This window comes from Perissodus microlepis, chromosome 2 (assembly GCF_051167445.1).
Source record: "Perissodus microlepis isolate ML-2025 ecotype Zambia chromosome 2, ASM5116744v1, whole genome shotgun sequence".
Classification (NCBI taxonomy): Eukaryota; Metazoa; Chordata; class Actinopteri; order Cichliformes; family Cichlidae; genus Perissodus; species Perissodus microlepis.
Genome location: NC_140462.1, coordinates 22400989 through 22508485, shown reverse-complemented (window position 1 = coordinate 22508485; position 107497 = coordinate 22400989). Strand labels below are relative to the sequence as shown.

The 107497-nt window shown below is 43.7% G+C and overlaps 4 protein-coding genes across 5 annotated transcripts; 3 read left to right on the top strand and 1 right to left on the bottom strand.

The window, feature by feature from the left end:
* The first annotated feature begins 252 nt into the window (after window positions 1-252).
* mtnr1al (melatonin receptor type 1A like) lies at window positions 253-50086 on the top strand. The gene is made up of 2 exons (XM_084952767.1): window positions 253-799; window positions 45468-50086. The coding sequence occupies exons 1-2, from the start codon at window positions 538-540 to the stop codon at window positions 46235-46237; spliced, it is 1032 nt and encodes a 343-aa protein (XP_084808893.1). The 5' UTR covers window positions 253-537; the 3' UTR covers window positions 46238-50086.
* Window positions 50087-62479: 12393 nt separating this feature from the next.
* Window positions 62480-93103, bottom strand: slc36a1 (solute carrier family 36 member 1). The gene is made up of 12 exons (XM_084952745.1): window positions 92911-93103; window positions 91145-91281; window positions 88885-88996; window positions 88711-88801; window positions 88537-88625; window positions 85657-85746; window positions 85314-85398; window positions 83781-84008; window positions 82796-82894; window positions 81744-81910; window positions 80208-80377; window positions 62480-64052 (listed from the first exon to the last, which is right to left on the bottom strand). The coding sequence occupies exons 2-12, from the start codon at window positions 91179-91181 to the stop codon at window positions 63778-63780; spliced, it is 1443 nt and encodes a 480-aa protein (XP_084808871.1). The 5' UTR covers window positions 91182-91281; window positions 92911-93103; the 3' UTR covers window positions 62480-63777.
* LOC146392749 (uncharacterized) lies at window positions 74056-75514 on the top strand. Its single transcript, XM_084952755.1, has one exon. It carries the CDS (start codon window positions 74180-74182, stop codon window positions 74786-74788), a length of 609 nt encoding a protein of 202 aa, XP_084808881.1. The 5' UTR covers window positions 74056-74179; the 3' UTR covers window positions 74789-75514.
* A 1420-nt stretch (window positions 93104-94523) lies between the features above and the next one.
* Window positions 94524-98885, top strand: atox1 (antioxidant 1 copper chaperone). Of its 2 annotated transcripts, XM_084952724.1 has the most exons (4): window positions 94525-94682; window positions 94924-94999; window positions 97723-97861; window positions 98189-98885. In XM_084952724.1, exons 1-3 carry the CDS (start codon window positions 94677-94679, stop codon window positions 97845-97847), a joined length of 207 nt encoding a protein of 68 aa, XP_084808850.1. In that variant the 5' UTR covers window positions 94525-94676; the 3' UTR covers window positions 97848-97861; window positions 98189-98885. The 2 variants fall into 2 exon arrangements, with proteins under 2 accessions (XP_084808858.1, XP_084808850.1); XM_084952732.1 differs by lacking the exon at window positions 98189-98885 and having other exon boundaries at window positions 94524-94682; window positions 97723-97862.
* Window positions 98886-107497: the final 8612 nt, after the last annotated feature.

The window sequence follows — 107497 nt, the reverse complement described above, 5'->3', positions numbered from 1 at the left end:
TCCTCTTTCTCACAATACAGTACAATAGAAAATAATAGAATGGGCATTTATTATCATTTAGAACATTAACCATTAGAACGGTTCAAACAGCACAACAGAGGAGAAGATGGAGATACAGCAGGAGAGGAAGGAGAGGAGGCAGGGGAAGAGGGAGGAAAGGAGGAAAGAGGGGAAGAAGAGATGAGAAATAGTAAAAGAAGAAGAGAGAGGGGAGGGAGGAGGAGCAGAGGAGGAAAGGGAGGAGGGAGGAGAGGAGGGAGGAGCAGAGGAGACAGTGCTGGAGGTGTCTTCCTCTCCTCAGACGGAGACGTAGAGCGGCTGCGCGCAGGCTGGGCGCTATAAGCGCGCGGAGTTGCTGCGCGCGGACAGAGGCGTCTGTGCGCACGTGAGTGTGACAACAGCGGCGCGGAGCTGTGACTGTGACTGAACCGTGAGGCGGGAAAAGTCCTGCGCAGACGCGTCGGCATGCTTCACCCGGACAACCGCGCGCCCCAAGGCGGCGTCGCGCGCAGCTCTGACCCCCTCGCGTGACGCTGAATGGACCCGATGCGACTCGTCGACCCCCGGCACCTCCCGCAACTGATGCCCCTGGAGGACCGGGAGCCCACCGCGGCGACGGGCACCCTGGGGCCCCGCAACTCCACGCCGGCCGCGGGAGGAGAGGCCCCGCAGCACCACGCCGTGCCCTGGGTGGCCACCCTGCTGGCCGGCGTCCTCATCGCGACCATCGTGGTGGATGTTATCGGGAACCTGCTGGTCATCGTCTCCGTGTTCAGGAACAGGAAGCTCAGGAAAGCAGGTACACGTGACCTCCCGGTAGATGCTCGTCAGCAGGATTTCTTTGAGTTTTTGGAACTTTGTGATTCCAGAACAGATGTGACCAGATGTTCGGTCACATCAGTGAATGTCTCTCTAAGAGTTCCCAGCATGAATCGTTTTATTTCTGTTCAATTTTATTGATTTCATTTATTGAACTCTTTTCTGCTTGAATAATACTACTTTTCTTTGCAGGTTGGTTGTTTTATATTTTTTTGCTGCAGACATTTTCCAAGTTTTCCAAGATAAATAAACTCTAGCTTTGCATTTTGCATGTATTTCTTTTGATTTAAAATCATCTTTTGTGTCATTTGTTCTGTTTTATTAGATATTTCAGTCACCTGTGAAGCGCCTATAACCTGCATGAAAAGCTAATAAAGTTTAATTGGCTGATGGATCTAATGATGAGATGAAAGCACTTCTCTTTGCTCCTGTGTTTGTCTGTGAGCACATAGGAATTTAATCATTTGGGAGTTAAAAATGAGTGGATTGATCCATTGGTCCATTTTTCTGAGGGCGATGGCTCCGACATGCTTTCATGTTTGTGTAGTTCAGTATGTTTGCATGATATTTTGATGATATCCTAACTGATAAATCTTATAAAAAACATAAAACAGTCATAATCGTGCAGTTACTTGGTTATTGTAATATGCCTGCAAGAATATTTAGAGAAATAAAAAGAACATGTGGTACCCCGGAGTCCTCACAGAAGCCACTCTAACATCAGCCTGAGAGGTTGATGAGTTCCTTTAATGGCTCTTTTGTTGTGAAAGTCGTCTTGAAGAGTCTGAAGTTTGGCTCTCAGGCACTGATGAGCTGTTGGCTCGTGCAGAGGATCAAACTCTCCGAGACTCCCCGACACGTTTGAGGTGTGAGAAAAACGAAGCGCTGGCAGCCTGACAGCTGACTCACTGTGATCGATGAGTAAAACTCTGACAGCGACACACACTTCAGAAGCACCTGAGCACCTCCTGCTCATCAAACACATCATCATCACAGGTTCTGATAAAGCACTCACACTCCTTCACTGCACTTTTCAATACTCACATATTTCCCCATGAGTTATTTGGCAGTTTTCACATTCTGGTGATGCATGACGTCCAGCAAGACCTCAGGAGAGTTAGTCCAGGCAGGAAAATCAATTCATCGGGGTTTCAGACTTGCTGCACCTGCTCGTAGTCTCTCCTCACAGCGATACGCAGCACAGGTCAGGGTGCTGGAGATCAACACATTTTACACAAACTGCACCGCCCCGCTGTTTAACCTCCAGAAAAATAAATTATGAAGAAAGTAATGCATACTTTACTTAGTCATTGCAGAAAGTAATTAGATTACTTTTGCAGTAACAGTCTAACACTGAACTTTTTGCTTGTGGCCACACGTCCTGCTGCGTTTGTACGGCTCTGATGTCGTGTTGATGGACTGTTCTTTCAGGCCTGAGCTCAGTTAAATCTCCAGTGTCACATTTTTCTCCCTTGGTGCAAAAAACCAGAAGCAGTCATCACTCCAGTTAAAAAATGTGCATTGTTTTTGTCTGAAATCTGGCATGAAACAGCTCGCTTCATCATTTCCACCATCATTTCTTAATGTCTGGTACTAAAAGGCATTTATCACAGCAGCATTTCTATGGATGAGGCTCCACGTGGACGTCCTCAATCTTTAAAATGTAATCTAAACTAATCAAAACCTGTCTTTGAACCTTCGATCTGCATCGTCTCTCAAGTCGGCCGATTTCATGATTTCGTTTAGCAGTTTTCATGGTGCTGTTCAAACTGTCAGCTGATCTGAGAGAGCATTACTACCTTTTTGTTAGTATTATCATGGACACCGTATCATTACTACTCGATCACACAGGAAGACTGGAACAGATGAAGAGTTTAGTTTGAGATGGTTGAAGTAACCTGCTGCATCTGAGGTTTTTTTCTCTTTGTTGAACCACTTTAAGCACTCAAAGAGTGCTTAAAGTGTGAGCACTGACACTGTGGTGGGTTTACATCCTGCTGAGAAACTCCAGATAACGGAAAGACTTTCTTTTTCCAGTCTTTTTAAAATTCACACGAAGGTTGGTATAATTGCACATTTGAGAAATTATACCTTATAGAAGCTGGTAGATCTATAATATCCACTTTACACTGTATAGCTAATTGATTACAAGATCATTCTGTACCTTCATCTTGTTTTTCTGTACTTCAAATAAGACCTCTGCACTGATCATCTTCTTTTAGACGGTTATGATAAAATAATGCGACAAAATGCAGAAAAAGAGAGCGTTGTCTACAGATGTGAGCACACCTGTTAATGAACATCATTAACCCTCCAAACAGAACAAGTGTATCTGCTATGCAGCAAATATGAAAACAAAGAGCTACAGTTCCTCTAGTGTCCAGCAGAGGCAGCAGCAGAGAGTCAGTCCCATCTGGTGTTTAAGTCTGACGTCATTAGCTGTTTCTGGGTCCAAACTTTGCTTCAGGTCCCTAAATCAAACGAACACTGCAGCATCACTGAGAGTGAGATCACTGTATAAATTCTTGACTGTTTAAATGATCGGTGTGGCTGCTCTACCAGGTGTAACAGTAAAGTTTAACATCCAAGCATCCATGAAAACAGAATTTCTGAAATTTAACGGAGTTAGAATTTAGCAGGAAGTTAGCTCACTAGTTTCCATCTAAAGATGATATACCATGTTCTGACTGAGGGATTTCTGTAAGATTAAAACGTACAGCTCTGTTATCACTTCAGACATAAATGAAGACAGAAAACTAAACAGCAGTGACGTTAGTAGGGTTACTGAAGCTGCACTAGCTGGTATATAATGATGTGCTATGCGGTGGCTAGCTACACTGCTATGTTAGCATAATATAAACAGACTGAAGCTGGAGGATGAACACTAACTTTTTTCCACTCGATAAAGGTTAACGTGAGTGTTCCCAATGGTTAGGGACAAATGCATTCACATGGCAGGATGCTGTAAAGAGACCAAACTTCAGTCAGGAGAAACAACTGAGATAACCCATCCACAATACGAGGTTAGCCATTAATATACTCCTGCATGGGCTGGGATGTAGTTACATCGTAAGGGTTTAAAAACTGAGCTTTAAAATGAATAGTGGTAATAACACCCGAGAAAGGTTTTATTACCACTGATTACTGACTTCAAGATACAAATCATTAAAACATGTTAAAAACACAACAGCCTTAATAAACGTAGAGTAGTCTGGACTCGGAAGCAGGATTCATACGTCATCACTTAAAAAACGGATAGACTCCCATGTAAAAATAAACGTATTTACAGCCTGATACACAAACTGTTTTAGTTTCTATAGATAATTTCCCCTTTCATAACACCTGTATGAGGAAGGATGTTTTTAAAATTCCCCTTTTGCATTATTAGGGGTGTGGCCTCTTTTTTACTTACAGGTAAAAGGCAATACAGAAAGCAGTAGCTGCTAGGTGTCTGCTAGGTTCCAACTGGATTTGGAACTGGACCTTTGGACTATGTTTGTGCTGTTGGAGCATTTTTGGAGCATTTTAGTGCAACTATCTGACCAATAATATGGCTGCAGGAAGGTTACTGTGGTAACAGACTGTCCAAGACATCTGAGCTACAGTTTTGGTCAAATTAGCTCAAAACTGTGATCTCCACCCTCTCATCCAAATACCGTACCCACAATTCCATAGGATCAGTAACCTGGAGCCTTTCTTGAGTTGTTGTTGCCTTTTTAGGTTGAAACAATGAAATTAACCACCTGTGTTTGTAAGTAAGGCCTCAGTCAAACATGCCTAGAAACCAGACAGCCCCTGGCAACTTATGGGTTCTAGGGAAAAATGTATCTTCCCCAACTGTGTTGGTGAGTGGTTGTGAGTCACAAGGAGAGTGATGCACTGAAAACCTCGCTGTGATCGTGCCACACTCACCTGTAGTTTGTATCAAAGACACCGTCTTGTCTGCCAGCTTACTAAATAGCCACAGAGCAATAGTGAATCTTGGACAAAAAAATGTGCAAACTGGGAACACTGCAAAACATTGCAGAAAAGTTGTTTCCTTTACAAAAATTATGAGCGGCTGCAGAAACCTGCTAGGGACCAAAGCAGCTGAGAGGAGGTTTACAGCAAAACATTGTATATGTCTTTGTGACTGCTGCCAGAAAATGGCAGCGACCCCTGACTAACCACCAAACGTGGGAAATAAACATTTTTTCCTAGTGACTGGAGGTTGCCAGACTGTTGCCAGCTGGTCTTCAGGCCTGTGTAAGGTTTAAACAGGCACGTCTACATTTATTTGAAGGTGTTCTGAAGATTAAAGATCTATTTGCATGTTATGAAGGGGTTCCACAGGGCTCCATTCATGGGCCAATTTATGCTTTTTTAACAACCAGCATGATAAAAAAATGCTTTATTCTCTCTCTCAAAAGTCAATGTTAGTAATTTTCATTTAAAGACCCTCCCATTTCACATACGCCGACATCCAAAAAGTGCCAACCCAAAAGTTGGCTTCATTAACCTCAAGAGTTATTCCTTCTGTCTATCCCTAAAGCTTGCACTCAAACTGAAACTGGGTGTTTCCTCCACCTGGAATTATCTCTGTGAGCTGCTTGTGCCAAATGTTCATTTTAAGTGACCTGTAGTCTGTAAATATTCTGTCTGATCTTTTGATGCATGCTCAATCATCAAGGTAAGGAAGTCCCAAAAGGTTGATTCTGTTCATCTGGACGTTTTTAGTGGGAGAAACGTTTAGTCACTCATCCAAGTGAGTTCTGCAGGTTTCCCCAACCTTATAAACAGTACATTTGCACATTAATAGATTCAAAATTCAAAATGTTTATTGTCATGTGTACAAAGAAAAGCATTTCTCTATGCAATGAAATTCTTTCTCTGCTGTCCACACACAGATGCCTGTTGATATGTACAAATAGAACTAGAACAAATAAAATATAAACAGTATGAATAAATAAATGGAGACAAAAATTGAAACATATAAATAGATTTATATGCAAAAGAGCTATGAGCTTAATATGCTGGTTTGATATGTAAGATGATGTGATGTGCAAAGGTTATTTTTACTGTTAAAATAGGTCAGCTGTTCAAGAGTCTGATAGCAGTGGCGAAGAAGGAGTTGTTCAGTCGGGATGTTCTGGACACTTCTGCCCTCAGGACAAAGGTTTAGAAGTGTGAACAGTCCGTGTTCGGGGTGTGTGGGGTCTTTGAGGATGGAGTTCAATTCAATTCAATTCAATTCAATTTTATTTATATAGCGCCAAATCACAACAAAAGTTGCCTCAAGGCGCTTCATAGATACAGAGAAAAACCCAACAATCATATGACCCCCTATGAGCAAGCACTTTGGCGACAGTGGGAAGGAAAAACTCCCTTTTAACAGGAAGAAACCTCCGGCAGAACCAGGCTCAGGGAGGGGCGGCTATCTGCTGCGACCGGTTGGGGTGAGAGTCAGCTCTCCTCTGGACTCTGCGATGGTATATGCTCTGCAGAGAGGGCAGCGGGGTGATCTTCTCCGCGGTTGTTATCACTCTCTGCAGGCGTTTGCAGTCCATAGCAGTAGTGCTGCTGTACCATGCACTGATGCAGCTGGTCAGTGTGCTCTCCACAATGAAGCTGTAGAACCTGCTGAGGATCTTGGCCAACATACCAAATTTCCTCAGCTTCCTCAAGAAATACAGCCGCTGCTGAGCCTTCTTGACCAGCTGTGTGGTGTTCAGTGTCCAGGTGAGGTCCTCAGTGATGTAGACGCCCAGGTATCTAAAGCTGCTCACCCTCTCCACCTCAAAGCCCCGGATAAACAGCGGCTGGTGAGGTCTTGTGTCCACTATCATCTCTTTTGTCTTATCAGTGTTGAGGGTGAGGTTGTTGTCCTCACACCATGACACCAGACCGGCCACCTCTCTCCTATAAGCCACTTCGTCCCCTCCAGTGATGCAACCAATCCCTGCTGTGTTGTCCGCGAACTTCAGTATGGTGTTATCCCTATTGGAGGCGACACAGTCGTGGGTGTACAGGATGTAGAACATGGGACTGAGGACCAACCCTGTGGAACGCCAGTGTTTGTAATAATGCTGGCTGAAGTCTTGTTGCCGATCTTGACGGACTGGGGCCTGCCAGTCAAAAAGTCCTGTAGCCAGTCACAAAGGGTGGGGTGTAGGTTGAGTGTTGCCAGCTTGTGAGTGAGTTTGTGTGGGATGACTGTATTGAAGGCGGAGCTGTATTCAACAAAAAGTACCCTGATATTAATATGCAAATTGTGATGACCACTGATCAAAGACCATTGATGTATGTCATCTACATACCTGGGTAAGATAACAGAGGCCTCTTTTCCACTTCTTCCAAATTGGCCACAGTGGGTGAAACTGGGAAACCCATGTTTCCGTCTGTAGTACTGACCCTTTTATGAGAAATATGTGGAATGAGGACCCAGTTCCAAAAGCAAACACACTTGGTCTGTGCTGAGGGTGGTCTTGTTGCTAAGGTTGGGGTCATCCTGTCATCTCTTACGAGCTACCTCCAACGCTTCAGTGACTGGAACACAAGTGAAGAGAGATGTAACATCGTATGAGACCATTGTTTCATCTGCCTCCACAATGACATCTCTCACCTTCTTAACAAAATCCAAGGTGTTCTGGATGTGGTGTTCAGAGCTGCCTACCAATGGGTTAAGCATCGAAGCCAGAAACGAGTTGATCATACAGACAATTGGTCTTAAGGTGCACCCTGTTTATGTAACTTTGGTAAACCATATAGACTTGGTGTAGATTCCCCTGGGTATAGCCTGTGGTATGAGGTCCAGTCAGTGGCATTGTCTTGTTCTAACTATTTCAGACAATTTATCATCCTCTTCCTGTAACCACTTCCTGGGTCTCCTTTCAGGGCCTCACAAGTATTTTTGTCACTGAGCAGCAAAATTTTCTCATGAACCTACCCTTGTCTGCCAGAGGGATGGTAATGTTGTTGTCATTACTAAGTGATGTGAGCGCCTTCCTCTCCTCCATGCTTGATGCTGGATACTGGAGGCTTTGCATTGCTGAGACAGGCCAAAACCTTTGTCCGTAGCAGCTCTGCTTCCACGTCTGCAATGTTGTTTCGAATTAATGTTTCTGTGGCTGTGATCAGTCCACTAGTGGGATTTGTCTCTGCTTGGGTGAGTTGTCTGTCAGACATATTTTTCACCCACTTGTCCACACTTCTCTGTGTGGCATCCATCTTTCTTCTGGCCGCTGAGAACACTCTCTGTATTTTGCTTGTGTTTCTGATGCTCAGCAAGTCAAACTTTCTTTGTTGCCTGGTCTTAGACTATGTCCACACTATAGATAGATTTGAAAACAGCGTTTTCGTCTGAAAATGCTTCACGTCCACACTAGCGTTTTCAGTCGTTTTCACAGAGTTGTCCGTCCACATTGAAACGGCTGAAAATACTTACGTTCCAGTACTGCGCATGCAAGAAGAACAAGAAGATTCGGCCTGCCTCATTTCTGTCTGCCATTTATTTACTTTCCGGCTCATTGAAACGTCGCAGCAAAAGGTTGGGGAAAAGCACAGAGTTTTTTAAATGGAAAAACAATGAGGTGGAGTTGTTGCTGCAAGTAACACAAAAGTACAAAGTTGCCAAAGCGAATGAGAATTAAATAATTTGAAGAAAAGGAACATGTACAAACTGATATTAATCTTTAATAGGGCTGTCAAAATTGAAAGCAAACAAAACAACCCTCTCAGGCTCAAATTAAACTTTTTGTTGCTAATGCACAACCAAGTCCTGCAGTGGTACTTCTCAGTAAAAAAAACCTCATAAAATATGTATGTGGGGTAATCAGGTTGTTAATTTTTAACTGTTGCAAATCGGCAACGCCTGCCTTGAGAGGGTTAATTGGTCACATGACCGCATCACATGACTGAAATGCATCATCGTTTTCGAAAGTCTGCGTTTTCGAGTGTCCACACTGCGACGGGACAGCTCCGTTTTGAAATGTATGCGTTTTCGAGTGTCCACACAGCGATGGGACAGCTTTGTTTTGAAATGTATGCGTTTTCAAGAGCATTTTCAAAACCATGCGTTTTTCCTTGGGGAAAGCGTCGTCTCAGTGTGGACAGGAGGCCAAAATGGAGAGAAAACGATGCGTTTTCAAACGAAAACGCATTAATGTGGATGTAGCCTTAGACTTTTCACGCTGTGCTAGACGAGCCTTCTCAGTGAATTCGAACACCTTTTGAAAAGTATTCTTATTTAGAAGCATTGTAAGACTTTGTGAAGCTGCCCCTAACTGACCTCACCGCCCATTCCCACATAGCAAGGAGGTCTGGCCCAGATCTGGTATCAAGCCAGCACTGCTGGCTGACTTCTGGCATGATAAGACGTATGTCATCCTGATATGGCCCAGGTAGGCCTGGCATAGATGACACTGTCTATGTGATGGCATGCCATATCTGGCTCGATTGTGGTTTGGGTCATGTGGCCGAGGCTCATAGAAAACAGGTCTTCCCTGGATCTGGCATCAAGCTGGCACTTCTGACTGACCAGTGTCATGGCAGGGTGTATGTCAACCAGATGTGGGCCAGGTCTGGCAATGATGGCAATATTTATGTTCCTATTTTCCTATTTTAGTTAGGAGACCCAAATGCCATGTTGCAATACTATACTGCTGTGGTAGCCAGCGTTTCAAATGCAGGTTTGGCAGGTTTGTGAATGTATACTTTATCCAAAACCTAGCGATGGTTTACTGTTTACCCCTGGGTGGCTGTAGCTCAGGAGGTAGAGCAGGTCACGTGCTAATCGGAAGGTTAGCGGTTCGATCCCTGGTTCCTCCAGTCTGCATGTCAAGAGTGTGAATGTGTGGGAAGCACACAGTTTAGAGAAAATGTCTGAATGTTGTATAGAGTACTTTGAGTGATCTAGGTGTTATATAAGAGTCAGTCCATTCACTGTCTGAACAGAGTTTTGTCATGTTACTTTTGCACTGTTTTGCATGTTCTGACAACTGGCAAACATTCCCACCTATGGACAATTTAGAGTTTGCAGTTAACCTACCCCCACTAACTGCATGTCTTTGCACTGTGGGAGGAAGCCCGAGAACCCACGCACAGGAAGAACATGCAAACTCCACACAGAAAGACCCCGGCCTAATGGTGGAATCAAACTCAGTACCTTCTTGCTGTGAGGCAACAGTGCTAACCACCGTGCCGCCCTTGTTTGAATTAGTGGGTAAATAAACACTGGGATGATTATCCAAGATCATTCTTTGTCACCTTCCAGTTATTCCATAACACTTGATCTCCAGAACATCACCTTGCTGTGGTGAAAAGTTATTAAACCAACACATTCTGTTGATCCCTGAGCCGGGGTTGTAATGATAAAAGTTGGAAATCTGGACGAATTATTCACCTCTGTCATTTATTCTTCTCGCTGCCTCCTCAGATATCTGATCACTCATCCTGTCCTCTCTTATCCCTCCTCTTCCTCCCCTTCCTCCCTTCTCTTCAGTAGCCTCATCTCCTTAATTTTCTTCATGGTTCTTCTCCTGCATGTCCATTTTTCTCCTCTCTCCTGCCTTTCTTGTCCTTTCCACTTGATTCATCCTCTCCAACTTTTCGTCTTTCTCCCTCTCTCCACAGTGTCCTTTTTTCCTTCCTTTTCAATGATTCTCCTCTTCATTGCCCTTTTCTTTCCTCCTCCTGTCCCATCAGGTCTCTTATCTCTCAGATTTTCTCCTCTCGACTGCATCCTTCTCTTCTCTCCTGAGGGTAAATGATTCACCTCTTTTCTCCATTTTTCTGCTCTCCCTCTCCATCTACCCTGATCACTGGTGTTACACTTCATCACCACATCTACACAAGCCCGACAGATTACCTTCATTCCTAACCTGCAAACTCTTCTTTCAGCTGCTCGTGCTGAAAAAGAAGCAGAGATTTTATATGTAAAGTAATTTCAGAGTTGGGCTGCTCTGCTCAGGTCTCAGAGGGACTGTTCAAACATGGGTGGAAGCGCAGTGTATCAGCGTCAAGGGTTACTGGCTGACTGCCCAAACGCTACCTGTTCAGCTCATTTTCTGGCTCTGAAACTGTGCGCTGTGTCCAGCAATCAGTTTGATTGAGTCAGACTGTCCTGTTTGATCTCAGGTTCAGAACATCAGCAGAGCTCAAACTTTTCTGAGAACAGTCCCATTGGGCCGGAGCAAACCACACAAAGCTGCTTCATTCATGAATCTCATACATCTGCCCTTCATTAGCACTGCAGACGCAAATGCTCATCTCAAATATTCACGAGTAACAGCTCCAGTACAAAATGCTCTTACTGCAGGAAAAACATGTGGACATATCTGCAAGTTCACTCACAGGTTTCAGAAGAAACTCTCTGACGTGCTTTTTTATAGGCTAGCCTGGAGGTTAGCCTCACCTTGGATTCATTAGCAAAAACAACTCAATTGGATTTTGCATTATTGCTAAAAAATGCACTGTGGATAAAAATCTTCAGGATATGTTTGTTCAGGGAGATTAGGCTAACTTTAGGCTGTGGTCACATGACTTCCATGATGCTAAGTTTCATCTCATTAAGCCTCCTACTCTCTGGGATCTGCAAAACCTTTATGAGTCCGGTATTTAATAGACATGCGCACAAATACCATGACCATGCACAGTGTGGGGGTTCAAATTGCCCAGCTTCACCCAGGGTGGAGTGTGCATGAATGAATTGAATTGCGCCCTGTGGAGTTTTACTTTTCTCCACTAAAACACAGTTCAAGGATCTTTACTGCACAGCAAATAAAATATTATTTTTTTATGCTCAAGCTAGCAACGCTTAAGTAGAGTAAATTTGGAGTGGAGTCAGGGCTATGCCAGGTTTTCTGCTTCCTTCAGACCTCTAATGTGACCATGAGCTGTGGTCATACAGCTGTGAGGATACAAGGGCCAGAAACGAATCCTCTAAAAGGTGTCCTAGCTCATCCTCAAAGGCCAGGTGAGGAGCTCTGTCAGAGCCGGCTGACTTGCTGGACACCTCCTTCCCAGATAGCAAAATTGGTATGGCCCGGATCTGGCCCACACAACGTGCTTACAAATGGCTCACAAAGAATGACTTCCCTTTGGTGGCCCAGATCTGGTTTGCAAGAGGTGGCCCACACATGGGCCACCACAAAGCCAGTTGCAGACATACTGGTGGTCCTGTGCTGGCCCATCTGCGGATCACCTCTGGCAAACCTGGTCTGGGCCACCAAAGGGCCGTCATTCTTTGCGGTATGTGGGCCATGTGTAAGTTGTGTGCAGCCACGGGGCAGTTGCAGACAAACTGCTGGCCCTGTGCTGGCCCAGAACAGTTTCAGCTCTGGCCCCACATGTCAGCCTAATGTGTACTTTAATCAAGCCATGTAATAACAACATGTGCCCAAACGTAACAGTGCAAAAGTAACATGACAAAACTCCGTTCAGACAGTCAATGGTTTCAACTGATTCTTTTGTAGCGCTTTTTCACTCTGTCAGATTACTCAAAGAGCTCTATACAACATGCCGCAGTCACACACTTTCTCTAAACTACATGCTTCCTAACCGCATTCATACACATTCACACTCTTGACATACAAACTGGAGGAGGCAGGGATCGAACCACTAACCTTCTGATCAGTATGTGACCTGCTCTACCTCCTGAGCTACAGCCACTCTGCGGCAAACCTGTCAAACCTGCATTTGAAACATTAGCTACTATAGCAGTATAGTATTACAACATGGCATTTGGGTCTCCTAACTAAAATAGGAAAATAGGAACATAAATATTGCCATCATTGCCAGACCTGGCCCACATCTGGTTGACATACACCCTGCCATGACACTGGTCAGTCAGAAGTGCCAGCTTGATGCCGGATCCAGGGAAGACCTGTTTTCTATGTGGGTTAGTGAGGTGTTTCATGTCCTGCTGGGAGGAGCTGGATGTGTCTCCAGTTATTGTGCTTCCAGTCGTTGCCTGCATCTCGATTTCTGATCACCCGAGTGGAGGTGGGCTTTTTCTTGTTGCTAGTTTTTGTCAAGATATGACCCTGTGACTCCCCAAAGCTGGTGCTAGGTGCCCAGCGGTCCACCTAAACAAAGGGCTCTTATACTTAAGCAGATACAGAGTAGGTGTCTTCCCATAGTATAAATCAGAAAGAGAAGGTACGACCTCTCTCATCACCCTAGGATGTGTGTGCATGCTAGAACACTCTGGAAGGCACACAGAGTCTTTGCAGACTGCTAAGGATCAGACCTCTATCATTATGCAATCGATTTTATACCTCTAACCATATATGAGTATATATTGGAGTACATATATGAGTATATATAAGCATAAATGACAATCCAACAATATAAATCTAACAAACAACATTTCTTTTGCGTCCTCTTAATATTTTGACAATTTTGGCATTTTATGAGTCACTTAAATGATTTCATAAATGAGTAATCAATATGCCATCTTCTCATGAACTGTCTGCACAGGACCACAGTTACTTTAAAAAAATCTGCTCTGAAACAACAGCACAACACTTCATCCTGAAGTCTGTAATACTCAGATATTTAAACATATGTTAATGGTCAGCGTGTGCTCACAGATGGAGTTTGGCCAGTTTTAAGAGTTTTCAGAGTTGGGATGGTGGGAGGATCCTCTGAATCATGACAAGCAAAACTGAGCAGATGGCTTTTTATATAAATGTATATATATAGATATATATATGCTGATGATATACATGCACACTAGAGGCTAAAGTATTTCAAGTACTTCACTATGTTGTCTTTTTCGTGTTTGTCACAGTGAGGAAGAGGTAGTGCAGATCAGCGGAAAGCATTTTAATAAAGTTCAGATTAATAATGTGATTTATGCTCTGCTGAGTTTATCAGACACACAAGTCTTCAGTTCTACAGAAAATGATCATTAAACACAACATGAGGAATTATCGTATTTTTTGGACCATAAGGCTGCCTGACTCCGTGGTATAATTCTTAAACACGTACCCTAAAGCAGATGACTCGTAAGCTGGAGAGGAAATGGCGTGTCATAAATTTAGAGAATCATCATTTAGCCTGGAGAAATAGTTTGTTGCTTTATAAGAAAGTCCTCTGCAAAGCCAGAATACCTTACTATTCGTCACTGATTGAAGAAAATAAGAACAACCCCAGGTTTCTCTTCAGCACTGTAGCCAGGCTGACAAAAAGTCAGAGCTCTTTTGAGCCAACCATCCCTTTAACGTTAACTAGTAATGACTTCATGAACTTCTTCACAAATAAAATTTTTATCATTAGACTAATCATCCCACAGATGTAATATTATCTACAGCTACTCTTAGTACCATTGATGTTAAGTTAGACTCTTTTTCTCCAATTGATCTTTCTGAGTTAACTTCAATAATTACTTCCTCCAAACCATCAACGCGTCTTTTAGACCCCATTCCTACAAAACTGCTCAAAGAAGTCCTGCCATTAATTAATTCTTCGATCTTAAATATGATCAACCTATCTCTAATAATCGGCTATGTACCACAGGCCTTCAAGTTGGCTGTAGTTAAACCTTTACTCAAAAAGCCATCTCTAGACTCAGCAGTCTTAGCTAATTATAGGCCAATCTTCAACTTTCCTTTCATATCAAAAATCCTTGAAAGAGTAGTTGTCAAACAGCTAACCGATCATCTGCAGAGGAATGGCTTATTTGAAGAGTTTCAGTCAGGTTTCAGAGCTCATCACAGCACAGAAACAGCTTTAGTGAAGGTTACAAATGATTATTTGGGGTCGGGAGACCCAAGATGGCGCCGGTGTACTTGGATTGCCATCCGTCTCGCCGCTTTTTACCCTCCCTTTTTCCCTTACCTTCCCTTATGGACCTCGGCACTGTGTTTTTTTATCTTTATTTTTCTAGTCTTATGTTTATCTAGTGGTTGTGGACTGATTACATATGACAGGCAAACACTTTTAAATCTTCGTTCTTTTCATTCGTTTCGGGCCGACCCCTGCTGGAGTGTGGGCAGCGCTAACTTACCACAACTGGATTCGTCCTGCGGCTTCTCCTACCTACCGCTTCCTAGTCTCCACAAGAAACGCTACAGGAAGCGGGGAAGACGGAGTGGCCGTCGCGTCCATCTCAGGGCCTTTCTCAGAGCCAGAATTACGGACCATGTACATGTTAATCTGGACACGCCATCATTTTTTCCCTCCTCCCTGGATTGCCCGGACGCTAAACTGCTTACTTGTCGCTGGATTTACCCGGCTGATCACCAAGCATCTGCCCGCTCTGCGACACGCTTTCCTACTCGAATTTGGATAACATCGCGCCGACGGGGAGTTTGTTGAAGCAATCTATGCACTCTGCCTCGTGCTTCTAGAGGTGACTTAGTACCCTGGCCACGGATGGCACTGCTTAATGTCAGGTCGCTGGTAAATAAGACCTTTGTTTTAAATGACTTATTCTCTACTAGTGGCCTTGATGTTTTATTCCTTACAGAAACCTGGATTCGCCCTGGTGAGCTCATTCCTTTCTCTGAACTTCTTCCTTTGGACTGTGCCTTTTTTAGTTCACCGAGGCTTTCTGGTAGGGGAGGTGGTTTAGCCTCGGTTTTTAAAAACGTATATATAATGTTCGGCAACTTTCCTCACCTAACTTTGCTAGTTTTGAAGTCCAGTTATTGGAGATGACTGCTTCCACGACCACTTTATGTGTGTTGGTCTATCGACCGCCCAAATATAACAAGTGTTTTATCTCGGACTTTGCCAACTTCTTGGGTTCCGTTCTTTTTAAATATGATTCTGTTCTTATTCTTGGTGATTTTAACATACACATCTGTTGTAAGGATGACCTGCTTGCTAAAGACTTTCTTGCTTTAATGGACTCTTTTAACCTCCTTCAATGGGTAAATGAACCAACCCACGTTAAAGGCCATATTTTGGACTTGGTCTTTACGTATGGCCTGGATATTTGTATTAAGGATATAAATGACGCTGGGATTTCAGATCATTTTCTAATTTCCTTTGATATTGGCTTATCTGCCGCTGGACTGCAGCCTGGAGCTCTTTCTCGTCCGCTACGCATACTCAGCTCTGAAGCTGTGTCAAAGTTTGCTGTGTCTTTTTTAGATTTGGCGCCTATAATTCCTGACTGCTGCTCAGTTCGCTCATCTGATGGTTATGCTGATACTTTGCTATCATTATTTTCATCTACCTCTGATTTGGCTGTACCTGATGACTGTTCTCTCTGTTCGGTTGATGGTTGTGCTAATATCCTGTTATCTGTTTGTTCTTTTATTCTTGATTCTGTTGCTCCCATCAAAATGAAGCGCCCTAGAACCTACTCTCATTGCTGGCTAAATGATACTACACATGCCTTACGACGTGTCTGTCGCCGTGATGAGAGGAGGTGGAAAAAAGATAAACTTAAGGTTTCTTATGATATGTTACGGACCAGCCGCTCACAGTTTCAAACTGCTGCTAGAATGGCTAAGGCATCTTTTCTTTCCAAAGTCATTGTGGCTAATGGTCATAACCCCTGTATGCTATTTAAAATTTTTAATTCTGTTGTTAATCCCTGTCCTGATATGCCTTTACTGTATTCACAAGCTCTTTGTGAGCGTTTTCAAATTCTTTTTTTAGATAAGGTTTCATCCCTTAAGCTTTCCTCTTCGTCTGCCTCTTATCCTGTCTTTTCCTCTGAGTGTAATTCAACTTTTCATCAATTTGAGCCCGTGTCGCTTTCGACTCTGAAGCAGCTGGTTGATCAACTGAAAAACACCAATGCTGTGTTTGATATTCTTCCATCACGCATTGTTAAGGGCTGCTTTGATGTAATTGGACCGAGCATTTTATTCTTAATGAATTTTTCTCTACTCTCTGGATCTGTCCCACTGGCCTTTAAGCATGCTGTAGTCCAGCCTATTCTGAAAAAGAAGAATCTTGATTGTTATGATCTTTTGAACTATCGACCAATCTCTAAGCTTCCGTTTCTGTCCAAGATCCTGGAGCGACTAGTTCTCTCTCAGCTTCAGGCGTACTTAGACGCGAACAACATTGCAGAGAAATTTCAGTCTGCCTTTAAGCCACGGCATAGCACTGAAACGGCCTTGCTTAGAGTTCTCAATGACCTATTTGTAAGCACTGACTCTGGACGCTCTGTGGTCCTGGTTTTATTGGACCTTTCCTCTGCTTTTGATATGGTTGATCATAACATTCTTCTACTAAGACTTGAGCATACTGTGGGTATAAGAGGCACTGCCCTCAACTGGTTTAAATCTTATCTTGCTGACAGGTCTTTTTCGGTTAATTTGGGCAACTTCTCATCTTCCTCGGTACCTGTACGCTGTGCTGTGCCTCAAGGATCTGTATTAGGCCCTATTCTCTTTTCGCTATATCTGCTCCCTCTTGGAGCAATTTTTGAGAAGTATAATATTGCCTTTCATTGCTATGCTGATGATATACAGATTTATTTTGAGATTACTGACGATCTTGCTATGTCTTTTCACTATTTTCGTGAATGCATGCGTGAGGTTAAAGGTTGGTTCAAGAGTAATTCTCTTGTCCTGAACGAAAAGAAAACGGAGATCGTGGTGTTTGATAGTAAAATCCCCCGCGACCAACTGTGTGCTGCTCTGATGCCTTTTGCTAGCTCTCCTTCTGATTATGCCAGTAATTTGGGCATACTACTGGATAGCTCGCTTAAATTTGACAAGCAAGTGTCTGCTGTTGTGAGGTCTAGTTTTAATCAGCTGCGCCTCATTTCTAAGGCTAAGCGCTATATTCCGCACATTGACCTGGAAAAACTCATTCACGCATTCGTGACTTCCAGGTTGGACTACTGCAACTCTCTTTATATTGGCCTTTCCTCCACCCTTCTCGTTAGATTGCAGACTGTCCAGAATGCGGCGGCACGCCTTTTGACAGGTAGCAGGAAGTTTTCTTCCATCACTCCTGTTCTTGCTGGCTTGCACTGGCTTCCAATTAAATACCGTTTTCAATTTAAAATATTACTTTTCACCTACAAAACCATTAATAACTTGGCGCCGAGCTACCTCAATGAGCTTCTCAGGTTACACACTCCTGTCAGAGCACTTAGATCTGCTACCCAAATTCTTCTGGAGCAACCTCGTTCTCGGCTGAAGTCTCGTGGTGACCGCGCGTTTGCTGTAGCTGCCCCGGTCTTATGGAACAACCTTCCTGTTGCTATCCGGACATCTGACTCTATGCCACTGTTTAAATCACGGCTGAAGACTTATTTGTTTAATCTTGCCTTTCCACCTAGTTAACACTTGGTGTGCGTTGGTACATTTTTATCCGTTATGCTTGTGAACTACTTTTATATCTTATGATTGTCAAGGTTTTTATAATTGATACGTGCCAGGTCCTTTCTCTTTTCCCTCCCATCTCCCTTTTCCTATTTTATTTTTGTCAAGCACCTTGGTACGCCCTTGGTTTTTTAGTGTGCTTTATAAATAAAGTTTATTATTATTATTATCTTCTTATGAGTAGTAATATACCTATAGCTTTTTTGCCCCCCCCCCCCCCCCCCCCCACACACACACCCCCCTCTCCACCCCCGCGGGCATTTTCCCCCCTCCCCTATCCCCCTCAGCATCCATGTGCGTGTGCACGTGCGCGAGAACGGACTTTTTGCACGTGCATGTGGGTCCAGGGGTCATATGAGTTTACATGTGTTTAATAGCGTATTATTTAATGAAACCATTATGTGTTTTAATTAAACTCTTTTTTAAAGGATTGTATAGGTCTCAGAGTTCTGTTATTTAGACATAGATGATTTAATTTAACTACTTTAGGGGTATTTTAACTAGTTAGGAGCCTTTTGTGACAGAGGGGGTTTGGGCACCCAACAGTCTGTAAAAAAGGTATGAAGCAACAAAAGAGGCTCCCTTATCAAGAGCATACCAGCCCAAAGGTGTTTCTTCACAAACAGTTAATTCCCACACTCTGTAACAGTTAGACAGAGGGGGTTGCAGTTAGCCCCCATCAGTCAGTGAGTTCTGTTATTTAGACATAGATGATTTAATTTAACTACTTTAGGAGTATTTTAACTAGTTAGGAGCCTTTTGCATTTTCTTCAGTGCTATTTAGGAGCAAATAGTTTTCAAACAGAGGGCCGCAAATAACAGTTATCCCTTTAGAAATAAACAGTGATACTTCTAAAAGCAGTGTATTCCCACACAGCATTTAATTTAGCTAGTTTAGGAAGATTTCACTTTTCTAATAGTTTCACAGGCTAATAGTTTTAAAATAGACCACCACAAACAACATGTATCCCTTTAGAAATAAACTGTGATACTTCTAAAAGTACATATTCACACTAGCGATGTATCAACCCCAATGAGGCTTTAATGCAACTAGTCTTATAATTATCTACTAGTCTGCAACAGTTAGACTCGATGATTACACGTAGATGATTTAACTACTTTAGGGGCATTTCACTTTTCTAAAAGTTTCACAGACCAATAGTTTTAAATAGAGCACCACAAACAACATGTATTCTTTTAGAAATAAACTGTGATACTTCTAAAAAACACATATTCACACCTAGTCACACTCTGTAACAGTTAGACAGAGGGGGTTTAGGCGCCCAACAGTCTGTAAAAAAGGTATGAAGCAACAAAAGAGGCTCCCTTATCAAGAGCATCCCAGCCCAAAGGTGTTTCTTCACAAACAGTTAATTCCCACACTCTGTAACAGTTAGACAGAGGTGGTTGCAGTTAGCCCCATCAGTCAGTGAGTTCTGTTATTTAGACATAGATGATTTAATTTAACTACTTTAGGAGTATTTTAACTAGTTAGGAGCCTTTTGCATTTTCTTCAGTGCTATTTAGGAGCAAATAGTTTTCAAACAGAGTGCCACAAATAACAGTTATCCCTTTAGAAATAAACAGTGATACTTCTAAAAGCAGTGTATTCCCACACAGCATTTAATTTAGCTAGTTTAGGAAGATTTCACTTTTCTAATAGTTTCACAGGCTAATAGTTTTTAAATAGAGCACCACAAACAACATGTATCCCTTTAGAAATAAACGGTGATACTTCTAAAAGTACATATTCACACTAGCGCTGTATCAACCCCAATGTGGCTTTAATGCAACTAGTCTTATAATTATCTACTAGTCTGCAACAGTTAGACTCGATGATTACACGTAGATGATTTAACTACTTTAGGGGCATTTCACTTTTCTAAAAGTTTCACAGGCCAATAGTTTTAAATAGAGCACCACAAACAACATGTATTCTTTTAGAAATAAACTGTGATACTTCTAAAAAACACATATTCACACATAGCCACACTCTGTAACAGTTAGACAGAGGGGGTGCAGTTAGGCTCCCAACAGTCTGCAAAAGAAGTCATGAAGCAACAAAAGAGGCTCCCTTATCAAGAGTATCCCAGCACCCATCCCAACTGTAGTTCCATACATTCCACATTTTTAATTACAAACAAACAGTTAATTCCATTATCTTATCTTATCATGTCAGAGGCCAACAGAAACCATGTCCAACAGAGTCTCCAAAGGCTTTCCACCTTTCTTCCTTACATCGTGCTCTTTTATCTCTACATCTCAGAGGTCAACTGAAAGTAGCCCCACCTATATAAAAACACCCCATCAGACACACAGTATTTTCCTCAGCACTTCACAACTACCGCAAGGTATATTGTTTTAACTTTTTATTTTTTCACCTGAATGTGCGTTGGAGCCGACTTTGCTACCCGCACAGAGCGTTTCTGACAGTCGGGCGCTGCTTATACAATACAGAAAAGCAACAATACAGAGTGTTTCTCTGCTCCAAGAAATCCGAGGGCCTTTCACAAGGTAAGCATGTCTGTTATACCCAGGGCATAAATGTCTGTATGTCGGTGCTGATTATTCAAACCCTGTTTAAAATGTGACACATATGTTGTCCGAAAACAATTCCTCTAAATTTGCAAAGTTACTGATTTAAAAAATATATATTTTCGAATTTTTAGTTGCATGTCAAACATATGATAGACTCTTGAGCATATTTATATAGCTAAATTCACAATGGTATAACCGTGCTAAATAAAAGAGGCCCAAGCACCAAAGCCCTCTAATGCAAGCCTCTAAACCGTATGTTGATAAGTACATGAAGCGTACCTCTACCTCTACAGCTGAAAATAGTTTGTATCAGCACTCTGAGGGGCTGCTGAATTGTTTTTAATACGGCACTTTTTGACGAACAGCAGATGATGAAATCCTCTTTATTGTAGAAACTGTCCCTAAGCTATTGTTGCTCATACTTACTGAGGTCCCTAGCTACTTCCTTACTATGTCAGTAAACTTTTTGAAAAGGAAGCTGTTGTAGATTTAAAGAAACATCTTAATTGAAGCAAAGGCAAAAAAAAACTGGAATGAATTTTATGTGACCGTTCATATTAAAGCCAACAACAAGTGAAAATCCAAAAACGGCTCCAATCCTTTGTATTAATGATCTCCCCCCTCTCTCTCTCTCTCTGTGTGTGTGAGTGTGTGTGTGTGTGTGTGTGTGTGTGTGTGTGTGTGTGTGTGTGTGTGTGTGTGTGTGTGAGTGTGTGTGCCCTCACAGAAGGAAGGTCACAGCAGGAGCTTTTCTCAAACGCATTACCAATCAGTTTTTTACAAGAAGTGTAGCTCATACAATGGTATAAATGTATTCTTTGCAATACTTTATAAATATGAAACTAAAGATTTTGAGTTCGTGCACATTGTGAAGCAAGAATCTAAATATTTGTGTCACAATGATTTCTATAAAAGCATGTTGTTTATGGGGATAATGCAACAAATCTTTTGTGCGTCCTATTAATGATCAACGATAATTGAAGAGGAACCCTGGCTCAGGACATTTTCATGACAAGTGACAGCGCAGACAACTACTAATGAGAGAACATGTTTTATCATCATAAACACGGTGATATGAAGCATCGTTAAAGTGTCACTTCAGTAATGTTGACTCATGTTTTTAATAATGACTTTAAAACACTAAACTCTAATTTCTGTGGTTTATTTTAAGTTTACAGAATATAACATGTGGTAAGACGACGACTTTTACTTCTCACTGTCCGTGTTATGTGTATCTATTTATCATGTATGCTACTTTGCTCTGTGGACTGTAAAATGTTTCATTGTGTTCATGAAATAAACCAGACTTTCACTGTGTGCATCTTTTACTGTTTTTCTGCTTTTGTTCACTCCAAGTTTGACAAAACCTACAGATATCCAGAGTTAACTCACTAACAATGTGGAGCAGTCACAGTGTATTTAGCTGCTTTTTCCCTGAACACAACCAACTGAGAGAAACGCCTGTAGTCCACACTTTGGTCATTTGAACGCTGAAGGAGATTTGTTCCATAGACACCTTATACTAGTGTTTCCTGCACTACTATGTTCTATTTAAATCCAGATTCCTTTTATAGTTTGCAGTGAAATTTGTTAAACCATTGCTTAATGGGACAGAAGTACAAGTCACTCTTTACTAACACATTTGTAGATGAGTTTATTGCTGAACAACACAGCTAGCAGTCTCACACACTCTTTAGGTTTTTCAAGTTATGTGTGTAAGGGTTTAGTCTATCAAACCTTACCCTTTTCTCCCCAGTATCACAACAGTATGACTCCCAAAGTGCGGCTCAGTAAACAACCAATGATTCTAAAGCCAGAACAGAAAGATACAGTTGGAAGATGAATGATTGCGTTTTTATGATACGTAGTAAAACGACCCCCTCTTCTTCTTCTCTGTGTTGTTGTTGTTGTTGTTCGTGTGTGTGTGTGTGTGTGTGTGCCTTAGAAGTCAAATAATACATTAGCCATACTTAAAAAAAAAAAACATCTGAATTTCATTTAGAACTGAGATTCTAAGTTGTAAGCAGAAATCTTATGCACAGCCAGAAACATGTTTCCCCACTTTCACAATGCTGAGGTGACAAATCCACAACCCCCCAACAAATGGTTTGTTACACGCGGGTGTGAAGGGCAAGCTTTACTTACACAGCCTCACACACAGTAGATTTTTAAAGTTTTTGGGTACAGTGGTTTAGCCACAGATGCAACATCCACTATTGATAAAGATCACTCCACCTGTTTATTTCTTAAGAAATTAAGCATCTTTATTAAGCTCTTATTTATAAATGTCTACACAATAATAGATACCGTGTGCTCTGTGACATTATAGTCTTCTACTTCTGCTTCCATTGGTTTGCATTTTAAACTCCCAGCCTTTCAGTTTGTTATGAACGACTTATATTTCTAACATTTTGTGATATAAAAGTGAACCATGCGACTTTTTTTATTTTCTGTTTGATGGAATGACTTAAGACACGAGTTATTTAAACAATTCTAAATGACAGTGTGATGGCCATAGTACTTTATGTGGGCCAAATGTGTTAAGGATAATGTTTATCAATGTAAAATTGCAAAGAACTTGTGGATAGAATATAACATTTTGTAAACAGTTACCTCAGAAACTGTACTGGCAGATCTATGTATGTAAGGTAATACTTTCCAAAGTACTTCCACTTAAGTAACTAAACACATAAAGTCACCCTTACCAATAATCCACTGCTCCTTGAAAAAGTAGCACAAACAGACAACTGACTGAGCAATGATAAGTAGAGCTACCCGAGGCCGATACTCAAGCAGAAGAAAATTAAAAGTTGTTGTTTTTGTGGCTCGAAAAATTAAAGAAAGCATGTTTAATAATTCAACAAGACCCGCACCTTCAACACATGTACATTCAAATTTTGGAACAGGCTCAACATTGCTGTTGTTCAATAGTTTTTATCCGTTCGAAAAAGTCATTTTACGGCTTTAATGTTTCCAGCTCATAAGGAGAATGAGTGCATTTCAAATGAGCGTCCAAAGGCTTTAAACATCTGCTTTGTCTGTAACGACAGTATCAAACTACAGAGCATTGTTTTTACTAAAATTCAACATTTTCAGATGAAAATTTGGCTGCTTTTTGTTTTTTTCACTGTAACACCCACCTCAATGCCATTTTTAGGATATTCTTGGTGATCCCACCTTTTTCATATTTATGCTTTTGGCACTGAGGGTATCTAATACGCATGTTGTCACTGTGTTTTTGTACTACCAGCTGTGAGCACTGCTTTTGCTTTGAGCAGTCTGTTTTTATTTTGTCTCGTGAGTGTGTGTTTTTTTTCAAACGAGATCCTCGTCAGTTTGATTTTGTTACCACAAACTTTGTGTGAAGTTCACAACAGAGGTAAAGAGATTTAAACACCCAGTTTAAGGAGGCAGGCAGGGGTTGGACCACCTGCACAGGACAGGTGAAGCAGAGAGTGTCCGGGGAGATGTGCAACAGAAGCAGAGGGAACATTTTACAAGATGATAAATGGCAGATTTACGTGATTAAGGATTTGTTGACAAGATTAAAACACACGTCCGTCAGAGTTCAACAACATTACAGTTTGATTAAATAAAAAGTTTTTAAACTACACAAGGTTCATTTTCTCCTCTGATAGTAATCATATTAAACATGTCAAGAAAGAAAGAGTATAAAGAAAAATAGTAAATGTGTGTCTAATTAAACTCTTCCTGTGAACCTTATATCATCCTTTAATATGTTTGGTGTTACAAACTTGAAGAAGCACAGAAAAGATCATCAGACATTAATCTAATCAGTTTTCAGCCTTCATTCATATTGAAAAGTTGAAATCTTCCCTGCTAGACCCAAGTGCAGCGTTTAACACCGTTGGCCATAACATTTTATTACAGCTATTATTAAATGGAGAGTCCTCTTCACACACTGAGGTTAATTATGAAGCTCCACAGGCTTCTGTGCAAAGACCAGTTTTGTTTACATTATACGTGCTTTAGAAGGCATAGCATAGCATGCATTTTCACTGCTATGCATATGATACCCACCTTTATTGGTTAAACTGCCGGGATGTCTTAGACACATAATGAGCTTTAATTTTCTGCTTCTAAGTTCAGATAGAACTGAGGTTATTGTAACGGGGCGTAAAAATCTTAGAAACACTGTGGCTAACAAGATCCTTACTCTGGATGGCATCGTCTTGAGCCGCCTGTTGTAGTGATTTGGTACATTATAAGTAAAATTGAAACATACAATCCCATAGCACAACATCAACATTTATTTATATACAAAAATAAAAATGAACAACAGCAATGTTGAGCCTGTTCCAAAATTTGAATGTACATGTGTTGAAGGTGCGGGTCTAGTTGAATTATTAAACATACTTTCTTTAATTTTTCGAGCCACAAAAACAACAACTTTTAATTTTCTTCTGCTTGAGTATCGGCCTCGGGTAGCTCTACTTATCATTGCTCAGTCAGTTGTCTGTTTGTGCTACTTTTTCAAGGAGCAGTGGATTATTGGTAAGGGTGACATTATGTGTTTAGTTACTTAAGTGGAAGTACTTTGGAAAGTATTACCTTACATACATAGATCTGCCAGTACAGTTTCTGAGGTAACTGTTTACAAAATGTTATATTCTATCCACAAGTTCTTTGCAATTTTACATTGATAAACATTATCCTTAACACATTTGGCCCACATAAAGTACTATGGCCATCACACTGTCATTTAGAATTGTTTAAATAACTCGTGTCTTAAGTCATTCCATCAAACAGAAAATAAAAAAAGTCGCATGGTTCACTTTTATATCACAAAATGTTAGAAATATAAGTCGTTCATAACAAACTGAAAGGCTGGGAGTTTAAAATGCAAACCAATGGAAGCAGAAGTAGAAGACTATAATGTCACAGAGCACACGGTATCTATTATTGTGTAGACATTTATAAATAAGAGCTTAATAAAGATGCTTAATTTCTTAAGAAATAAACAGGTGGAGTGATCTTTATCAATAGTGGATGTTGCATCTGTGGCTAAACCACTGTACCCAAAAACTTTAAAAATCTACTGTGTGTGAGGCTGTGTAAGTAAAGCTTGCCCTTCACACCCGCGTGTAACAAACCATTTGTTGGGGGGTTGTGGATTTGTCACCTCAGCATTGTGAAAGTGGGGAAACATGTTTCTGGCTGTGCATAAGATTTCTGCTTACAACTTAGAATCTCAGTTCTAAATGAAATTCAGATGTTTTTTTTTTTTAAGTATGGCTAATGTATTATTTGACTTCTAAGGCACACACACACACACACACACACGAACAACAACAACAACAACACAGAGAAGAAGAAGAGGGGGTCGTTTTACTACGTATCATAAAAACGCAATCATTCATCTTCCAACTGTATCTTTCTGTTCTGGCTTTAGAATCATTGGTTGTTTACTGAGCCGCACTTTGGGAGTCATACTGTTGTGATACTGGGGAGAAAAGGGTAAGGTTTGATAGACTAAACCCTTACACACATAACTTGAAAAACCTAAAGAGTGTGTGAGACTGCTAGCTGTGTTGTTCAGCAATAAACTCATCTACAAATGTGTTAGTAAAGAGTGACTTGTACTTCTGTCCCATTAAGCAATGGTTTAACAAATTTCACTGCAAACTATAAAAGGAATCTGGATTTAAATAGAACATAGTAGTGCAGGAAACACTAGTATAAGGTGTCTATGGAACAAATCTCCTTCAGCGTTCAAATGACCAAAGTGTGGACTACAGGCGTTTCTCTCAGTTGGTTGTGTTCAGGGAAAAAGCAGCTAAATACACTGTGACTGCTCCACATTGTTAGTGAGTTAACTCTGGATATCTGTAGGTTTTGTCAAACTTGGAGTGAACAAAAGCAGAAAAACAGTAAAAGATGCACACAGTGAAAGTCTGGTTTATTTCATGAACACAATGAAACATTTTACAGTCCACAGAGCAAAGTAGCATACATGATAAATAGATACACATAACACGGACAGTGAGAAGTAAAAGTCGTCGTCTTACCACATGTTATATTCTGTAAACTTAAAATAAACCACAGAAATTAGAGTTTAGTGTTTTAAAGTCATTATTAAAAACATGAGTCAACATTACTGAAGTGACACTTTAATGATGCTTCATATCACCGTGTTTATGATGATAAAACATGTTCTCGCATTAGTAGTTGTCTGCGCTGTCACTTGTCATGAAAATGTCCTGAGCCAGGGTTCCTCTTCAATTATCGTTGATCATTAATAGGACGCACAAAAGATTTGTTGCATTATCCCCATAAACAACATGCTTTTATAGAAATCATTGTGACACAAATATTTAGATTCTTGCTTCACAATGTGCACGAACTCAAAATCTTTAGTTTCATATTTATAAAGTATCGCAAAGAATACATTTATACCATTGTATGAGCTACACTTCTTGTAAAAAACTGATTGGTAATGCGTTTGAGAAAAGCTCCTGCTGTGACCTTCCTTCTGTGAGGGCACACACACTCACACACACACACACACACACACACACACACACACACACACACACACACACACAGAGAGAGAGAGAGAGAGGGGGGAGATCATTAATACAAAGGATTGGAGCCGTTTTTGGATTTTCACTTGTTGTTGGCTTTAATATGAACGGTCACATAAAATTCATTCCAGTTTTTTTTTTGCCTTTGCTTCAATTAAGATGTTTCTTTAAATCTACAACAGCTTCCTTTTCAAAAAGTTTACTGACATAGTAAGGAAGTAGCTAGGGACCTCAGTAAGTATGAGCAACAATAGCTTAGGGACAGTTTCTACAATAAAGAGGATTTCATCATCTGCTGTTCGTCAAAAAGTGCCGTATTAAAAACAATTCAGCAGCCCCTCAGAGTGCTGATACAAACTATTTTCAGCTGTAGAGGTAGAGGTACGCTTCATGTACTTATCAACATACGGTTTAGAGGCTTGCATTAGAGGGCTTTGGTGCTTGGGCCTCTTTTATTTAGCACGGTTATACCATTGTGAATTTAGCTATATAAATATGCTCAAGAGTCTATCATATGTTTGACATGCAACTAAAAATTCGAAAATATATATTTTTTAAATCAGTAACTTTGCAAATTTAGAGGAATTGTTTTCGGACAACATATGTGTCACATTTTAAACAGGGTTTGAATAATCAGCACCGACATACAGACATTTATGCCCTGGGTATAACAGACATGCTTACCTTGTGAAAGGCCCTCGGATTTCTTGGAGCAGAGAAACACTCTGTATTGTTGCTTTTCTGTATTGTATAAGCAGCGCCCGACTGTCAGAAACGCTCTGTGCGGGTAGCAAAGTCGGCTCCAACGCACATTCAGGTGAAAAAATAAAAAGTTAAAACGATATACCTTGCGGTAGTTGTGAAGTGCTGAGGAAAATACTGTGTGTCTGATGGGGTGTTTTTATATAGGTGGGGCTACTTTCAGTTGACCTCTGAGATGTAGAGATAAAAGAGCACGATGTAAGGAAGAAAGGTGGAAAGCCTTTGGAGACTCTGTTGGACATGGTTTCTGTTGGCCTCTGACATGATAAGATAAGATAATGGAATTAACTGTTTGTTTGTAATTAAAAATGTGGAATGTATGGAACTACAGTTGGGATGGGTGCTGGGATACTCTTGATAAGGGAGCCTCTTTTGTTGCTTCATGACTTCTTTTGCAGACTGTTGGGAGCCTAACTGCACCCCCTCTGTCTAACTGTTACAGAGTGTGGCTATATGTGAATATGTGTTTTTTAGAAGTATCACAGTTTATTTCTAAAAGAATACATGTTGTTTGTGGTGCTCTATTTAAAACTATTGGCCTGTGAAACTTTTAGAAAAGTGAAATGCCCCTAAAGTAGTTAAATCATCTACGTGTAATCATCGAGTCTAACTGTTGCAGACTAGTAGATAATTATAAGACTAGTTGCATTAAAGCCACATTGGGGTTGATACAGCGCTAGTGTGAATATGTACTTTTAGAAGTATCACCGTTTATTTCTAAAGGGATACATGTTGTTTGTGGTGCTCTATTTAAAAACTATTAGCCTGTGAAACTATTAGAAAAGTGAAATCTTCCTAAACTAGCTAAATTAAATGCTGTGTGGGAATACACTGCTTTTAGAAGTATCACTGTTTATTTCTAAAGGGATAACTGTTATTTGTGGCACTCTGTTTGAAAACTATTTGCTCCTAAATAGCACTGAAGAAAATGCAAAAGGCTCCTAACTAGTTAAAATACTCCTAAAGTAGTTAAATTAAATCATCTATGTCTAAATAACAGAACTCACTGACTGATGGGGCTAACTGCAACCACCTCTGTCTAACTGTTACAGAGTGTGGGAATTAACTGTTTGTGAAGAAACACCTTTGGGCTGGGATGCTCTTGATAAGGGAGCCTCTTTTGTTGCTTCATACCTTTTTTACAGACTGTTGGGCGCCTAAACCCCCTCTGTCTAACTGTTACAGAGTGTGACTAGGTGTGAATATGTGTTTTTTAGAAGTATCACAGTTTATTTCTAAAAGAATACATGTTGTTTGTGGTGCTCTATTTAAAACTATTGGCCTGTGAAACTTTTAGAAAAGTGAAATGCCCCTAAAGTAGTTAAATCATCTACGTGTAATCATCGAGTCTAACTGTTGCAGACTAGTAGATAATTATAAGACTAGTTGCATTAAAGCCTCATTGGGGTTGATACATCGCTAGTGTGAATATGTACTTTTAGAAGTATCACAGTTTATTTCTAAAGGGATACATGTTGTTTGTGGTGGTCTATTTTAAAACTATTAGCCTGTGAAACTATTAGAAAAGTGAAATCTTCCTAAACTAGCTAAATTAAATGCTGTGTGGGAATACACTGCTTTTAGAAGTATCACTGTTTATTTCTAAAGGGATACCTGTTATTTGCGGCCCTCTGTTTGAAAACTATTTGCTCCTAAATAGCACTGAAGAAAATGCAAAAGGCTCCTAACTAGTTAAAATACTCCTAAAGTAGTTAAATTAAATCATCTATGTCTAAATAACAGAACTCACTGACTGATGGGGGCTAACTGTAACCCCCTCTGTCTAACTGTTACAGAGTGTGGGAATTAACTGTTTGTGAAGAAACACCTTTGGGCTGGTATGCTCTTGATAAGGGAGCCTCTTTTGTTGCTTCATACCAGGACCAATTTTGTTTACACTATACATGCTTCCCCTAGGCAGCATCATTAGAAGACATAGCATAAATTTTCACTGCTATGCAGATGACATCCAGCTCTATCTATCTATGAAGCCAGATAACACACACCAATTAACTAATTGCAGGAATGTCTTAAAGACATAAAGACCTGGATGGCCGCTAACCTTCTGCTTCTTAATTCAAATGAAGCTGAGGTTATTGTACTTGGCCCTGAAAATCTTAGAAATATGGTATCTAACCAGATTCTTACTCTGGATGGCATTACCTTGGCCTCCAGTAACGCTGTGAGGAACCTTGGAGTCATTTTTGACCAGGATATGTCCTTCAACGCACATATTAAACAAATATGTAAGACTGCGTTCTTCCATTTGCGCAACATCTCTAAAGTTAGAAATATCCTGTCTCAGAGTGACGCTGAAAAACTAGTTTATGCATTTATTACTTCCAGGCTGGACTACTGTAATTCATTATTATCAGGATGTCCAAAAAACTCGCTGAAAAGCCTTCAGCTAATCCAAAATGCTGCAGCAAGAGTACTGACAGGGACTAGAAAGAGAGAGCATATTTCTCCTTTTTTGGCTTCCCTTCATTGGCTTCCTGTTAAATCCAGAATTGAATTCAAAATCCTGCTCCTCACATACAAGGTCTTAAATAATCAGGCCCCATCTTATCTTAATGACCTTATAGTACCATATCACCTCATTAGAGCACTTGGCTCTCGCTCTGCAGGCCTACTTGTTGTTCCTAGAGTATTTAAAAGTAGAATGGGAGGGAGAGCCTTCAGTTTTCAGGCCCCTCTTCTGTGGAACCAGCTTCCAGTTTGGATTCGGGAGACAGACACTATCTCTACTTTTAAGATTAGGCTTAAAACTTTCCTTTTTGCTAAAGCATATAGTTAGGGCTGGACCAGGTGACCCTGGATCCTCCCTTAGTTATGCTGCAATAGACGTAGGCTGCCGGGGATTCCCATGATGCATTGAGTCTTTCCTTTCCAGTCACCTTTCTCACTCACTATGTGTTAATAGACATCTCTGCATTGAATCATATCTGTTATTAACCTCTGTCTCTCTTCCACAGCATGTCTTTTATCCTGTCTTCCTTCTCTCACCCCAACCGGTTGCAGCAGATGGCCGCCCCTCCCTGAGCCTGGTTCTGCCAGAGGTTTCTTCCTGTTAAAAGGGAGTTTTTCCTTCCCACTGTCACCAAAGTGCTTGCTCATAGGGGGTCATGTGATTGTTGGGTTTTTCTCTGTATCTATGAAGCGCCTTGAGGTGACTTTTGTTGTGATTTGGCGCTATATAAATAAAATTGAATTGAATTGAATTGAATAAGGCGCACTGGATTAAAAGGCGCATTAAGCGAAACAAAATGGTCAATATTAATGACTAACCTCGTATTGTGGATGGATTATCTTGCATTAACTTTTATCGAGTGAAAAAAAGTTAGCATTCATCCTCCAGCTTCACTTTGTTTATGTTATGCTAACATAACTGTGTCGCTAGCGATCACGTAGCACATCATTATATACCAGCTAGTCCAACTTCAGTAACCCTATAAAAGTCAATGCTGTTTAATTTTCTGTCTTCATTTATGTTGGAAGTGATAGCAGAGCTGTACGTTTTAATTTGTTCAGAAATCTCTCAGTCAGAACATGGTATATCATGTTTAGGTGGAAACTAGCAAGCTAACTTCCTGCTAACTTCTAACTCCGTTAAATTTAATAAATTCTGTTTTCATGGATGGTTGGATATTGAACTTAATTGCTACACCTGGTAAAGCAGCAATACTGATCATTTACACAGACAAACTCTCAGTGATGTTGCAGCGTTCGTTTGACTTTGGGACCTGAAGCAGGCAGAGTTTTGAACCCAGATTACTCCGCGAAGCTCCCGACTACGGTAGCCGTAATGGTACGACAATCCATCAAGCGGTGCGGCTTCATAGCTTACCAAAGTCGTACTAAAACATTTTTTGAGATATATTTCTGAGCGCCATGTACCACAGAAAATCGTTTCTAGTTCAGTAAGCACAACCAGAATTCATACATAAGGCGCACAGGATTATAAAGCGCACTGTCTATAGTGTGGAAAATACAGTACTGTGTGTTAAAGGAGGTTAGATGTGATCAATCGATTATGGAGCATTCACAGGCCAGCTGTCAGCATGTAAAGGAGTGACTGTGTGCTGCTGTCGGCAGGACTGCTGTCCAATAATCAGTCTTAAACTGGCAGACACAAGCACATGTTTTCACAGGAAATCTTTATGAAATTAAGCATAATTAGCTTGTATCGACTGTTCCCGATAATGAGACTGTCTCATGGGGGTATTTAAACTGATGGACTTTAAAGCTTCAGCTTCTTAATCTCGTTACAAACATAATGGGAGGAGGCATAGTTAATTCCCATATTTTCCTCTCCTTGCCTGAGTTCTGATTCTGGTTACCTGCAGACTGTAACCGCACCCCACCGGTGAGCCTTCACAAAGTCCAGGGTCATACTGAGATCACAGCCTAACCAGTGGACAGGTGTCAGATCACTCACCGTGTCACCGGCTTTCATACAGAAAACAGAAATGGAACTTTTGATCTGTACCAGAACCCCTGGGTATATGATAAATAGGCATTTTCCTGTTTTTTTTCCTTTCACAGTAAAAGTTTTTGACATCTATAATGTGCAATTTTTGTATTTAAAAAAGTCTTCAATGACAATATGACCATTTCTTATATAACTGCTCTTGTTTTGATTTTTAGACACAGAAAGTCGATCTGTTTCTTTGTGCACATTCATCCGTCCATTAACCGTCCGACCATTCATCCAACTGTCCATCCATCCATCCATCCATCTTTCCATCCATTCATCCAACCGTCCATCCAACTATCCAACCCTCCATCCATCCAACATCTGTCCAACTCTCCATCCATCCATCCATCCATCAATCCAACCGTCCATCAATCCAACTGTCCATCCATTCATCCAACCATCCGTCCATCCATCCATCCAACTGTCCATCCAGCCGTCCATCCATCCAACCATTCATCCAACCGTCCATCCATCCACCCATCCATCCAACCGTCCGTCCATTCATCCAACCATCCATCCAACCATTCATCCAACTGTCCATTCATTCAACTGTCCATTCATCCAACTGTCCATCCTAGCTGTAAGATGAATGTACTTCACATTTCATGTGTGAAACTGTCTGCTGTGTGTTGTTGGGTGTTCTATAGAAAGGGTTAAAATGTGGTTCCAGGCTCGGAGGGTCAGTGACCGTCAGCATCAGGGTTCACCTGAAGTCTCACATCTGAACAGTTATAGTGTTCAGATGTGAGATGTTCCATAGTGATTTACACATTACAGTTTTTCTCCATTGGTTTGGCTCATTTCTTGAAACAGAAATTACATTCTCAAAACTCTAAGATCATTTGGCAAAACACTCTTACAGTTTAGCGCAACACTATAGCTCAACTGCAAAAGCTCATCTCTTCCAAAACTGGTCACTCAAGCTTCAATCTAAATCCCTTTCTCATTTAAACAGTCAGTGTCTCCAAAATGGCAAAGATCCTTCTCAATAGCTTTGGCTCATTTCTCGACACAGATCGGACATTCTCATCATTCTTGGTGCTTTTGTCAAAATAAACCTGGATGGTTGATCACAACAACACGGTCCACCTGCAAAAGCTCATATCTCTCCTAAAACAGTTCACTCATGTGTCAAAACTACATTTCTTTCTAATCTGAATAGTCAGTGCCCCCAAAATGCATCGTCCCTATGGCATTGTGTGAGTACTGCCATACAAAATGTTTAGATATTTTGTTACTATGGCAGAGGACCAACAATATACAACAGAAAAGAGTAGCCTCCAAGGTTTGACATCACAGATTGCACTCACACTGCCAAGGAAATTATAACCATTTTTTATTCACACACAAAGAAAGTTTCATACATGTGTAAAAAGAAAATGTACATTACAGTAGTAAATTGTATGAACACAAAATCAAAAAACAAGGACTTATTCAGTGGTCGCTGTACTCATTCTCCCGCTCTTGTCCACTGTCTTCACCCTCCTGATTATTTACACGCTGTTGTCCGTCTGGCCACAGATTCTCGTCCACATCACAGCGGATACTTTCTCTTGCGATGCAACGAGGGAAGAAATGCCGTGCATGCCGCAACCATCCCCTGCATTGATCTCCTGTAATGTCGTCACACGCTGCGTCCATAGCATGGAGCAGGGACGGCTGATCCTGAGCATGATGCTCATACACTCTCCACCTCCAAGCAGAAAAAAAACTCCTCTATCGGATTGAGGAAAGGAGAGTAAGGTGGTAGGAACCCCATGACCATCCTTGGATGCGTTGCAAACCAGCCCCTAATGAGTGGGCTATGGTGGAAATTGACATTGTCCCACACAATTACATAAATGGGTAGGTGAGGCCCTATGAGACCTCTCTCATTTTCAGGGATAAAATCGGTATAAAAGCGATCCAAGAAGATGAGGAGCTTGTATGTGTTGTATTGGCCAAGACTGGAGATGTGAGTGGCCACACCATTTTCAGAAATGGCAGCACACATAGTTATATTGCCCCCTCGCTGACCTGGGACATCCACTGTGGCCCGGTGGCCAATAATATTACGGTCTTCGGCCCTTGGCCAGGTTGAAGCCAGCTTCATCCACGAACACTAGAATGTGCGGGGTCTCATGTCTTTCCAATGCCATTATTCTCTAAAATAGAGTAAAGAACATAAAATCAGTCATACAGAAGAGTCATATACTACAGTTAGACAATTACATGTTCTCCCCCACAGGTTCAATATACTACAGGCCAGTGATAGGCCTATGAGGAAGTACTGCAGGGGTATTTGATAGAAAGGGGAGTGGGAAATACTGATGACTTACTGAGATGTTACAGTAAAACCTACAGTATTAGATAGATTTGATTGGGAGACAACAAAATAAGGATTATAATGAGAATTGTATCATACAGTAAACTGCAGTTTTCTGTTGAAATTGTTGAAGTCAGATGAAGCAAATACTGATTCTGAAATCAGGTAAAGGAGGTATTGAAACCAAATAAGTGAACTACTGCTTACTGTGATTACAGGTAAGGTTATAATGAGAGACAACCAGTAACTGACTTACATTTACATACTGGTAGCGCAGCTCCTTCACTCTGTCAGAGTTCCTCTCAAATGGTACCCTGTAGATTTGTTTCATTGTCATCTGATGCTTCTTCAAAACCTGTGATGTCAAACCCGGAGATGCTTATTGTGTTTATATTCTGGAATATATGATTGTCCTGAAGGATGGAATTACGGATCTGTCTCAATGTGATGGCATTATTTGCCATCACCATGTTACAAATCTCTCTTTCCTGTTGTTCATTGAGCAGTTTTCCTCTGCCACCCACGCGAGGTTGTCGTCCAATCCTACACAAAGAACAGAATACAGTAAGTTACCAGTGTAATTGTATTATTGTTTTACTCACAGTAACTTCACTGCGAAAGGTGTGGATGATGGAGGAGACTGTAGAGCGAGGCACATTAGGCTGCACTCGACGACCTGCCTCTGCCATTGTGAGGCCATGGTTTATGACATGGTCTATAATTGTGGCCCGAGTTTCATTCGGGACAGCACAGTGTCTTCGCGCACCTCGGCCTCTTCCCCCTATTCCTCCACCACACATTCTCAGTCTTCTCAGTCTTCTCCTCCTCCTCCTCCTCCTCCTTGAGGAAGAACTTCCCCTTGTCCATTTGCTTGGCCTTGTCTATCCATGTTCAGAGATCGGACTGGCTCTGGTCAAACTCTATATATCTGTGTTCGGCAGCACACAATCATGGAACACACCTGTGTGTGACACTCCCCCTTCGTTAGTCTAGTTTCACCTGACTGTCAATGACTGTCATCAATTTATCAAATATTCAAAGAAATTCATATATGGTATTCATGGTATTATGTTCTTGACCAATTTTGACAATTGAACAGACAGTTGTGCATGCGAGTACTTATACAATGAAATCATGCTGACATGTTTTGGAGAGAATGAGCATTAGACTGAGAATAAACTAATTAAAACTAAGATCTACAAGATCTATTCATTTGGAAAATGTGCTAAATGTGGGCTAACTGTATAACTGTAGGCTACTTGTACTTAATCATTTGCAAAGATGCACTGAGACAATTGAGACATGTACTAAGGCATTTGCCATTTGATAAAATGATTGAGAAATGCCATTCTGTTGTGAACATTTGCCAAGAGGTTTGGGGGTTTGTCCATGTTATTTTGAGAATGTAATTTCTGTTTCAAGAAATGAGCCAAACCAATGGAGAAAAACTGTAATAAATAATTCAGCACATGTTGTGAGTTGTTTGGGGTTAAAAGACAGTGATGAAGTTTTTGTGTTGAGACCAAATCTGCAGAAACTAAAAGAGAAAAAAAAATCAAACAGATGTTTTCAAGAAGTTTGGCCCAGAGTCATTCACATTACAGCAAAGCCATGAAATTAACTTGAAACTCCGTTACAGTTAATTCTTAATGTAGAGCAGTCCCTGTGCTGCGTTCAGTTTTCACTCCTCGTCAGGCTGCAGCTCAGATTACATTTTATTATTTAATTATTGTTCTGAATCGGTGAGATTAAGAGCGTCGATAGTTTAGCGTGACTGTTCTGAAATCATCTGCGAGCAAATCCTTGCTTAGAGCTGCTGTGTTGATCAGACAGAGCGTTTGCAGCTGTGCTTTCTGTGCTGAACAGAAACAAAACTGAACGCATCTACAACCGACCTCCATCACTCAGCATTCGCTTGAGGATGTCAGCTCGAGTACTTTTGTTCCAGCTGCATAAATCAGGCCACGTATGGATTGCTACAGATGTGCTAGCTTTCTCGTGGCCCCTCTTTCTGAGCCCGAGTCTGCCGCAGGTTTCTTCCTGTCAAAAGGAAGTATATCCTTCCCACTGTTGCCAAGTACAAAATAAAACTGAATCAAATTCCAACATCCAAACAGAGGACTGATGAGATTAATGTGGCTAATGAACACTTACGTGTGGTGGCAGCAGTCAGCCAACAGTGCTCACAGGATCATCAGGGCCACAGTATTAATCTGTAATGCCATCCATATAAGTTCAGCTTTAGAGCAAAGACATCACACTTTAAATGTATTATTAATAAATGTAATTGTCTTTATTGAGTCAGAGCAGATGTGGATGTCAGGACAGCAGCAGCAGGTGGCAGGAAGCTTAACTAGCCTCTCTTCCTCTCTTACATCGTGTCTCAAGGCTCACCTGATCCTGGCTACCTCCCCCATCTCAGCTCGCCGCTGCCACCTCTCACCTGCCCAAGGATTCAGACGCTCGCTGAGCCGCCAGCACTCATGATTTATTCGATGTAATTTCCTGTAAACTGCTCCGACACTTTCTCATCGGGCGTAATTCTGTGTGCTCGTGCTCTCGGTGAGGCAGAGGAGGCAGCTGCTGCTGGAAGCAGAGCCTGACTCTGGAAATAAATTGGTTTTATAAAAAATACCCGCTGTGTTTGTTTGTACCGTAGGAGGAGGTTTAAAGGGGACAGACCTCTGAGACTCTTTCTGTGGATCGGGGAGGTCACTGTTTGGATCCTGTGTGGTTCTCAAGGTGGCAGGAATGCTGGCTGGCTTCTTCCTCTACATCCAGATGTTGGCTCTGTTATTGCCACCCACTTGTAGAGATTTGCAATGTCATTTTGCAGAATAGGCACAAACAGATGCGGCTATCAGAACAGTTAGTTAGTTAAAGCCATTAGTTTAAACTGATCAATTTAAACTGTTCTCAGTTTTAACCTCAGTGTGGACATGAATGAGTTGTTCAGCACGTTTTGCTGAGCAACTGACTTCAGCTGTGCTGGTTTATCCTCCTGTGCTCTGCATCCTCGCTAATAGCCACTTCACTAATTGCTGAGTCCATTCAATGATCAAAGGCTGAGAAACTTTGGCGTCCACGCGCTCGCAGCACCAAGGATGCTCTGCTGATGCAAAGCTTCAAGGCATCGAGCATCAGCCTCGATGTAGCTTCAAACAGCACTCTAAACATTGCTCCTCTCCACTTTCCACCAAAGCAAGTTCTTATTAATTCATTTCAGAGAAAGGAGGAGTTCGTTAACACCTCACTCTGAGTCCTTCTTGAGGTAATTAAAATAATGTGTTTGTTCAGCTGCACTAGTGAAATATACAGTGCATGTCCAGTGGTGATGCATGTTGTGAATGTTAGAGAGCTAATTTCTTGACAGCATGTAGGACAGTGGCAAAATATATTGGAGTGCAGTTACTCGAGTACAGTACTGAAGTTACTGATGTTCTGATGCTTCCTGCCTTTATTCCACCATATGCCCTTTATTTTTTCCTTTTAGCCAAAGAAATGGCAAAATCATCATCTTATTTTGAACATTTTTTTCACTGCAAACCAGCTAGCGCTGGTCCTTCATGCCTCGTGCCCTTCAGGCCGGCTGCTCAGGTTCTCAGTCAGCTGCTGGATGATATTTGGCCTCATTACACCACAAATTCAGTGTAATTTTGTGGTAAAGATCATCAAATAACCAGACACTTTAAAATGTGTGTATTTTCTGACAGCAGCATTGGTATCTTGTGCTGGTTGATGAGTTTTTACTCTATCAGTCATAAGACATGCATTTTAGGGTGAATGGTGAGTTCAAGGTGGCTGGAATATTAGCCCAGTGACAGCTGGGATAGGCTTCGCCTGCCTGGTGATTCTGAGCAGTTCACAACATGGATGGATGGATGCTTAGTGAGGCAACAAAATAAAAATGTATCAAGACATTAAAGAATAGAAGAAACTCTAACTCTTTCCCCTTTACTGACAAGTTTTGACACCTCTTTAAATATCAATAAAGTCGTGTTTTGACGACCATCAGAATAGTTTGTGGGTTTTTCCACAGGCACAGACCACCGTTGCTAACTTCCAATGCACACTCAGTCGTTTTGTTCTATGAGCAGGCCTGAAATATGACAGACACCTCTCAGTCCCGAAAAGAGAAACAACGGTTAGTGTTAGCAGGCTTTCAAAGGGTAAAGAGTTAAACAACAGATGGACAGACAAACGGAAAACTTTTTCAAAGCTGTAGACGGCTGCACTGTTCTTATAATCTGCCCCTGAATATGATCCAGTTTCCAAACACCGCTCTTTAAATATTCCATTGACAGAAAAATATCTTTTACTTACAGTCTGAACCCTGGTTTCTGTCTGGAGCCCAAGGCAGTGTCTCCTGTTTCATTTCAGCAAGGTGAACCGAGATCAAAAAGAGACAGACGCCTCCCTGTGTTCAATATGATGGTTGCTGGATCAACAAACAGGTGTATGCACGATTGATCAGATACGAGTTTTATTTGCTGCGTGACTTTTACAGCACGTGCCGCATGTGCTACTTCAAGGAAACATCACGTGGTAAATGAGGTGCAGAGAGATGCTGTTTGTGAAGCAGCACAGTCACATCTGCGCTTCTTCCTACAGCGCATTAAAACCCTCAGGTGGAGTCCTGATGACTTCACAGAGGGCTCTTTGAGGGACGAAGCTCCCTCGTGGGGTCGCCTGCCGTTTGTCTCGGTCATTCAGTTACAAACACTGGGACATATGGACAAACACTGGGCAGCTCCCACTCTGCTCCCTCTGCAGAGCTGATGGTCTGATTAGATTTTGGTCCCACCAGCTGCATATGTTTGCATTTCAATGTGGAAAAACCAATATCTCTGAAAGTATCAGAACATCTCAGCAGGTCCAGGAGGCAAAGATCACTCCACACTGATAGAAATCTCTGAGCTGATTAGGACACGTTTGTATTAATGAGCAGGCTGATTAGCATTGTGGACTGTGCTTCATTTATCATCTGAGTTGGAGAGTCTCAGTGTTTGTCTTTATCTGATAAAAATCACCGACTACACTGTTAGAAGTCCAGTGTCTTAAAACCTTGGGGACTTTTAAAAAGCAAAATGATGGCCGAGGGGCTCTACTCGCTGATGCTGTAGTGACCTGTCAGTGAAGTAGGCGGGCCTTAAACTGTGTTAGGTAGTTAAGGTCATTGGTTGGTTCCCAATCCATTATTGGATATTGGTCACTGTTGATTAATTGAGTTCTTCTTGTCGTTGTTATAATGGAGGCCAACCAAAGCATTGCTGGTCTTCCTCGGGACCTTGTTCCTTCTGGTCTTCCAACCATGATGTCCTTTTCCAATAACTGTTGTTTTCCTGTGAAAATTAACTGAGCTTCATTATTTGCCCTCCACAGGCATTGTTGGCTTTATTTCTTCCAACATTGATTTGTCGGTCTTTGGGCATCCATGGTACTGATAAAATCTGTCTCAAGTTTCACATTTCAGAAACACTGATTCATTGACTGTCCTGTTTTCTTTTTTCAGCTTTCACAGCTCTAGGTGAGCGTAGAGAAAATAAAACTGTACTATAGATTTGAAGACTTTATCCAGTGACTTCATCGTTGCTCTAACATTGCGATATTTCTTTTGATTTCAAATGATTAATTATTGATCCTGGCAGATTAAAGTTCTTGACCTTTTCTTTTTCATCGTTATCTATGTGGAAGCTGCCATCTTTGTAGTTTTCAGTCATCAGGATTTTAGTTTAAGACATATGGAGTAGCATCCCCATGTTCTGGCTTTCTCATTAAACAGTGCTGAGTAGGTTCTTCGTGTCTTGGGAGCTTTTTGCTATCAAGGTGGTGTTCTCTGCATATCATAGGTTGTCAGTATTTTGTCCTCCAATCAAAAACCTTTCTTCATTATCCGTACTCAGTCCATACTCAGTCCTGACAGCAGCTTCTTGGTCTTTAACACAATGTTCTTATGAGGTTAATCAAATGGGTAGAAAAGCCCACGACCTTTAATGTCCTCCAGAATTTTTGATGGTAAGGTGTGTCACATGATCAATAAATTTTAAAGTAATCATAGTTTCAAACTGAACTGAACGTCCATTTAAAGAAAGCTTGACATGACATTTGAACCGGAACAGAAAATCTCTTTAGCTTAACTTTGATGCACGACGGTAACCTCGAACCCACTCGCTGTTCAACCTTTCTCTTTGCATGGGGCAGCCAATCAGAAGAAAAGTACGCTTAAAGGAGGGAGGAGCTTAAACAGCTCATTTCAGATACTCTGCCAAACTGAACAAACCACCGCTTCATCAGCGTCGATAAACAGAATAAATAACAGAACAGAAATAGCACTGGGCAGCATTTTCTAAATTGCTGCTTGTGTGAGTGAAGCTACAGGTAGCACTCCCGTGTGTTTGTTTTTGGTCATATGAGCCGGGACGGGATGTGGAAAAGTATTAAATTACTCCCAACCAGCAGCTGGTTTTGGGTGGATGGGTTTGGGAAAAACTTTGGAGAGTAGAAGTCGGCTGATGTGCAGACTAACCCTGCTTCATTACATTTGGGGGTAAACAGTCTGTATGTGAGATAGGAAACTTGGCAGTAATAATAATGCTGCTCAGAGGCAGGACAGTTTAATGCAGGGAGCTTGGTACAATGGCTTCAGCTGTGGGAAAATATAATTGAAATGCAGCACGATTCACTCGGGGCGGCAGGTAAATGTTAAACTCTTAAATCAGGCCCTCAAACTTCATTTCCTCGTGTGGGAGAAAGACCTTTACAGCACATCAGCGAGCCCCAGCTTTCTTATTGTCGGAGAAGTCGGCCGAGCAAGGAGCTGATAAATTGGAATAAAATTTATCAGTTGCAACTGTGGCTCAAAACTGATGTTTATGCCTCTGCTGGAAGCAACAGCCCATTATTAGGAGATTTCTTTTGACAAGTTCTATATGGAAGTGCGCAAGAGCAGCTCGGGACAGCTGTATTAATTTGCCTGAATGATGGTGGAGCCATTAAAGCAGCAGTGATGAGGTTTGGAGAGCCTTATGATGAAACTACTCAGCTTCTGGTTTGTCCCCTAAAACAACTTTGAAAATGAAAAATGACAAGTGTCGCACTAGTACTATAAGGTAGTGCACCACTGCCATTGGACATTTTGTACATAACTGATATTCCCCAGTGTCTTTTACACAGTGGAGTTATTTCACAGCCTAGAAAGTAGAGTGGTCTGAAACCCTACAACATGTCGAAAAGACACCACTGTATCATCACTGTCACAGGGGGAGGGGCAACAAAGGAAATGTTGGAGAAGTTTGTGGTAGACGGATGAACTTTGTTTTACTTTAATACAAAGAAAACTCCAACGACTACTTGCAGTCTGAGAGCGAAGTGCTCTAATGGGGTGATATGGTACTATAAGGTCATTAAGATAAGATGGGGCCTAATTATATAAGACCTTGTATGTGAGGAGCAGGATTTTAAATTCTGGATTTAACAGGGAGCCAATGAAGGGAAGCCAATATAGGATAAATATTCTTTCTAGTCCCTGCCGGTACTCTTGCTGCAGCATTTTGGATTAACTGAAGGCTTTTCAGGGAGTTTTTAGGACATCCTGATAATAATGAATTACAGTAGTCCAGCCTAGAATTAATAAATGCATTAACTAGTTTGTCAGCGTCACTCTTAGACAGGATATTTCTAATTTTAGAGATACTGCGAAAATGGAAGAAAGCAGTCCTACGATATGATTCAAACCACTGCAGTGCAGTACCCCGTGTTTCAATCTTTGTAGTAAATCTCTTAGTATAGCCCAAACTCAGTCTAAGTACTTCTTACTAATGTAATGCCCAGACCAGACTCAAATGCTTGTGTGATTCCACGTGTGTGTCTGCCACCGCGTCTGAAAAGTAACACTAAGGTGTGTCCACAAGTGTGATGAAGGGTAAAATATGATGACGAGTCCTACAGGTATCAGCATGTTATGAGTTGGCAGTGAGAATGCGTCGATCTGACTTATCTAGCTGACGACCTGCCTGAAACATTTACATTTACAATAATTGATTACACAGCGGTGGAGAGTAGATTTTATCAAAGTAGATGTCTTTCTGAAAGCGCTGTAACTAAGTTTAAGAATATAATCCACCCACTGTTATCATCTTCAATGCCCTGTACCAACACAGAGCAGAGCAGCTATCTGAAAGCTACCCCAACAGAGGTTGATTATCTTGTTAATAATTTCACCTCCTCACTACGTACGACTCTGGATACTGTAGCTCCAGTGAAAACTAAGGTCTCTAATCAGAAGTACCTGACTCCGTGGTATAATTCTCAAACACGTACCCTAAAGCAGATGACTCGTAATCTGGAGAGGAAATGGCGTGTCACAAATTTAGAGGATCATCATTTAGCCTGGAGAAATAGTTTGCTGCTTTATAAGAAAGCCCTCCGCAAAGCCAGAACATCTTACTATTCATCACTGATTGAAGAAAATAAGAACAACCCCAGGTTTCTCTTCAGCACTGTAGCCAGGCTGACAAAGAGTCAGAGCTCTGTTGAGCCAACCATCCCTTTAACGTTAACTAGTAATGACTTCATGAACTTCTTCACAAATAAAATTTTTATCATTAGAGAAAAAATTACCAGTAATCATCCCACAGATGTAATATTATCTACAGCTACTCTTAGTACCATTGATGTTAAGTTAGACTCTTTTTCTCCAATTGATCTTTCTGAGTTAACTTCAATAATTACTTCCTCCAAACCATCAACGTGTCTTTTAGACCCCATTCCTACAAAACTGCTCAAAGAAGTCCTGCCATTGATTAATTCTTCGATCTTAAATATGATCAACCTATCTCTAATGGTCGGCTATGTACCACAGGCCTTCAAGCTGGCTGTGGTTAAACCTTTACTCAAAAAGCCATCTCTAGACCCAGCAGTCTTAGCTAATTATAGGCCAATCTCCAACCTTCCTTTCATATCAAAAATCCTTGAAAGAGTAGTTGTCAAACAGCTAACAGATCATCTGCAGAGGAATGGTTTATTTGAAGAGTTTCAGTCAGGTTTCAGAGCTCATCACAGCACAGAAACAGCTTTAGTGAAGGTTACAAATGATCTTCTTATGGCCTCTGACAGTGGACTCATCTCTGTGCTTGTCCTGCTAGACCTCAGTGCAGCGTTCGATACTGTCGACCATAATATCCTATTAGAGCGATTAGAACATGCTGTAGGTATTACAGGTACTGCACTGCAGTGGTTTGTATCATATCTATCTAATAGATTCCAATTTGTGCATGTAAATGGAGAGTCCTCTTCACACACTGAGGTTAATTATGGAGTTCCACAGGGTTCAGTGCTAGGACCAATTCTGTTTACATTATACATGCTTCCCTTAGGCAGCATCATTAGAAGACATAGCATACATTTTCACTGCTATGCAGATGACACCCAGCTCTATTTGTCCATGAAGCCAGATAACACACACCAATTAGTTAAACTGCAGGAATGTCTTAAAGACATAAAGACCTGGATGGCCGCTAACTTTCTGCTTCTTAATTCAGATAAAACTGAGGTTATTGTACTCGGCCCTGAAAATCTTAGAAATATGGTATCTAACCAGATTCATACTCTGGATGGCATTACCTTGGCCTCCAGTAACGCTGTGAGGAACCTTGGAGTCATTTTTGACCAGGACATGTCCTTCAACGCACATATTAAACAAATATGTAAGACTGCTTTCTTCCATTTGCGCAACATCTCTAAAATTAGAAATATCCTGTCTCAGAGTGACGCTGAAAAACTAGTTCATGCATTTATTACTTCCAGGCTGGACTACTGTAATTCATTATTATTAGGATGTCCAAAAAACTCACTGAAAAGCCTTCAGCTAATCCAAAATGCTGCAGCAAGAGTACTGACAGGGACTAGAAGGAGAGAGCATATTTCTCCTGTTTTGGCTTCCCTTCATTGGCTTCCTGTTAAATCCAGAATTGAATTCAAAATCCTGCTCCTCACATACAAGGTCTTAAATAATCAGGCCCCATCTTATCTTAATGACCTTGTAGTACCATATCACCCTATTAGAGCACTTCGCTCTCGCTCTGCAGGCCTACTTGTTGTTCCTAGAGTATTTAAAAGTAGAATGGGAGGCAGAGCCTTCAGTTTTCAGGCCTCTCTTCTGTGGAACCAGCTTCCAGTTTGGATTCGGGAGACAGAAACTATCTCTACTTTTAAGATTAGGCTTAAAACTTTCCTTTTTGCTAAAGCATATAGTTAGGGCTGGACCAGGTGACCCTGAATCCTCCCTTAGTTATGCTGCAATAGACGTAGGCTGCCGGGGGATTCCCAAGATGCATTGAGTTTTTCCTTTCCAGTCACCTTTCTCACTCACTATGTATTAATAGACCTCTCTGCATTGAATCATATCTGTTATTAACCTCTGTCTCTCTTCCACAGCATGTCTTTTATCCTGTCTTCCTTCTCTCACCCCAACCGGTCGCAGCAGATGGCCGCCCCTCCCTGAGCCTGGTTCTGCCGGAGGTTTCTTCCTGTTAAAAGGGAGTTTTTCCTTCCCACTGTCGCCAAAGTGCTTGCTCATAGGGGGTCATATGATTGTTGGGTTTTTCTCTGTATCTATGAAGCGCCTTGAGGCGACTTTTGTTGTGATTTGGCGCTATATAAATAAAATTGAATTGAATTGAATTGAAAGATTTTTGGACTAACTCACATTTATACTGACAGCTTGTCATCCTCCTCTTGCTCTACAGGAAACGCCTTTGTTGTGAGCCTGGCCTTCGCTGACTTGGTGGTTGCTATCTATCCCTACCCGCTGGTGCTCACTGCCATTTTCAACGACGGTTGGATCGCCGGCTACATCCACTGTCAGATCAGTGGCTTCCTCATGGGCCTCAGCGTAATTGGCTCCATCTTTAACATCACGGGCATCGCCATCAACCGCTACTGCTACATCTGCCACAGCCTCAAGTATGACAAGCTCTTCTCCAACAGCAACACCATGTGCTACGTCGTGCTCGTCTGGGCGCTCACCATCCTCGCCATCGTCCCCAACTGGTTTGTGGAGTCGCTGCAGTACGACCCGCGGGTTTACTCCTGCACCTTCGCCCAGTCCGTCAGTTCACTGTACACCATCGCCGTGGTGGTGGTGCACTTCATCTTGCCCATTGGCATTGTCAGCTACTGCTACCTGCGTATCTGGATTCTGGTCATCCAGGTGAGGCGGCGGGTCAAACCAGACTCGAGACCTAAAATCAAGCCACACGACCTCCGCAACTTCCTCACTATGTTTGTGGTGTTCGTGCTCTTCGCTGTTTGCTGGGCGCCGCTGAACCTGATTGGCCTGGCAGTGGCAGTGGACTCCACGCTGGGCCGTGCCATCCCAGAGTGGCTGTTCACAGCCAGCTACTTCATGGCGTATTTTAACAGCTGCCTCAATGCCGTCGTCTACGGTGTCCTGAACCATAACTTCAGGAAGGAGTACAAAAGGATCGTCCTCATCATCTTCAAGTTCCACTGCTGAGATGGAATACTTGGAAATGCAGAGATTTTTATCTTTAATGACATGAAAGATAGAAAGAACTTTACCCTGACAGGAAAATAAAACAGGACTGATGAAATGGAAAGAAAGCAAATAAAGGTACAGTGGAAGGAGGACAACAAGAGCACTGAGTGGGAGAGAAAAATAGGAGCGCTTTAATAGCTGCAGGAGGAGAGATGAAGAGCAGACAAAGTGAAATAAATGTTGCCACACTGAGAGTTATCAGTGATGCCTTCAGGGAAACAAGGAGACTAAAAATGCAGAGAGCAAGGGAGAGGCCAGAACTTGGGAAGCACTCCTAACTGGGGAATGTGTTTCATCCTGACTTTCTTGGGTAATGAAGTCGTGACTTAATGTTCAGATGAGAGCATAATTCATTGTGTTTAATTAGCAACATAATTAAGTTAAATGTGGGGTCACTGAGTTGAATAGCATCCTCTGTGAATTAGATTCAAGGCAGAGCTCTGACACTGTGATTTTTTTTAAAGAGGTCGACGCTGTTCCTGTTCATACGAAGTACGAAGATAACGACGAAGATGACAAATCGGCTTTGAGGAGAATGAAGACGCATTATATACTTTTAAAATTGCAAAATCATTTAAGGTGGGACACATTTTTGAACATTAAGGCTGCGAGAGACTCTGTGTGTGCACAACAACAATTGGGATATTTTACTTGTAATATTACTAATCTATGTAAGAAGGTAGCAAACTCTCACTGAGGACAGAGGGGGACGATGGAGGACTTGTCCAGTGACTTCAGCTTTGGACTAAGAGTCCCAGTCTGAAGCATAAAAGTACTCCATGATATGGGTCTGGTTCCTGCAAGACTGGTCCTAACTAAAACTTGATATTTGTTAAGACCAGCCCAACTTAAACCTAGTCTTAACTAAGGTGTCCATGCGTCTATGACTGCAGAGTGATAGAAATGTTGCAGAGTTCACCTGTTTTTACCAACCAGCTGTTGTGTAATGTAATCCAATAAAAACAGCTGTTCAGTGACTTCATTGTCATTCAGCTCTAATAACGAGCCCCAAAATTTACATGAAGTCTGAAAAGTTGCTGTTCAGGTTAAAAGACAGGAACACTTTTTCAAGTAGCTCATCATAAAACATTAACAGCATCACTTACAAAATCCATCACTTCTAGCAGCCATGGTTTGGGTTTCTGCTTTATGGTTTTCTGTATCACAGAGTTCCCTGCACTCAGCTGGTGGCCGTCATGACATCAATGGAATCACGTGTATGCAAATTTTTACCACTTAGAAGGTGCTCAGGTCACCTGCAAATGGTTTAATCACCAAGTCCTTTTAGAAAGGAGCATTATAAGCAGCTACCTGTGCGTTTGTCTCAAGCCCCAAACCTTGGCTCCACTGCCTTCGACTGCAGCTGGCAGTCCTGGTTCTGCTCATCTTAGCAGCTCACTTCTCCACCTGCGGCATTTTCTGACTCTACATCTCACAGAGAAGAAGAAAGACTACCATGGACAGCTGCAGTTCAAGGCAGTGAACAACGATACTTTAAAAATGCAAATAAAAAATACTAAAATAAAGTACCCCGTGTATTCGTGGGGTTGTTAGTAACCCGTTAAAGTCTTTGTGGGGGAAACACTATGCTGTGCTTTTATACTGATACAGTAATAATTACTCTGACTTCCAGTTCTAGTTGTCGGGCCAAAAGCTGGGAGATGACGTATGGATGACCGACACACGCTTAAAGCTCTGAGATCCCAACAAAAAACTCAGTGCAAGGTGAAGTCTGAGAAGTGCCCCACCTCACCACATCCACCTGTGTGAGTCGTGCATCCACAGTCTTAGTGCCCAGATTCCTGCAAAAAACACGTGTCAGAAAATGGTGAAACAAACATGTGCAAGAGTGCAAAACATCCCCACACCTGCTGCCAGGGCACTTAGGAGGCTACAAGCTTTTTTGACTTTGTGAGGCCTGAAAGTTAAAAGTGTCATTAATCAAAATCCACTTTTAATTTAAAGCAGCAAAAGGTTCTTTCTCTGTCGTTCTGCTGTTAAGTGTAACTTTGCAATGATGCTTTCAGGACTCAAACATTTAGTTTGACCGGACAGTGTGATGTATATGGAGAGGGGCGGGGGGTACAATATGCTCCTGAGAGGCTGACTCTGAGACTGTCTCCCTTCATTGCATCATCACCTTCCTCTTCCTGAGAATGAGCGGCACAGGTGTGCCACAGCCTCTCTGCACTGCCTTCACGGTGTCTCCGTGTGCAACCCTCTGCAAACACAGACGGAGACAAAAGGATGAAAACACAGTGTCTGTGTACCGCTGTGTCCTCCCACATGACCACAGCCAGTCTGAGCTCAGCAACCTGAGACTATCAGTGTTCCCTCACAGTCGCATGAGTGAGTCTGCTGTACACACCAAGTCTGAACACAAGCCGAGCATCAGAGAAACAGGCACGAGTGATTAAATCATGGTAACGGTATTCTGAACATGTCACTGTGCTTCATACTGCTGGGGAGCTGAAGATGAATGTTGCATATGTATTAATAAGCTGTGATAATCTGCCTGTGCTTTGGTCCTATTTTAATGAGCTCACTGTGTGTGTGTGTGTGTGTGTGTGTGTGTGTGTGTGTGTGTGTGTGTGTGTGTGTGTGTGTGTGTGTGTGTGTGTGTGTGCGTGCGTGCGTGCATGTTTTGGGACCAGTTTATGGGTCCACTGAGGACCCTTCGATGGCACCAGGGCCAGCTGTTGTGTGTGTTTTGTTTGTTTTTTGTGCCAAGATGTTGCCGGTTCAAAGTCAGTCAAGGTCTGAAGTTTAAAGCCAAATGTTCCTGTGTTCACGTCTTGTAAGCGCAGGCAGGTAATTTACAGGTAAAACAAGGGCATCTGACAAATAATCTGAACTCACAGGAAATCTTCAGTGAGCTGCTGTGAGTCTTCACATCTGTCCAAGAAACAGAGAAAATAAATTGACCAAGAATTAAGTACATTAATTGAAGACCAACAGGAGTTTAGACTAGTTTAACATAACAACGTCTTGTTCTTTTTGACACCACGTAAAAAGAAGCCGTCCTCCCCGTCCTCGGTGCAGATCTGGGACCTGTGGGATTGATCATATCTCTGCTGCCGCTGCGTTGCTAGTTTTATTTACTTTATCAACCTCCAAAGATGAATCTAAGATAATAAATAGTAATATGATGGGAAGCAGTTACTCTCAGATGAAGCTGGACTAATCTAACCAGCTTCCACAGACACTTACAGCGAGTCTGAGAGGTGAAGCTAATGTAAAAACCTAAATTCCTTCTAATGACAACCAGCTGGCTGTTGGCAGGACACCCGTGGATCGATGCTGGATCGGATTGGGATCTGAGGAATCTGCAGTTACAGACTCCAACACGACTGTGAATAAAAGAAAGAAGCACAGATGACATAAATGAATAAAGTGGAATTCATCAATACTCATGTTTGGAAGATAGCACAGCTCGATGAGGACAGCGGCAGGTTTAATTGGCCCACTGAGGGTTTAAAGAAGCACAGTTATTGGCTTTCTTTTTTTTTACCTGAATTACCTGCAGCTGTGTACATCTAAAGACGTATTTCTCTTATTTTTTGTGCTAAAAATCAATGAAGCTTGCTGTTGTTTGTGTGTTTGGATCAGTTTTAAACAAACAGAATGGATGTGAAGGCCAAGCGGCAGCCGGTCGCTCTGAATGACAATGTTCTGGTTTTCCTTTCTTACGCTGTTTTGCACATTGCCGTGGAGAATGTTTCCTCTGAATGTTTGTAATGTCGATGAAACAAAAGAAACCAAGCAACACCTGAAATCCATGTCTTAATAAAAGAACTTTCAGTGTGAGCCGCTGGCCTCCTCGCTTTATTTCACACAGAAACAGCACGCTCACAGAGACACGGTCTTGATCCGGTCTATCGTTATGTTCATGAAGGTTTAACTCTGGTTTCCTCACACGCTGCTGCTCTGTCTGCAGCCACCGCACTCATTTTATTATTTCTTCTTCTCTTATACAGGGAGTGCAGAATTATTAGGCAAGTTGTATTTTTGAGGAATAATTTTATTATTGAACAACAACCATGTTCTCAATGAACCCAAAAAACTCATTAATATCAAAGCTGAATGTTTTTGGAAGTAGTTTTTAGTTTTAGCTATTTTAGGGGGATATCTGTGTGTGCAGGTGACTATTACTGTGCATAATTATTAGGCAACTTAACAAAAAACAAATATATACCCATTTCAATTATTTATTTTTACCAGTGAAACCAATATAACATCTCCACATTCACAAATATACATTTCTGACATTCAAAGACAAAACAAAAACAAATCAGCGACCAATATAGCCACCTTTCTTTGCAAGGACACTCAAAAGCCTGCCATCCATGGATTCTGTCAGTGTTTTGATCTGTTCACCATCAACATTGCGTGCAGCAGCAACCACAGCCTCCCAGACACTGTTCAGAGAGGTGTACTGTTTTCCCTCCTTGTAAATCTCACATTTGATGATGGACCACAGGTTCTCAATGGGGTTCAGATCAGGTGAACAAGGTGGCCATGTCATTAGTTTTTCTTCTTTTATACCCTTTCTTGCCAGCCACGCTGTGGAGTACTTGGACGCGTGTGATGGAGCATTGTCCTGCATGAAAATCATGTTTTTCTTGAAGGATGCAGACTTCTTCCTGTACCACTGCTTGAAGAAGGTGTCTTCCAGAAACTGGCAGTAGGACTGGGAGTTGAGCTTGACTCCATCCTCAACCAGAAAAGGCCCCACAAGCTCATCTTTGATGATACCAGCCCAAACCAGTACTCCACCTCCACCTTGCTGGCGTCTGAGTCGGACTGGAGCTCTCTGCCCTTTACCAATCCAGCCACGGGCCCATCCATCTGGCCCATCAAGACTCACTCTCATTTCATCAGTCCATAAAACCTTAGAAAAACCAGTCTTGAGATATTTCCTGGCCCAGTCTTGACGTTTCAGCTTGTGTGTCTTGTTCAGTGGTGGTCGTCTTTCAGCCTTTCTTACCTTGGCCATGTCTCTGAGTATTGCACACCTTGTGCTTTTGGGCACTCCAGTGATGTTGCAGCTCTGAAATATGGCCAAACTGGTGGCAAGTGGCATCTTGGCAGCTGCACGCTTGACTTTTCTCAGTTCATGGGCAGTTATTTTGCGCCTTGGTTTTTCCACACGCTTCTTGCGACCCTGTTGACTATTTTGAATGAAACGCTTGATTGTTCGATGATCACGCTTCAGAAGCTTTGCAATTTTGAGACTGCTGCATCCCTCTGCAAGATATCTCACTATTTTTGACTTTTCTGAGCCTGTCAAGTCCTTCTTTTGACCCATTTTGCCAAAGGAAAGGAAGTTGCCTGATAATTATGCACACCTGATACAGGGTGTTGATGTCATTAGACCACACCCCTTCTCATTACAGAGATGCACATCACCTAATATGCTTAATTGGTAGTAGGCTTTCGAGCCTATACAGCTTGGAGTAAGACAACATGCATGAAGAGGATGATGTGGACAAAATACTCATTTGCCTAATAATTCTGCACTCCCTGTAAAGTCAATCTCTCTCTCCTGCTGGTACACTTGTCCACATTTGTGACTGATTACAAGTTCTGCCTCTTTCAAATGAACACATCATAGCTCAACTGATAACTCATAGCTAAGTTATCGAGTTGATAACAACCTCTGTGATTGATCGATGAGTTGGTGCGAGTAACTGATCGCAGTCTGAACAACCTCAGATCCATCTGCTGGTTCCAAACTTTAATTGCTTTAAAATACCGGTCAATATTTAAAAGCTGATGCAGGTCAAATACATACAGGTTAATGAGCGCTCATCAGCAGTTAAAAAGTTGCTGTTGCTGTGGTGACAGACCAAAAGGAAGCACTTCCCTACACATTTCTTTGTGTGATTTCAGTCGAGCCACACTGACAGCTATCTGTCTCTCTGCACTTCAACACGCGGCCCATCACCACATCACCCTGTGTAATCTCAGGTCTGTTGCTGTGGCAACAGGAAGATCAGAAGGGTGACCTGTCAGTTTGGAGGAGCTGTCGCCGTGAGCAACGCCGGCAGTCAGCCATCACCTCCCCGCCAGGAGGACAGGTGAAGGAAAGAAATCAAAGAGAAGATGGAGAGATAAAAGGAAGTGAGATAAGCAGGAGGAAGTAACGGGGTGAGGTGTGAGTGGAAATAAATGCTGGCAGCACAGGTGAGTCGAAAACAGCAGCCACACCTGTAAGATTCAAATCTGAAGCACAGCAAACTGAGAACCTGAAAACACCTGGAGCACAGCTGGAGCTGATGCAATGTGAGCGAAACTCGAGTTTCCAACAACAGAGATGACGTGTTTCATCAGACCCCTCTCCCCATCCCTGCTTCAGCCGGCTGACGAAGCTCTCATGTTACCTCATAGAGCATTCAAGTTCTCACGATGCCGTCGGCTGTGATCTTGAATTTTAATGCACTGACCCCCCCGATGCAGAAAGTGCTCCTCAGCTTCACAAGGTTAGATCATTATTGGACTCAGGAGAGGCGCCCGCTGATGAACAGCGAGCAGCTGAAGGATCCTTGCATGTCAGCACCCACCCTGAATCAAAACTGACCTCGCTGACGGCCACATTGCCCAAGTTCAGTTTTACTGGGTTTGAATAAATCAGAAACAGAATGACGGCTGGGTAATGAGGACCTGATCCTCATCAAGGTCTCGTGTATGACCGGTGGCTTGAGCTCACAAAGAGAACACGTGACCCTGTAAACAACGCATCCTGTACTGAACTATTTCTTAGATCTATTTATTACAAACACAGCAGTGATTCCTCCATAATTTATCCATCCAGGCATCTCCTTACACTTACACACTTCAGGGTCAAGGTTAGGCTGGAGCCCATGTTAGCTGTCACAGGGCAAGAGGCAGTTATACCTGGACAGGTACCAACCTGTCACAGAGACAGACAGCTATCACACTCATGCCTACAGACAATGAGCATGTTTGTGGACTGTGGGAGGAAGAACTCAGCCAGCCGGACTATCCAACATTATTACACCAGAGGTGGATGTCAACATGGCATCATTGGGACAGTCACTCAATGTCATCAGACCAGAGTGCTTAATCTGGCTGTCAGTCAGCTGTTCACCTCAGCTGTGGAGCCACTGCCTGTATTTACTCTGTAAAACTCTGTGAAAGGAGTCAAGCACACCAGTGTATGAGTCAGAGCTCTGACCGATCACAGTCATACTCAGGTGAGCTGTTGAGGACATGCTGAACTGTCGCTGGTGTGGCTTTTTTGTCCCTGCTAGTTTCTATTAGCAGCTAACAAACAGTAGCTAACAGTGTTAGCTGCTGCTAGTAGCCGGGTTAGCTAACTTTGTTGGACTCTTCGTGGATAAACTGTAATGAAGCTCATTTCTGGGACACCTGAGCCAAACTTAGCTGGCCACCTTGTGTGTTTTTGCTCAGCTGGTGAAGTGGAGCTGTTGAGAATCAGTCAAGTCAATCAGCTTTATTCGCCACATGCAGGTTGCCCTGCAGTGGAATGGACCCGCCCCCCGACCTTACACCCAACACAGACATCACATGGGGATACAGGTCGGAGATCGGTAGCATTACAGAAAACCACTGAAATATACACTACAATGGGAAAGTAAAAGAGGAAAAAAAGAGACCTCTACTCATGCTGGGCTCCTGGGAGGACAGCATGAGAACAGGAAACAAAAAAACTCCTCTACACAGAAAGCACATAAATGTCCACAGCACAACATTATGGAGCACGTGACAAGCCACAGGGTTGGGTAGGGTTGAGGAGTAATCCTAAGCAAACACAGCAGCCATCCTTGGCGCTGTCACTTGGTGTTCGCTCGCTCTGCGGTAGAGTATCACTTCCTGTTCCTGCTCAAACACAGTGGTGTTTCTGAGTAGCTTATTTGCTTAGCAATTTAATTAACAACTTTTAAATACATTCTTCTTTCATAGTATAATCTTCACGTGCTTCATCCGAAGCACACTTTCTGTGTACTCACTACCTAATTTATAGCCAAAGTATTCACTCACTGTCTCTGTACTGTTTCGCTAGCTTAGCTTAGCTCGTAGCCGACTCGTTAGCACCATGGCTACTTCACCTGTCCCTCCTGCACTTTCTTGCTCATTGTGTCAGATGTTTAGTTACTCCTCGGCCTCCTTTAGCAGTAATGATATCTGTAACAAATGTAGCATATTTGCAGCTTTGGAGGCCAGGATTACTGAATTGGAGACTCGGCTTCGCACCCTTCATTCACCCGTAGCTAGCCAGGCCCCTGTAGCTGGTGCAGCCGAAGATAGCGTAGGCCCCGCTAGCTGTTCCCCGGCAGACCCCAAGCAGCTGGGGAAAGAGGGCGGCTGGGTCACGGTGAGGAGGAAGCATAGTCCTAAACAGAAGCCCCAGGTACACCACCAACCCGTTCATGTGTCTAACCGTTTTTCCCCACTCAGTGACACACCCGCCGGGGGTCAAACTCTGGTAATTGGTGATTCTGTTCTCAGACATGTGAAGCTAGAGACACCGGCAACCATAGTCAATTGTCTTCCAGGGGCCAGAGCAGGCAACATTGAAGGAAATTTAAAACTGCTGGCTAAGGGTAAACGTAAATTCAGTAAAATCATAATTCACGTCGGCAGTAATGACACCCGGTTACGCCAATCGGAGGTCACTAAAATCAATATTGAATCGATGTGCAACTTTGCTAAAACAATGTCGGATTCTGTAGTTTTCTCTGGTCCCCTCCCCAATCAGACCAGGAGTGACATGTTTAGCCGCATGTTCTCCTTAAATTGCTGGCTGTCTGAGTGGTGTCCCAGAAACGATGTGGGCTTCATAGATAATTGGCAAACCTTCTGGAGGAAACCTGGTCTTGTTAGGAGAGACGGCATCCATCCCACTTTGGATGGAGCAGCTCTCATTTCTAGAAATATGGACAAATTTATTAAACCCCCCAAAATATGACTATCCAGAGTTGGGACCAGGAAGCAGAGTTGCAGTCTTACACGCCTCTCTGCAGCTTCTCTCCTCCTGCTACCCCCCCAAAAACCCATCTCCATAGAGACTGTGTCAGCTTCCAAAAAGACAAAAAACAAACTAAAAACCAGCAACAAACAACTTAAACATAAACAATTACAAAGAAAGAACAGTACAGTATCCACATCTGAACCAAAGAGTAAAACAGTGAAATGTGGATTATTAAATATTAGGTCTCTCTCCTCCAAGTCTCTGTTAGTACATGACTTAATAATTGATCAACAAATTGATTTACTCTGCCTTACAGAAACCTGGTTGCAGCAGGATGATTATGTTAGTTTAAATGAATCAACACCCCCGAGTCATTCTAACTACCAGAAACCTCGAAGCACAGGCCGAGGGGGCGGTGTGGCAGCAATTTTTCACACCAGCCTATTAATTAATGAAAGACCAAGACAGACTTTTAATTCATTTGAAAGCCTGATGCTTAACATTGTCCACCCCAGCTGTGAAACTCAGAAACCAGTCTTACTTGTTATCATCTATCGTCCACCTGGGCCTTACACAGAGTTTCTGTCTGATTTCTCAGACTTTATATCTAATTTAGTTCTGAGCTCAAATAAAATAATTATTGTGGGTGATTTTAACATCCATGTAGATGCTAAAAATGACAGCCTCAACATGGCATTTAGTCTGTTATTAGACTCAATTGGCTTCTCTCAAAATGTAAAAGAACCCACCCACCACTTTAATCACACTCTAGATCTTGTTTTAACATATGGCATAGAAACTGAACATTTAACAGTGTTTCCTGAAAACCCTCTCCTGTCTGATCATTTCCTGATAACATTTACATTTACAATAATTGATTACACAGCGGTGGAGAGTAGATTTTATCAAAGTAGATGTCTTTCTGAAAGCGCTGTAACTAAGTTTAAGAATATAATCCACCCACTGTTATCATCTTCAATGCCCTGTACCAACACAGAGCAGAGCAGCTATCTGAACGCTACCCCAACAGAGGTTGATTATCTTGTTAATAATTTCACCTCCTCACTACGTACGACTCTGGATACTGTAGCTCCAGTGAAAACTAAGGTCTCTAATCAGAAGTACCTGACTCCGTGGTATAATTCTCAAACACGTACCCTAAAGCAGATGACTCGTAATCTGGAGAGGAAATGGCGTGTCACAAATTTAGAGGATCATCATTTAGCCTGGAGAAATAGTTTGCTGCTTTATAAGAAAGCCCTCCGCAAAGCCAGAACATCTTACTATTCATCACTGATTGAAGAAAATAAGAACAACCCCAGGTTTCTCTTCAGCACTGTAGCCAGGCTGACAAAAATCAGAGCTCTGTTGAGCCAACCATCCCTTTAACGTTAACTAGTAATGACTTCATGAACTTCTTCACAAATAAAATTTTTATCATTAGAGAAAAAATTACCAGTAATCATCCCACAGATGTAATATTATCTACAGCTACTCTTAGTACCATTGATGTTAAGTTAGACTCTTTTTCTCCAATTGATCTTTCTGAGTTAACTTCAATAATTACTTCCTCCAAACCATCAACGTGTCTTTTAGACCCCATTCCTACAAAACTGCTCAAAGAAGTCCTGCCATTGATTAATTCTTCGATCTTAAATATGATCAACCTATCTCTAATGGTCGGCTATGTACCACAGGCCTTCAAGCTGGCTGTGGTTAAACCTTTACTCAAAAAGCCATCTCTAGACCCAGCAGTCTTAGCTAATTATAGGCCAATCTCCAACCTTCCTTTCATATCAAAAATCCTTGAAAGAGTAGTTGTCAAACAGCTAACAGATCATCTGCAGAGGAATGGTTTATTTGAAGAGTTTCAGTCAGGTTTCAGAGCTCATCACAGCACAGAAACAGCTTTAGTGAAGGTTACAAATGATCTTCTTATGGCCTCTGACAGTGGACTCATCTCTGTGCTTGTCCTGCTAGACCTCAGTGCAGCGTTCGATACTGTTGACCATAATATCCTATTAGAGCGATTAGAACATGCTGTAGGTATTACAGGTACTGCACTGCAGTGGTTTGTATCATATCTATCTAATAGACTCCAATTTGTGCATGTAAATGGAGAGTCCTCTTCACACACTGAGGTTAATTATGGAGTTCCACAGGGTTCAGTGCTAGGACCAATTCTGTTTACATTATACATGCTTCCCTTAGGCAGCATCATTAGAAGACATAGCATACATTTTCACTGCTATGCAGATGACACCCAGCTCTATCTGTCCATGAAGCCAGATAACACACACCAATTAGTTAAACTGCAGGAATGTCTTAAAGACATAAAGACCTGGATGGCCGCTAACTTTCTGCTTCTTAATTCAGATAAAACTGAGGTTATTGTACTCGGCCCTGAAAATCTTAGAAATATGGTATCTAACCAGATTCTTACTCTGGATGGCATTACCTTGGCCTCCAGTAACGCTGTGAGGAACCTTGGAGTCATTTTTGACCAGGACATGTCCTTCAACGCACATATTAAACAAATATGTAAGACTGCTTTCTTCCATTTGCGCAACATCTCTAAAATTAGAAATATCCTGTCTCAGAGTGACGCTGAAAAACTAGTTCATGCATTTATTACTTCCAGGCTGGACTACTGTAATTCATTATTATTAGGATGTCCAAAAAACTCACTGAAAAGCCTTCAGCTAATCCAAAATGCTGCAGCAAGAGTACTGACAGGGACTAGAAGGAGAGAGCATATTTCTCCTGTTTTGGCTTCCCTTCATTGGCTTCCTGTTAAATCCAGAATTGAATTCAAAATCCTGCTCCTCACATACAAGGTCTTAAATAATCAGGCCCCATCTTATCTTAATGACCTTGTAGTACCATATCACCCTATTAGAGCACTTCGCTCTCGCTCTGCAGGCCTACTTGTTGTTCCTAGAGTATTTAAAAGTAGAGTGGGAGGCAGAGCCTTCAGTTTTCAGGCCCCTCTTCTGTGGAACCAGCTTCCAGTTTGGATTCGGGAGACAGAAACTATCTCTACTTTTAAGATTAGGCTTAAAACTTTCCTTTTTGCTAAAGCATATAGTTAGGGCTGGACCAGGTGACCCTGAATCCTCCCTTAGTTATGCTGCAATAGACGTAGGCTGCCGGGGGATTCCCAAGATGCATTGAGTTTTTCCTTTCCAGTCACCTTTCTCACTCACTATGTATTAATAGACCTCTCTGCATTGAATCATATCTGTTATTAACCTCTGTCTCTCTTCCACAGCATGTCTTTTATCCTGTCTTCCTTCTCTCACCCCAACCGGTCGCAGCAGATGGCCGCCCCTCCCTGAGCCTGGTTCTGCCGGAGGTTTCTTCCTGTTAAAAGGGAGTTTTTCCTTCCCACTGTCGCCAAAGTGCTTGCTCATAGGGGGTCATATGATTGTTGGGTTTTTCTCTGTATCTATGAAGCGCCTTGAGGCGACTTTTGTTGTGATTTGGCGCTATATAAATAAAATTGAATTGAATTGAATTGAATCCTGCACTGCGCCACCATTCCAGCGCGGGCCCAGACCTGTCGTGTTCTCCAGGAGGGAACAAGCATCGAAGGCGTTTGGAAAGGGAGGGGGGGATAAGTGAGTGCTTATCAGTGTATGTGTATGTGTGTGCGTGTCCAGAGTTCAGCTGAGACAGTGTCCTTCGCCCTTCCAGGCTAAGTAAACAGTCTTCCAGCCAACCCAGGTGGCCTTGCATGGAATGGGAAGAACAGTCTAAACACAGTCGTTATCAGGGTGTTTTTGTTCAGCTCCAGCCTTGAGCCCATAGCTGGCGCCGAAGGGATAGCCGCATTATGGTGGTGGTTTTCTTTAGTGCGAACAACTCATGAGAATTTCAAAGCTGTTCTTAACAGTCCAACACTGGACTCTCAATCTCCCGTTGGAGAGCCGCGAGCTTCTCCATGATGTTATCAAACTTATGCTCCGTGGTCTTGTCATTCTTGTGCTCAAAGAGCAGATTCGGAGAACTCACGACCGCAGTGAGCTGCTCCAAGATGTGATCCAACTTTTGCTCAGAGGTGTTATTCTGGGTGAACTTCTCCAAGATGTGATCCAATTTGCGCTCAGAGGTCTTATTCTGAGTATTCACGGCAGCCGTAAGCTTCTCCAAGATCTTATCCATGCTGCACTCAATGAGCCCATTCTGAGAAGTCACGCCTCGTCCCATTGTTTCAATCCCAGCGGGCAGCCTTGTGGGGGTTTGAACAGCCGATTCCGCTTTCTTAATTCTTCGATAAGCCAGGGCGAAGCCAGCTCCGATCAGCAAGAACCCTGTTATCATGGTTCCGAATAGGTAGAGATCTTCAGCGTCTTCGATCGACAGTCCCGCCAGGCACACGATTCTCCATTTCTGCCACCCATCCATCGTGTATCTGGCAGGGAAAATGCCACCCGGACACTCAGGCTCACCCGAGCCCAGACTTCTTGTTGAGAAAAGGGTGTCAATAGCATTCAGGGACCAGTTGATCAAATCCATAATTCTCTTTTAGGTTTTAGAGAACAGACTGTGAGAGAGTGTTCCAGGGAAAAGTAATACAAAAAACACGAGACTAGACAAGGACATAAGAGGCTAAGCAGGGAAGATAAGGGAGAGGAGGGGAGGAGAAAAGTGTGACTGCCTTCGCCAAGAGCCAAACGAGAAAAAAACAAAAAAACAACCCCCCCCAAGCATTCACACCAGGAGAGTCCAGTCAGGTTTAGGAAACCAGTTATGCCCCAGGATGAAGGAAAGATGTGATGTGATCTCTCATTTGAGAGATCACATAATATCTGAAAAGGGGGATGAGCCCTTGTCAGATATTAAAACACAAGGATGATCGTTCACATCTTGAGTCTGAAGCTGCAGACATGACTTTAAATGTCCCTCCAGGGCAAATGGCCTCTTGCAGTTGTTCTCCTCCACCTTTGGTGTTTCAAGTATGTGGCTGATCTGTGAAACACCATTAGTGCAAAGGCAGAAGTCCTCACTGACCATCATATTTAAATATGGTGGGGAAACATAGCAGCTTTATGAGTATGCATTAATAAAGATATAATTACACAGTAATAAATGTATATGTACAATATCTTGTTTTTATTTTGAATAATAAACTGTACTTTAAATTGTTTGTCCCCGGTTCTCTAGATGAATCTATGAAAAATACCAAAGCCAACATGATTTGACATGAATAGTATTTTTGCCCAACAAAGTGATTACCAAACGGCTGTTGGCTGAAACTTTGGCACATCTCAGCATGGTGCAATGTGTCCTTAAAAATCTTACAAAACTGGACCAAAGTGTGAGGTCTAAAAACTATCTACACAGAACAGTATCTGAAAGTGAGGGGAAAGAAGACAGACATTTCTACTTCGTGTTAATAACACATGCTAACACAGAGTGGTGGCTCAGACTGCCATCTTACCTGTGATCATTCAAAATGATCCTTTTCAGGATTAATACAAATCTGCTGACCAGTAAGAACCTTAGAGCCAGACATGTCCAGTTTCTGCTCCATAGAGTGAAGTCTGGTGACAGTGGTTAGCATAGAAATGTTAGTATTTCTATTACATAGTATTTTTATGGATGGTTGCAGTCATTCAGGCACTAATTACTAGAGAAAGTCCTGAAACTCTTATAAAGTGAGTATTACATTTCCTATATGGGGTTCATGCCTTTAACCAGAGCGCTGATGAAGTGAAACGTCGTCCACAGAAGCTGCGGCTCAGCCCTCGGACGGCCCCAAGAGGAAAACGTGTTTCCAATGATGACATGGTGTATATGAAAAAGGCATTTTCTTCAGGGATTTTAGTAATTAGAGACTTTTCTGTTTGGCCTTTTGTCCAGGTGTAAACCATGTTTTAGGTCACTGAAAATGAAGTTTTTATCTTTTTATCTTACAGCGTCAAATTGATGTCATGAATATCTGAGCTGAGGCATGTTGGTGTGACGAGCAGAGGGTAATTCAAACTGAGATTACACCAGTTCACATGTGATTAACAACTTATTGGCCAATGAAGATACTCCGATAATTCCTAAAATAAAAATAAACATCTTCATTTATTGAATAAGACTCAAAATTGGAGCCCAAAACCATAAAACAATCTGAAGAGTGTCCCTGTTCTCAGTCATCCTAAGGAGCTCAGAAAGGAAGTGACTAGCCGACTTTAAGTTCACCTTCATCCACGTCGTCACGAAACTTAAAGTGAAGAGTTAACAGAGAGCAGGCGAGCAGTGAGCTCTAGTCATCATATAAAAACATCCAGCTCTCCTGCACAGCCCCATATCTGAAGACACATTAATAAAAACTATCAACCATTGTTAAATTCCACAATACTGCAAAATGAAGCTTGTAGAAATTTGGAAAAAAAAAAATGTAGAAAAAAAGAAAATGCCATTTTAAATTTTTATACAACAAGTAGCACAAAAACAAGAACATCGGCAGATAGTCTGATTAGCCTTACTTAAAATAATGGATCAGGACCCCCTTGAAGCACAGTCATGTCCATCCATGGTAGCTTTGATGGCAGGAAACATGCCCAACAGAAATCAGTGCCGTGGACTCATTGGAGGAACGCGCTCACGTTCATGACCACGAACAGTCTACACGCTGAGCTAAACGCAGCGTGAAGCAGCTCATGCTAAATATCCCAGTCCAGTTAATTTAATTCCATCTCTGGCCAAGCTTCACAGGGAAAACGAGCCCCAGCGGACCCTCTCCCTCTCATTTATGTCAATTAGGCGGTGGAAGGATTACTCGGACTGCTTCTGTGGCGCATGTTGAAAAGCATTTGCACCTCGGGGAGCGGAGCACATGAACCAGGCAGAAACGCTCATACAGGCAGCTCCAAGGTGTCCGTCTGGCCTCAACTTCAATTCTGCAGAGTGGATAGGCAGCAGAGGCTGATAATAATCTGCCCTTTCTGGACAACTACAGTTACAGCTAACTCCAAACACACTCATGCATTGGTAATATTTAGGGGCTGATGTTCAGTCATACCGACTGCTCTGATGCTCTTACTCTGGGGTCATCAACAGAGTTTTAATCATGTGTGCTACGAACAACTTCGTTTTCTACCTCATTTGTCAGGATGTGATGCCAAACGTCCAGTAACAAATCCCTCTAAAAATTTCCGAACCCAGTTCCGGATCGGCTCCAAGAGTTGGCGAGTTTTCAGATCCTTATGAGTCATCCTGCTAACACGAAGAGACTGAAACGCACGAACTTGGACTTTCAACATCTTTATTCTGAGAAAGTAAAGAGTAAAGAAATGAGAGTGCTTTAGCAAATGAAGGTCTCACACATATGAAGGATGCAGGCCGTCAGCTGGATGAAGTTTGGAATATTTTACATTTCTTGATGTTTTCATGCTGAAATGCACTCATTTGATCAGCTGCAACCTGACACTTACGACAGAAAAGGAAAATTAAAGTTTAGATGAGTATTTACATGTGCAAACATTTACGATGGATGGATATATACACACACACAGAACAACTTCCAGCCCTGCATGAGGTGATTTCACAGGTGAAGGGAAACCAAAAGTCTGTTATCTAATGCCACACGGACAAAGACACACGACAGCACAGACGCTTCACTGTGAGGCGTCGACAACACCTACAAGCCCGCAGTTAAAACTTGCTATATTAGATACATGCAGCTAAAACCTGATGCCGTTTGTTTGTAGCGACTGATCATCGGGCACTAATGCAGCTGTAATATTCACAAGAACATCTGGCACATTTTTAGGGGGTTTTAATCCCTGCACACCTGCCACACTCCTCCCAGAGGATCCCGAGACCCTCACAGGCTCTGCCTCTTGCACCTGTGACCTTGTTCTGTTTGTCACCGCTCACATTTTGACCCAAAGCTGAGAGCAAGAGAGCAGCTGTACTGTTTAACAGCTGCTGTGTCATCCTGGTGAGTCTGCTGTGATGAGATACGAACGATCTCCTGGCACTTCGAGGCGTTCCCGTCAGAACCGCTATGACCCTCGACCCAAGCAACAGCGGATTTTTAATTTTTTAAAGCGATTTTAAAACTATAGTCAAAGTGAATAAGGCAGAAATCAAAGTCCTAAACAAACATGTTTACTTCTAAACTGGGGGCTGCGTAAAGCGAAGGTGTTTTACAAGGCTCCAAATTGGATGTTAAAAACTGAGGTAGTTTGATTTTTTGACTAAAACACCACAAACAATAATCAGTCAAAAGAATAAATTACCTCTAACCCCCGTACCATCTCCTACCTTCTCCATCATCATTAATCTGTTAGATTGCACTAAAAGGATGGACTTGATAAAACGTGACTGTCAGGTACAAACAGAACATGACACAGCAGTGAAACATCGAGCACCACAGGTTCTCCATGCTCCTTAATCGTAGACATGTCACAGATTTATCCTGAAACAGCTGTGATGTCCAACAGCAGCAGATAAAATGAGATAAAAGTTCAAATGTGCACTAAAATGGTTTCAAATGGCCCGAGCAGGCCTCCATCCACCCGCCGGGAGTCACGCCACTTCATCACTGAACCAAGAAGGTGGATGGCGTCTCGTCGTGCTTGTGTCCGTTGCGGGCAACGATCTCCACGATGGCAATGTAGGTCCCCGTGACAAAGCCAATCAGCCCCACCAGGCTGATGACGAGGTTCTTGACTTTCACCGGCAGCGACAGGCCCTCGCCGTAGAAAACGATGAGCTGCAGCAGGGGTGGGAAGATGAGCGCCAGGAAGCTGCTGCTGACCGAGCCCACCAACGAGATGACGAGGTCCAGCTCTGGGATCAGGATGGCGAGGGCACCTGGGATACGAGAGGAGGAAAGAAGGACACAGTGAACAACATCATCTTTAAAGTGGAACGTGGCCTCAAACATTTCTAATGAGCTCAGTGCTTCTACAGGAAACAATCCATGGTTCTCTAAAAGGTAATTTTCCTCTGGGCGCACACCAAACCCTCTGTGGGATTTCCAAAACACTTTTATTCATGAATGACTGTGAGGCCAAAGGTCAGACTGCGCAGTGATGATGTCACACAGGAGATGTTCCTAACACACCAGCAAACATGTCAGACAAAGGAGGATTATTCTGAACTGTGAATCGTGCAAAGCTTATCTAACAGACTGGTTATTACCACAGAGCTGGAAATGAGAAGAGAAGGTGTGTTTAATGAGCAGTTTCAAACCTGCTGGATCATGGTGTGGCCGCTCAGGTGAACATTTGTCATACTGAATCGTCACCTGGTGAGTGTTGGATCTCAGTGAACGCTTGACTGCCAGACCTTTTGTTTTCGATGATTAAAGACGAGTGTCCTCATCTTTCCTGATAGCGAGTCTGTTGCCCATTAATTTTTAAATCATGGGCAACGTAAAGTTGGCGCTGAAAAAGGAGAAGTGACGGCTGAGAGATGAAGTGAGGTCGGAGAGCAGCAATAGCCAGAGGGGAAGACGGCAAACCGAGGAGGCGGCGGGAGAGCCTCCCACCATGTGGAGTTTGTTCTCACGTGTTGGTGGAAGCGCCGACCGTGACACTGAAGTCACCGGGGACCTGAAGTGCCTTCACCTGTTGCCGTGGAGATGGGCATAAAGGGCGATGGCCGACCGTGCTCGTACAAAACAAGCGGCCCGCTGACAGGACGTCAAAGCGTTTGCCTGAAAATGTTTGCACATGAGCAGGTTCAAGTCACGCTCCTCTCTGTGGCGAGTGCACGGGACAAATCAGCTGATAAAAGATTTTCTCAACCAGAATCGATCGTGCTCAGATCTGTCAGATTAACTTCTGGGGCAACGGCAAAGTCGAGCTTTCACACAACAAGAGCGGAAACCTGTCACCTCTAGGGAACGGCTCCTGAAGCCTGCTCTTCAAACTCCATTTGAAGCTTTGCAGTTTACCAAGTCATCAAATGAGGCAGGAGCTGTGAGGCGAGTGAGGCTTATTAGAGAACATGCTGAGCCTCTCCGGGGAGGAGGCGTGGTCCCTGGAGAGGAGGCGTGGATCTTCAAAGTGCCGGAGAGAACACTCTGAGCACGCTAATTTGGTCGTAGCACTTTTAGGGCTTCAGAGACAAAACAGATTTTTTCTGCCTGGGTTTAAAAAGAGAGAGAGCATGCTACACACTGAAAGATGAAGACTAGGAAGGCTGGGCATCACATCATTGTATACGGATTATCCATTTTTTAAATGTCCCGGGCAGTCGAAAAGGAGGTACAGCTGTTGAGAAATGCTAGGAGCTAACTGGGCGCTAACCGTGTCATTCAAAAACATTAACTGTTGCAGTGTTGGCAAAGAGAGGAAGTGACGTAAGATTTGCGCATGCGTGGTACCGATCGGAGTCTACGAATTTGGACAGCCTTTGTTGCGTCGCTGTGACGAAATCGGCCTACAAATGCGGCCTCAGGAGGATGCAGCCCATGAATTTGGACACCCCCTATAGCTTACATTTATTCTGTAAATAAACAGGAAGGTGACATAAGGTTTACAGAGTCAAAGTTCAAAGACGAATCAAATACTACATGATGTTTATGAACACTGTGCAGGAAGGAAGCAATCACCTGACTGATTCTTACATAGTACATCAGGAGGAGCGACAATCATGGGCTCAGTTTACAGAGTTTAAAACAAGGAAATTATTAATCATCAATCCAAAACAAACATTCAACCAGAGTGGGCAGCCTACCCGTCTGCTGAGGCTTAAAAACATGTACAGCACAGTGTCATCGGCATAGACATTAAAATAAATTCCAGAAAAAGAAAAACAATACAACTGGACCCAGCACTGAACCCTGCAGGAACCCTCCACAGGTTAGAAAAGCAGTGTCAGAGAACATCCTTCCACATAAAACCAAAAACAGAGCAGAGTCACAGATACCAACTAAAAATTTCATTTTAAATGACTCAATAACAACAACAGCCGAGAGAGCATGACGAGGTCTCTCCCTTCTGTGCTGACCTCGTCATGCCTTTAACCACACCCCCTCAGGTGTAGAGGTAGGGCTGCAGAGCGTACAGCATCAGTGCATCTCAGTGCCATTACCCTCTATTCAGACGGTGTCAGTTTCGAATATGTGTATAACTTTCTATTTAAACCCACCAGCATCAACAGACACTGGGAAGGCCGGGCTGGTTTCACAGCCAGAAGAAAAATGGGGGTGCGGTGGCTTTTAGCCCGTCAGCGGGAGCCTGTGAACTGAGCCAAAAGCTTTTAAATGAGAGATGGACCTGCTGGACTTCAGCTGCGTCCAGCAGTGGTGATGCTCCGAGGTGGGATCACAGACTTTTTGGGAGGGCTTTGGTCTACTTTCTCCACAGGGAGTCAGAGGGTACCGGCGCCACCGGCAAACACTTCCCAGAGAGGAAAGCAAGCCCGTGGCGGCGGCAGGCAGGCGGGCTCTCTGATTGTCTGTCGCTCGGTGGACCGCACCTCATTAAAGATGTCGGGGGGGGGGCTCAGTAACTCCCGGGCCGTTTCACTGGGAATAACCGAAGTCTGCATAAGTTAAAGTTGGCTTTTTTGGCAGAAGACTAAACTCCACAGAGAAAACGGCTCAAACTGTGAAAGCAGTCATTAGCTTAAAGAAGTCTGTGCTGCGTTATCAACGAGCCAGAGCCAAAAAGCTCTTTGCCCATGAGCGCCACTCCAGAGACACACGCTCAGATTGATTTGGCCTCTGGGAGGAAAAACACAGGTTATACTGCATTGTATACATTGCTCTGGTCTGGCATTTATCCCAGCTGTCTACTGTTTATATTTGATTCCTGCACAGTTGGTGTGGACCACCCATAATTTCATTGTAAATGCACAATGACAATAAAGGGCTATTCTACTCTACTCTACTTTATTTTGCATCAGTGGGTACTTTAGCAACACTCTTACTGGATCTCATTCTGAGAGAGAGAGAGAGAAAAAAAAAAAAGAGTTATATATATTCTGCACGCTAACTTCCTGCAGCAGCTGCACAGTTTGCCTGCTTTGGGTTGAAAACCTTATTTTGGGCTTTTTCCAGAGCCGAGGCCGGCCTTAGTGTGACACCTGGCCCGTGACTGAGCCTCGCTCCTCCTCTTCCTGATTTTCCCCGATGATAACTCTGCCCTGTTTATCCATATTCCATCTTCTGCCGTTTGAATCCTGGAAAGTCAGGCTGTAAATGGACTGGTTCTTATATAGCGCTTTTCTACTCATCTGAGCACTCAAAGCGCTTTACACAACTTGTGCATTCACCCATTCACACCCATTCGCACAAGCACATTTTTCTAAGTGCTTTATAGCTGACATTCACACACATTCATACTCCGATGGATGCATCGGAGAGCAATTTGGGGTTAGTATCTTGCCCAAGGATATTTGGCATGCAGACTAGGGGAAGCCAGGAATCGAACAACCAACCTTCTGACCAGTAGATGACCTGCTCTACCACCTGAGCTACAGCTCAGCCATCCTGCTGCTGTTACTTCACCTTTGCCTGTCTCCTTGAAATGACCTTTAGTGTCACACGCTGGAAGATGCTCCACAGACAACGAGTTTTAGGACTTTAATGTGGGAAAGCTGGCTGCGTGCCTCGAATATGAAAAGGATTGCTTAAGTTCTGCTCGTGGACAACGTCAGAGGAGCTTCTGTACTCCAAAGGAGATGGGTGTCACCAGTGTCACTGCTGTCAGCAAGAACAGGAGGCTACGGCTCACACAGACTCTCAAACCTGGAAAACAGAAGCTGGAGAATCGTTTCCTGGTCTGACGAGTTTAAAACATGGATCCATCCTGTCTGTGTCCATGTTCAGGCTCCTGCTGGTGTGACTCTCAGTACCAGCTGAGCATCATTTAAACTCCACAGCCTGCCCGAGTGCTGCCACTTCTTCAGTGTCTTTAGCAGGATAACAAAGCTCCATGTCTCAAAGCTCAGACTGGTTTCTATAACATGACCATGAGTTCACTGCACCCAGATGGCCTCCACAGTCACAGATCTCAGCTGTGTGATGATGTCACAATGACGTCATAAAAACCCGGACCAAAATCCTCGAGGCTGAGCTCAGACACCCTTCAGAGGAAACTCACTTCAGCCCTGTTATATCTTTCTGATGAGCGTGTGTTGCAAAAGTAGATGATGATTAAAACTTGAAATATTTACACCTGTTACAGTCACAAAGACACATTTGCAAACTCTCTTTGATGCTTTTTCACAGGAAGAGGCAGCATACCTTAATTTTTTAGGACATGCCCGAAGCCCATCTGAGTAATTGCGACTCCAGCGAGGAATAAAAAGAGTTTTCACTTGATCAAGAAACATAAGCCTGAGGAGGGACTCCATCCAGGTCAGAGCTGAGCAAAAGTCTAAACATCTCCTTGCTATTCAATTACAAACTTTTGTCGGAGGGGGTGGATGTGTCCCCGGTAAACTGCTCTTTTAGATTGTACGGGAAATGGTTAGAATTTCCTCGGAAAATAAATGGATTATTTGAGCCTCTGGGAGTCACTGTGAGAGCAATCAAACTGGTCGGCCAGGTGGAGAAAGGATGCACAACCCCACAGTTACTGGTTCAATTTACCGTGGCTCATGGGCGTTTGAAATTACAAAGGTAGAAGGTAACAGAAGCCGTCACTGCAGCTCCTCCTCCCTGTGGGCGAGTGGGGACTCATTTAATCTCGGGGGGGAAGGGCCGTCTCAGAGCTGCAGGGGCTGTAATCAATTTGGACTGACATGATTATTTATTTCTTTTTATTCAACCAGGTAAGCTTCTTTGAGCCACGACTGAGTTACAGACGGAGAAAGCACGATGTGATAAATGAAGTAAAAGTCGTCCGTCTCTCTGCCGCCATGCTACATCACTGCCGCTTTGCTTCAGTTGCAGGGAAACAATTACTTCCTGTTAATGAGAAGCTTTACAGTGTCTGCATCACAGAGAACTGCAGGAGTCACAGAGAGAGCCCTCTCCGTTTAGAAATCACTGAGATTCAGACAAGCACCGGCAGCGAGACAACGTGCTCTCGAGGTAAACAACACCTTCCCCGTGCTCTCCGTCCTCAGGTAGACCATCGCCACGTGAATGTCCGTGACCCTGTCGGACGTTTTAGGAGCACTTTGTCTCCCTCGTGGCTCAGACTCCACATGAAGGCAGCACGACAGCTCTTCCTGCGTCTGACACTCAGGGCTCTCTGAAGTCATCACAAACACTTGTTTACTTCTTTAAATGCAATAATCTCACTGCAAACACCGACTGCCTAATTTATCCTGCCATGATGCTCTCAATTTTTTCCATTCTGCTCCTTTTTCTACTGACTTAATGGCGGCAATTGCACCCACACCCGTGGTTAAAGTATCGCTGTAACTACAGGAAACGCCAGAAGAAGAAAAGCCCAAACGAGCGTGACGCTGGAAGCTGCACACACATGCTCCTCTTTGTGTTTCTCTCTCGTCTTTCTCTCAAACAGCTGCTGACTTCAGTTATCGGCGTCTGTGACAGTGAACAGGTGAAGAAGAAACGTCCAGCGGTGTGTGCGGTGCTCTGTGCAGCTTTGATGAAGAGCTTGGCCCGATTAAAACAGACTTGTTGGAAACACACACCTGAGTGTTTGCTCTAAGCGCAGAGTTGGCCTCGAGCAGCCGCTGGATTTCCTGCCAGAGCAGTTTAATAAGCATCAACCTGGCTGGTTACAGCGAGTGCATGGAGGCGTTCGCCCGCAGCTGCAAACACGACAGTTGTGGGAAACCACTGCTCTGTGGCGTGCGGCCGTGAGGGAGGGGATGATGGATGCGGCTCCATGTATAAATGTGAGCTCTAAGAAGTTCAGTTCAGTTCATTTTTATTTCAAACATATACATTCACCAACATTTTATAATATCATTCCATGCAGTTGTTTGAAAAGGAAAAGTGACGAATCTCAGACAACAGCAGCAGGCAGCAGCGAGAGGAGAGGGAAATGCTCTGATGCGGTCTCACATGATTCCCTCCTGTTCCAAAAGCAGCAGCAGTTTTAACACAGAAACTCTGATTTCAAACTTAACAATCCAGATGTGACACAAGTGCAGACCTTCAGCAACAGTGCAGTTGATACACAGCGTCCTACAATCTGATCACAGACACTGAGGACCCTCCTGATTCACCCGTCTTTCAACAGTCGAGTTCTTCAGCTCCGTCCTTTTCTCCATTAACTCGTCACCTTCTCGAGGTGCTAGCCTCAGGGCGGGACTGAAACTTCAGCTTCAGACATGGAAAAGTCGTGAATTTTTTTTTTTGGCTCGTGTCTCATCCCGCAGCGTACAGCTGAAAACAAGCATGACAAACAGGAAAGAAATTCACACACACACACACACACACAATCACACACACACCTCTCTGTCCTGCCCGGCAAACACAACCTCCGTTAACTGTTATGAGTGAGAGGCCGCCTGACACAGGACGCAGAGAGCTGGGGAACCTGCCAAAGTTACCTATAATCACACTGAAGTGGACTTCCTGTTCGCTTGGCTAATCAAAGTGGCCTTTCATGTTCCTTTTTCGTGCAGCACCGGGGTTCTCTCCCAGGCCCACCATGAGTGGCTTTGACACACAGCAGGGGAAAAATCATGGTGTCTAACTCATTTAGATTCACCACAACAAACAGCAAAAATGCCACATTTTGCTCGTATTTCCTGACTGTAGCTCAGGTAGTAGAGCAGGTCAGCTATTAACCGGAAGGTTGGTGGCTCGATCCCAGGCTCCAAGGCCCAAATATCCTTGGTCAAGATACTAACCCCATGTTGCTCTCCGATGCACCCATTGGAGTGTGAATGTGCATAATGTTAGACAGTAAGCACTTCACAGTTTAGAAAAAGTGCTTGTGTGATTGGGTGAATGAATTAGTTGTATAAAAGCGCTTTGAGTGCTCAGATAGAGTAGAAAAGCGCTATGTAATTACCAGTCCCTTTACCATTTACTATTCAAACAAAGATCTTTAAAAAGGCTGAAAACATTAAACCAAGTGAAACAGATTCATCACCCCACTCTCTGTGAAACTGACAAACGTGAGAAGGAAGTTTTACAACATACCTCAGGTTCTCCCACAGTCAGTAATTTATGCTTTCATCCATCAACTACCGCAGAGATCCTGAGCTGTTCCCAGACCAGCAGAGAGTCTACCACAGGCCTGCTCCCAGAAACCAGATGCTGAACCATCAAACATGGCTGTGCACCGCCTGCACGTCAGAGTCCCTCCCCTGCCTCAGATGCTGTAGTGAGCCACCCTAATGAGGAAATTCATTTCAGCCAATTCTAATCCCAGTCTTACTCTTCAGGCTCTACCCAGACCCCTAACCCCATCCCCACAGGTGTAGACTCGGTTGGATCAGGCCTCTGTTCACCTCAGCAGACAGATAAAGTGTCTGCATCATTGCAGACGCCGGGGCAAACCCTCCCATCGCTCATGGATACAATAGGATCCCTCCACCTGCCTCACACACCCGGAACAGAAAAGATTTTTACTGACTAACCCAAGTACTTCATTTGTTTCACTGCAGCCTTCACACTCTGCAAAGCCATGCAATGGGCCCTTTAGCAGGCCTCCGGGCCACATGTATGACACCCCTGATACAGAGTACAACAGGAGATGGGGAGGGAAAACAACCAACGTGTGTGGGGTGCCCGAGACGCTGACTGGCTGACCGTCGACGTGCTTATCTGCAGGAAAAACACATCCACTGCATTTTAATCTAACTCCCTGGACAGAAGCATGAGAAGTGGAGGAGAGGAGGGTGGAAGTGTAGGAGGATGGAGTTGCAGGGCAAGCCTGACCTTCCCCACCCAGCAGGAGGTCTGTGCTAAAGACAGAAATCCTCAGGCTGACCTCTCTACTTGCAGCCCAGCTCTGCTTGCTGTGTCTCTTTTAGCTCAGAGAGCCGATGGTTCGGTTAAAATGTGCAACGTGCAGAATCATTTCTCATGTGTGACCTTTAGGGTCGATTATCAGGTGAAACCTGTATTCCCCGATCACACAGTGGGAGCTCAGTGATGCAGCTCTATATGGTCAAAAGCATGTGGACGCCTGACCACATGCAGCTTTCATGATTTGGAAAAACAAATGCAAGGAATAGTTTGGGTTAGTGGATAAGTGCTGTGAGCAGGTAGAGTTACACCCCACACTTCCAGAAACAAGCGGAAAGACTCAACGCTTGTGCCGCTCGCTAAAACAAAGTGTTTCCCTTTGGCAGCAACCGGACGCAGTTCACCGTGACATGAAAACAGTTTTACCGTTCATGTCAGCCAACAGGAAGAGGAGAGGGAGGGGTCACCTGATAGCTGGAGTAGAGCGTGACTCAGTCATGCAGTGTGAAGTGGATTTTTCACTGATGTTTAAATATTTATCGGTTTCTCATCTTTGCATAAACTGTATGTGTATTAATGCCACTTCCTGCATGCTGTGAATAAACCAGCGTGACCTCTCATTTATAGCCCGGCTTGTCTTTTTCCCTGTGGTGGTCTGAAATGCTTCGGCCCAGTAGCACCAATCTGGGTCTTGTCTCAGAGATCGGTGATGATGTGAGGGTGAACGCTCTCTGCAAAGAGACGCTGACTGGACTGCCCAAAGCGCTGACCTCAACCCCTTCCAGCACATTTGGAATAAGCTGGAACCCTCCTGGCCTTATCGTCCTGCATCAGGATCTGAGTAATGCTCTTGAGGCCGCGTGGGAACACATGCCTGCAGCCGGGTCCCCAAATCTGCTGCACAGCCTGGAGCCAGACGAGTTTAATGCCAGTGTGGCTCTCAGCCATGGACTGCACCTCATTTCCAATTTATCTGAATTTAATTGAGTTAGAAAATTCTCTTTTTCGCATGGAAGTAATGAAAAAGGACATTTCCATTTCATTTTAAATTCAGTTAATTAACCTCTGAAGACACTTTGACTGCTTTTCCTCTCCACGTGACTACGTTACTTCTAAAAATACACGCTGCTCCATGTCAGATCTTTGACTCAGTTTGTCAGAGTCACAGCGTGGCACAGGTGAGCCGAAACAGGCGCAGGAAGCAAAGGCCAGAGGAATCCGTAAAAGGTGAACGTGTGCACACATCATGTTTGTGAAAGGGTAAAAATACGACAGCCGGCAACACGCAGCACAAAGTCCCAGCGGCACGCCACCTCTGTGCCACAGCGCTGTAAGAAACAACAAAGAGAAGAAGAAGAGAAAGCTCACGCGACGTCCACACGTCCTCTCTCGTTCCCATCAACAGCTCAACAGCACATGCTAGCTGCTCAGCTGCAGCCTGTGGCAAAGTGACTCAGACAAAGGAAGCACGCTAAGCGCCACGGCGAGTCTCGGCACACGCGGCCACGCGGTGAGGGTTAACGAGGAAGCTGGGAACGTTAATGAAGAGGGAACGTCTGCTTCTGTCAGCAGGGACATGAAATCCTGGCCATCTTCGTCACAGCCACACACACACAGAGCTTTTAACACTGATGCTTCAAGTTTAACCATTCATCTGGTCCAGTCTGACATGATTGAGACCCAGGAACTGCTGACTGCTGTCAAACATAAGGCCCGGAGGCCAGAACTGGCAAGGCAAAAGAGTCCAATCTGGCTCACAGCATGGCTTTGGAATACATGACAAAGGGCGTAAACTTTGGACTTTTATTTGCCTCCGAAATAAAAACGACACCGGAGTAACTGAGTACGAAAAAGTTTCTGTTTTTAAAAAGAACGGAGATGAGATGTAAACAAACAAAAATCTTGTGTTTTACTTTTTAAATAAAGTTTTCTGCATACGTATTTCTTACAGTTGTGCAGTTCCTGCAGCCGCGGTTCTTCATCTTTCTACTTGGCTCTCAGCGAAGGCGGTCACACTTTTCTCCTCTCCTCCTCACCCTTATCTTTCCTGCTTAGCTTCTGTGTCCTTGTCTTGTCTCGTGTGCATTACTTTCCCTGGAATAGCCTCTCACTGTCGTTCTCTAAAACCTAAAAGAGAATTATGGATTTGATCAACTGGTCTCTGAATGCTATTGACACCCTTTTCTCAACGAGAAGTCTGGGCTCGGGAGAGCCTGAGTGCCCTGGAGGGACTTTCCCTGCCGGATACACGATGGACGGGTGGCAGAACTGGAGGGTCATGTGCCTGGCGGGACTGTCGATCGAGGACGCTGAAGATATCTATCTATTCGGAACCGTGATAACAGGGTTCTTGCTGATCGGAGTTGGCTTAGCCCTGGTTTATCGGAGAAATAAGAGAGCGGAACCGGCTGTTCAAACCCCCCCAAGGCTGCCCGCTGGATTCGAAGCGATGGGACGAGGCGCGACCTCTCACACCGAACGTAATATGGTCAACACCTTGGAGACGCTTGCATCGGCTGTGAAGGCTCAAAGCAACAACATTGAGCGTATGGGGGGATACATCAGAGAGAGGCCTGCTCAAAATGAGACCCTTGAGCGACAGTTGGAAGACATCGCGGAACGGATCACTGCAGTTGTGAGGTCTCAGAATCAAAAGAATGACAACACCATGGAACAGAAGTTTGATACCATCATGGGGAGGCTCGCGACTGTCCAACGGGAGATCGAGAGACCAGTGTCAGAGTGTTAGGGCAGCCTGAAAATTCTCCTGGGCTGCTCGCATGGAAATTTACAAAATCAACATCAACATTGCGGACCCCCATCACGGCGCCAGCTGCAGGCCCAAGGCTGGAGCCGAACAATCACTCCCTGATAACGACTGTGTTACGGCTATTCTTCCCGTCCCATGCAAGGTCACCTGGATTGGCTGGAGGACTGTTTTCTTAGCCTGATAGGCCGAAGGACACTGTCTCAGCTGAACTATGGACACGCACACACATACACTTACACTGATAAGCACTCACTCATCCCCCCTCCCTTTCCAACGCCTTCGATGCTTGTTGCCCCCTGGGAACACGAGGCGGGTCTGGGCCCGTGCTGTCGAAGAGATGACGGCGCCGTCGCAGGATGGCTGCTGTGTTGCCTGGGGTTACTCCTCATCCCCTACCCATCCCTGTGGCTTGTCATGTCTTCCATAATGTTGTGCTGTGGACATTTACGTGCTTTTTTGTGCAGAGGAGTTTTTTTGTTTCCTGTTCTCGTGCTGTCCTACCATGGAAGCACAGCATGAGTGGAGGTCTCTTTTTTTCCTCTTGTACCTTCCCGATGTTGTGTACATTTCAGTGTTTTTCTTGTAACGCTACCGATCTCCGACTTGTAATCCCATGTGATGTCTGTGTTATGTGTGTAAGGTCGGGGGGGTTACCATCTCGCTGCAGGGCAACCTGCTTGCGACAAATAAAGCTGTCATTCATTCATTCATTCATCATGTGGAAAGTCGTGCTTTTTCTGAGACTCTGACAGAAGGGGCGGTTATAGCGCTCGTTCCTCGAGGCTACAGTCCAAATGAAGTGAGCCGGTCTGGCTCATTGAGGATCAGAGTGGGCTCTAATGGCTCATTGTGGGAAACAAGTTCCTGCTCAAGGTTAATAAACTAAGCTTCGGTGCAGTCGTTTAAAGAGCCCGCGACCTCTGAAGTGTTTCTACACTTCTGCACTATTTAGAACCTCGTATTATTAAAGAAGATGTTTTGTTGCTTTGCAGACAACACTCACAGCTTCTTCCTCAGACTTCAGACATGTTAGAAACCTGTTTTAAGAATGAAAAGTGGAAGCTGAAGCTTACAGAGGTATGTGACACAGCAGAGTGCCGATGCACATCTTCATCTCCAGCCTCAAAGCAGAGGCTCTTCTTCTCATGTTTGTGGCTTTTTGGCATTTCTAATGTGATCAAACGGCAACAAACGAGATGTGGCCTTCAGGTAATCAATGTGAGACACAGCAACATAACAGCATCGACTGTAAGGAACACGGCCAAGTCGTGTAGCATTCCCACCACTGCCACTCAGAGGCTCTCTGATCCCCAGCAGCAGTCGCAGCTACGCTGAGTTCCTGCGCTTGCCCGCCATCTCTCTACTAAATTAGAATAGAGTGCTCACTTCAAAAGAAATCTGCCTGCGCTGAAATGAACTGACCTTTCGTGCAGGAGTGCAAGTCAGAGTGACGCTCAGCAGAGTGAGAGGGAGAGTTTGCTCAAGGCCGTCCACTTTTAACTCTAATCTGCCCGAGAGCTCGCGCGGAAGCACGCGAGACTCGGCTGGCCAGCAGCTCTTAGAGCGCCAAACACATTTGGGACATCAGTCAAAATCACTTCCTGTGACATTTTCCATCTTTGACCGATCACACTGCAGACAGATGGCTGCAAATGTAAAAACAGCAAAGAGCGAGCGTTTCGAAGACTGAGACGCAAGTCTGAAGGTGACTCATCTCTGCTCTCCTCGAGTATCAAAATTTAAAGCCGACTTTCTTTGTTTTCAAACCGTTTAAACCACTTTAGAAGAGCAATGCAGCACCTCTGTATAATCACACACTAAACACATCAGTCACTAAAATACAGAATACAGCAGGAGACAGTCTCAGAGGCATCCTCAGAGCATCTACAGACAACAGCGTGCTGTCCCAGTCTCATCTCGTATTTACATTCAAAAGCTAAAGTAATCTCCTGCTCACACATGTGCACGCAGGAGCGGCACCGTCCCTGCTGCAGCCCCTCCTCCTTTATCACAGCATCCAGCAGAGAACCCCACCGGACGCTCGGGTGTTTTGATTTCTCCTCCTGTTGCTGAGCGTGGCCACACTCATAGGACAAACGACCTGCAGACAGCTGGTGCGCGCGCACGCCTTTATTAGCTTATCGGGATGTGTGTGCAGAAAACGACAGAGCGAGGCAAATTCCATCTGCATAATTCAATCAGAGGCAATGAAGTAAATGTAGTAAATGAAGATCAACAGTGAGGCGTCATTCATGTGGAGAGCAGTGAGGATGACCTGAGAGCAGGAAACGGTATTCATCTTAAACAATCCGATAAAGCGCCCACGTTACAAAGACCCGAGGCTCCTCCCATGACCAGCGTTTCCATCAAATTAACATCTCCACATGTGACGCCTCTACAGACAGTGAAGCCTGCTGGATTTATGGGTTACCTGCTGCACTACAACAGTGATGTTCGTGGATTCTCCATGTGCCGTTCTTCCAGATGTTTAAGCTTCTCTAACAGCGAGCAGGAAGCTCATCTCAGCTGTCACGCATTTTCATTATTTTTTAAATAATGAAGCCTTTTAATGATTCGCTCCCATCATTACAGGAGATGATCACACAACAGGTCAGAGGTCCATTTTTACCTGATACCAGGATCACCTTCTACCCTGACTCCTCCTGGGTACAGTTCTGCAGTACTTTTAGAGTCACCTTTAGAGTCCGTGTGGAGAGCACACCTGAGCCTCACACTTTTTTTTAACATAACAGACCCAAGAGGGCTCAGTCTTATTGTTGGATGCAGAAACTGTATTTATTGATTACTTTTATGGCCTTTATGATAAAAAAAAACAAAGACTTTAAATATGAAAATGATCAGTCTGTACTTCAGTGAAGATTCATCATCATCCAGTGTCCTGATCCTAATCTTGAGGCCGGCAGATGTTGAGCAGCTGATGGAGGAGACCAACAATAAACAGCTGGTAGTTGACGTTAACTACCAGTTAAGTAGCAGGGAGAGAAAGTCTGTTTCTGTGCTTCCAGTCTGTAAGGTCTGTGAAAGGATAAATACACCCCCACTTTCAAGAACTGCTCTGCCTTTAATGTAAATATAATGATCCCTCAATAGGTGGAAGTGTGCCCCCTGCTGACTTCAGCGTGACTCAGCAGCGCTGCACACAATCAGGCATGAGCCTGCAACACAGAGAATGAGCGGTCATGGCCAGATGAGAATCGATTGCAATTGGAGGACTACTGTAGCTATAAATAGCCTGGCGGGGCTATTACGGGGAACTGTTGGCTACTGCTGGAAACCCGGAGGAGGGAGAGGATCAGGCGAGGGAACGCATGTGAGACACGTGGCTTTGTTGTCCCTTCACTCGCCACCTCAGAGGGAGGCCAGACAGGATGTGTTTATCAGCTAAAGCTACACCCACAGTTGGTCAGTGCTAAGAATCATCCAATCATAATCCTAAAACAGGCACTCAGATGTTGGTCTGATAATGTCATTAAAAGCACAAATGCGTGTCCCAGATGTCTAGTCCAGGGACTCCAGTTAGCTGAGGTGAAGCCTAGCAGACAGCTAGCAGCTACAGCCACCTGTGGTGCCATCCACCTGTCAGTCAAAGAGGCCCTGTACAGCTGTTATGAGGGTGAAATTATCTACAGAGACCAAAACAGTCTGTACCAGCCTGTAAGCATGTTTCTTTTAACACGGGAGTCTATGGGGAGTGGCTCATTGCTGCCTCTGCTGGACAACAGAGGAACTGCAGCCAAACTTTTCCTTGTGGACATTTTTAGATTTTTATTTAGTCCAGGAGTTAAAACAACAACAACAAAACAAAAGATCCAGAGCTCACAGTCTCAGTGAGCTCCTTGTGTGCAGGTTCATTCACACAACAAGTACAAATGAGTCTTTTTCATGTATGTCTGCTGTTTTTTAATCCTCTCTGATTCATTAGAAACACAAACAGGGATGTTCCAGGTACTGTGGACTCTCTGCATCTGTGGAAGTACCTGGAACTGATTAGCTACATAGGGGCTCGAGTCAATAGTTCCACAGGAACCAGAACCAAGTCCAGGTAATCAGCTGAAACGACTGTTACTGACGGGACTAAAGAGCAAAACTCAGCAGCAGCGACCTTCTAATGGGACGCTTCTGTTACTATGTCTAAGAGTAAATTACTCTGCTGCCCCTTTTAGCTCCGCTCTAGATAAAAGCACAAAGACAAGAGAGGAGCAGATTGTACACGTGCTGTTTGCCTCATTACGGCTTGTTAAAGAGCCTCATTTGTCAGCGGGGCCTTGGCTGTGGTGCAGACTCTGTTTTCTTTGCAGAAATAAGCCTAATAAAAAATACAATAAAGGAGGCGCCTCACAGAAGTACACTCAGGAGCAGCCACACCGCTCGCTCTGCTCTCCTGCGTCAGCACACACCACTAACACGGGCCGGAGCTGATGGCAACTCCAAAAGCAGACCTTTCATCTGCTGTTAAAGATACACGACAATTTCACATCAACCTAAACCCGTGCTGCTCTGTGAAGCTCTGCGGTCTGAAGACTACAGAGAACAGAATCAAAGAGGTTGAACACAGAAACAAGCAAGCATTCCCACACCAGACCCAGGATACTCCTCCTGCCTGGATTGGCTCGCCCGGAGTCATCCTGGTCTGATACCTCCTGGGGGAAGAGCTCAGAGGAAGACCTCGCAACCCCAGATGGGGTTTGGTGACAGTCACGACAGTTAAACGGTGAGAAAAGGAAAGTACCAAACTGCTTATAACAGATCAGGGTCTTTGGTCTGGGTTTGTTCTCTAAAGAACAAAGCAGAAATTAGATTTCTTTAAATTGATTCCCCGCACAAGCAGTAGCTGAGATGATGCTGACAGTGTTTAAAAACCACGACTCTGCTCAGAGAGCTCACATTAGAAATGCATGAAGGGAAATCTGAGCAGAGGAGTGGAAATCAGCCCATGCTGTGACTCAATGTGCAGAATAAACATACAGCGGATATAGTGGTGGGTCGTGTGATTAGGTAGAGGAAGGGTCCATAGGGGGTCCATGACCCTCTTGGGGACACCTCAAATCTGGGAGTTTCCACCAATTGTCCAGATGCTTTTCTTTCCAAGCTCCTTGGATGACGATGACCTGGATGAGTGAGAACCTTCACGAACATACAGCAGACACTTTAACCCACATGTCTGAGAATTGATTGCATAAATAACAGTAAGAGGACGAGTTCCTTTGTAAATCCCGTGACAGCATAAAGTCGATCGTGCGTGCTGACATGCGTGCCATTTATATTCATACATAAGAAAGCTCGGCTCTCGGTCTGAAACACGTTGCAGTTGAGCCTAACATCGTGTGCAGATTTAACAGCCCGCCGCCCGACACACCGCAGACCCGCTCGTACTTACACGTGAAGATGACCATGACAGCACGCAGCAGTAGGTCGATGGCGGTCTCCCACTGATCTGGCACGCAAGCCACCATGGATGGTATGAGGATTTCTGCTGGGACATAGAACTGCAGGGCGAAGGTGATGAAGATCCCGAAGCAGTACAGGAGCTTCACGACCTGGTACATCCTGGAAAACGGGGAGGAAGGAGTGGAAGGAGTCAAGGAATGTGTGGAAAAATGTGACCTATCCCGCTCATTTGCTTATTTTTACTCCTAGACTCATTTAGAGTAGCTTTGCATGACTCATAGTTCAAAATAATGCTTCTTTATCTGCCTTGGTACAGCACCTATGTTTTAAACAAGCCATTTCGCCTCCCCACTCGTTGAGTGAACCTTCTTCTGATTGGCTGCCACTCACCTACAGACAGTTTAAAGAGCAGGTAGGTGGAGCTGGAGAGGATTTCCACTCTCACCGAGGCAGAGAAAAACCCTTCGAGGTTGAGTGTTTATTGCGTCAGTGTCCCGCTGGAGAGAGGGGGTAGCTTGTGTGCCCCTGAGCCAGATGAGAGCCATAAAACTGATTTAAAACCTGATGCAGCTGTCACTCTGATCTCAGCATGCTCTGCACTTTTGGAGACTCAGTCAATCCACCACCGCTCACTTTCTACATCACTGAGCTGCTGCATGACGCTTGTAGGGGCTACTGGCACGTCTCCACCTTCAAGGTGAAATTCAGACGTCAAGAGGACAGAGTCCTCCTGATGACCCCGAATGAGGCAACAGCCAAAATGTGTCATTTCAACGCTGAGGGAAAATGAGTGGTGGCACATACTTTTGCACAGTGCTGCTGTCTGCATGTTCCCACCTTCGATGTTACTCGATTCTCACTGGCCCCCTGCTCTCAGATATAACCTGCTCCAGAGCTTGTGCAGCATGTGAGCACAGAGCCAGGAAACTGAAGGAGAAACCAGTAACAGCAGCTCTCACCTGGACTTACTAAAGTAATGTAAACACATTCAGATCCATGGCTTCCTGATTCATTCATCATGCAGTGTCCGCAGGTTTCCTGATGCAAATACAACAAGCTGTGGATGTGAAGCATCAGCTCTGAGTATCTATCTATGGGTCTAAAACACAGTAAAACAGGTTTTAATATTTTAATGAGACACTGGGTCCCAATCCTGCCACCTTTCTTCTAAACAATGAAGATTTAAGTCTCTTTGCTCTTCGGCACATCGCATCTGCTGAGTCTGGACCTTCCACACTGTGCTTCAGTTTAGTTTAGGAGGTTTGGATTTGCGTATAGAGACGCACCTGCACCACAAACACACACAATCACACACAGCAGGTTTGTGTTCCTGGAGGTTTGAGGCAGTGACACAACAGGAGGAGATGTGCTTGGGTGGAGTCATCTGAGTGCACAGCTGACTCCACCCATCCTGTGGTGTCTTATGTGATTCTCTGAGCGCTGCAGGACATTAACCAGCACAAATGTTTTTAAACATGCCGACTCGACTCGATTTCTAATCCTGGGCGTTGTGGCGGTATCTCACCAGCAGTTAGGTAGGTTCAGTGTGATGCTGCCGCCGATGTGCTCTCCAAAGCACATGTATCCTATGGTTCCCAGGCTGATGTAGAGGAAGGTGACGATGCCCATGCCCAAATAGAGAACCTGGGTGAACCTCTGAGGCCTCTGCATCTTGTTCTCCAGGGGCAGAACCTGCAGAGAGAAACGCTGTTAGCGGGACATTTCAGTGACACGTGAAGGCTCAGCGGTGTCTGCTCACGCTGTGACGCCCTGAAAGCTCGCCACGGCACTTTTTAATTCAAATATGACAGTATTAGAAAATGACTGTGAAGGAGTCACAGCTTGAAGGTGAGCCTGGCCTATGTAGATAACAGGAGACCTTTCATATGCTGACACGAGCCCTCAAAGTTTACCCAGAATACACTTTATTACTCTGACAGGTGACTCACACTGACACTCGCAGCTGCACAGATCCCAGATCTGTGACACGTGATATCTGCTGCACTGATGAAGACACGATTAAAAAAAATGATTAAAAAGCACTGTCTCTGTGTGCTATATGGGCCTGTAAATCTGAAAATATTTATAGTGATGTCAAAGTTTGTATACCTGCATTAATTGCACAGTCAACAGTATCATCACATCTGAGCGTGACGTAGGTGAACACGGGGATTTTGACAGAGTAAAATCATTCACAGACTTTACATTCCACACTCTGTTATTAAAAATGAGAAGCACCTCAGAAATCACACCTGACATTTATGACAACAGCGTGTTTACACCTGGTACAAGCACAGGCTGGTCAGTGGGATGTGCTGGTGTAATCCCCCTCTTTCTGGACCCCTGCTGCTCTCCTATCTCCAGCCCCCCCCCCCCCGCTGTGTGTGTGTCACACACACACACAGCAGCATGATGCATGATGCCTCATTTGCATAAAGAAATCCAACGGTAATGCAGGGGGAGATAACAGTGCCGTTTATAATCCACGTAATTGATGCACACAGGTGTTTCACATTGATACAGTCAAAGTTTTCGGCAGCACATGCGTGAATGTGTTACCATCAGCCGCTCACTCACCACTCCGATGCCTTCGAAGGCAAAGATGGCCGTTCCGAAGAAGAGAGGGTAGTCTTTAGCTCTGCCAACTTTTGGGAGGTCAGTGGGGTTTGAGATGTTCTGTAGAGAAACAAAACAAAATAGATCCACAGCCAGTTAGAGCTGTTCTTCAACTAATCGCATCCTCGCTACTCTTAACATGATTAGCTGAGAAAAAGCTGCACAATGAAAATGAACTGCTGCAGACTTAAAAATTACAGATGGAGTGAGGTGTTAAATGTTATCTGCACGACAGCCCTGTTCTTCACAACAATACAAATAAGAGCGCATCCGCTCACAGAGCTCCACGCAAGCAGCTCGGCCAGCTGTGTCAGACACATGCCATTATTTCTTTATCTTTTGGCTCTTATTTTGAAAATTCAAACTCAGGTCTGGGACATCAATGATTCTTTCTCTACTGTGAGATGGAGGGTCACCTAAGCACTAAATGTACTACCTGTGCATGATTTATTATAAAGCATGTGTCTGTGTGCAGGTATCTGCAGAGGAGCACCGAGTTAACCTTCTGTCTGCAAACTTCGACTGGATGATGCATTTCATTAAAAAAGGTCAGCAGGATGAGCCCGAACCCTGAAAACTATCTGAAGTGATTAAAAAAGTACATTATTATTATCATCATCATCCTGGTGTTCAAATCAGAGCTCATGTCAAGAGGAAAAAGTCCCACCGAGCAGAAGAAGATCCAGATTGTTTTCAAAGCTGCTAGTGGCCTTTATGCTCTGCTTATCCCCAAATGTGCTGCTCAGATGATCCATCAGCCACAGTCATCTCAGAGGCTGCACGCACAACCTTCTCCACCACGTGCTGCTGCAGGGAGCTCTTACTTATCCAGGTAACAAACAAGCTTCTGCTCAATGTCACGACTTAATGAGACCACAGAGAGTGAAAAACGAGGCTACAACCTTGACTGAAGGTCAATCGAATCAGAGAGAAACCTGCGGCTCACCGTGAGTGAGTAGTAGTAGATCAGGAACAAACTGGCCGTCATGGCCACATTGGCCCCCAGAGAGAACGGGGCCAGGCACTTCAGGTTGCGGATAAAGACCAATAGGATGATGGCAGGCAGGAAGCAGAGCATGTAGAGGCGGGAGTCAAAGCTCGGGACCAGGACCTGGGTCTGGTTGGTGTAGTTCGTCTGGCAGCTGATGGTGGTGGCGTTGGCAGCTTCTACCACCTGGTGAAGGCAGGTCAGATAAAGAGAGGATGATGCTCATTCTGCTGAAAAGGTCTTAAACACCAAAGGAGTGATTACAACCCAGGACTGGATAGAGATCGTCTGCAGGCTCAAACCAATCAGAGCTGGAGCTCGGGCAGTGTGTGCACGTTTTCTGAGACATAAAATCATACGAAATTCTCTCTGTGAAAATAAATAACAGAGCAAATATCACGTGTCTTTCAAAGTAAGAGCATGGAGCTTGTCCACCTGGAAATGGAATGTGTTGTCTTCTCCGAAGGTTGAAAACTGGATATTTCAGGTCTGTGTTTGTGTTTGTGTCATGTTTCTGCTCAGCTATTCAACACACGGCTCTGTATTTACTGAGCCGAGTCAGTCTGAATCTCTGAGTAAAATCACCGCCCACCAGATGTTTCACTGCTGCTTCAGCAAAAATGAGCAGACACAAAATACATGCAGGCAGGTGGCACCCACTAGTGGCTAAAAACTGAACTACACAAACTGAGCCTGTTGATCGCCATCATTTCCATCACCTCACACACTCCCTGCTGAAATAAGTGATAATCATCTGATTTTCCTCCATATCAGTGTGTTTCATGGTATTCTATTCTCTCAGTAAAGACAAAACCACAGGAGTATGAACCGAACATAATTAAATATTTACTCATGCAAACATCCATAAAATTATTAGATCATGTGTTTACTCTACAGTCAGTCTGCCTGCACTTTCTTTAAACTGAGGCAGGTGGATGAAGCTCAGCGTGCCTCCTCACGCTTGGCCCGATAGGACAGATTACTTCTGGAGAACATTTTCAGGTTTTCCATGAGTGCAAAACTTTGCAAAAATTTGTTGTAACATGGCACAGCCTTCTGGGTGGCTCACCTGCATGCAGGGGTTTGATCTGGAGTTATTACATCTTTCCTTTTTTTTTTTATTTGAATGTATCTTTAAATCTTTCATTTTCACTTCAGTTTAGCTTCTAGAATACTTTTAAAGTTTCACTTTTAGTTTTTATAACTTTCAGAGTCAGTCTTGGTTTTTTTTATGAAGAAATGATCCGTACTGATTTCTGAAGTTCAGATCAGTAAAACAAAACTAAAACATCTGTGAGGTCACTGAGGTCACACCGGCTCCAGCTCTGTGGTTATCAGCCCAATAAACACCATAGGTGAAAATCACATGGTACAAAAACACCTCACTCTGTAACGCTGACAGGGACAATTAAACTGTGTCTGTGAGTGCGTGTGTGAGTTTGTGAATGTCGGTGAGTCTGTGAGTGCATCTGATTATGTGAGTGTGTTGACCTGCTTGACGTTGTCACTGAGGAAGACGAAGTAGACACAGCAGAAGCCCAGCTGTGTGATGATGAGGAACAGGTTGACGGTCCGCCTGAGCGAGACGATGAAACAGTTAAAACACAGAACAGGACGACGTCTCTCTGATCACATCTTTAATTCTTTGAGGTTCACAGGTCTGAAAGAATTTCCTTTCCTTTAAAAAAATGTAAGTTTTTTTATTTATTTATTTTTTTCTTATGCCTGTGGGACTAAATCTGACATCTTTCCATGTTTTACATATTAAAATTAATTTGTTTTCTTGACGGTGTCTAAAGAAACACCGAGCAGAACAGGTGAGCATGTTTCTTACTTTCCCCACTGTGAATGTCGCCTCAGCCACGGCACGTTTTCCATCCCGTACTGCACAGCCTCGCCGTAGGTCAGAGATGGTCGGTTCATCCTGCGGGGGTGGGGGGTGGGGGTGGGGGTGGGGGGCATCCAGGTGTCAGTCAGTTTCAGCTGACATGAAGCTAAATAACCAAACTGAAAATAACCAGCACAGAAAAGTCGCCCCCCTGCTGGACATAAAGGTATCCAGGTTTAAAGTACTGGCTTCATTTTACAAGCCTGGAAAAGCCATGTCCATCTTTAATATACAGTTTATAAGTTCACTGCAGTAAACACCGCCTGAACACAAGCTTAAGCTCCAAAGCTTGTGTGAACAAAGCAGTTCATCTGGTGTCCAGCAGAGGCAGCAGTGAGCCAGCTCCCACATGTTTACAGGCCGACACAGACACTGGTTTAGTCTCTATAGATGATTTATAAGATGATTTATAACTCAGCTGCTTAAATTGCATTAAGGCTTAAAGCTTGCACGATCAGGAGCGTGGCCTCTCTGACTGACAGGTGGATGGTGACACAGGCAGCTGTAGCTGCTAGCTGTCTGCTAGCGTCACCGGAACTGGACTTCTGGACGTGTTTGTGCTGTTGGAGGCTTTTGGAGCATTTTAATGACATCATATGACCCATAACATGGCTGCTGCGAGGTTACTGTACTAACAGAGCAGCTCACAGATACCCTGACTTTGGGACATTTCAGGAGCCCAGGAGCACACGAAATGAGCTAAAATGATAAAGCCTACAGAAACCCTCTGAAGTAAAAACAGATAAACGTTATACATGAAGAGTTAAAAACAATAAAATCCTTAGTAAGGCTTGTACACAGGTGCACATGCCCAACGAGTTGACAAAGAAATAAGAAAATTAAGTTTAGTTTTAACCCTTATTGGGTAACTGCGGTTCTTCCATATCTATGACAGAATCAGAGAAGTGACGACTGACTCGGCAAAAATGAAACCTCAAAAAACAGGAAGGGCCGCGACCACTTCTGTGTCTCCTCAGCTGATACGTGACAGTGCAGAGGTGTCCGTTCACGCTCGCGATCTCCTTGATCTTTTTAATCCCAGCTAATGGATCGCTGTGTGAACTGGGCAAAGGGCGGGCGAGGGGTGGACGGGCAGGTTCACAGTCACAGGTAGTACACTAATTAAAGTCTAATAGTGACTGCACTAATCTGCTGAGCTGCCACGTGTCACCAGCTGTAAAACAGATAAGCCCCGGTACTCTGGGTTTTCGGCCACATGGCTTCACTTATGTAATCCCACTACAACTGAACCGATGTGGCGATCGCCACGGAGAGGTGGGGCTGATCACAGGTCACGGTGACAGTGTTTGGTAATGTCTGTGACAGCTGATGAGCCTCAAGCAGGAACAACAGCAAACACAACGAAGCCGCTGCAGAGCAAACATGCGAGGACGAGTGTGGTTTTAGTGCAAAGGAGATTAAAATGAGCTGCGCTTGATCTGCTGCAAAGGCATGAAGGACGCAGTTCAAACAGAAAGACTCAAAGCAACGAGGACTCGAGCACAGCTTACAGAAACCCAGCCTGACCTCTCTAGTTAGTTAAAAATAATAAAATAAAACATGCAGCTCAGAGACATCGTAAAACAGACAGGATTCATCATCAGCACTGGATTCATTGGATCTGTGCATCAACATACAGCTGATTTCTCAGCAGAGCCACAGACTCAGACTGTTTTGTTCTCATGATCTGATGATACCAGCGTCACATGACACCGGCCCACAAACCCAGTTTAATTTGCTCTTGTGCCTCATGCTACCTCATCTATAAATATAAGGCATAATGGTAGCAGCTTTCATCGCCTAAATATACAAAATCAAAATTAGTAAAGCTTTAAATTACATGTGGTGGGGGACACCCTGCACCCGCCTTTAGACTCACAATTTTATCACATGATTATCGCTTTAACTGGAATTTTAATGTGAAATACTCAAAGTAAAAAAAAACCCCAAAAACTAGTCATTAGAGATTTTGCTCAATGACCTGCCTGATGTACATTTTAACTAGAGGTGGGTTGATCAATATAAATTGTATCAGAACCCACACTGGTGTCAGATCAGATGGAAACTCTCCTCTGAGCTCTGAAAATTAAACAAACAAACCTGCTGTGAAACATGTCTGAACCTTTCTGTGTCGTCTGTTTGATTTGCAGCCTTCAGCACATTTAAATACAGAAGCTGACCCAGAGTGTTTCAGACACTAGCGCATTTACACTCTCCAAAAAAAACTTTCAAAATAAAAGCTGAAATGTGTGTTTTACTGCATTATTGTGGAAAGTAGAAATCAGTGATTTAGTGATCATTAAAATCTGTTCAGAATTGATGAGGATTCATCTCATAAGTCTTGACACACTGCCGGTCACACATTAGCTGCTGCAAACATCAGGTGAGTGCGTCAATCGGGCTGGTAGTTATTTTACAGTCTGCTGCTTCCAGGCGTGTGTGCAGTGAAAGAAAAACAGCCTTTTCCTGACATTTTACATCTCATTTGAGCAAAGAGCCGCTCTGCTCCAACGTAAAGTTATACCGAAGTGACGCACTTATCCTCTCAGCCACGTCCAAACACAGGGACCTTACAGTCTTCCTGCTGAGCCTCCAGCTACTTTGAGAAACATTTTTTAAAAAAAAGCTTTTATTCTGTGTATTATGTGTTCCCATCCGATCCCTGTATCGAGTGTTTGCGTTAGATGAAGAACAGGAGTGAGCTTTTATCTGAATGTGTGTGGGCTGAGGCTGTGCGGAATACAGAGGACGACGGGATGTTTGTGAGGAAATCAAACCAGATGTTTGTGTTTTTGAGGGCTGAAGAGCGAGAATCGAGATACTCACTTTGCACTGAGGTGGTGAGAACACGTCACCAGCAGCTTCATGCAGTGGACCGCGATGACGCCCATGACCAGAAGACTGATGGGTCCGAGCTGCACACAAACACAGACCGAGTTTGTGTGGCGTTTAAAGGCTCAGACTAATTCTGTGTCATGTGACCTTTGCAGGTATGCTTACCACCAGCCCTGCATTCTTGACAGCCAGAGGCAGACCCAGCAGGCCTGTACCAATATTCCCTTTGAGCAGGTGGATCAGAGTCTGGAAAAAACTGCAGCACGAAAAATAAAGTTAGAATCAGACCAGCCAGATCTGCACGTCCTGCATTGGACAGTCCGAAGGCATTTTACTCACGAGGTCCCCGCCTGTCCTCCTATCCTCTCGTAGTTGCGATGGGGTCTGGACGGTCCCGGAGGAGATGGACACAGAGCGTCCAGCTCAGACGGATTTTGGTCGGACAACAAAGCTGAGACGAGAGGCAAAGAGACAAAGACGAAAACCATGTGTTTGACATCACGTGACCCTCTGATGTGTTTACCGCCCTGTCTTATGTCAGTCAGCAGTGTGTAAGCAAGCTTTCCTGCACCGTCACCTTTCACAGTGATGTGACAGTCCGGTTATATACACACAGGTGTCATCCACCTCGTCATGTGACCTGACACCTACACTCTCAGTGACAAACTACAGGACCTGAAAGACTTGAAGTTGGAGAAGAAACCCTTCAGGTCTGGCCGTGCATGAGGCTCGCTGCACATGACTATAAACACGGTGATAAGTGAAGATCACCTGACTGCAATAAGCAGGAAGTCCTGAAGGCACACATTAGGCTCAGTGCTGTGTTTAATAATGTGGCGCTTTAGTACTTGTTCATGACTCTTATTATCCCTTCATGATAAAAACTGGAAGTACTTCCACGTGAGAGCAGAACAGCAGGAAGCTGTGAACTTAGCTGAGACACAGCGCTATAAAACTAACAGTTATAAAAGCGCCTTTAAAGATCTGAGAGCATCGTAACTACGTTCAGAGGAACCTGAGCCTTGCACTCATGAACCTGTCACCAAACACTTCTTATCTTTGCTCTTTATTTGATCTCAGACCAGCAGGTAAACTAAAAACAGCCTCAAAGGGAGGTTTTCAATTATAAATGAAAGTGGACATTATATCACCCCACCCCCACTGTATCTGCAGTCCACACATACATGCTTATTAATGCTAAGCACACACATAAAACTCTATTACTCACACAACACACACACACACACACACACACAAGCCCATTCAGCTATCTTAGTGAGGACCTTCATTAACATAATGCTTTCCCTAGCCCCTTACCCTAACCATCAAAAATGAATGCCTAACTCTGACCCTGACCCTAAACCTAACCATAACCTAATTGTAACCCTGACACTAAAACCACATTTTGAGCCTCAAACAGGCCTTCAAACTTGTGAGGACCGGTGAGTGTGTCCTCACAAGTGACTGTTGGTTCTCACAATTATAGTAGAATGAAGATTTCGGTCCTCACAAAGATAGCTAGACAGGAACACAAACACACACACGCTGCAGCAGCTGCATGTGTTTAAAGTCTTTAGAAAGTAAAACCCACTTTGTGCTCCTACACTGAGGAACCATCTCTGACTTATCTAAGAACTCAGAACGACTGACGGCAGCACATCAGCGACCCACAGACACCAAACAGACAGGCGGTCACTGCCATCACACTCAAGGATTAAAACAAGCTGTAGAGCAACCCACTTTCTTCAGCCTTAAACACGACCTTTAATCTGAAAATACTGATGGGAAGAAAAAAGCTTGATTCTTTGAATTAACTAATAACTGATGACCAATCAAAATTAACATTGAAGAACATGAAGAACTACTCAGCAATGCAGAGACTGAATCAGACTCTGACGCGTTCCTTTGCTGATGATGATAAAGTGACCCTCTCCGACCTCAGCTGACCTTTCAGCTTTTTAAAGGAGGCAAGTTTGATTTTTGGAGGTAAACATTGTACATGTCGCCGCAGCGCATCATCTGCCTCCATCTCCTATCCTTCCTTCCTCCTCTGTCACACCACCCCTCTGCATGTCTTCTTGTTCTCCTCCTGCTTGGCAACTCCATCTTCATCCTCCACCCTCACTCCTCTGCACATACTCAGACCATCTCAGCCTCTCTGACTCTGAGCTGCCCCTCTGATGGGCTCATTTCCGCCGTGTTGCTTTAATCTTTGTACCAGAGGCACAGTTACACTCGTGCCTTCCCGTGCTCCCTCCCTACATGCTAAATAACATGAACGAGTGTAACAATGAAACCACGACATAAGCAACATCAAACTTCAGCCAACAATCTTCTAATCCACATCTACAAACTGAACATGCTCGCTCACAGATCTATGTCGTGACCGCTCATAACGAGCACTTCGTGTCTGGCCGTGACCTCCCGCCAAACCAGACGGGAGCCAGCCAACAGACGGATTCTGTAGATGAAGTGAAAGCTGCTTTGATGATTCACCGTCTACCTGCCAGCTGGGATTACACATAATCCCTGTGTGACTGTGGCCCCGGCTCACGTTCATGTGCCGTATCATTTTTAACCATCGTCCTGACTTCACTACCTTCGCCTCGGCTGTCTACGTCGCTGGACGCCATCATGCTGGGTGGGAAGGTTTGGCAGACAGCCGGGCGTCGTCTCTCCCAGCCTCACGGATTCTAATGCAGCGAGATCAGGGAGTCCAGCGTGGACGCCTGTCCACTGCAAACAGATAGGAGATAAGAAGAGAATGAGATCTGGCAGCAGCAAAACAAAAACAGAGGAAGTCAGAAACTGAGCATGCTCACAGGCTGCTGCACGAGTCCCTGAACTGGACCTCTGCACCGTGTTTGCGCTGCTGGAGCCTTCTTAATGACATTATATGACCAATAACACAGCTGCTGTGAGGTTAATCATGCTAACGTTAAAGAGAAACAGACTTCATGACCTCCTTCGTACTCGCACAAGGTTTCAAACACACGCTTCGTTGTTCGTGTCTGATGGCTTTCGGGAGAAAAGCCGAAAGAGGTTTTTAGGGGACAATTCTGAGGCTTGACTTCTCCTGGCACTTCCTCTTCAGAGGAGCGTGTTTCCTAGCAGCAGTTCACCATGCGTGGTCAAAGTGTCGCCATCAGGAGCGACTCAGCATGTTTTTTGTGTTAGTTTTTTTTTTTTTTACAGCGAGTCATGACACGAGAGGCCTGAACAGCACAGCGCGCAGTTTCTGCATTTAAAACAGCATCAGCAGCTCAATGTGGGCTTTTATTTCACTATGTAACAGAAAGGTTCAGTCCTGCAGCATTGCTTCTCGCTTTTGTGCTCCCACACAGCTGCTTTATATTTCAGGCTTCACCCGCAGAATGAAGCAATCATTTATTAAATATCACATTTCAAAGGCACTCAACTTCAAGTACCTTCATAACCGAACGCTCTGTCCTAAAAGCAGTTAGCGTGACATTCAGCTGTTGTTGGGTGATATCTGTAACACTGATTCAAAGCCTCCTTGGCCGGCTGAGCTGACAAATGAGCGTGTTTTTATTTCACACCAATAATCAAATTGGAAAGTATATAAATAAAAATTTCGCCCAGGTGAGCAGGAAGTGATTTACCTGAGCAGGAAACACTGCTGAGAGTTCTAAAGATTCATTCAGCCAGTCTCAGAAACTACGATTAGACGTTACTGATCGAGCTCGTCCTGATGCTTAGGTGTGTCCCGATGCTCTCTCTCTCTTACACTCTGGTTTAATCTAATGGCCAATGATCATCATCATCAGCGTGTGTTTATCAGGTAAATGTGACACGGAGCCTGCTGCTGTGGAACACTGTGTACATTGATGGCTGAGCAACATGAAAATGAGCTCGTTATCTCACGTGTTTATCTCCTCTGCAGAGAAGAAGCCTTTATATATTTACCTACAAACAGGAGGAGGTTTAAAGTGTACCTGTGCAGATGTTGACCCCAGCTGCTCTTCAGAAACCGAGCCAGCCGAGTTAGCGTATTTGTCATGTTTATTTACTTTCTGGTATTTTCTTTTTCTTCTGTTTTCCTCCTCTGGGCCTCGCGTTAAAACAGATATGAGCTGCTATGTGTTTTACTGTGCAGGTAAACCGTGACAGCCCGAGCCCGAGCCCCCCGGTGCTTTAACGGCAGTCAGCGCGATAATCGCATCATTTTAAACTGTCAACGGACACAGACCCGGCGGGCATTCCCGCCATAAACACAATAAACGAGCCCACGGTCCCGCAAAACCGGCTGTGAACGGAGGGTTAGCTGATAGCCATAGTTAGCTGTGTGCTGCGGTGCCATTTTCGGAGTAAACACCGAGCCGCGGCAACAGCGGCCAGCCTTACCTCGCAGACACCGCGCGGACTCGGTCCTCCTGGCCTCGTTATCAGCTCTCAGTCCGCCGCAGGCCGCTTTATTTTCGTATCGTGCTCATGGTGGCGAAGCAGCACAGATTGAAGGCAAAGCGGGACTGTGCTCTGTCGGGCTCGACTCTCCAACAGACAGCCAGCGGTGTGGTCACATGACATTGTCGAGAGGGACGGTCGTGGCGTTCGACGTGATCCCGTTGCCATAGATACGGATTATAATGTCGTGGCGGTTGGTAAACCATTTTATTTTATTTTATTTTATTATTTATTGGTTTTATCTTTTTTTCTCAATTTTCTGTTACCATTTGCGCAGTCCTGTATGTTCACTTCTACACAATAAAATAAATAAATAAGCCACCCAGCACATCAGCTGTTCTCCTTGTTACCATCTGGCAGACGTTACAGGAGTCTGTCTGCTCGGACTACAAGACTTAAAACAGTTATTACCACCAAGCCATACGACACCTCAACCACAACACTTAAACACACACAACACAGTCCACAGGACGCACTCAGAAGCTACCCTGCAGCTTCACAAGTACTCTGTTTAATCTGCACTGGTCACTCCACTTTATTGTTATTGATATTCATATTTAAATAGTGCAACTGTAAATTTCTGCTGCTCATTCCTGCCCCCCCCCCGTCATATTTCTTTTCAAGATTTTCTTATTTAATCACTAGTGTACATATATTTAGTCATCTTTTCTCTTTTACCACGTCTCTCTAATATTTTGCTCTTTACTATTTTTCTATTTATTTTTTTTATTATTTTATTTTATTTTATTATATTTTCTTCTACTGTACCATGCTGCTGAGTGACTGCTGCTCGTCAAACACATTTCATTGCAATGTTGACCCTGTGCTAACTTGCATATGACAAATAAAACTGAAACTGAAACTGAACTGAAATAAATAAAATCACGAGTTTTACGTGAGCTTATCGAAAGGAATACGATTACTTAGACTAAAACGCTATATAATGCAGTTAGCTCTGTTCTCATATTCTCAAATCTGCTTTCGGATTCATTGGGCTTTTATTTTGGAAACTCGTTTAAGGATTTAGGTTCGCTTGCTGTGTGCACCGGGGTAGCTAGGACAAGGTAAAGACTGTCCCTCTGAATCGAGGAGGGGGCCTAAGAGTACAGCTTTCACAGTCTTACTACGTTATGATTGCAGACTTCTCCAACTCTCTGTGAATGGTACTCATGGCCTCTGATCAATCAGTGGTTGTTAGTCATTGGTCACGACAGTTTGCATATTAATCATCAAGAAACTGACCTCACAACCCATTGTTCGCCGTTGGTGCTACTTTCATTCATTATGCAAATGCACTGATTATAATGTTGAAAACTTGCAGTCAGCTGAGACGTTTCTCCCACTGGAAACGATATGCCGAGATGAACCATCAACTTTTTGGGATTACAATAATGCAGTTTTTTAATTATTATTAAACTTGTTCAGCTTGCTCAACCAACCTATTTAGCCAAGTGAAACTAAAAGTGTACCGTTCACGTTAAAATAAAATTATTTTGATTAAAGGGTTATTTTATTATGAAAACGGTCTTGAAAATCTTGAAAATCTGGTATTCTTAACCCGGATATCCGGTGTTTGTTGTGCTAACTGCAGCTAGCTTGCGGCTAAACAGCGGTCCAATCCTGGGAGTATTTGGAGCCGTGTAGTTACGTGGAGGCAAAAGTCTACAGCCGGTCTGTTCGCCGGGTTAGGACACGTCACTTCAGACATGACTGTAAGGTTTTAGGGGAGATTTATGCAGTTTTGTCGGCGTGGAGTTTAACGTTAGTCCGTAGCTGCTTTCTAAATGTCCGTGCACAGGGTACAGGAGTGTTCTTGTTCTGAAGTAACTTTAAATCATAACCGGGGACTCTTGCAGCTGCTCTGCTCGGCTTACTTTGTTGTAAATGTGGTACATGTTTTAGGAAATGAGGTGTGGGGTTCACTTTAACCGGACTTTGATGTGTGTCTGACAGAAGCACGAGTTTGAGGTGGCCATGACGTGTGAGGGATGCTCAGGAGCTGTTACCAGGATCCTGAACAAGATGGGAGGTGAGGCTGATCGTCATGTCTGACACGAAAGCGCAGGAAAACCCAGCAGTTCAGTTTTATTTATACAGTAGGGCTGCACGATTAATCGTTAGAAAATCGCGATCTCGATTCATACTTATGTGCGATCCCATTTCCAAATGACAACGATTTAAAAAAAAAAAAAAAAAAAAAGACGACGACGATTGTACCGCATTTTGATCCGGGACGTAATCTCACTCTTCCTGCTCAACAAATGACAAGGGCGGAGCCTTATACCACGTGATACAGAAGCTGTGCCGTGTGACGCTAAAATTAGTAGGGAAAAAACAACTAGTCATGGTAAATTTGATTCTTTTTACTGAATCGAGTGTTAATGAGTCACTCACCAAAGTGAATCGGATTTTGGGGTCATTTGATTCACTGAGTCAGTTGACCAGAAAGTGCAAAAATTTTACATTTTCACTCAAACTTAATTTGTTTCCCTTTTCATGTAAATCCCACTGCTAAGATGAATGATTAAAAAAAAAAACAAACAACTATTTTATAGAGAAAAAAAAGAGCAAAAACATTTCTAAAATTAAGCAATTTCCTATCAAAATTGCTTAATAAACATTTATTTTGTTTATTTGTATTTTATTAGTATTTTCCTTAAGTGTGTCAAATATATATTTTCTCATCTAAATGTCCACTGCGCTGTGAGCCAGGGGGCGGTAATGCGCCTTAACATTGGTTGCCAACCAAGAAGAAGAAGAAGCTGTGAGTCAGGAGGGAGGGGGTGAGTGAGTGATTCGTTCGCTCGCTCTATGATTCAGCACAGGAGGGAGGGGGTGAGTGAGTGAGTGATTCGTTCGCTCGCTCTATGATTCAGCACAGGAGGGAGGGGGTGAGCGAGTCCTGAGTGATTCGCTTACGCTTACGATTCAGCACAGGAGGGAGGGGGTTAGTGAGTCCTGAGTGATTCGTTCGCTCTTTGATTCAGCACAGGAGGGAGGGGGTTAGTGAGTGAGTGAGTGATTCCTTCGCTCTATGATTCAGCACAGGAGGGAGGGGGTGAGCGAGTCCTGAGTGATTCGCTTATGCTTACGATTCAGCACAGGAAGGGAGGGGGTGAGTAGCTCAAATGTGTTGTTAGCATGTTAGCAGCGCGATGCTACTCTGAACCGAGGAGCTATTTTCTTGATGTGAGCTTCTACTCAGGGTTTTTTCTTCCAGTTCAGAGCAGAAATGCTTTTGTTACGAAACTGGCTGTTGTTTTTTTCCCCCACAATTTTAATTATAAGCTAGATATATTTCTACTAATGGAATTAGTTTGCTAACAGCAACAGGGATGAGTCAGTGAGTCAGTTGGGCTTGTGAATCATGATTCACGAGTCGGTAAAGTGATTCTCGAGTATTGAACGATTCATTCACGAATCGAACATCACTAAAAACAACGGAGAGCACGTCAGGGATGACGAGAAAGTGACAGGAGAAAATCCGTCCCGGTCAACTACCCAAACATCAATAACGGGAACCTTATACAGCGCTTCCCTATACCCGTCGAACTCCCGCAGGCACAAAGAAATTGCAGAGGCTATCACTTATCACCTGACCAAAGATATGGCTCCCATCAACACTGTGCAAAACGAGGGATTTAGGAAAATGATCAACACCCTAGACAAACGCTATACAGTGCCGTCCCGCAACTATTTTTCTATTGTTGCACTACCTGCTCTATACACGCAGTGTCGAGCAACGGTGGAGACGGAATTTCAAGCAGTACAACATTTTGCAGCAACAACAAAACGTGAGACATTTGTTGTTTTTATGTTTATTTATTGTTTTTATGTTCAGTCTCAACTGTTACGAAGTTGATGTGCAGTTAATAAGTGCAATAAATATTTATACTGGAAAAGAAAATCGTGAGAGAATTTTGATCTCAATTCTAAGCCAAAAAATCGTGATTCTCATTTTATGCAAAATCGTGCAGCCCTATTATACAGAGTCCTCTCATAGCAGCAGTTAGTTTATACTGGAGTGGAGAGACTCCAGTATAAACAGAGCAATCATACACTTGGCATGTGAGGCTCATGCAGACGGTTATGGTTTTCACCTGAGTCTCTGCAATTATTATTGGATTGGGTAATTATCTACATTCTTCCTGGTGCTTTGTAGAAAGTTACAGCAGTTGGAGGATCACCGCCTCACAGTGTTAGCTCTGCTGTCACAGGAGCGATGAGGAGATTAAAGTATTGAGCAGAGTCAGGGATATGCTGGGGGGGGTAGATGTGAAGGGAACGTTCAGGGTCACCTGGTCCAGCCCTAACTATATGCTAGGAAAGTTTGAAGCCTAATCTTAAAAGTAGAGAGTTTGTGTGTCTCCTGAATCCAAACTGGGAGCAGCTCAGCTACGTGCAGTGATGACATTTAACTCTTTTCCCCAAAAGCAACCCTTTTTGTGCTGACCCGAGCAGTTTTTCATACTGCATGTGCCCATCAGAAGTTAGTGAAGGTGGTCTCAGCCTGTGCAGCAACCATTGCAAAAACCAGAAGCATGTTTTGTCCTGTCTGTTACAGAGGATCCAGTTCCTCACGTTCGGCCCACAGGTCCCCTGATGCTGCTGTTTTCCTTTTAGCCTCGTGTGACTCAATGATCCAAGTATCACTTCTGTTTTTACAGCACGTCCTCCCATCAGTGGAAATGCTGACTGTTTTAGGGAGCCAGAGACATTAATGTGATTTTGTTTTTATGTTCCTGTTCCCAGATGTGAAGTTTGAAATTGACCTGCCGAAGAAGCTGGTTTGGATCGAGTCTGACAAAGACGTGGATGTTCTGATGACGGCGCTGCAAAAGTCCGGAAAGGAGGTCAAATACAACGGCACAAAGTGAAGGACCTGCACCAGGTGACCCGGAGCGTTTATAGTCCTTGTGTTTTCTGTAGATTGATGTTTATGACGGCCATAAAGTTCCTGTAAATCTGCAGCTTCGTGCTGAGTTTACTCCATGCAGGAACATATCAGGGACACGATCTTCTTCCAGCTCACAGAAACGTTAACAGGAAAGCGCGCTCCATCGGCTGACTTTAACCTTTGTGCACATTTAGAGGATGTTTATCTTCTGCTTGTCTCAGATCCCCCAACACTTCATTCAGAGTCACATCACAATTAGTAGAGTTACTTTTATTTTTTCATATTTTTTTAATGCAAATGTCTTTTTTTGTCTTGCTTTAGGAAATAATTCTTGCTGCTGCAAACTGAAGATTTAAGATGAAATTCAAGTTAAAGTCTGAGAGACCTTCAGTGAGTCTGCACCCCCTCCCATCCAGCTGTCACGCACAAACACCCCCCCCCCCCCCCCCCCCCCCACACACACACACACACACACACACACACACACACACACACACACACACTTGATGCAGACAGGAAGTGTGCCTCCTTTGACCTCCTGAGTTACAACATCGTCCTCACACAAACCTGCCGAGCGTAATCATCTCCAAACCTTTACCTTCAGGCTGTAAATGAAAAAAGCAGCATCTTAGATTTAGTTTCAGCTATGTGATGATGATGATGATGATGATGACAATAATGATGACGATGATGATGATGATGACTCCATTTCCTGGGGTGTAAATGATGAAACCTGTTGGCTGTGTTTGCTGAACCGGTTTTATTAAATTTGTTGATTTTATTCATAAAAAGACCATTTGAAGCTCTGCTGTGTGAGGATATTTGGAGCTCTGCACCATGTGGGGGTGAGGGTGGGACCACCTGCTGCACCTCCCCTCTGCTCCTCAACACTACAGTCTATTCTCTGCTGTTTTTGTGATTTTTAGGAATGTAAGGAGCTCTCCTCCTCGCCCGCTGTCTCCATAATGCTCGAATGTCTCAATGCTGGAGAAAATAAATCATTTCTGTCTGTACGTCAGACTTTATTTCCACTTGAGTCTTTTTAGAAAAACACTGTCTACAAAATATTGTCTCTGTTCAGCATACAAATGCAAATATCCTAAAATTATCTCTTTTTTTTAAACTGTAGGTTGTGTAATAGTCTGTACTAACCTTTGACCTCAGATATGCTCTGTCCCACTGCGAGGAAATCTTAAAGGAACAGTGTAAAATTTCACCACCTGCTTGCAGTCAGCTGAATTCTGTTTTCTTCCCCCTCCCTCTCCATTGCATGATCCTAGCTAGAGTGGCCGCTGTAGGACAAACGTGTTAGTGACCAAATAGCTCAAAATGATTAAATTTAGTCTGTGCCCATAAAGCAGGGGTGGGGAACTCCAGGCCTCAAAGGGCCTGTGTCCTACAGGTTTTAGATGTGTCCGGCTGATTTAAATGGCTGAATAACCTCCTTAACATGTCTTGAAGTTCTCCAGAGGCCTGGTAATGAACTAATCACGTGATTCAGGTGTGTTTTCACCCAGGGTGAGATGCAGGACAGCGTCCCTTGAAGCCTGGAGTTCCCCTACCCCTGCTGTAAAGTAAAAGTATTTTTATACACGTTTTATTTTAACATAGCTGAACAATAAAGCACTAAAAAATGACAGATATGGTCAGTTAAACATACTGCAGTATTTTATGGCTTGGTATGGTCACTCTGGCCGCTGTTCGTCATTAGTGAGTGTACTCGGATACAGTGAGTCTGGAGTTTCTGTGGAAGGCTGTCAGTCTGCTGGAACCTTACTGACAGATGCCATCAAACACCTTTAGGATGAACTAGAACACAGATTGTGACTCGGTGCTCTCATCCAGCATCAGTGTCTGAGCTCACAAAGGCTCCTCTTGCTGGGCAAAAATAACAGACACCGAAACCTTATAGAAAGCCTTCACATAGTGGAAGCTGGTACAGGTTAAGGCTCCTGTCGGTGGCCTGGTCTGTAATCACACACATTTAACTGAAGCACCAAATAAATGATTTGTTCTTCCACAAATCCTGTAATGTTGACAAAAAGTGGACCGGCCAGTGAGCAGACCTCGTGTCTGCTGAGACTGATTAACCTCAGCTTGTTCTCTCATGTGGGTAAAACCATTGTATTGCAAACGGTTATTGGGGAGGGAGCAACAACAATAATTCTGTTGTTTCTGCAGTAATTGTCTCTGAGCAGGGAACTGAGGAGTGAGCAATCTCCTCTTCCATGACTTTGATGTTCTCTGCAGCATCACAGAAGGACTTTCATCTTGCTTTTAACGCCACTCAGAGACCTCCACCTTTATCAGAACTTTAATCTGGACCCTCTTATGATTCACGATTGTTTAAGAGGAAAGGAAACTGGTTCATAACGAGAGCCACGGCCTAAGGCATCACATAAAAACAACAGACAGACAGAATTTGACGTGTGAAAGCAGACGGTTTGTCGGTTTGCTGACACGTCACCACAGAAGACACGGTTATATTTGCACTTGCTGTAAACTGAAGGTGGGAAGCCATTCTTACAACTCAGCCCTTCAGCCAGCAGGGGGAGCGGTGTGGCCACGCTCTTCCGCCTGAGGAGCTCCCGGCCGTGTCAGGGACAGAAGACAAAAAGTGCCTCAGACCACAGAGCAGGTCAAAGAAAGTGCTGAATGAGAAAAGCTGATGGCTAACTCTGGATTCTGTGTGGCCTCGGTGTCTATCACAGACAGATTCTCTCCTCCTGTGCTCAGTCAGGTCAGTCGTATTTATTCAGCCCAACAAGACAAAGATCCAGAAAACAGAAGACAAGCATTAAAACATCTAAAACAGACACAGAGGCAGATACGACTGTACACTGATACCACGAACACTCCCTGAGCGTTTATTTTTTTGTTTATAAAAACCAAGCAGAAGATTTAATTTGAGTCTTTTCTCACTGAAGCATGACGTCTGTGGATCATAATGTCCACAAACATGGATGATGACATCATCATTAATGGGAGGAGCTCAGAGGAGCCCAGCGAGGCCCCTCAGTGTGAACACAGTCTCACTGTGTGCAACTCCACAGATAACAGAGTTGCCAGCACATAGAGACTCACTCATACAAACCAACCCCCCCCCCCCCCCCCCCCCCTCCACACACACACACACACACACACACATTATAACACGCACACACTCTTCACTGAAGCTGCTGGATATCTCTGTGTTAGAGAGATTAGTCCAGTAAGATGAAGAGTGTTCTTACCTGGGCAGAGATCCTCAGGCAGCACCCAGGTGAGCAGTGAGGCCTTTACCAGTTCTCTCCAGGACAGCTGGAGCAACTCAAAGGAGACAGCTAAGAATCTCTGACCAGGTAAGACTGGGAGCTGTTCAGAAGCCAGGAAAACAAAATGTCAGCAAACTTGGCCACAGACGACAGTCCGGCTGTGTGTTGCTGGTCCTAAAGTACAGGTGAGGGATGACCTGGATGAAGACAGGTGAGTCTGCTGAAGAGCGGGACCTGGGAGGCCCTACCAGCAGGCGGAGCCCAGAGCAAACCCAGCTCACCTTTACCTGTGGAGCAGTATGAGAACACAGGAAGGCCTCGTACCTCGTCCAGTTTTATTTAATGAATGGGGATGTTAAGAGGGATGTTAAACATGGATCCTTTTTTATTATCTTCTTCTTCTTAAACTCTGTTGACTGCTTGGTTTCAGGCCTCTTGACTGATCTTTGCCAGTTGTAAGGGAGTTCTTCCTTCCCACCATCACCAGGTGATGCTCACAGCGAATCAATCTGATGGAGCTTTGAGGTTGATGTTAATTAGTGCTATGCAAATAAAACTGAACTGAAATGTGAAATATACTTGAAAATGGTTGGATGTAGCCTCAGAATAATGTTGTCAGCTTTAGCTCAGCGTATGCCATAAACACACACACATACACACCTGTCCGCAGGTAAACAGTAACAGGTAATTTATGTGTGTGTGTGTCCTATGGTTTGGGCTGAGGTGGGGTTGGGTGTAGTTATTGCTGTCACGTCCTGTCCCGGGCGCCAAAGCAAACAGAAGCATCAGCAGGAGGTTACAGACAGTCGGGGAAATGTGCAGTTTGACAGACGAGAGCAAACAGGCAGTCTGGCCTGTGGCTTTGCGTCTCTCTGGGAGTCCCTGCCGTATATTTCCTCCACGTTTGGTGGAAATTCATGTGGACCGTTGCCCAGAATTCATACGCCGGGAAACGTAAAGTACATGGATGTGAGCTAACACCATCCTCCCACAGCACAGCGGAACAGAAACAGGTGGAGGTAGCGACAGCGAGTTATCTGCAGAGGTTTGTGTGTGATGAAGTGAGACCAGTATTTTAAAGTAGCCAGAAATTGATTGACACGAAAAGCTCTTTAATATTTTCACTTAGGAATATCACCTGCATCTTTAAGCTTTGAAAAAAAAAATGAAAAAAAGAAAGAGTCTGTTTTGCATCTAAGAGTCTTTTTTGCAGCTGTTGCTACAAAATTGTCATTTCATGTCAAACTGTGTTATTTTTGGATTTTTCATAGATTCAACAAAAGAAATGTGAACAAATGATGAAAACACCGGTTAAACAACAAAACTAACAAACCAGTGAGCGATGCCACTCAAACCAGGCTCACCCTGGCCAGCTAAGACCCATCGAACAAAACACAGCGTGGAGGAGCACGCAGGAGCATGGAGGAGCACGTGCTGCGTCATCCGTCTCCAAGAAAAGCTGCCAATACAACGTCGTGCGGTATTTGCGTCTGCCGTGTTTTGGATCGCAGATAAGACAAAGATGAGGGTCCTAGTCTCCTATCTGCATTCCAAAATTAACATAGTCCCCAAATCTGGATCAGGGACCTCGATCAGAATGTGGATTATCTAGAATTCCCGTCATCATCCCAATAAGCTCACGCAAACACAAACACAGTCAGAGAGTGGCAGATTACAGCTGGAAGACAGATAAAAGCAGGAGAAGCAGACGTGTGCATGCAGTGTGTGAGCTTTGATCTGATAGCAGAGAGCAGCCACCACAGACGACGTCTTCAGAGGAGGATTTGCCCTTGGCTGCTGATCGTAGCCACAAAATGACGAACACAAGCCTGAGCACGCTCAGTGGCGTAAATGTGATTAACTTGGACAGACATTCAGCAGCAGCTCTTTGTGGCCTCATGCTTCTGTGGAAACATTCTGCAGTTATTATATAAGCTCAGATAGCTTAAAGCACTCAAATGCATCCACCTTCAGGTGTTTTATTTTGAAAAAGAGGACTGTGATTTTACCTGTCAACCACTCAGTTTGGCTGCTTCAGCCCAACCAAACACATCTCATAAAAGCTGCTTTACTTTAGTAGAATTTCATCTGAAGCATCTCAGGATTCATCACATAAAGTCAGAACACTTTATAAAATATGCTACAACCATCATCCAGTGTCCATGGTAGCCTCCTGCCACAGTTACACTGTTAATGTGCATAAAAATGTCTCAAAGACGTTATAATGGTTTACAAATGGAACAAACAGAACCAGGTCTGTGCTTGCTAAAAGACTGATTCTAAATCCTCCTGTAGTCTGTAGTCAGTAATTTAACCTGTGATCGCAGAGGAGTTAGGAAAGGTGGCCTCTAAGCCCACTTGTTCTTTTTACTGACGCTCATGCCTGTGTCTGAGCGTCAGGTGTGCCGGTGTCTTCACTCTGAGGAGATACAGATGTGCACAAGTGAACACCCACGAAGGCGACAGGACACCAAACTGAGCCCAGGTGAGAATTCTGCTGCACTCACCTGAGCGTTCTGTCCCTCTGAGCTTCCAGGACATATTGAAGCTAAAGTAAAGTAATGAACACAGTCTTAGTTATTTAATTACCTTAATTATGCAATAAAATCCCTCTATCTGAACCATGAATTAAAGCAGCAAAAGCATATAGCAGGAAGAGTATGAGGTAGCAGACTGCTGTGTGCTCACACTTGAAAGCCTTTAAAGTTTTACTGCACACCTCAAATCCAAGCCTCTGATGTGTGTGTGTGTGTCTGTGTCCGAGGTTTCCACGTCACCAAACCGTCTGCTGCAGCCTCAGCTCTGGCTCAGCTGTGCAGGGAGAAATCACCTCATTCCTCACTGACTGTGTCGTTCACATCGTCTGTGAAGGATTCAAACCCAGACGTCTTCTTTTGGGATCTCCACAAGAATTTAAAATGAGTTTAATACAGATTAAAATGGATGGTGCACCATCATACCTGCAGAGGATTTCCTAAACCTGAGCTTAAACTACGCTCTGAGACTTGATCAGCGGGTTTTAGCTGGTTTAAATCCTCGGTTTATATTAAATGTGCAGTAGTATTATAGTTTGATGTTCTGGATGGACGCTTGAAATGCGACAGAGCATCACGATTTCCTCAAAAACCAAATCAGTCCCACTGTGTCACCAAGCCAAACCAAAACCATGATGGAGGGCTACAGGCTGTAATTACAGGACAGCCGATGAGCTCACTGCCTCAGCGCCGGGACTACAGCCCAGGCCTCTACAGGATACGCTGTCGCCCACTGAAGGTGTCCACAACCATCCCCACCCGGCACAAACCAAATAACCTGAAGGGGGAAACGCGAATGCTGGTCCAGGCACACATGCTCAGTCCACACATGCATTTAGATGAAGAAAGGAGTGAAAATATCTGCTTCAACTGGCTCTTCACAGCTGAACTCGGGACGGCATCGATTTTACAACATAATGAGACATGAATTTATTGGTGATTTAGACTAAAAAGCAATGCAGGAAGACTGCAGCAAAAACAAACATAACACTGTGAAAAAGTGATGGGTGCAGTTCAAACTTCACTTTAAAGAGCTGTGATTAGCTTGTCTGACAGTTAGCGATCTTCTCATGAGCCATGCTACTGTTAGCGGATCCTGTTAGCATCTTTGCATGTCTGATTTCCTGATGAAACCGCAGAAGGAGTCACGTCTCCTCCAGGGTCAGAGCAGGGAGCTTGGGTTAACTACTCCACTCTGAGCAGCACAGTGTGTGCAGATGGCTGCCCCTCCCTGAGGCAGGTTCTGCTGGAGGTTTCTTCCTGTTAAAAGGGAGGTTTTCATTCCCACTGTTGCCAGAGAAAGTGAGAAATGGACCGGAGGACCAAGACAGAAACATTTAAATAGCTCAGTGTAGCATCATTATCAACATTATTATCACTTTGACCTTCAGATCAGTTTATTGACCTTGAAGGAGAGGTCAGAGGTCAAATGTGACACAATATTTTAAATCTTTATTTGGTGCTTTCTATATGCTGACGACACAGCACATGTGTAAGAAGCACAGTTTCTAAGTTATAAGACTTTTTCATCAGTTTCATGAAGCTGACCTTGATGGCCTCGGTGGATGGAAGACAAATTTTCATGACTGTTACCAACATGGAAACAGTCATCGTTACCATGACAACATGACTGTTTCCCTAACCCTACAGAATGAGATAAATATGAATTTACTGCTGAGGAGATTCATTTGATGAGTCGGTGCTCTTCCATCACTGAGGAGATGCTAAGGACACTTTGAAGGAACCTTTCAGGCATGCTCAGACTTTACTCCCACTGCTAGTTACAGACAAAAATCACCAAACATAAAATCTTATTTTGCAGCTGAAATGCAACAAAAACCACTATGGTAACATGAAATGCAGATACAGAGTACAGCGCCGTGCTTCTCAAAGTCTTATTCTTCCTAAAGCAATGCAGTTTCATCATCTCAGAGTTTACAGGACAGCGAGGCGGACGCATCACTGCCACAGCGGGCATCGTAAACAATCATTTCATCTTAATGATTCTGCTGTGACCGTCATCATGCTCAGTCTGGAGCAAACATCCAGCCGGCTCACTGTTGTTTTCTTTCAAGGGCACATTTATGAAAATCAAACAGTGTCTCAGGAATCAGGCAGCCTGTAAAAATCTGTTTGGGTTTTATTGTGTTTCTCCACATTTCTTCCATTGATCAGGGCGCTGTCACGTTTTCTATTTCAAGCTGAGTTTCTGTTTTTTAGCTCAGGGCGCGGCAGCGAGCAGCAAGCAGCAAGCGTGTCATTTACACCTCAGAGTTTGTTCATATGAGTAAAAAAACAAAAAAAAATCTAAAATGACCCATAATTTATTCTGAGTGTGGGTTTATACTCCATGTTTCTGTTGGTATGGAACAGCAGCAAGAGGAGGAGGAGGAGGCCTGAACCTCCATCAAAGTGAAGAAGCCTCCTGAAGGCCGGCATAGCAGCAATCATTTTAAGAGCCTGTGATTTCACAGGAAGAGGTCAAAGAAGAAGCTTTAATGTTTGTTTCTGGGTTTAAAATTTTCTTTTTTAGTTTAAAAACTGACCCCCCAACCTCTCATCAGACTCGAAGAAACACCAGGACCTGCTGCAGCTCTGGTGTTTACAGTCAGGAAAAATCATACATTTCATACATTTTGCACTGAACAAAGCTGTAAGCAATAAGAGATGCAGACTGCAGCAGGTACACTGCAGTCTAACGACTTTACAGGTGGAGTCCGGACCTGAAGACTGCCTCAGTCACAGCAGAAGATCAGAAGGTGGAGGCTGAACACAGAGCAAGGTTTACTGATGAAAAATCCAAAAAGGAACAAAGTGGTTTCTGTCCTGGTGGTGGACCTTTAACTGCCGCTTTATCCTCTGGAGGATGTTCGACGGTGTGTGTTTTGTGGACGTGGAAAAGCCTAAACCTGTCAGGCCCTCTGTTCTGGTCCCAGTAGAACCACAGTGGGAGGCCGCATCACTTTGACTGCAGTAGGTCGGACCGAGTCCTGCTGGCTGTTGGATTCTGTTCCAAGTGTAGCTGCACAGGGCGGGGTGTCACTGCAGGTCGTTTGCTGGGTCAAATGTGAAGAGGCTGGAATGAAAATGAACACTTCAAAGTCTCAAGCTGTGCTCCCAGCAGGAGAAGGGTGGAGGAGATCAAGTATCTCAGAAGAGGCAGCAGGAGAGGGACATTGGGACTGCTGTGGTGATGAGAAAGCTGAGCGTGAAAGCTGCAGATTTCCTGATTGGGGTGTGTTCCAGCCCACACCTATGAGTGCAGGTGTTGGCGGAGACCAGAGGAACAACATCAGAGATACGAGGGCTGCCCGGTCATTCGGCAGAGACTCCTCGAAAGTAGCCAACAATGAAGTTTGGCCTCTGCCCAGCATGTCTCCTGGATGCCTTAAGGTGAAGTTGGAGGAGTTACGGGCCAGATTTACTAAATGTGAGCACAATCTCCAAAGAAGCCATACATGCCTTTTACCACAGTCAGCACGACTGTGGTAAAAGGCATGTATGGCTTCATTTCATTTCAATTTTCAGCCTTTAATATTGATGTAGCATCTGTAAACTACATGTTGCAAATTTTGGTAAATTTTAGATGCGGTTTAGAGATTCTCCTCCCTGTTGCTCCTTGAGAGGAAATGCAAATGCAGCAGGATCTCTTACCTGTAACTGTCACTGTGCTGTTGCCCCCCCCCAGCTCGACAAGACAGGAAGCAAAAACACGAGAACCAAAAACTACCAAAAAGAATCTAGAGCTCAGAAAACCCCAGGACCACCACACCGTGTGACCTTCAGGTCAAATGTGGCGGACACGCTGCTCACAGGCCACCAATCAGGTAACTCTGTCATAA

What these genes read in the sequence shown, in the direction of transcription:
- mtnr1al (XM_084952767.1), top strand. Translation starts at nt 538, where the DNA reads ATGGACCCGATGCGACTCGTCGACCCCCGGCACCTCCCGCAACTGATG. An exon ending in CAGGAAGCTCAGGAAAGCAG is followed by an intron (nt 800 to 45,467) that starts GTACACGTGACC and finishes CTTGCTCTACAG; the next exon opens with GAAACGCCTTTGTTGTGAGC.
- LOC146392749 (XM_084952755.1), top strand. Translation starts at nt 74,180, where the DNA reads ATGGATTTGATCAACTGGTCTCTGAATGCTATTGACACCCTTTTCTCA.
- slc36a1 (XM_084952745.1), bottom strand. Translation starts at nt 91,181, where the DNA reads ATGATGGCGTCCAGCGACGTAGACAGCCGAGGCGAAG. An exon ending in TCTCACCACCTCAGTGCAAA is followed by an intron (nt 85,747 to 88,536) that starts GTGAGTATCTCG and finishes CCACCCCCGCAG; the next exon opens with GATGAACCGACCATCTCTGA. An exon ending in TGTCATGGTCATCTTCACGT is followed by an intron (nt 64,053 to 80,207) that starts GTAAGTACGAGC and finishes CTCGTATCCCAG; the next exon opens with GTGCCCTCGCCATCCTGATC.
- atox1 (XM_084952724.1), top strand. An exon ending in GATCCTGAACAAGATGGGAG is followed by an intron (nt 95,000 to 97,722) that starts GTGAGGCTGATC and finishes TCCTGTTCCCAG; the next exon opens with ATGTGAAGTTTGAAATTGAC.